The 144,179-nt window shown below is 37.7% G+C and overlaps 1 protein-coding gene across 5 annotated transcripts; it reads left to right on the forward strand.

Annotated features, from left to right (window-relative positions):
- Positions 1–3,191: 3,191 nt before the first annotated feature.
- Positions 3,192–56,303, forward strand: eng (endoglin). Of its 5 annotated transcripts, none has more exons than XM_067408407.1 (14): positions 3,192–3,339; positions 3,770–3,900; positions 22,672–22,817; positions 38,259–38,381; positions 43,100–43,280; positions 43,356–43,527; positions 44,560–44,659; positions 44,759–44,942; positions 47,232–47,374; positions 48,970–49,203; positions 49,301–49,370; positions 54,635–54,742; positions 55,041–55,088; positions 55,243–56,303. In XM_067408407.1, the coding sequence occupies exons 2-14, from the start codon at positions 3,843–3,845 to the stop codon at positions 55,377–55,379; spliced, it is 1,704 nt and encodes a 567-aa protein (XP_067264508.1). In that variant the 5' UTR covers positions 3,192–3,339; positions 3,770–3,842; the 3' UTR covers positions 55,380–56,303. The 5 variants fall into 5 exon arrangements, 4 of the variants coding, with proteins under 4 accessions (XP_067264508.1, XP_067264511.1, XP_067264510.1 ...); XM_067408410.1 differs by lacking the exon at positions 3,192–3,339 and adding an exon at positions 3,363–3,423; XR_010897031.1 differs by lacking the exon at positions 3,192–3,339 and adding an exon at positions 54,841–54,920 and having other exon boundaries at positions 3,370–3,900; positions 55,243–55,330.
- The last annotated feature ends 87,876 nt before the right edge of the window (positions 56,304–144,179 follow it).

Genomic DNA, 144,179 nt, shown 5'->3' on the forward strand with positions numbered 1-144,179 from the left:
TTGAACAACAGACAGCGTCAGAAGCGTCTAAAGACAAAAAGGACTGGACTGCTGCTGAGTGGTCCAAAGTTATGTTCTCTGATGAAAGTAAATTTTGCATTTCCTTTGGAAATCAGGGTCCCAGAGTCTGGAGGAAGAGAGGAGAGGCACACAATCCACGTTGCTTGAGGTCCAGTGTAAAGTTTCCACAGTCAGTGATGGTTTGGGGTGCCATGTCATCTGCTGGTGTTGGTTCACTGTGTTTTCTGAGGTCCAAGGTCAACGCAGCCGTATACCAGGAAGTTTTAGAGCACTTCATGCTTCCTGCTGCTGACCAACTTTATGGAGATGCAGATTTCATTTTCCAACAGGACTTGGCACCTGCACACAGTGCCAAAGCTACCAGTACCTGGTTTAAGGACCATGGTATCTCACCTGGTTTAAGGACCATGGTAAGGCCAGCAAACTCGCCTGACCTTAACCCCATAGAAAATCTATGGGGTATTGTGAAGAGGTAGATGCGATATGCCAGACCCAACAATGCAGAACAGCTGAAGGCCACTATCAGAGCAACCTGGGCTCTCATAACACCTGAGCAGTGCCACAGACTGATCAACTCCAGTAATTCAGGCAAAAGGAGCCCCAACTAAGCATTGAGTGCTGTACATGCTCATACTTTTCATGTTCATACTTTTCAGTTGGCCAAGATTTCTAAAAATCCTTTCTTTGTATTGGTCTTAAGCAATATTCTAATTTTCTGAGATACTGAATTTGGGATTTTCCTTAGTTGTCAGTTATAATCATCAAAATTAAAAGAAATAAACATTTGAAATATGTCAGTCTGTGTGTAATGAATGAATATAATACACAAGTTTCACTTTTTGAATGGAATTAGTGAAATAAATCAACTTTTTGATGATATTCTAATTACCAGCACCTGTATATGGAGTTCGCCCAGCACAATCACTACCATTTCTGAACATGAATAGGGCTTGAATTGAATCATATTGTGACAGGCAAAATCAATTTTTGGCTATATATCGGAGGAAACACTTTTTTTTTTTTTTATAATAATAATAATTATTGTTTTGGATAGATAGACCTATCAAACCACCACCATTTTGTCTATTTAAACGGGAAAAAATCTAAGATAACGTCAGTAAATTATGGATTGCCGCAAGGATCTGTGTTAGGCCCTCTGTTGTTTTAGATTGATAGATAGATAGATAGATAGATAGATAGATAGATAGATAGATAGATAGATAGATAGATAGATAGATAGATAGATAGATAGATAGATAGATAGATAGCAAATGACTTACTTCTAGCTTCTGGCCAAGGCTGTATCCCAATTTTACTTTATCTTAGCGCTGTGTTCGACGCTATAGATCATAAAATACTCTTAGATCGACTACAATATTACACTGGTATTCAAGGATAGGCATTAAGGTGGTTTAGATCATACCTATCAGACTGTCACAATTTTGTCTATTTAAACGAGGAAAAATCTAAGATAACGTCAGTAAATTATGGAGTGCTGCAATGATCTGAGTTGGGCCCTCTGTTGTTTTCGATATATATGCTGTTACTTGGTGATATTATAAAAAAAAACATGGAATTAGTTTCCACTCTGACCTGATGAAATCTCCAAATGATCCAATCTTGATGAGTGTGTTAAATATATAAAATGTTGGATGACCTGTAATTTTCTTCTATTAAATTCAGGTAAAACTGAAGTATTTATTGGACCAAAACCTGTACACTGAATCTCTTTAGACCACAATCTGCTTTGAGAAGGATGTACTGTTACTCCATACTCGACAGTTAAAGACCTGAGTGTTATATTAGACAGGAACATGTCCTTCGAAAATCATATCTCATAAGAAAAACAGCCTTTTTCCACTTCAGAAACATTGCTAAGATACGGAATATGTTATCTATAATTCTGATGCAGAAAAGTTAGTTCATGCTTTCATGACGTCTCGACTAGATTACTGTAATGCATTATTAGCTGGCTGTCCTGCTTCCTCAATAAATAAGCTACAATTAGTACAAAATGCAGCTGCTAGAGTTCTTACCAGGTCAAGAATATATGATCATATATCACCAATTTTATCATCTCTACACTGGTTACCCATTAAGTTCCGTATTGATTATAAAGTATTGCTAATGACCTATAAGGCTCTAAATGGTTTAGCTCCTGATCTTCTATCGCCCTACAATCCTTCTCGCTATTTAAGATCACAAAACTCTGGACTTCTGGTTGTACCTAGGATAGCTAAGTCCACTAAAGGAGGTAGAGCGTTTTCCCATTTGGCTCCAGAAATCTGGAATAGCCTTCCTGATAATGTTCAGGGTTCAGACTCAATCTCCCAGTTTAAATCTAGATTAAAGACTCATCTCTTTAGCCAAGCAATATCAGTCTACTCCCGTTTTATCAGATTAAATGCACATGATTATCTTTGGTTAGTGTTATGAACAGCAGCTATGCTAATTATTCTCCATTTGCATGTAATCTCCGGTTTGGATCCAGACTCTTATGAAGACGACCAAGAGATGACCCAACACCTGAGGACTTCAGATGACGCCAACTCTGGATCAACATGCACCAATGCAAATCTTTCTATATATCCTAATCATTTGTTAACATGTATGCATTACTTTAACGAGCTCGTTGTTTCTACATTGGTTAAAGCTAATAGACTGTTAGCTAACTGAATGTTTTGTATATGTACATTTCTGAAATTACATTTAACTTGCACAGAGTCACCTCTGATAACAGATCACTCGTGTATATGTTGACATGCATTTCCTGTAAAGCTGCTCTGAAAAGATATGAATTGTGAAAAGCGCTATAAATGTGAATTGTATTGAATAGATGAATAGATAGATAGATAGATAGATAGATAGACTACTCTAATAAATTCAAAATAACAATTTCTTTATATCTGCGCAGTATATTTTTGTAGCATCATTGATAATTTGGCAGGGAAATTAGTGAACTGAACAGATATTCAGCGTCAATAACTGTGTTGCGCCTGAAGAGGGCGATTCATTAGAGAAACATGCAGAAGAATATTTAGTCCGTGAGAACTTCTGCGCATGCCCAACAATCCTCTTCATCTTCATCATCAATCAGTTCATCTGATAATCATTGATTAGTGTATGTATAATGCATGTGATCATCACTCCATATGTACAGTGATTTGTGCACAGCAATGAGGCTGTGTGTGGCTGTGGGAGGGTCAGTGTGATGACGTCAGTGCCGGGGTTCAGCTGGACCGACTGACCGCTGGATCTGCCGGATCACTGGAGGAGCTGCTCACTGTGCGCGCGCCCGTGCGGAGTTTCCAGCGCAAGGTAAAACTCTTTCTCGCGTTTGTTTGGGATCATAGAAGTCTTTGCGTTCATCTGCTCGCTCTGTGATAACTTTCTAGATGCGCTGTAATGAACTTTGAACAACTTGATTGAAAGCAGTAGAGTTCAGTGTCTGATCAACTGCCTCAGGATTAAGTTAATTGAGACTTCAAACCATGAATGTCTATTTACATCAGGATTATTATTTACATTAGTTGTTAATTAAGTTATTTTGTAAGATTCAGCTCATTTAAAGTTAACAGACAGGCATATTTAAATATAAAAACAGTACAGAAGAAGTTATACTGTAAAAAATATGTGTTACAGACTATATTAATAAGTGTAAAAGTGTCTGAATATTCCCAACTCAAGCAATTGAAATATATGCAACCAGTGCTATAGAGATAGAGTGTAATGTTGATTTCTCTCTCAGGAAGTTTTGAGTGTGGAATATTCTGGTCACTGCCCTGAAATCTCAGCGAGTCGAGTCCATCAGGACACTGAACATGAAGAGCATCACATGTCTTATCGCTGTTCTTCTGTGTCTGAGAACCGCAGCTTCAGGTAAGAGCTGATGTGTGATATATTAATACATGTAATGGCAATTTATTAAAATTAAAACTATTATGATACTGAGATGTGCTGTTTTTATATAGATTATGTCCTCAAATGTCGAAGCAAAGAGCCATTGGATATCTAATGCCAATTTAACCTTTGTATATTGGGCTGTCAGGTTTAAAACTGTAAAGGCAACACATGTGAGATGAGTGAAGGATTGATTCTTGATTGTGACGTTAATTGAAACCATTTGACGCATTGAGATTGAGTCAGTCCAGTGTGTTTGTTTTTACAGGAGTTTTGTGTTGGTCACTATCCAGCTAACAGAACGTTCTCAGAGCAAGAAGTTATCTGGGTTTAATAACATTCTCAGTGTTTTTTCTGAAACTTTTTTTAAATGTAACAAATTGTTTTATAGAACATTCAAAAGTAACAATTCCGTAATGTTTGCAAAATGGAATGTTCCTTTGAAAAAACTGTTGAAGCTTCAGAGAACATTCCGAAATAAGGTTTTTCTATCTTAATGTGAATGTATATTTATATTTGGTGGCCTTAACTACTATGTACGTACATTTAAATGAATCACTTGATACAGTGCACTTATTGTGTACATGTTTTTACATTGTACTTATGTTATGTTAAAAAAATGCCTGCATGTAATTGCATCTGTAATTAATTTCTGTAATTACAATCATAATTCCAAACCTTACCCGTATCCACCTCAATAGTGTTTTGCATTACAATATGAACAAAATAAGTACTTATGTTTTGATGTAAGTACATAGTAGTTAAGGCCATCTAATGTAAAGTATGTTTTTGTTGGGTGATGCTCAATATGTGTTGGGAATAAACAGTGATCAGATGCATTAGTGAGAAGACATGAAGCTTTCGAGACTCTGATTTATACTGCATGTTTGAATGATAGCCGACAGCATTGTGCATACTTCTGTCTTCCAGTCTGTGCTGTGTGTCATGAGTGCTTTACTTGTACTTTCACTTTGCATTTTACTGGAAACAGCTCTGCTCAGCAGTTTTTTTCCATAGTGTTTTTAATGTTTCACTCAATTCATCTTTATTTTTAATAAAACTGTATACAATACAGATTCAAAGCATTGATGCAAACTTTGGTAACACTGTAATTATACATTTAAGTACTGAGGAATATTAAGTAACTACATGTACTTACTATAGGGTTAGGATTAGGGTTTTGGCTTGGTTTTGGGTTAGTTGCATGCAATTATGCATCATTTATAGTTATTACTATAGTAACTGCATGTAACATATGTAAAAATGACACTGTAAAATAAAGTGTTACCCAAGTGTTAGTGTCATTATTCAGATCAATTCAGTGTTGATTCAGTTACGAAACAAGCTCATTTCAGCTATAAACAGCTCAGTATGAAACAAATCATAGATTATGAAACAAAGTCGGTGTGTTTGTGGCTTTAGTCACTTCTGGTCAGCGGGGAAGTGCTCAAGATGGCTTGTGTGGATGACTTTAAACCAATGGAAAACAAGTGACATCCTCAGGAAGAGGAGCGTTATGTAACTACCTGATCTTACAGTCATCGTTACTTTAGCAGCACAGACAGGGAGAGACAGACGGTAACTCAGTGAATAAGCACAATGATCGTAACAGGAAAAATCCCCGTGTTAAATATGGCGTGTAGCGTTTAAATGAGGCACTTCCGCCCGCTGAAGGACCGCCGGCTGGTCTGGGTGGCATTGAGACCCGGTGACGCGACCGCATGGAGACCGATTTCTATCTCGCGCTCGCAATTAACAATCTGTTTTTTTCCTCCTCTGACTGCGAGCTTTTCTTCCCCCCTCATTCTTCTGGTTGTACTTGAGATTTGCTGGATAAAACGCTTTCATTTCTCAAATGTTTGAATTTGCCTTGTGTGCTCAATTAGCACATTTTTGTACAGACTGGAAGCTGTTGGAAAGCTTCTGCTGGAGAGAAGTGTGAGCGAGAAGATCTTATTAAGATGAGACAAAACATCAACGAAACACACACAATCCTCAAATTAGGCCACACACAATGTCTGTGATCTGAATTAAGGATATCACCTTTTTTCAATACTATTACTATAAGTGCCTTTGCATCTACATGTCAATTAGCAGTCATTGGAGTGAAGATCAATTATAAATGCTAGATTGTTGGTAAATAAGATGTTTATTTTACATTGCTTTTTTTAAATCCAACATTCTGGATTTTTATTTGTGACTGAGACTGGATGTGAATCCTTTCTCTGAACTTCAAACTGTACTTTTTTAAACTGTCCAAGGACAACATGAGCATGCGTTCTTACGGTTTTTTTTTCAAAATGCTTACACAGTTTTTGAAACTGTGGCTCAGTTTCAAAACACACACACAACATGGAAAACGTCACACATATCTTTCAAAAGCAAACACTGCATTCAAAACTATTTTAGCTCTTCTAAAAATGGCATTTTTGTGTTGTAACTCTATACACAGACATCAAATGATTAGCCACATAACTACACACAGATGTGAAAAGTGTAAAACACTTCTCTTTTTTTGTCTTTTGCATGTTCAGAGTGCAGTGCAGTGTACAGGAGTTTGCCATAGCACTCACACATACATGTATATTCACAAGTACACTGTATATACAGTATGTATGCACAACTGATGAATGCTACACAGGTATGAAACTGACCTTAATCAACCGACTTGAGTGATATAATGACACTTTTGGCTTGTTAGAGCTGCTTTACAGCAGGATTTACACCTTTTTCAAATTGTTTACACACTAAAAGTGGTACTTGAGCCGCACAAATCATTCTCTCACACATGTACCGAATCTTCAGACCAAGTTTGCAAAACTAAGAGACTGAAAACACTCAGTGTGCAATTATAAATGCAAGGGGGTAAAAATAATTTCGGGAAATTAGTTTGGTATTTAAATGGCAGTGTTTTCCAAATGAAACACAAGAGCTGTTAGTTTTGAGTGATGTGTCTATAGAGAACAGAGTTTTGCAAAAAAAAGTTTGTTTTACAATAGCAAACTGAGTGTAAAGCAAATAATGTGCTCGTAGTTTTGCAGGGCGCTATCATACACCCGGCGCAATGCGACGTCAGGCGCGACGCAAGTGTTTTTTGTTAGTTTCGGCCCGACACAGTTATCTTTTTCACATCCAGCACCATGTTCTTTAAATAGCAAATGCACTCGTGCCCATTTGTGCACCCATGGGTGTGCTGGTCTGAAAACGAGGTGTGTTCAGGTGTATTGTTGGCGTGTTGCTATTTTGAGGAACTGAAAATGACAAAAAACAACAAAAACCTGGTCTAAAGACAATGGAGCAGTAATTTTTTGTTACTTAAAGGGCGTGTTAGTAATATGCACCTATATGCTGGTGCATAATGCACATACACATTCAGGGATGCGCAGCAGCACTCAAACATGACAAATATTAAAAATAAAAGGATATTATTGTGTGCATAAAGATAAAAATGCCTACATGTCATAATGGATAGTCATTGCATGTATCAGAATGACCTATTTGCAGTAATGACGAATGAAATTGGCTAATTATTTGACCAATCGTGGCAGTACGCACATATTTAAACTGACTTGGGTTGAGGGTGTCTATATACCGTCATATAAATAGCGAATCCGCCATAGTGCGAGAATGGGAGATGACACTCTTATTGGTTTATTACACGTTATGCCTGAAACACACACATGACTCTTTAAGAGACTAGCTTGGACCATTCTCCTGGCGCACTTACCATTTTTCCATTGTTAAACTAGCTAAAGTGGATTCGGAGACGCCCTAAGTGCACCTACGCTGTGCGCTTCAGACCATGTGCTTAGATCGTTAAAATAGGGCCCTTTGTCTGAAGATTCGGTACATGAGTGATTGGGTTCACTGAGTGGGCCTCAAGTAACACTTTTAGTGTGTAAACACTTTGAAAAACCGTAAAAGCTGCTTCACTTTAAAGTCAGAGATTTTCTCCAGCTTTGAGGTACTGTTATTTCATCAAAAAGGGACAAAAACTTAGCGATTGCTGTTGTATACCGTCCTCCAAAGCCAAACAAAGACTTTATAAATGAGTTTGCTATACAGTTTGATAGACTTTTGATTGTCTGTGATTTTAATGTTCATGTCTGCTGTGATACAAATCCACTGGCTAAAGAGTTTATCAGTCTTATTGACAATTTTGACTTAATTCAAGTGATTACGGGGCCTACACACTTACTCGGCCATACACTTGATCTTATTTTCTTATATGGTGTCACTATTTATGATCTTGAAATTGGTGATATAAGTTTTTCGGATCACAAACCTGTGATGTTCACCTGTTCTATTTCAGACCAGAAGCCTATTATTTAGTTGCGTATGTTTAGCTTTACTTTAAGTGAGGATTTCACTTCCCATTTTGATGAGGCGTGTCAGCTGGTCTCTCTTGACTGTCCCTCAAATAATGCAACTTATTTTATTTAACTAGACTCTATTGCTCCATTTTGGAGAAAGCAACTAAAACCTAAGGCAGAAAAGTGGCTTAATAATGATACATGAGAATGTTGGAGCGCAAAACGGAAGTGGAAAAAAAATATAAGTTGCATGTGTCTTTAGAGGTCTTTAGACAGCTTATTGTCCCAATAAACTATGATCTCTCCTCTCTTCCAGTTTGTACTTCAACTTTTAATGCCTTTGAATCTATCTCTATAAACTCTCCTCATGAACTGTCTGGTTACGAGGATAAAACTAACTACATCTGTAACTGAGATTATTCCAGCACACACACTTATTCAGGTTTTTGATGTCATTGGGCCTTTTATCCTATCAATAATAAATAAGAGTCTTCCTGTAGGATTTGTTCCAGAATATTTAAAGCATTCTGTTGTTAAATCTCTGTTGAAAAAGTCAAACCTTGATGTGACAGTTCTCTCGAATTTTAAGCCAATTTCTATTTGACCTTTTATTACAAAAATCCTTGAGAATGTAGTTTCTGTCAAATTATTGAGTCTTTGAATCTTTTCAGCCTGGTTTTAGGAAACATCACAGTACAGAATCTGCTCTTTTAAGAGTGTGAAATGATATTTCATAATCTGTTGGTTCTGGGATATCTGTAGTGCTTCTGCTGTTGGATTTGACTGCAGCCTTTTGTACGGTTGATCACAATATTCCTATTTCTCCTCTTAAACATTGTGAAGATATTCAAGCATTCATGCATTAAATTGGTTCAAATCTTATTTGAACAATAAACCTTTTTTCTGTCTATATAAATGGGTGTTTATCCTCCAAATCACGTTTGACCTGCGAGGTCCCCCAAGGGTCTATTCTTGGCCCTATTTTGTTTCCTTTATATATGCTCCCTTTGTGTTAAAGTATTATTTCATTGTTATGCAGATGACACTCAGATAAATGTGCCCCATGACAGTGCTGGTCTAAGTGCTTTAACTGCTTGTTTAATGCATGGATATCCAATATTTTTTTCTAAATCTCAAGATTGAGGCAATTGTGTTTGGACCTGGCAGCTTAAATCAAGTGTTGGACAGCTTAGCGTCTCATGTAAAGCCATCTCTTAAAAACTTGATCATTTGATATGCAGGTAAATACAGTAGTCAAATAGTGCTTTTTCCAGCTGAAAATACTGGCTCAAGTTCAAGAGAATAATACATGCATTTATCTTCTTGTCTAGACTATTGCAATTCAGTTTATATAGGTATTATATGAACCGCTTGCGAATAGTCCAAAATCCAGCTGCGAGACTTCTCACTGGCACACGTAAACATGATCACATTACCCCCGTCTGTTTGTGACTGTCATATCTGCTGGATGTTTAAGGTCATCAAATCAGAATCTGTTGAAGGTTCCCAGATCAGGGCTAAAAAGAAAGGGAGACCGGGCTTTTGCCGTAGTCGGCACCAAATTGTGGAATAGCCAAACTTTATCTGTTAGAGTAATCACTACAGAATCTTTTTTTAAAGCAAAACTTAAAACTTTCCCTTTAGAGAAGGTTTATAATATGTGAGTTATTCTGAGCTTGTTTCTCTGTATCTAATATGTCTTTGTATGCTATTTTATTGTTTTGATTGGTGTTTTTTTATATTGTTTGCTAAAATGTTTGTACAGCACAATGGTCAGTGCAATATAAATAAATAAATAAACTATTAGTAGACTCTCTCCTTAATATCTGCTAACACTTTATTTTGATATTCTACTGACTATTATTCTACTAACCTGACAGTCTATTAATACTCTAATGAGAGTTTGTTGACAAAGTTACTTATAATTAGTAGAATGTCTAAAATGGATCTTCAAAATAATGTGCAACCGAAGCAAGTTCTGACATTATAATTAGATATATTTCAAAAATAAAGGTTTCATTGGTCCAAACAATCTGCTTCGACTCTGTGTATTATACTGTACACCTTTATTGCCTTGTTTTATATCTTAATATTTGTGAAGGAATCGAGAGCAGAGATTGAGCAGATTCTTTTTACTGTTTTTAAAGAAAAGTCTCTTCTGCTTTTATTGCTTTTATTTGATCATAAATACAGAAAAAAACAGTAAAATTGAGTAATATTATTATGATTTAAAGTAGCTGTTTTCTGTGCGAATATATAATAAACTGTAATTCATCACAGTGAATGTTCAGCATCATTACTCCAGTCTTCAGTGTCACATGATCCTCCAGAAATCATTCTAATATGATGATTTGATGCTCAAGAAACATATATTATTATTATCAATGTTGAAAACCATGTGGAAACCGTGATGCATTATATTTATCTTTTTACACAGAAATCTTATAAAGGTCTTTACTTTCACTTTTGATTCTTGCTTTTGATCGAATGATGGTTTCATATCGCCGCAGCCGTAACTCTTCATCTCTTTGTAATCTCTGAAGTGCTGCAGATAAACTCTGGACCGGGACATTCAACCCTCGTTGTGGGTGGCGTCTCTGTGTTTGTCTGTCTCTCGGTCTGTCCCGGGTCCCTCTGGACGTGTCCTGTCTCTGGGACCGCAGCTTCGGGTCTCTCGAGCCGACCGGCCGTAGCGTGACTCATGAATGGCTCATTAGTGTCAGACAGAGATAAACTACAACTCTCTGAAAACTAGCACTGCCAACGGCGGCCGCGCCGTCACTGATAAGAGCTGCGTTATCACCGCCCGTCTGACCCATACTGACCTCGCATCAGCTCAACAGAATAAAATAGCGACTGCCTGTCTATGACGACCAACTAAGAGGAATGTTTAAGCATCAACAGAACTGAATAAGATCATAAAGTCGTTTATCATCATCACCTTATTGAAGGAGCAAACTGCACACTCAAACATCACTTATCGTATTCTGCATTTTTCACATTCGCCGCTAATTATCTTATCATTTACTGCCAAGACGGCGGTGACGCGACCAATAAGCCCGTCCATGAATCTGAGTTGGGTCAAAGTCATTAGCAGCTTCTCCAGGAGCGCCGGAGGGATGTCTGCGGTCTCTGTCGATGCTTTGGGAAGCATATGTTGTGTGAAGCTACATCAGATTTGAGTGATTAGAAGCCCCTCCTGTGCGCCGAGACCGGGTCGCTTCCATCTGCTCGGAGGAACCGGCGAACAGCCTCCACTAAATGAGCCTTTCCTCCCCGAGTCGCCACACTAATTAAGGCAGAGAAGATAGATCGACTCTCTGTGAGGTGCATCAGAAATATCTCATTATTTGCTTATTTATGCGTGTGTAGTTTGCATGTTAGCGTGGGATATCTGCAGAAGCCTTGTTTTGTGTGTGTGAGTGTGTGTGTGTGCACCTGTAATTGTAATGGATCGCCTAATATCCAAAAACCTGAATCAGAGAAAGCATGAAACTTGGAAGAGAACTCGCTTTCCAGAAAAAAGTGCCAGCAAATGCAGTAAAATCTGCAAGCAAATGCAAGTATTTAAATAGCATTTACAGAGGGCTGAAGCAGCTTTTATTTTTTAGCAGAGGAAGAAAGCACGTGTCAGGGGTGGACAGCTATTGTGCTTCAGCCTCACAGACAGGAAAAAAAAAAAACACAGCCTTGCCGTGAAGTTTAAAACGGTTTGAAGGTTCGTTTGAAGTCTGAAGGTCTTATAGGCCTTCTGTAGTCTGAATACTTGAGTGGGTTGAAGGGATTTGAAGTCTGAAGGTTATTAAGACCCTCTGTAGATTCAGTATACACATATATAAACCATATATATATTTTGTACAGATCTGATAGAGGTGGTGGGGTTGCCACGCATGTTTTTGTGTTTTGTGATGGTTGTTCATGAGTCTCTTGTTTGTTCTGAGCAGTTAAACTGAGCTCTGTTCTTCAGAAAAATCTTCCAGGTGCTGCAGATTCTTCAGTTTTCCAGCATCTTCTGCATATTTGAACCCTTTCCAGCAGTGACTGTAGGGTTTTGAGATCCATCTTCACTCAAACACAACTTAAAAAAAAGGTTCAAACATTCACTGATGCTCCAGAAAGAAACACGATGCATTAAGATTCGGGGGGTGAAAACTTTTTTTAATTGGATGAACTGGATAAATTGTACTTTTTTTTATCTTCTGGGAAACATACAAGTATGTTTTGTAGCTTCCAAAGGGCAGTATGAAATGAAAAAAATATTATTTTTAAACAAAATAAGAAAAACTTGCACATCGTCTTTTTGTTCAAAAGTTTTCACTCCCCGGTTCTGACCTCTCAAAGGCTTTTGATATGGTCAATCATTTCCTTCTTCTTGACAATCTGTATTCTATTGGTGGAACTGGAAATGCTCTTCTTCAGTTTAATGCTTATCTTCATAACAGGCGTCAGTGTTTTCCAGGGTTTTCAGTCTGATTATATAATTGATGAAAAAGGTGTTCCTCAAGGTTATACTCTGGGACCATTACTTTTTTTCTATCTTTATTATTGATTTACCTCAAATAAGTTCAAATAGTTTTGTACATTTTTATGCTGTCAACACTGTTATTCTGATTTGCTACAAATTTAGGATTCTTTACAATCTGATTTTAACTTAGCAATATGCTTAGGTTGAACAAGAAGTCTTGTCGTATGATGTTTGGTCTTCTCCTTTTGATTTGAATATTATTTTTGATGATGGTTTATCTCTTGATAATGTCGATTCATTTAAGTATGTTGGACTTTGGATTGACCCTGAACTTTTAAGCCCCATATTGAACATTTTGTTGTTTGCATTTATTTTATCGGTCAATTCATTTTTTTGCATTTCTAGTCAGTTTTTTGCATAACCTTTGACATCTATCTTAAGCCTCTTAATGTTGTTTATATTTCTGCAGATTTGTGTTAAGGTGTCCGTATCGTACTCATCATTATCATATGTATGAATTGTTTAGAAGAAAATTTCATTGGCTTCTGTTTATTTTTAAATGTGCTTATTTCTGACCCCATATAAATCTCTTTATTCACTTAGAGTTAGACATATGCAATATCCTTTTTTTCCTTGTTCCTAAAAGTTTCAGTGAAGGTCATTTCAGTATAAAGCTGGAATAATCTTCCTCTTTCTTTGAGATCTATTACCTCTTTTAATTGCTTCAAGCTATCTTTATTTGTGTGAGTGTGTATATACATATATATATATATATATATATATATATATATATATATATATATATATATATATATATATATATATATAATATATTATTTATTTATTAAGGATGCACCCATATGATTTTTTGGGGCCAATACCAATACCAATTTTAACAAACCAGCCTGGTCTCATTGTTAATACGTAGTTATTAATACGTAACTTTAAAAGACACAAAACGTACATATTTGTACGTTTTGAATGGTGCTAAAACGTACAAATACTGACGTAATTATGGCACCAAAACGTAAACATACTTACGTTTTTACTGCGAATAAAACGTAAAATATTTACGAATCTTTCATGTCATAAAAATATATGTATAAAATATATATAAATGTTCCCTTTTTAACATTTTTAGATGAATGTAATATCCCTAAACCCCACCCCGAACCTAAACCTACCCATTTTATACATAATGTTAAAAGAATAAATCATAATGGACAGAAATGTGTAGGAAAATGACAATTTTAGTAAAAATATGACATTAAAACGATATTTTGAGCCACTTATCCTAAACCTACCCATAACAATTTCTTAAAACTACATACTGTTAATAAATGAAAAACAGACAAACAAGCGTAACGTTAATCACAATAATTTATTTTTTGCAAATATGTCAAAAGTGGTACCAAAGGGTAAAATGATGATGAGTTCCAGTCGCAGTCCTCTCTGGCTGTAACGTAATAGTTTTTATAGGGTACAGAGCAGAATATAATTTATTAATCCGTGAAATTATGAATCTGTCTTCTCTCCGTGAAGGCGCGCACTCATTTCAAATGTCAATCCACTGAAACACGGCATATCGCAATCTGCGACGAAGCAGGTGAGAACCAATGAGCGTTCGATATCAGTGCCGTAAATCATGTTGTAACGCTTCTCGAGGGTGGCGCAGGCGCACTGGCGCTATTTTTTAAATTTGAATCATAACGTGCGCAGGCTTTGACTGTGACGATCGCTGTTGCTGAGAATGAAGGTGAAGATCGACAGATAAAGGGCTGAATTTGAATCTGTTCCTCGCAAACATATGGATTCTAAAGATATGGAGTACAGCAAACAAATAAAATGGGTGTGATTTGTTAATTTATGTTGTGCTTTGGTGTATCTTATGGTTGTATTGTCAGTCACTGCATAGGAAAAAAATCTGACAGCAAAATATTACAAAACGATTATAGAAATGTTATTCATTTTAAGGTTTCAAAGTGTAGTCTCGTTTAACATTATGTAACGTTAATGACAATTGAACACAACATATTTGAATCATTAAAACCACGATTTTAATATTAATACATGGTAATTCATATACATTCACACTTTACGTTAGATGTTTTACGTTTTTTAAGCTGCTAATACGTAAGTATTTGTACGCTTTAGTGCTATAAATACGTCAATGTTGTACGTTTTTGTGTGTATGAAAACGTTAGTAAATGTACGTGTGGTAGAACCACACTTCACGTAAAAATACACACGTATTCTCATGAGATCACGTTGAACAAACAGTTATTGGCCGATACCGATATTTGTCACTTCCTTTCTTATTTGAAATTTTTTCATCAAAATATATAGTATTTTGATCATGTTTTAAATAAGTAAATTAAAATATACTAGCAGGTTTATTACTGCATCATCACATAATATCTAATGAACATCGATTGGATCCATTTTACATTCAGCAGGCCGACATAAAGACAACTGAACAAATACATATATGAAATAAACAGTGCTTTTTAATATTTTTTAGGTACAGAAATAGTAACCAAATATAAATTAGCACTGCATATTCTTCACTATATAAATTAAATACATATTAATCATTTATTGTAACAGATTTTATTGGACTTAATTAGTTTTTGTATACATTTTAATATTTTGTTAAGTTTAAATATGTACGAGATCTCCTTTAATAAAGCGGGACTCTTATTTTGACGGGTGTTCTAGTCTATGGAGCTATAAAACATGCAGTTCTTCAGAGATATTTTGCAGATTTAAAGTTTGCCAGTTTATTAAGCACCCCCGAAAAGGCATAAGATCCGTATGTATTTATTTATTGTTATTTTGAGTAATTCGCTGTATGTTGATGATAATGCAATGGAGAGAGAGAAAGAGTTTAATGCGCACTTCTTGTGCTCTGTATGTTTAGCTTTTGTGGTGTTTTTTGTTGGAGTGAAAACGGATGCAATAAACTTGATAAAACATCAGTCAAGGTTTGGTCATCATTCGGATGGGGTCTGCTACACTTATGAAAGTTACAGAAGTTATTTAGTCAAGAAAAGTGTGCGATCTTTTGTTATTTGATCAGGATTAAAGCTTAGACAGCAGTGCTAGGATTAGTCATTATGAAGCTCAGTGCCTTCACGCAGTTTATGAGTAAACCATCAGTGTGTTATATCTGCCTTTTTCCTGCTAAAGCCGATAATCCGATGGTTGTAAATTGAGCAAAAATCGGTGGCTGAATCATCGGTGCATCGCTAATATATATATATATACACACTCACACACACTTAATTATTTGACATAGTTTATATAATAAATGTATAATGACTCTATGAGGAATCAGTCCTCTAGTCTGGGGTTAGAAACAGAGCAGAAAGTTTAAAATCTGCCCCACACTTTGTTTGTTGCTCTGTTTATTTTCGACACGATGCGACGGCCGACAGTCGGCTCCCAGAGGTTTACACAGACCTACACAAAGACAGGCCGTCTCCACGAATCCTGGCGAGCCGTCTGGGTGAAATCGCTCCTTGGCTGACACGGCAAACCCTTCCAGCGGCTCCTCGATGACGACTCGTGACTGCGATGATAAGGAGATGAATCTGGGGGGATTTGTGATGTGGCGGGAGCGGGACGGCCGCAGGGGTTAGAGGCTGCGGGACACTGCAGGGCTCTGCGCGCCACTGATAAGAGTTTGTTTGTCTTCCTGTGGATGGTTAGGCCTCAGTCTGCAGCCGAGGAAACGCTGGGACAATAGGTGTGCGGAGCAGCCTGTGACCTCCCTCTCTCCCGCTCTTCCTCTCCCTGTCTCTCCCCCCATCCACACCTCACCGTTTCTCTTCCGTCTTTGCCTGCAAAACACTTTCATCAGCCTCCTGTCGCCTCCCCCTGCCGTCTGACCGCTTCAGAAGCAAGGATAGGGTCTACAGCTGAAACACTAAAACTAAAATCTCAAATGAACTTTAAAAAAAAATAAATAAAAATATCTTGTTGCCAAAGCACCATTTCTCATTTTTGTTTACATTAAGTACTAAAAAAAAATAATAAAAAATGAAAAATAAAACCATAAAGAAATGCATTGCTTAAAATAAAATAAACATTGACTGAAATAAAATACGATATAAAAAAAAAAAAAAAATGAACTTACTTTTTCATCTTGTTGCCAAAGCAGCATTTCTTGTTTTCATTTGAAGTAAAAAGTAAAAAGATTAAACTAAAATCATAATAAACATTTTCATTACTTGAAATAAAATGAACATTAACTGAAATAAAATCCCCAAAAATATTACATTTTTATTTCATGTTGTTGCCATGGTAGCATTTCTTATGTATTTCAAGTACTAAAATAAATAAAACAAACAAACAAACAAACAAACAAACAAAAAGAAATTAAACTACAAACATAAAAAATGCATTACTTAAATACTAAATAAAAGTTTAATTTAATTTGAGTATATTTTCAGTACCAAAATAAATCAAACAAAATAAGCTAAAATTAAAACTTATATAGACTATATATACATATTTAAAAAAAACTAATAAAAAGGACAAACAAAATTACTAAAACTTTTAAATTATATAGTCCTGTCAAATCAATTAATCACTATTAATCAGATCTAACATAGACATTTGTATGTATGTGTGTGTACTGTATATATATATATACACACACACACACACTTTTACAAACTTTTGTTAAATGTGATTATTTGCTATTAATTGATTTAACAGCACTAAAATTACAATGAAAAACTTTTTTATTAAGACTAAGATTTTCATGATTCAAAATCTTAATAAAAAAATAATAATAATAATAGTGCACCAATAATACTAAAATAACATTGTTCAGAAGAATGAGCAACATAATCATTACTAATTCCCTTCAAACTGCCTAACTGATCAACAAATGAACAAGAGATGCTCCAGATGTGTTAGTGTTCAGAAGAAACGATGAGAACGAGTGTTTAAACTGAAAACACAACATGTTCTGCTCGTATCTGCCGAGGAAACCAATCAAGAGAGTAAAATATGTGCTTCCTGAAATCTGTTTCTGTAGCGGAAATGTAAGTGAAGGTGTTTTCCACACAAACTGCAGAAGGTTTTATGAGTTTTACCTTCAGACCCTCCCTAACCGTAACTGAACTTGACTTGATCCACGTCAGTGTCGTTCCACAGACGATCCTCCCAAACCCTTATTATGTTCTTGACAGGAAACTTTTGACCGGTTAGCCGGTAAAGGAGTTATTCATATGAAGGAAACCGGCTGTTGGTTGAAGAGGATTCTGGCGCCTTTGACCTCTGACGAGACTCAGAGCCGGAAGTGAGCGTTTCCAGGACGCCAGATCAACATGCTTTCTTAAAAACATCATCGTTATCTGCATTGCTCTTGGAGTGACTCAATACTTTTGCTGTCTGCTGTTCTTTGACCTTAAAAACAAGGAACGATTATGTGAGAAGACACAGGCTTGTGCAACTCTTAACTCTTCCCCCGCTATTCACAAGATTTTCCATCATTATGACAAATGTGGGTGGATTTCAGCAGTGGCGGGTTGAATTTTATATATAGTAGTCTTTTAAAATGCATCTGAAATAATAAACTATGTTTATTGTAGTGTTGTCAAAAATATAGACTATTCAATGCATATAAATACTGAAATATCTGAAACGCTTCCAATACTCATTTTGCGCAGAATAGATACACGATACCAGCGGCTCTTTCTCTCTCTCATCTCTCTGATAGCAAGTCGACACACAAACTGCCTTGCTTCTTTGTCTCCAGATGAATATTGTTGGTGTTACAGGGCTTGAATTTCAGCAGGGGATTGCACATTATTTTACTCATTACCACAGATTTTGTTCTTATACTCAAAATGCGCCACATAATCCGCCTCTCAGTACTAAATTGAGTTCTTTTTCAATGCATATTGCGCTTAAACAGTCAAACACACACAGAATAATGTCTTGGTGAGTGCTAATGTAAACACAGTCAGTTATGTTTGAAGTGAACGTAAACAGTTGAGAAAGAAAACGCGTGTGTAACTGTATATTGGATCCGTGCATCGGGTCTTAAAGTGACAGCAGCCTAATAAACATGCTGCCAAATTATAAGATAATATTAATTCATTAATTGACGAAGTTGAACGCACTTAAAAATGGTGGCGGGGAAGTGCTTAGGAAAGTTCTTTATGTCTAAAAGTGGAATTAAACACAGCCCAGAAGGAGCTAATGTGATCGGCAGACATTCAACAGCATATAAATCAAAACGGCCTAACGTTACTGAATGAAACAAGACATACATGACTGTGAAGCTTTGATGGACTCGATCTACTGTGTTTTTATCATCATTCTGAATCCTATCTGGAGGAATCTTTCACACAAATGGGATTTTTGTGTGAAAAGTTTACCCACATTTAAGTTTTGATAAAACAGAATGAACAAAGCTTGAATCATTTTAGTTTAAAAGCAGTGGCTTTCTTTTGATATATTGACTGTTTACATATTCACAAGACAAAATATTCATGAAAGTTCTTTGAAAATGCTGGCAGTGGTGGGGAAAGAGTTAACATCTGTATCTGATAAATGATTCTGTGGTATTATCAGTGTGATCATGTGATGTCTGGACAGTTACATTGATTGATTTGATGCATTTTCCCAAAATGTGAAGCCTTCGCTGGAAACCCTCAGCACTGCGTGACCTTCTCTCGGCTCATAATGCTAGAAATGAAACTCATCTGTTGGTGCCCTACTGCTATGCGTGTGTGTTTTCCAGTATTAAGCAATTCCTCTGTGAGCCGCTCTGATATTCAGCCGAGTTTGTGTATGTGTGTGTCTGTGTTGCTTCAGACGAAGGCCTGAGGGTCAGAATGTAAGATGAAGCCCATCTCACACACGCACGAGGGCAGAGAACATAACAAACGAGGTGGTGTGATGGATGGCAGGACATTATTTGTGTCTGGGCTCTGAGAAACAGGCCCGATTGGATGTCCTAAACAGCCTTAAACATTTCATTGCATGGGAAAGAGCCATCGCTGCTTCTGATGAAACTAGATAAAGCCGTGGCTTATAGCTCATTTAACACAGAACCGCTTAGTGAAAGCTCTGGCATTTCCGGGTCAGCGCCGCCACCGGTTACGTCCCATGAGTCTGACTGATATACGTAAGGTCATTCATTATGAATGTCAGTCTGTCTGACGGCCCATCATAACAGCGTAATGAAGATGTACGAAGAGAAACGCTGGGGTGTGTTTCGTTAGCAGTTTTGTGTGGTTTTATATGAAGCCGTTCAGTGACTGGATGATGGGAGTAAGATGGAAAGACCAAAAATTGAGAGACTGTATTCAGAGTGGTGGTCAGTACATATTGGTTTTAAAATGTTTAAATATTTTGTACAGTTTTTTTTTTTTTAAAAATAGTTTCTTTAACTTAACTTTCTGAGTTATCTTTTTACATTGACTCAGTTAAGTTGTATTTACTTTGAATTTTAAGAATTTTAATATAAACTTAAAAAATTAAGTTCACCTTTCTTTGATAAATATATTCCAACATAATTACCTAAATTTGTCAAAGTGAAAATACTTAATATTCTACAGTAAGTAATTAAAACTTGAATAAGTCAGTGGAAATTGGTACCTCAAAACGTTGAGTGAACAAAATGTTTACAGTGAACATTTGTACTGAAAACTTAAAAAAAGTAAGTTCACTTTACTTTCATAAAGTTATTCCAACTAAACTGTATAACCACAGTTACCTAAATTTGTCAAGCTGAAATACTTAATATTCTAAGTAATTAAAACTTAAGTTAGTAAAATTGGTACCTCAAAAAGTTAAGTTGAGTGAACAAAAAACATATTTTACATATTTAACGTTTGTACTGAAAACTTAAAAAAGTAAGTTCACCTTACTTTCATACAGTTAATCCAAGTAAACTTTATAATTATAAGTTCAAACAACATTAAATTTGTCAAATTGAACATACTTAATATTCTACGTAAATACAACTTAATCAGTGCAAAAAGAACTCAAAAAGGCGTATATGCGAGTGAAATGGCTTCTCAAACAAGAACAAATGTAGGGTGGGACTTGATTTTATCCGTGGGGAATTGATTGAATGGTTGTGGTTTGCTATTGGTGGATCTCATTTGAGTGACAGGTTGCCCCGCCCTCATCATCACTGAAGAGAAGAGATTCTGCAAGATGGAGGGGAAGACATTCGGATTCAAGATTACGAGGAACATGCATTTAAGACAAAAATAATGTGCACAGATATGCAATATTCCATAAAAATTGTCAGTTTTGATTTCATGATTTCAAGTGCCATCATATGCAGTTTAGCAGGTTAATGCACCATTTTTGTCTTTTTAGATAATTAGATATTTTTACTGGAAAACAAGACAGAGATGCTCATTAAGAATTTGCCGTGTATTTACAGTGTTTCCCCATTCAAACTTTCTTACATCCTTGATAAGCTCGATTTACTAAGACAAAGACAAAGCCTGGATTGCCGTCACCGTCAGCTTGACGTCTAAACATGGCACTTCCTGTTGTCCTTACAGTTGTTGTAGCTTCCTGTATTTCCTCCCACTCTGTCCTTTGTAAAAGAGCAGAGAGTGTGTGCAGTGTTGTTTACCTGAGTCACTAAAGACAAGCATTTCTGAAAGAGTCTCTTCTGTGCGCCAAGGTTATTTGATGAAAAATACAGTCAAAATTGTGAAATAATTTTACAATGTAAATCAGCTGTTTTCTATGTGAATATATAGTAAAGTGTAATCTATATCCTGTGATCAAAGCTGAATTTTCAGCATCATTACTCCAGTCTTCAGTGTCACATGATCCTTCAGAAATCATTCTAATATGATGATTTGCCGCTCATGTAACATTTATGATTATTATCAGTGTTGAAAACAGTTGATCCTTTATTCATAGCTACTGCTTTTCAGATTCATATAAATAAGTAATATGATTCAAAGCTTCATTCTCCCTATAATTACACTATTTTGCTTCTTTTAGATGTCATTTTGTGCATTTAAGTTGTTCATTTAGCGCTTAAAGCCTTTATGTAGCTTTCCATTTGACTTCAGCTAATGCTGGATCATTCTTTCACACAGTGATTTGTCGAGTCGAGTGATGTTTTCTTTAGCAATGCTGCATGTGTCATTCATAGTTTTACCTGTAGATCTATTTGAAAACATCTTAAATTTGGCACATTTATCTCAGTTTGTTATGCATCACATTTCCAACAGAGTGCAAGAATCATTTACTGGAGTCAGAATCAAAATCATTGAATTCCTCACGTTTTCTGTCGAATGAAGTCATCATGGTGAAAACGAGTTTTTAGTGTCACATTTCCAGTCGTGGCCTAAATATAAGATTTAAGCATTTGAATTGCACATAACATTTTCATGCATTTGGACTACATAAACTTAATGTGATGCATATTTGTCAGTCATACATAAGTGAAATGTGTAACATTTCTGAACTAAAAAAAAAAACAATTGTTAAATGATCATATTTTCAAAATGCATTTTTTTAAACAATGACCCTTATTCAGTTAAAAAGTATGAACATGGTTAAAATATGGCTAGCTGCTGAATGAGCAATATTCAGTTGAGACTGAAAGAAATTGGATTTGATAACAAATATGTAAAACTGATTGTTGTGTGTTTAAAACACATTCAGATTATTAGTGCTATTACAGAAATCTGACCCGTTTCATTTAATGCATGATTGATGAATGTGCATCACATGTCGTTTCTGCAACGTGCTTATGTTAAATCTGTCCAATCCAAATGGAGGGAAACTTAATATGCAATTCAAATTAATTTAGGTCTAAATATTTTTTAGCATGCCTTAGCTCTGATGGCTCCTGACCCGTGTCCTCCAGAGGAAGGACGTGGTTTATTCTAGAGATGATTTATGAGCTGCTGGCAGGATATTTTTCCCCAGGGCCACAGATGATTTCAATAACTCTTTTATTCTCTTTAGACTCCAGTGCGATCTGCGAGCTGAAGGATGTTCCCGGAAACAGCAATGATTGGATCGTTCTGCAGGAAATGCATCTGGGATGCTGGACGGACTTTACCACCCGGGACGGGGCAGAAGTCCACATCCTCAGCCTGTTGTCCTCAAATGTGAGTTGGCTTTGGGATCACTGTGTGTTTCTTGTGTGTACAAACCAGCTGTTGGACAGACCAGCTCAGACCAGCGTTCAGTGGTTCAGTGCTTACTTTACTTTACTTTACTTTACTTTACTTTACTTTACTTTACTTTACTTTACTTTACTTTACTTTACTTTACTTTACTTTACTTTACTTTACTTTACTTTATACTTTATTAGTGCTGCGCTGGTTCAGGCTGGTTTAGTGTTGGCAGACCAGATAACCTTGTGACACTGTAGCATGCTTAATACGGAAATAATATACTTAAGTGTGAACTGAAAATGTACTATGATTTAAATGCATAGTGTATGCAATTATCTGAACTTCAGAGTGTTTTTGACCTACTTAAGTAGGACTTAAGTACATTGTTATATGCAATTTTATAATGTTTATAGCATACTGCTGGAAAATGCATTTTTAATTACACATTTGTAATGATGAAGTTGCATTTTGGTACATTTAAAATATATTAACTTTAAATGTAATATAATTTCAGTTTACGTTGCTTTACGTGTGCTTTAGTATGTTAGTCAAAACATCAAAATGCATGCACTTCTTTAAAAGATTATTAATAAAAAAATGACAGTGGACATTTTAAAAGTGTACTTAAGTGTGTTGAGAAACTCTCTTTAAGTGCACTTAAGTGGCCTTTTATTTCCTTCATATTACACTCTAAAAAATGCTCGGTTAAAAACAACCCAAGTTGGGTTGAAAATGGACAAACCCAGCAATTGGGTTGTTTTAACCCAGCAGTAGGGTTAAATGTTTGCCCGACCTGCTGGGTAGTTTTATTTAACTCAACTATTGTTTAAAAATTACTGTATTGCTTAATTAAAATGAACCCAGAGTATGTTGGAAATGAACATTTATTCATGTTCAATGAATAATTATTAAACAATAAACATTTATTAAATTGCTTATTAATAAATTTATATTAAAAACTATTACATTTATATTAATAAAATATTAAAGCTTATTATTAAACATTCACCTTTTGTCTATTATTGTTGTCTCTAATTGCATCTGGTTTTTAATTTCCCAACTATTTTGGGTTCATTTTAAACTAGCCATATAGCAATTTTTAAACAATAGTTGGTTTAAATAAAACTACCCAGCAGGTTGGGCAAACATTTAACCCAACCGCTGGGTTAAAACAACCCAATCGCTGGGCTTCTCCATTTTCAACCCAACTTGGGTTGTTTTTAACCCAGCATTTTTTAGAGTGTATATTAGCTGCAAGTGCAAAAAAAAAAAAATGCTGGGTTAAAAACAAGTTGGGTTGAAAATGGACAAACCCAGCGTTTGGGTTGTTTTAAACCTGCAGTTGTGTTAAATGTTTGCCCAACCTGCTGGGTAGTTTTATTTAACTCAACTATTGTATTTAACCCAACTGCTGGGTAGTTTTATTTAACTCAACTATTGTATTTAACCCAACTGCTGGGTAGTTTTATTTAACTCAACTATTGTATTTAACCCAACTGCTGGGTAGTTTTATTTAACTCAACTATTGTATTTAACCCAACTGCTGGGTAGTTTTATTTAACTCAACTATTGTATTTAACCCAACTGCTGGGTAGTTTTATTTAACTCAACTATTGTATTTAACCCAACTGCTGGGTAGTTTTATTTAACTCAACTATTGTATTTAAGCCATACAGTATTTAAGCCAACTTGGGTTGTTTTTAACCCAACATTTTTAGAGTGACTTGTAGTATTTGAAGTACACTACAAGTGCACTTTAATACAATTAAGCACACTTCTATTTCACAAGTGTTGTCATGCTGTTTACCAGCAATACTACGCTCTAAAAATGCTGGGTTGTTTCAAACCCAAATTTGGGTCAAACATTTTTTTTTTTTTATTTAACCCACCCATTGGGTTTGTCCATATCTGACCCAGATTTGGGTTGAAACAACCCAGCATTTTTAGAGTGTAGGTTATCTGGTGATGCTGGCTTGTCAGTGATCAAAAACACACAATTTGGCCTTTGTTAGAACACAACAGATTGTAAAGTCATAATGACTCTCTCACTAACAGAAAAACCCAAAAGCTGAAATAACAGTTTGCTCAAGTCTGCCAGAACAGTTTGCTGGAAGTCGAGCACAATGACTAGCAGATGACCCGATTTCCCATGTTGAACATTTGGGACATCTCGCTTGAGCAAGAACGTCACTAATACACTCCATGTGGGGTTGGGAAAGACCAACGCAGACCATTACTAAGCATGTCCCATGATGCAACACTCAAAGCAGGAGGGTTCTGTGTGTCTGCATCATCTTTTTTGTGACTGTGTGATCTTTGTCATGTCGATGTTGGATGATTAATTATCAGCATCTGACAGCTGGAGAGTAAATGCCTTCACAGCGTGAGGATGATGAGAGGGATTTTAGGATGATACACATTGTGCTCAACTTCCAGCAAACTGTTCTGGCAGACTTAAGCAAACTGTTTCTTCATCTTTGCTGAATGAGTAAATGAATAATAATAATTGCAACACAATGCTGTGGAAACATCCTGTCCTTTAAAGGGGATCTATAATGCTCCTTTCACAAGATGTAATATCAGTCTCTGGTGTCTCCAGAATGTGTCTGTGAAGTTTCAGCTCAAAATCCCCCACAGATCATTTATTATAGCTTGTCAAATATTTGGGTGTGAGCAAAAACACGCCGTTTTTGTGCGTGTCCCTTTAAATGCAAATGAGCTGCTGATCCCGCCCCCTTTCCAGAAGAGGGCGGAGCTTTAACAGCTCAACAACAACAAAGCTGGAGAATCTCACGCAGTCAAAATGAGGAAAGTGTTCAGCCTTACATTGTTCAAACCGGAGTCGACACTGATGGAGAGACTCAGGAAGAGCTTGAATATGGAAAAAGTCAGATTTTCATGATATGTCCCCTTTAGCTTCCAGAGTTCAAAAAGAGTCCAAAAAGTTGAGTTGTCACATGTTTTGGAGGAAAAAATAAACATATTTTCTATTCTGTGATGTTCATTCGAGACACAACTCATTTGTGTCCAGTTTTATTTGTCTTGAGGAATTTTGTGAAACTGATATCAGCCGGTCCAGAGAGCGTCTTTTTTGATGAAAGCCGATGGTTATGAAAGAAACTTCTTTGTTCAAACACACTGCATAACTGATAATGGAGTAGATCTACAAACCAGCAAGAGCTCAAATAGAAGTGCACTACTTCAAATCTTCAAACAATATTTTTTTAAAAACTGTACTTGCAGTTAATATGATATTAAAGCTATAAAAGGCCACTTAAGTACACTTTCATGACTGTTTCTTAACACACTTAAGGACACCTTTTTTTTTTTTTAAGTGCACTTTATAATGACAAATTAAAGTTTTTACTTTAAAGTACAATTGAAATCATTGTTTTAATAATCTTTTATACAAGCGCACTTATTTTGATGTGTTGACTAACATACTAAAGCACATGTAAAATACTTGATTATAATTTTAACTGTAGTGTGTTTTTCAATATTACATTTAAAGTTAATATATTAAAATGCAACTTCATTACAAATGTGTACTTAAAAATATATTTAAATACAAGTTTACAAGTATATTTCAGTTTACTATAAATGCTTGTCAGTACATTCAGCACTTTAACCATATTTCAAAGACTATAGAAATATGAAAAAAAATAAGTGTTTCAAAAACACTTTAAAAATCATTTAATATAAATTTAAACTAAAATACACTTTAATTTCATTGCAATTAACATGCAATTAAGTGTCAAAAGAACATTACATTCAGTTCACACTTAAGTATGAAATTACATTTAAAGATCAGCTTAAGTGTTTCAAATTCAGCTAACTCATTTGATATGCATTTAAACTCTAGAACATGCACTAAAGTGTCCGAAAACATTAAATTCATTTTGCACTTAAGTATATTATTTTAAAGCATATTATTTCCGTAACAAGTACTCTTTTTAAGGACATGATAAAGTGCACATCTTTTTCACAAGAGCCTCTTCTTCCAGGCAGATGCATTTCATCATTGTTATTTTTTTATGTGAATGATCCCTTTAATAAGCCACCAAACACACACACACACACACACACACACACACACACACACACACACAAAGAGGAGTGGAAGTGAGTTGTGCTGGAGTGGGCGGAGCTTCAGGCTTCATTGATGTCACTGTCTGGCCGAGAGCCGAGTCTGGAATACTGGAGCCGACCCGGGTCGAGGGGAGAGCCGAAGAATAACGGGAAGCTGTTATGCATCAGCAAAGCCCTGAAAAAAAGTGCTCTTGAGAAAAAAAATGTGCAAAAGGAAAACAATTGTATCTTGAAAGTACAGGAACAAAAATAGCAAGGGCGAGTGATCAGGCACCACGGTGGACATTGTTTGACCCAAACGGAGTGAGGTGGACAGCGATGGATTATGGGAGGTCTGCGTTTCTGTAAACACCATTGAGGATTGGTGCAAATTATTAACATGGCTGGATTGTTTCCTTCAGCACGCAGTTTCCATATTAAATATAGAAGCTCGTTCCCGCGGAAATCCAACTAAAGCTGTTTGCAATGAAAATTCAGAGATTCACACTCATGATTCAGAGACACAAATGAGTCAGTTGGTAATGCAAAGGAGAAGAGTTGGAAATTGTTACCAAATGTATATGTGTATTCTCTGCTTAAAATACATTTAGATGAGAAAACTTAAAATATTGTAAATATACAGTGTACTACCATACTACACTTTGGAGTCAGTAAGATATAAAAAAAAAGAAAAAAAAAAAAGAAATGAATAAATTTATTTAGCAGTCAATTGATCAAATTAATCTAAAGTGAAAGTAAAGACATTTATAATTTTTCAAAAGCTTTCTGTTTAAAAAAATGCTATTCTTAAAAACTTTCTCTTCATCAAAGAATTCTGAAAAAAATAAATAAACAACATTGATAATAATCATAAATGTTTCTTGAGCAGCAAATCTCCATATTAGAATGATTTTTGAAGGATCATGTGACACTGAAGACTGGAGTAATGATGCTGAAAATTCAGCTTTGATCACAGAAATAAATTATAGTTTACTATATATTCACATAGAAAACAGCTATTATAAATAGTAATACTATTTCACTATTTTTACTATTTGATCAAATAAAAATGATTATATTTCTCTTTAAAATAATTGTTCTTCTTTTTTTAATGATTTATTTATAAACTTTTTCAAAGCATTATCAGAAAGCTTCATACAATTAAAGTTTTAACTTTTTCCCCATAAAAACCATTTCCACCAAAATAAACACATAAAATATTAAGTATATAAACTATAACAATAGTAATAATAAGAACAACAACAACAAATGTTAAAAAAATGTTAAATAATGTACTTATTTGCAAATGAAGACTATCACTGTAGGAAAAATTTAATTAATTAAAATAATAATTAAATAAAAATGCATAAACAATAATACACTTCGAATCTCTGACTTATTCGTGGTCTGTAAATAATTCTTCTTATTATTAATAATTACAATGTTCAGTAGTGTATTTGGGGAAATTCTGTAAATTTGACACCTTTTTTAATTTTCTCTAAATTTGACATCTTTTTTTGAAATTTTATTTATTTATTTGAACTATTTTCTATATTTCCTAGAGCTATTAATACTGAGAGAGATCTCACTGGTGGTTTGTCCCCTCAAAGGCCTCACACAGGAAAGATTCTTCTGGATTTGCTTCTTTGTGCTCATGGACGTCAAACAACTTTCCTCCAGTGAGATTAATTAATGCTCGTCAATCTCACGCTCACTGATGATGTTTCACACACACACAGAGATCAAAATGGGGATCTTCTGGGAGCGTTTGACCAAGAAACATGCACTGCTGAACAAAAGCTGCTTTGTTCAGATTACACTTTAAAATGTTCTACACATCTGTAACATTTAACACCGAAGTGAAATGTGTAGTTTTTAGTTTTGTGTGTGAAGTCAAGCATCGCTGTTACTAGAGCTCAGACTGAACAACCTCAAACCTCGAAGTACTGAAGTTGAGCAATTGCAATTTTTTTTTTTTTCTGGTCTGTGACTCTTTTCACACCAGACAGGAAGTAAACAAGTAGCACATCCTAGAAACCAAGCAATGCCCTAGCAACCACCCAGATTTCGCTCAAATCTACAGATTATATCTTATATATCACTTATATCACTTCAGAACCTTCATGGCGTTTTCATACACACACACACACACACACACACACACACACTTTGTTCTTTATTAGCCGCATGCCATTGCCTCCCTAATGGCCAGCAGAAATGACTGTATGTGTGAGAGTAAGCGCAGTGGAGAGTGTGTGTTGAACATGAAACACGGCTAGACTGACCGCCGAGAGCCTTGATTAACGCAGCGGTGGGACGGCGCGGCGCGGAGCTCTTTGTGAACCTCTGCGACCGGCGGGAGGCTGAATCCTGGTGGAAACCCTGCGGGCGGACGCAGCACGCTGACGACCCATCGATTGAATGAAAGCCAAACAATGTTTGCCTCTGCTCTGTTCCTTCAAGCAGAGCGCTGAGAGCTGAAAGCCCAGATGACTGGCAGGTCAACAGATTATGATCTGAAAGCCTCACTTTTAACGGCATGTCAGTCTTAATTATCAGGTAGAGTTTCTCTGAAGTGTTAAAAGCTCAGTAAAAGCCAGCATGTGCAGCTACTATCGGCAGCTGTGTTATTCACAGGAAATCACTCTTTTTTTTCTTTTTTGGGATTAGACTTTTTTTTATTATTTTTATTTTTTATTTTTTTTGTCTCTATTCCTTGTTGAAATACTACTGGGCCCCTAAAGGGACATTCTGTGATTGCTCCTGATAATCATTGAGTTCTGTCATGACAACTCTCGGAGTGTTTGGTATGGTAATGGATATGACAATGTAGATATTTTTGGTCTTGGCGGAATAGATCTGCTACGCTGCTGCTGTTGATTATTGCTGCTGCTGCTGCAGAGCAAGTACGGGACTTGCTACTGCCAATACATACACGACCCGCTGCTGTGAGCAAGTAAAACATGCTGCTGCTGTACAATATACCGTACATGAATAACCATAGCAGATCTATACAGGTGGAGCTGGGGAAGGTGGAGGGTTTCTGAAGCACGCTGCGCTACTAAGCAATGCTAACTCATGTATTTAAAGATTAAGCACGCAGCTCATTGGCTACTAAAACAGCAGGAACCAATCATATGTGACATATAGATATTGATGTGATAATTAGGTGTGTTAAAGGACCTATTAGCCTGCGGCATATAGAGTTTCATGCCAGAACTTTGTGTTTCTCCTAGAAAGTTTGCCTTTGCTCACATAACATTTGAATTCTCTCGCAAAACTATTGTTTTCCCCCAAAAATTTGTGTCAGCTTGAATAACATTTGCATTCTCTCGTAAAACATTTAGGTTCTTTTGCAAAACTATTGCGTTCCCCCAAAAATTTGTGTCAGCTTGAATAACATTTGCGTTCTCTCGTAAAACATTTGCATTCTCTCACAAAACTATTGTGTTCTGTCGCAAAATATTTGCGTTCACTTGAATAACATTTGCATTCTCTCCCAAAATATTTGCATTCTCTCACAAAATTATTGCGTTCCCCCCCAAAATGTGCGTTCACTCGAATAACATTTGCATTCTCGCGCAAAACTATTGTGTTCTGTCGCAAAACATTTGCGTTCACTTGAATAACATTTGCATTCTCTCGTAAAACATTTGCGTTCTCTCGCAAAACAATTGCGTTCCCCCCAAAATATTTGCGTTCACTTGAATAACATTTGCATTCTCTCGTAAAACATTTGCGCTCTCTCGCAACACTATTGCGTTCCCCCCCAAAAAATGCGTACGCTCAAATAACATTTGCATTCTCTCGTAAAACATTTGCGTTCTCTCGCAAAACTATTGCGTTCCCCCCAAAATATTTGCGTACGCTCAAATAACATTTGCATTCTCTCGTAAAACATTTGCGTTCTCTCGCAAAACTATTGCGTTCCCCCCAAAATATTTGCCTTCACTTAAATAACATTTGCATTCTCTCGTAAAACATTTGCGTTCTCTCGCAAAACAATTGCGTTCCCCCCAAAATATTTGCGTTCACTTGAATAACATTTGCATTCTCTCGTAAAACATTTGCGCTCTCTCGCAACACTATTGCGTTCCCCCCCAAAAAATGCGTACGCTCAAATAACATTTGCATTCTCTCGAAAAACATTTGCGTTCTCTCGCAAAACTATTGCGTTCCCCCCAAAATATTTGCGTACGCTCAAATAACATTTGCATTCTCTCGTAAAACATTTGCGCTCTCTCGCAACACTATTGCGTTCCCCCCAAAATATTTGCGTTCACTTAAATAACATTTGCATTCTCTCGTAAAACATTTGCGCTCTCTCGCAACACTATTGCGTTCCCCCCAAAATATTTGCGTTCACTTAAATAACATTTGCATTCTCTCGTAAAACATTTGCGCTCTCTCGCAACACTATTGCGTTCCCCCCCAAAAAATGCGTACGCTCAAATAACATTTGCATTCTCTAGTAAAACATTTAGGTTCTTTTGCAAAACTATTGCGTTCCCCCAAAATATTTGCATTCGGTCGAATGACATTTGCATTGTCTCGTAAAACATTTGCGTTCTATGGTAAAACATTTGCGTTCTCTAGTAAAACATTTGCGTTCTCTCACAAAACTATTACGTTCCCCCTAAAATATTTGAGTTTCCTCAAATAACATTTGCATACTCTTGTAAAACATTTATGTCCTCTCACAAAACTATTGCGTTCTCTCGCAAAATATTTGCGTTCACTTGAATAATATTTGCATTCACTCTTAAACATTTTGTATTCTCTTGCAAAATATTTGCATTCTCTCATTTGCGTTCTCTTGCAAAACTATTGCAATCCCCCCCAAATATTTGCATTCTCTCATAAAACATTTGCCTTCTCTCGTAAAACATTTGCGTTCTCTTGCAAAACTATTGCGTTCCTCCCAATATTTGCGTTCTCTCATAAAATGTTTGCCTTCTCTCGCAAAATTATTGCATTCTCCCGAGACACTTTGCGTTCTCTCGCAAAACTATTGCGTTGCCCCCAAAACTATTTGCGTTCCCTCAAACAACATTTGTATTCTCTCATAAAATTTGCGTTCTCACATAAGAAACTCAACAGTGAATGCACAAGTTTTGTGAGAGAACGGAAACGCATTAAAATATAATTTATCTCATCAGAGGCTCTGTAAAATACAGCATCTTTATATTTTAATGCACTTGCACTGCATTATTTTTATATGCAATGCATATATAAACAGCATTCAGGCACTTTCAGTGCACGAAACCAGTGATGAATTTAACACGTTTAATGTATGCACATCGCTCATCAAACACCCTACAAACACACATAAAACATTCAGACATTTAACTTAATAAATAAAGGAAATTAAAACATAATTGCCTTACTAACAATGGCGTAATAATTGCCCAAGCACCATTAAATTGTATGTGAGCTGTCATTTTCAAATCAATCTCCAGGTTCTCCATTGATCGTGTGTCCTGAATGAAATACTAGCATACTGCTTACTGCATGCAACAGTTTCCCTTATTTTAAACAGTTATATGTTACATTAGTGTCACATGACCTTATGTTGCACTGCTGCTTTATTCAGACAGTGGCGTCCAGTTATCATCTCTCAAATAAGCAGGTTCTTTTGCATTTTTAATATCATTTTGCACCATTTCAGTCAAATAATGAGCATCACGGTTGATATTACTTCATGCAGCACACTGGAGATTGCATCATGGGATACAGTACTGCGCTTTGTTGCATACGTTACCTGCACGCAGCACATCATGCATGCAAAAAAATTGCCGTTCTGTTGAAACAGAATGAGTAGTTTACTGTTCTGACCACAGCCAGTGTCAGGTCAGTGTCCGGTTGGAAGTGTTTTAGTGCATTGCATCACATTTCGCCACAGGGTTTAGCTGTAATTAGCACATCATTTCCTGCACTCATGAATCTCCAGAGCTTGGCGCTCCCATCATGCTCCACTGGATGGTTCTCAGCTCTCGGTGTGTTTGGTTTGTGCTAGACATGACATGTTTCTCTGGGGTTCAGTGCGGGTCCCATCAATCCTCGTCTACAGTCTCATGTGGTCACAACTCTCTGTTGGGAAACTCCAGCTGAAATGTGATGAACGTGTTATTTCAGTCAGATTTATGAAGCGTGTATTATTGATGTCTCATAGTTTCTTCAGGACTGAAGCTCTTTAACACTGCTGTCGGTCTCTGTTTTAGGGCAGATTCACAATGTTTCTTTAACTCTGTGTTTGGAGAAAGCATTTATAGTTGCACTGGATGGAAAGTTTCTTGGTGTAGTTGCACAGTTGGTGTTTATTACTGCACATGTTGATGCTGATCTACTAATGGAGGTAAAGTAGGTGGTCCAAAGCAACAAGGTCATTTCAGTCGTTGTTCTTCTTTGCGTATGACTTTTGTTAATGTCTTTGACATTGTAGATGAACTGGTGTTCTCCAGGGGGCAGTTTTCATTTACTCAGACTTCATTCCTGTGCTGTTCTGGTCCAGTGATGAGGAAAATGTCGAGATTATGAGATTTGCTCCCAGTATGAGCGAGCCCGGGTTTGATTTACTCCAGATGGAAGCTCTTTCTCCAGACTGACACAGTAGTTGCTCTGAAATCTTGAGGGATGGATTTCACCACCTGACAGTCAATATGCTCAAAGTATGTTGTTTTGAGGATGCAAAATATTTAAGGCAGGAACACACCAAGCCGAAGGTCGGCAATCAGGCAGTTTTTGTTCATCGGCCGACTAAGTTTTCTCATTGTGTTCCACATCGTCGGCTGAAGTTGGTCCTCGTTGGCTTTTTTTCGGCCTATTTGACATGTTGAATTGGTGTTGGAGCTTGTCTGTCCGTTGGGTCATCTGATCATTCTGATTGGCTGTGATTTTTGATTGATTTGGTTGCGAGTGCAGTGCACTTGCAGAGACTCCGCCCATACCCTCTTCTGATTGGCTGTGATTTTTGATTGATTTGGTTGCGAGTGCAGTGCACTTGCAGAGACTCCGCCCACACGCTCTTCTGATTGGCTGTGATTTTTGATTGATCAGCTCCACCGTGGACAGCGTCTCAGTCTCGCAGAGTCAGATGTCGATGGTACAGCCGCTCTGATGAAACACCGAACACACCGTTTCTCTGTTTATTCCTCCATGAAACATTCATGGCTGCTCTCTGCTCACGGTCTCTTCGATACATTCACTGCATGATAGCAACAAACTTCTCAAAAAAGCGTTTCTCTCGACCATGCTCACTGGGTCACTTGTGCTGGGATTGGCCTTCTGCTCATCTCCTGCACTTTACAAAGTCTTGTATTTTTACAACCCAGCCAGGAAATAAAGTACACAATTCACCAACCCTTCAGGGATGTTAAAAAAACATAAATATGTATATTCTGTATATTTCAAAAGGCATTGTATCTTAGGTCAGAAGAAAACTCTCAAATCCTCGACGGTTTTATTTCTGAAAGTTTACAATTTTGCTACCAGGTTTGGACAAATCAGAATGTATGAACCATCTCCTCTCAGTGTGAATTTGAATGAAACTGGTCACTTCAAATGAAAAATTACAGGATGGACAGGAGGGGAAATTCATGCAATTCCAAGAAATTCAACAGCCACTTTATTTGTGAAACACAAAACATAAATAATTACAGCATTCATTTTGACTAATTATGCTGATTTGGTGCACAATATGTAAATATGTAATTTTCAAAGCAAAGGCGTAGCTTGATGATGCCATGAAAGAGCATGGAATCATGGGAGTTGTAGTCCTCGGCCCCACAGCCGATGGAAAGCAATCCTGTTTTCCAAATTTAGAAAGCATTCTCAATTCAAGATCAAGATCATTCATGCTTCTTCAATGTCAGTGTACCTGTACTAATATAGTGGATAAATGCAAGATGACAACATAATTTATAACCGTAATTAAACTAAACTATACCTGTTCTATCTCCATGCAGCATACCGTATATTCTCCGGCTCTGTAGGCATCATTGTCCAACTACAGTTCAAACTGAACACCGCTACTGATCGTTTCTGACATTTTCAATGCGTGAGATTGTCCTGTTTTGTTGTTGTCGGTATGCCGGAGCATGAGCTCTTGAAGCTCCACCCACTTCTTGAAAAGGGGCCGGGGACAGCAGCTCATTTGCATTTAAAGGGACACACACAAAAACATGTTTTTATCACCCCAATTTTAGTGGCAATTTTAACATGCTATAAAAAATGATCTGTGGGGTATTTTGAGCTGAAACTAGAGACTTATTTTACATCTTGTAAAAAGCATCCAATGTCTCCTTTAAAACAAGATTCAGTATATTTATAGTCTTATTAATGCCAGCCATTTACAGTCTATTACAGTGAAACATTCTGTTGCACTTGTTGACCCTGTAAAGTCTTATTTATTTTTAATTGAATTTGAAACAGTTTATTGAACGTTTAGACAAAATATTTATGATATAGAGAAGACATGGAGTAAAAAACACCTCAGTTTTATTCAGAGGCCCAAACTGAGTTTGCAAAAATATGCAATTTGGTGCAGATGTTGATATTTATATGGACAAAAAGTAAGATGAGTTTATCTTGTAATGTAAATCAATGAGATCTTTATAACAGTATACCAACTACTTATATAAAATGCTTATAAATATCAATATCTGCCAATTATATGTCTTAGTAAGATATTTAAATGCTTAGTTTTGAAACATATAATGAAATGCAATACAATGATGATTGAGAAATAAAAAAATAAAAAAAAGCCTGATGATCATATTTGACTCTAATGATTTTTCAAGTAAACCAAGTTGCTTCAGTCCAGTTGAAATATTGCTAACAATACCATGTTTACTTAATAAAAATCAGTAAAGATTTCACAGCACAGACGCGTGAAGCTCAAGCTAAAGGAGGACATCTTTACAATTATACTTAAAGAGTTTTGATTGTGTTCAACAGGTTTATCAGCAAATCATGTTGATCATTTAAAGGCCTTAGAAATGTGGCTTTATAGGGTTAAAACTGACAGGCTTGATTAAGTCATAAGGTTCGTGCCAATTTGTGTACTTGTGCACTATTCAATTCCATTGTTTAGTATAAATAGTGTTCCAACAAAGTGAAATACCCGGATGATGCACTTAATTAACCAAAAAAAAAAAAAAAAAGGAAGTGAGGAATGTTGGATGACAAAATAACTATAAAATTCATACACTAGACAATATGTGTATATAGTGCATCATTTAGTTCAGCTGTACACTGTGTTACCGCAATAAAGCAGGAAGCATGAGGTAAAACTCGGGCTGAAGCAGAGCAGCCGGGCTTCCACTCCTCACTACAGCGCGTCTGAATGTCTGCAAAACAACAACGGCACTGCCAGACCAGCACAAATGTTTATGGTGCGTGATTTCTGTGCTTCCTAATCACAGGAAAAGTGCCTGTGGGAATTTCTGCCGCCTGGATCAGATTGTGTCTCATTTACTCCAGCTATATGCTGCTTTCTGACCCACCGCTCTGTGCATTTTGCATGTCTTCAGATTCAGATCATCAAATCACTGAATTGTGCTTTTCTCTGCTGCTGTCGTTTGAGTGATGCTCTGACTGTTACATAAGAATACATACAAAAACATCTTCACAGTCACCCAGTGCACTCGAGATTATAATGTTTTCTGAAGAAGAGTGTTGTTTGTTCATGCAAAACTCACCAACACAATTCTGTTGTGTTCTGGATGGTTGCCAGGACATTGCTATTGGGTATATGTTTTCTTCATTTTTTCCTGATATATATTTGTACAACATATACAGTGTCTGTGTGTATATATACAGTACAGTCCAAAAGTTTGGAACCACTAAGATTTTTAATGTTTTTAAAAGAAGTTTCATCTGCTCACCAAGGCTACATTTATTTAATTAAAAATACAGTAAAAACAGTAATATTGTGAAATATTATTACAATTTAAAATAACTGTTTTCTATTTGAATATATTTCACAAAGTAATTTATTCCTGTGATCAAAGCTGAATTTTCAGCATCATTACTCCAGTCTTCAGTGTCACATGATCCTTCAGAAATCATTCTAATATGCTGATTTACTGCTCAAGAAACATTTAATGTGTACAATTGTACAAAATATTTGTGTACAATATTTTTTTTTTTCAGGATTATTTGATGAAAAGAAAGTTGAAAACAACAGTGTTTATCTGAAATCTAATCTTTTGTAACATTATAAATGTCTTTACTGCCACTTTTGATTGATTTAATGCATCCTTGCTGAATAAAAGTATTCATTTCTTTAATTTCTTTTCAAAAAAATAAAATAAAAATTCTTCCTGACCCCAAACTTTTGAGCGGTAGTGTATAATGCTACAGAAGCTTTGTATTTCAGATAAATGCTGTTCTTTTGAACTTTCTATTCATCAAGGAATCCTGAAAAAAAAAAAGGTACACAACTGTTTTCAACATTGAAAATAATCATAAATGTTTCTTGAGCAGCAAATCAGCATATTAGAATGATTTCTGAAGGATCATGTGACACTGAAGACTGGAGTAATGATGCTGAAAATTCAGCTTTGCATCACAGAAATAAATTACTTTGTGAAATATATTCAAATAGAAAACTGTTATTTTAAATTGTAATAATATTTCACAATATTACTGTTTTTACTGTATTTTTAATTAAATAAATGTAGCCTTGGTGAGCAGACGAAACTTCTTTTAAAAACATTAAAAATCTTAGTGGTTCCAAACTTTTGGACTGTACTGTATATATATATGGTCAACACTTTAGTTTAGGTTGCATTTCTCTCCATTAACAATTAACTACGACTCTTCCCTCAATAAACTCCTAATTACTCCATATCAATAGTTAGTAAGGTAGTTAAGTTTAGGTATTAAGGGATGTAGAGTGTGGTTATGCATTAATATGTGCTTTACAAGTACTAATAAACAGCCAATATCTGTATGCTAATAAGCAACTAGTTCATAGTTAGGATTGAACCCTAAACTAAAGTGAGTGTGGTCCAGTTCTGATGCTCACGTGTCCACTGTTGGCTCTTTCGGTGGTGGACAGGGGTCAGCATGGGCACCCTGACTGGTCTGCAGCTCCATACGTAACAAACTGTGATGCACTGTGTATTCTGACACCTTTCTATCAGAACCAGCATTAACTTCTTGAGCAATTCAAGCTACAGGAGCTCGTCTGTTGGATCAATGAGCCTCGGCCGTCCATGACCCTGTCGCCGGTTCAATACTGTTCCGTTCTTGGAGCACTTTTGATAGATAATGACCACTGCAGACCGCTTGTTGGTTAAAAAATATTTTTTTCTGCCAAATGGGCTAAGATTTTGAAAAAACGTTCTTGTATTTTCACAGGAACAACCCATGATATTTTCGCTCAGCGTAACTGGGGGGAACCCGCCTGTTCTGATCTTCACCTCTACCAGCACACAAACCATCAGTGTCCTGCTTGAGGGCAACCCTGCAGTGAAGATCTTCGTAAGTACCAATGCATTCAGATGAAAACAGTCAGTGTATTCATTTGTGTTCACTAAAAATAAGAGATGTTGTCCGCAAGCACACATCCACATTTGTTGACGATCTGCCAGCACAAAGAAACTTCCATCCACGTCTTTATATTTAACAGTGGAACAAATGGTCTGCCACGTGGGAGCCGTTGGCAGGTGTCTGACAATAAAACCAGCTCCAGCTGCGCAGTTTCAGCTCTGTTTCGAGAGGCAATTAACCCTGTTTGTTTAGCCTGTGACCCCATGAGAATTTGCAAACAGACTTAACTAGTGTAGAATATGGATGTGCCAGAACACTCGAAACAAAACAGCCCGGTATGACAATTTGTTTTCTTCAATTTGTTCTTTTCACCGTCGAACCTTGTTAACCTTTATTAGATTGCTGTGGAATAAAGCACACTGGAATTACAGTGCAAACCGAAAGGGAGCGAACGTTTATTTCAGCTCCGCCCCAAATGTGAGTGAATTCTGAGCCAGGCTGCAAAATATTAAATATGTAGTGTTTTATGGTGGGAGAGTTTAATGGCCTGGAGGAGAAACAGCATGTTCTTATCAATGAGACACTGCTGACCATTTCTAAGCCAGAATCCGGTATGACCCGTTCGCTCAAACACATCAGGCAGAAGAAGCCAAAATCTATTTTTACTAACAGTTCATAACACTGTTTTAACCAGTCATTAGGTGTCTGTAACTAGAATGTATTGACATGAAAAATAGCATGTTAGGTACAATGTATTTATTGTGTTGAATTGTATTGCAAAACACTTGTGCTGCTATTGAGGTGGATACAGGTAAGTTTGGGACAGGTTATATGGAGGTTTAAGGATGTGTAAAGGGGTTAAGACTGTAATTATAGATGCAGTTACAGAAATTAAATATAGCTGTGAACAGCTATTATCAGGGTCTAATTGCTTTAAGGCCTTTATACACATGCAGAAATGTTTTAATTAGCAAGTAACCATCTTGATCATAGATGGGAAAGCAGCAAATACAGGCAATTTACCATAAGAAATGCATAGTTTTTAAAGCTTTTTAACAGTTATCGAGGTTGAGGCAAAACCTAGGACTAGTTCGCCAAAGTTGGTTTTTAAAGGTGCAGTATGTAAGAATTTCTTTCCACTAGAGGTCGCTAGATGTCTATTCAAAACAAAGGCGTAGCTTGATGATGCCAAGTTTGAGCGCGGAATCTTGGGACATGTGGTCTCCACCTCAACTGCCGGTGGAAAAGAATAGGGATTGGACTCGGGAAGAAATCATGTTCATGGATGTGATTATTAACGTTACTGTAGTATGAAGCAGAGAAGGTTGTGGAGCTGAAAGAGGAGCTGGAGCGATTGATCAACACACGCCCCGCGAGCAGTTGAACTTTTATTATGACACAGTCACCGACACCGCTGCCGCTTTTCCGGTCATGAGTATGAGGTAACGCAGCTCTGTTTATCATATTAGATACATTCGAGAGTGTTGAAAATTATGTTATAACGTTACTCTGTGCGTTCGCTCGGCGGCTGCCATGAGACACTGTTACACACTGCAGTAAGATGGAGTGATTTTACAATATCAGATTAAATGCTGGATGGCTTGTGTTGATAAATGACATGCAATTAATTTTAAAACGTATTGTTTAATGGAGAAAATGCTGTATTACTGTTACTAAAAATAAAGCTGCATCTGGTTGTGCTATATAACCATTGTTATATAACCCTTGTATATTAAAACATGTAAATATTAAAGCGTCTTTGGCGTTTCCATGGTTTCTACAAAATAAAACCGGAAACCGAAGGTAACGCGGGTATGACGCCATTGACAGACAACTCCTCACACGTCCTAGAGCCTTGGATAAAATTGCAATTTTCTTACGATTTACAAATAGTTGCAAACATTTGGGATAAGTACTCAAGTGAACAAAATATATAACACTGGCCTAGTGGTTTTTGGATATTTTACCTCAAAAGTCTTAAATATTGCACCTTTAACAAGCAACTTGATGGACAGCAGCTGTCCTAAAAGCAAAGTTGCTCAGAATGAGGAGTTCTACCATTTTGTACAAAGCTGCTCATTGGCTGATGGCGGCCATGTTTTTTGAGATACGTCATTGAGTGTGTTTACATGCACGTCCTTAAGCCAATTATGCTTAATAAGTTGACAACGAACGTGGTCATGTAAATGCGGCAACCATTTTCTTTTATCGGAGTAAGGTTATAAACAGCTTTTGCACGGCATTTAAACACATAACATCACATCTGACAATAACACATGAAGTCAGATATGCAAATAATTTTTTTGGCGTCATTACAGGAAAATAACCCGATTTATCAATAAAGTTATGTAAACGTGTTTAACTTTACTGGTTTGCATGTAAATTAGGAAAGCTGATTTTTTTTTCAACAAGCTGATATTTGTGCATGTACACGTGCTCATTGTCCTCACAGACAATCATGGCACTTCAGACAAAGATTCTGCATGACAATTTTCAAGTCAATCGGACTAAAGCCAAGTTTACACTACAGGATTTTAAGCCTGATTTAAGCCCGATTTGCAAGTTAACGAGCTCGCCGACAGGTCGGGCTGTGATTGGGGGAAAATCAGCGAGTGATCGGCGCTCGCCAAACTTTATGTGTGAACTACTCAACGACGCATCAAAGACGCTTGCTGCTGATGCGTCACCGACACCTTGCTGATGCCTGACAAATATCTAGCATGCTAAATATCTGGATATCCTGTGGTGTCAGCCAATGAGCCAATGAAATATACACTGATGTCTATGGAAGCAGCGATAAAAATCCATTCAAATAGCCTATAATTTGCCGACATTTATTCATATCAGATACACATTGTGTAAGTAACTATAAAGCTCACTCTATTGTTCTGCCAGTTCACATGTATTTCAATACAAATGGATTAATTCATGTGCTTTAGCTTACAAATACGACAATCAAACAATGTCCATTTTCATATAAAGTCGTTGGGTGACAGTTGTCCTCAGCTTGTGTATTGTGTAACCCCCTGTTGCGGATCATTTACGTAGTGTGAACACCACAACGACTTAAAGACTCCACAGCAGGTCACGTAATCTGAACAGCACAGTGATCTGCTGACGTTTAAAGTCCTGTAGTGTGAACTTTGCATAAAATATAGCCATTTTCATGTTTTTTTTTGGTTATAGAGCCACCTAGTGGCCAGTTGCTGTGTCCTTTTTCACAAGACCACAGAATGAGGTCTTGCACATGTGTGCCAAGTTTGGTGAAAATATCTCATTCCGTTCACAAGTTATAGCCATTTTAGTAAAAGTGGCTCCACCCACTTCAAAAGTTTTGGCGCCCCTTAGGGACCGTGAATTGAAATTTTACCTTCTTTTTGATGACTATTGATAATCAGACTCCAGTAAATCTGGAGTCTGAAAAAAAAATCTAAATCCCCAAAAGAATGAATCAGAGTTATGATTTCATACTTTTGACCACTGTAGCGCCCCCGTAAGGCCGATCGGGGCAAGCCTGGGTGACGTTGTAGATGGTGTGAGTAATACTAACCCTCTAAGTTTCAAGTCTCTATGAATTACGGTTTGGTCTGCCTGATCACTTTTATGGGAGAATGCTGATCCTTGGAAATTTTAAAAGAGTTAATAGATAGGGCTTGAACCCCTGATTACAGCTGGAATAACATGCAGATGTTTTTGAAAGATGAGTGTAAAAACAATGTGCATTGTATGAAATTATTAATTTACATGTTAGTTCATAGTAGTTAAAGATATAATGTGAGACTTTAATCTCTTTCTGGTAGAATCAGTACTTTAATATTACACTGAATATTGTCATAATTTATCACTTTATTTTTTAGTCATATATCACAAAAAATATACTACTTATTTTCTTGTAACATTTAGCAAAGCAAAGATTATGAATTGATTGTGCCTAAAAATGAAGTTTTTGTAAAAAATTAAGCCTTGTGAACGTTAATAACTATCGCACGCTGCCCATGACTTTGCTCTCAAGTTTGTTTTTTGAAAGATGTCTCATGTTCACAATGCTGGATTTATTTGATCTAAAAATAGTACATTAATATGAAATATTATTACTTTTTAAAAGAACAGTTTTCTATGTGAATATATACTAAACTTTAATTTATTCCTGTGATCAAATCTGAAGATTCAGTGTCACATGATCCTTCAGAAATCATTGTAATATGATGATTTGCAACTGTTTTCAGCATTGATGATAACAATCATAAATGTTTCTTGAGCAGCAAATCATATTAGAATGATTTCTGAAGGATCATGTGACGCTGAAGATGCTGAAAATTCAGCTTTGATCACAGGAATAAATTACAGTTTACAACATATTAACAATATTACTGATTTTACCATATTTTTAATCAAATAAATGCAGCCTTTGTGAGCAGAAGAGACTTCTTTAAAAACAGTTTAAAAATCTGACCAGTAGTGTGTTTGTATATATATATTTTTCTCTGACATTTTACTGTTGCAAACACTCCTTTTCAAATGTTTGTCTGGGTAGATGAAGCAGGCAGACAGGTAAATTCTGCCCATAGGAGAAAGTGTCTGAGTGTAAATCACAGGCTTTAAACAGCAGTACAGATAGTGTTAGGAAAAAGATTATATCAAGTAATGGTTTTATTATTTGCATGTAGTATTTTGAGCCTCCACAGAACTCTTTTCCATCTAATTTACAGGTGACGAATGGGACTTCAATACAGTTTCTCCCAAAGAACATAGGATCTTTAGAGACTCTAGCTGCTTCATCCACAGACGGAGATTCTGAACTTCTGAAATGGGCAGTAGAGAAGTTTGGAGGAGTCACATCCTTCACCTTGGCACGAGATCCCCGAAGCATCACATTCACTGGCATAACGGGTAAGATCTCGCTCTCTTCATCGTTGGCTCTGAAGTTGCATGCATTATCAGTGAACCAATCACTGCCTCTTTCAGGCAAGTTCTTCCAGCGACCCTCCACATGTGACCTGCAGCCGGAAACACTCAAAGATAAACACTTCATCAATCTGGAGCTGTCCGAGCCATCAAATGTGCTGAGATCATGTTACATGAAGCATCCCGGAGAACAACTGCACGTGATTAATATTCCTGATGACAACAGAACGAGGTAAATGGACCTTGGAGGTTGTTGGAGGAGGTTTCTACAAATGGCGTGCCAAAATAAGCATCCTTAATTTCTGCATCACTGATCCGAAATGCTTTTTTGGCTTCTTCGCTGGTTACCAGCACAGTAGCTTTCAGTTGTTGCTGTTGCGGTTCCATTGTTTAGCTCCATCTGACCTCCTCTTTCAATGAATCTCTTCTGTCTACACAAACAATCAGAAGTTTGAAACAATTAAAGTGCACTATTATGCTATTTTAAAGGCTCCTAATTTTGTTTTGGAGTCTCCTCAAATAGGTTTTCATGCATCCAAGTTTAAAAAAAAAAAAAAACACTTTAATTTTCTCATAATATCCACTGCAGCATCAGCTCTTTTCTCAGTGTCTAAAACGCTTCGATCAAGGATTCGGTCTCTCTAAACCCCGCCTTTCCGAGAGCTGCTCTGCTCTGATTGGTCAGACGACCCAGTCTGCTCTGATTGGTGGTAAACCAAACGCTCATTATCATATCTGAATCTCAGCTCTTGATTCACAGAGATACGAACAGTAACAGTTTTACCATATCAATCTCATCAAAGTGGATTTGCTTTGGCAGCAGAAAACAGCGTCTTCTCGACACGAACAACACAAACTCTTCCAGTCTCAGATACAACTACAGTGATTGAGGGCGGGGCAAAGAGACACTGTTCAGCCAATGAAGACCATAGGCTGGCGTTATGCAAATTAATTACAAACCTAGATAGGATCAGCAGGAAGTGAGACTGGAATTACTGATGACTCGTTTCAGTTCTGAATCACTTCTTTCTTCTGGGAGACAAAAACTTCTGCAGTGTGATCTTTGAAACTTTGCAGATCTTTTACATTCGCAGACAGCTCTATTAGACACTACATTAAATAAATATCCCAAAAAGCATAATTAAAGCACTTTAAATTCAGCCTCGAGCATAAGGACATCTCGCAAAAATACATTTTGACCGGTAGTGTAAGTCTCACTGTTTTTTAAGGTCGAAAGATGCATTAATGTGTCATTTTCTTTCAGGAAGGTGTCTGTGCATTTGTCATCTGACTGTAAACTGTTCCTCAGAGGTCCACCAAAAACTGAGTGGACAATCCACGGGAATCACACTATCAAATTTGTGGTGAGAAAGCACATGAAAAATAAGTACTATTTTTATGGTAGAACCTAACAATTACAATGACAGGTGGATCAGCTTCTAATGCATCTTTCCTTCTTACAGTCTAACAATCTTATAACCTACAATAACTGGACTTTACCTGCAAAGAACGAGATCTCAGATAAAGCTGTAGACATCAGACAGAAGGCGATGTCATTGTTCAACAGCGCCATCAGCAGCTACTCTGAGATCCGTCTGAACGCGCCACACATCCAGCTGTGGATCACAGAGAACACCAGCTCCTCAGGTAATGTGATGTGGATTTACCTTCTCTCTCAAATGTGGTCAACCGTACTTGCTTGACGAAACCTCATTGGTTCTTGCGCATCAAGCAAGTACAGCTGAGCTTCTTTTTACGATATGTAAGTGCTCTACTGTATGTACCTGTGCAGCTCCGTCCCAGACCGATGTACGTCATACAATTCATACAGTTGATTGATGATGAACATAAAGCAGGGCAATAACTCACTGCATGATGAATGCCATTAAAATGCATGGAAAATTCAAGATGTCAGGGCAAAAAATTGTCTTATATTTATTTCATATGATATAGCAATGTCACTCGAGTACTGTTTTTGTCCCGAATAGCACAAGTGAAATGTGATTGTGATGATTTTATACAACAGTTAAATGAATAAGAAGTTAATATTGTGTTATTTTAGACACAATATTATATCTTTTTGTTCAGTTTTGCCAATGAAAATATTACCTATAAAGCCAGAGCAGTGCTGTTGTCCATCTCTGTTTTGAGTGAATCAGTCGGGTGATTCAATGACTCATTCATGAAGAGAGCCGTTTACTTCATTCCTGAATGAATCAGCCGTTTGAACTAATGAAGAGCTCTTTTCCAAAACGCTATAAATCCATTTTAATAGTTTTTAATGAAAATGACATTTTTTTACCTAGACCTTTACATTTTGTTAATATTCAATTTATCCTGTTAAAATGGTCTATTGGCTCAGTCTGAACATGTTAAACAATGATTGTTAAATGAAACAACAATTTTGTTGATTATAAATTCAAAGTTTTTTTTGTTTTGTTTCAAAACGCTACAAATCCATCCTTTTTTTAGCCTTTTTATATAAAATCTAAAAGTTTAAAGCACTCATTTTGAAGACTGAGCAAAAACAAACTCCAAAGAACTCAAACTTCAAAGAACCGCCATGTTAGATTGCATCGAACGCTCGCCGAATTCTGATTGGTCGTGAGGACATATCGCATTTAGGCTAAAAACAGGTTCGGCGCTTATAGTGGTTTGGAAACAAATTACATCTTGCAGTGCATTTTAAACAAGGAAATACAGCAATTTGTCATGAAACATTGATGGAGCAGAGAATAGGTTCAGTACACAGAAAAATGGCATGACGAACTCATTTTTTTAAAATTTGCCGTTTATCGCGTTTTGGAAAAGAGCTCTTCAAATCAAATCAAATGAAAGAATGACTCAGTGACTCACTCATTTAGATATTTATCACAACCTACCGGAAGTTTTAGTTTCTTATTTAGAGTATAATTTCATTAAAAATAAATAATTTCATATTTTGGGGATAGTTTGCCCAAAAATGAATATTCTGTTTATTTACATTCACTCACCTTCATGTCGTTTCAAACCTGTATGACTTTCTTTCTTTTGCGGAACATAAAAGAAGATATTTTGTAGAATATTGGTAACCAAACTGCTTTTGTCTGTAAATATTTCGAATGAAATACATCACGGCTATTGCAGCCTACACGTTTATGTGTAATACATTCTATGTTGAATCAAATCAAATATTTCTTTCTAAAGCTACTTTTTGTAATGTCTATTTGATGCTTTTCTCATTTAACACAATAATAACTTTAAATGATCTTTTGGGGGTAATTACTCAGCCAAAGTTGATGTAGGATTAATTTGCAATTAATTATAATCAGCACATCATGTGATTAATTAGATTACATTTGAATCGCTTGACAGCCCCAGTCTAAATTAAATTGTTTCATCATATCATGTGTAAAGCATCTCTTTATGAATGTTTTGAAGTGTCAAGGTTTTGGGTGAACAGACTTTCAATTGACCAGTCTTAATTAAATCTAAATCTTGATGACAGTTTTTTTTTTTTTTTCATTTTTGAATGAACAATACCTTATGATTTTGTAATGTTTTTGAAAGAAGTCTCTCAGTTTTTCACTGAAATTCATTGCTCTCTAGGAGAAGCAGCTGAGATGTTAAATATATAATCTCATCTGAGGAATTTCTTTCTCTGCTCTTCTAGCAAAACCAGTGTTTGATCACAGGACGCTCAAAAGCATTTGAGGTCAATCGGTTGAATGCTTATTAACATGCATGAAAACACATGCTTGTTGATCTGCTGCTGTCGTCTATCAGCCCGTGCCGATCAAGTGTTCCTGAGTTTACACGGCTTTTAGCCTCCAGCTGCAGAAATGTTGCTTTTCAATTATGGAAAGGTGTTGCAATTATGTTACAAGAGTTGTAAACCTTTATTAAATCTATAATTGCATCACTATAGTTGACTGTGTCTCTGCTGTCCATTTTTAGTACCAGCAGAAGTGAAGCGCACCACACCGGCACCCACTTCTTCTCCGGGTTTTTTGGAGATGAAGCTGTACTCGTCTCCAGACTATAAGTCACCTCTGGATCCCAGCAGCAAAGTTCAGACTGACAAGAGGGTTTATGCGGAGGTAGATGATTCTCATGTGTTCAAGGTTTTCTATATTTATTCTACTTATATTGTGACGCATGACCCATCATTGCAGTGTTCAGTAACAAGCATGTGACGAGCTATAAACAAAAAAAGAAGCAAAAACATTTCCGCCCGATTCAGTGTGCCTACAACATAATTATTATTGTTCTTATTATTGATGTTATCAATATAATATAATATAATATAATATAATATAATATAATATAATATAATATAATATAATATAATATAATATAATATAATATAATATAATATAATATAATCATTATATTATATTATATTATATTTTATTATAGTATATTATATTATATTATAATATAAAATATTATTTTAAATAAAAATTATTTATATTTTATATACTATAAATTATTATTCAAAATATTTTTCTTTTATAATATTTGTATTATTTTGAATACTACTACTAATAATTTTATTTTACTGAACAAAAAAAGTAAAATTACAAGTCTTAATTTCTTTGCTTTCCATTTCTTTGCTTATTATTGTTAGTATTATGTTATTAATCAAAATAATATTTTATTTTATCAATATTTACATTGTACAAATTCATTAAAAAATTATATATATATATATATATATATATATATATATATATATATATATATATATATATATATATATATATATACATATAATACAGTTGTACAATTTTTTTGACAGTACAACTGTATTATTTCAACAGTAATACATATATATATATATATATATATATATATATATATATATATATATATATATATACAGCTATGGAAAAAATTAAGAGACCACTCCAAGTTCAGAAACCAATGTTAAGTGGTCTCTTAATTTTTTCCATAGCTGTATATATATATGTATTCCTGTTGAAATAATACAGTTGTACTGTCAATTTTTTTTTTATTTATTAATAATAATAATAATAATAATAATAATAATAATAATAATTAAATTTTACAGAACAAAATTAAAATTATAATACTAATATTTATGACTGTCTTGATTTCTTCTCTTTCAGTTATTTTGAATATTATTTTTATTATTCAAAAAATATTTTATTTTATTTATTTATTTTTAATTATAAAAATTAAATAGATAAATAAAAAAAATATATTACTGTTGCAATAATACTATTGTACTGTCAAAAACAAACAAACCAAAAAAATTATAATAATAATAATAATAATATTTTTTTTTTTAAGAAAAATACTAATACATTGTTTAACTTTAGAGTTTTTATTTTGGCAGAAAACCATTGGGAGACTTTTGTTTTGTTTCTCTTGTTGAAAATCGATTTATAAACAATTCTAATTACAATTTTTTTTTTTCAAATGCATGTTATAAGCAACTCAAGAGTTTGCAGAGCTTGCAGAGATGGAGTTCATGTGGATCAGCGTTTCGTTTTACATCATTTATGTGGGTTGTACTTCTGGATGGAAAATACGGAAAAAAATGTTCTTTATTGTGCTGAAACACACAAAAAAATCTAGTTTGATGATTCAGGTTCTGTGTGCATATATACCACAATCCAAAAGTAATTATCTTAGTTTGTTTGAACATGCATGTCTTTCTCTTCACCAGATCTCAAACAACATGACGACATTAGGAGAACTCAGTGTAAACATTATGGTCAGCAGCTGTTTGGTTCGCTCCATGCTAGAGGTGAGGAACATGCCGTTCAAAGACGAGGCATGTCACAATAAACACTGTCCCAAGAGACTCAGCTTCTCCTTGGAGATTCTTCAGGACTTGCCGTCCAGCTCATGGGAACTCGAATGTGCAGTTAAATTTTGTATGAAGGGACATGACACGAAGGTTTGTGGAGCTCTGTTCTGCACACAGTGTAAAAGCAAGACTCTTTACAAAGCCCAGATTATACAACCATCTCTTGTTGTGTTCTTTTGTGATTTAGTGTGTAACTGAAACAATGAAAGTCAAGAGGAACTTGCAGGTCAAGCCATATATACCAACCCTTATACCAAGTAAGTAAAACATAAAATTTCATCTCAAATATTTCTGAAGTGCAAAAATAAAAATCTAATTAAGCACAGCTCGCCGTTCAAATGATATGGGGTTGGCAGTGCCAATAATTATCAGGCCTGATATAGCAAATATAATACTAGTTATCAGCTTGATTTAGAAGTGTCAGAAACGGGACTTTTATTTTGACATCCAAAACTTCTTCATTCATGAAAAATATTACAATAGGACTACTGAATAAAGAAGTTGCTATGTAATGTGCAAGTCATTTTTTTTTTTATTAAGATCAAATAAATTTTTATATTGATTAATTTTCTAAATATTTATTTCTAAATTAGGTTTATGTCTAATGTAGTAAATATGTTAAGTATTAGTTTCACTGCAAGGATTATTTACTATCTTTAAATTAAGCTTTGGCATTGGTAATCAAAAAATCCATATTGATCGACTACTATGTAATACAATAGTAGCAGATGGGATGTCCACAAAATTTCTGAAAGTTATTCATTTTTCAGAAACTTATTTTTCACTCATCGGCCAATGACAAAATGCTCAAATACTGGCTACATAATCACTGGTTATCCTCTTAATCACAGCCGTTGGCCACTCAAAGCATTAAACATCCTTTAAATTGCTTTTATTAAATGGCAGTATGATAACAAACTCTAATATTCAATGAATAATTACAATAATTAATAAGAATGATGGAGCGCAGTGCATCAGTGGGTAACACAAGTCCCAAGTTTAAGTCTTTCCAAGTTTAGGTTCTCCCAATAATAAGCACACAATCGCAGTTTGCTGGGTCATCTGTGTGCGTCAGCTGCTACAAATTAATGTCTCCGATATTCAGGAAACTTGTGATACCCTATAACCTTGAACCCTGTTATGCTGGATAACCTTGAGTCCTAATTTGGAAACATACAGGAAATAAATCCTCCCATTCCATTCGTTTGAGAGCACAACAATGGGACGACACTCCATTGTCCCGGATTCCAACAACTCCCAACTCGCCTCAGCAAAACTGGTGCTATTCTGGTGGAGCTGGAGCTAGTGTCGCCCACCTCTGGCTGACGTCATCAGTCGTCATGTAGATGAGGTCGGGATACGAGGACGAGGAGGACGGGAAGGGGGTGTTTATAGGAAGGCCTGCTCGCTGACCTTGTGGCCGCAATCAGAAATAATGAGCCAGTAGGGGATTTATTGTGTCCGAGGTCTGGTATGTGTGGCCTTTCCGAACACGGGGCCCGGGTCTCTATTGTCAGCTGCACACAAAGAAGGGAATGTGTTGTTCTTCAAAAGGGAAGACGGTCCCCGGGAAGATGAGTCAAGAACAAACCCCTGCATTCCTCGCCACCGGCCACAGCGAAAGCCCATCTCTGCACAAAAACTGACATGGGGTCATGTTTCTGCAAGACACTACGTGCTCCAATCCGTCTTCATCCACACTTTGTTTTTTCCTCCACTGTTGTCCATTTGAGACAATGGCCGAGGCTTTTATAGTTTGGTGCAATTCTTGTTGTGTACTTTTCTCCGGAGGCGTTTCAGACCCCATCCATGGTGTACTGTTTGTTTACATTTAGCCATCTTAATTAAAACTTACGCACAGTAAACTGGGAAAAGCTAAAAGTATAGACGTTAGACAGAATTCTTAATTTCGCTGAACAGCTTTATTTGAATCGCCCCTTTCACACAGTAGTCCCAGTAAAACTACCAGAATGACTTTACCGGTAAATACACAAATATACTGTTCACACAAGAAACGGAGTTCTGGCTTTTTACAATTAAGAGACTGTTCACACATCAGCACCAAAACTACCTCTAAATTCTGTGATGCCAGTCATCGGAAACGATCTTCAAACGCTGCGCCGTTGTTTTCATTTGCCGCGTGAGGAGAAGTGCTTTAGTTTCACTATCTGTTCAATTTGACACCTTTTTTTACTTCTTAGTTACAGGTGTAAGGAGATAATCACACAGAAGCATTAAAAACATGAGACGCTACGGGTGTCATGGAATGTGCATTCTTCCCGAACAGTCATGGCACGGTGCATACAGTCAGGCGATGAAAACAGTCAGTCGCAGGCGATCCACACTCCAATCGGTAATGCGGTAATGCAATGCTGTTTGCTAACCGCCACAATTGGAAAAAGTGCAGAAGAAGAAGAAAAGATGATCTATGCATAGATATGTTTACGTGTAATCTCTCAAGCAGTCGTGGAAAGACATCAATACGACAGCTTGAGGATAATATCTCACATAGCATTACATTCACCATAGGCAAGTCATTTAGTGTCCACAACATGTTAGTTCAAATGAAGAAATGTTAGTTCACAAGAAAATTGATGCACTATATTGGCTTATATATTCATTATATTTACTTTACCTGTTAGTAATGTCTTATTTAATATGTTTAAATAAATTTGTCATGAAAACAAGTTATGACAGTAACCGTGTAAATCACATTTTAAAAATGATTAGATAATGCAAAACCTGCCTTGTGTATACTTTTACATTTTTGGATTGATTTGAGTTGATTATTATATCTAAAAATAAATAGCAACTGAATTTAATAGTTTGGGATCTGTTGTTAATTGTAACCTTCAATATTATAGTAATGTGCAAGAAAGGGCTCCCTAGTTTATAGCATTAGCTGAGATAGATTTTTTATCATTAAGAAAATGTTAATTATATTTGAATTTATTCAAAGAGAGAGCCACAATTTATTCTATAAACCACGGTTTAATAAAAAAGAAGAAAAAAAGGCGCCCCCCCAGCCCCCTGCTGTACCGATGCCTTATCGAACCGTGACAGAGATATGTACCAAACGGTCATGTTTGTGTACCATTACTCCCCTACGAGATGCGCATAATAATATCCAATGCAGCGCTAAGGAATGGAAAAGAAGGCAAGGTCTTGAGTGCGACATGCTGAAAAAGCTGTGAGATGCCCATCTAGTGCACATTTTGCTTACTGTAAACAGCGCGGAGTAATTGTCATCTCCGTAAGAACTTTATGATTGGCCGAAAGCAGATTTCTTATGCCAGCGTGTTCAGACCTTTGTACACGCTCATACCGGTAATCTTCATTTTCATTTCTTCACACACAGCATCATACCATACTAGTAATGTTATGACTTCCCATACTGGTAAATTGCCAGAACCGGTATTTTTGAAAAGGTCCTGTTCACACATAATCACTCAATGGTAATTTACCAGTACAGTCTTTCTTTGGCAGGGCCGCCACTGGTCCAGAGATCAGCATTGGGACACGGTCAGATCAAAAACTCTAGAGGTGAAAAAGGACTTAAAATTTGTTAGTAGTCACTGTGTTTTGGAGGATGTGAGTCTTCGGGCTGTCCTTCCTGTTTGAGGGGCCGAAGTTCATCCCCTCCTGACCACCTGCTCGGACGTTTCCTGCCTCTGTTTGCTCAGCTCAGACTTTCTGACCAAACACACAAATAAAACTGATATTTGGTGGAAGCTCTGCTGCTGACATAGGGAAGAAAACAAATAAAAAGGGACATAAAACAGACCCTTCCTGTGGCCCCAAACCAAGAGTTCTTCAAGGCCCTTGGGAAGCATTATTTGAGCAGCCGAGGTGTTTTGGGTAAACACTCTCGCCGTCTTTGCTAAGGAGCTTGGCCTTTAGCACCTTGCCATCAAAGTGCACGATTACAGAGAGACGTTCAACTTGAGCGAAAACAAGCAGCTGCCATTGACCTTCCTGCTTCCCATCATTGTCATGGAGAGGAAGATGAGAGCGTGTGTGTGGAGCAGCATACATGAACACTGGAACGTGGAGGTCATACACTGGAGGGCTAGAGAGGAAACCACAGGAGTCAGTCCACCCAGGAGACAAAAGATCAGCCTTTAATTCACTTGCATCAATGCCTGGCCCATTGAGAAGTTCTGTTCTTGATATCATCCAGTGCTGGCGAGTAACTAACTAAAAGCATTCATGCTACTAGCTCAACTATGTTTGCCAGTAGCGTGACTGTAGTTCAGCTGTTTTCAAATGAGTGTAGTTTTTTCCAGCAACAGCACTCTCAGAAAAAAAAAGAGCAATAAACCTTTAAAGGTACAACAGGGGTAACTTGGTACCTTATTTTCGCCCAAACGGTTCATAGTATACTTTAAGGGTACATAATACTACTCAACGGTGCTAACATGCAACTTAGTTAAGGTACAAAGTCTCTTTAAGGGTCATGCCCCAGTGACGAGCTATTGAAACCCTAAAGGTTTATTGCACATTTTCTTTCTGACAGTGAAGCTGTTTTTTCCTGCGAGTAGTGACGTAAAACTACTCAGCTTCACAGCTGAACAAACATGGCAATAACCCTGTAAAGTGAAGGAAAGGGTTTGTTCAGTCGTCTGAGACATGAATGATTGAATAATTTTTGACTGTGTAGTTTTACATTTAAGAAGATTTATTGGTGCGAATCACAGTGTCTCCCTTGTAAGGGATAATTCACTTGTTGAGCTTAGATAAAATTAAAATTTCACTACAATAAGACTGCTTTAATTTGTATCCTGTCTGGGTTTGATATACAAATGTGATCAGAAACAACAGCTTCTGTTGCATGACTTGCATTAAAATGTTAATAAATTTTATAATGAGAAATAGGGTTGGTCAGTGTCTACCAAATTGGCATCAGACAGTGTCTACAGTGAAACATCTTGATGGACGATTCCAGCCGACATAGGTGGAATCATGATGCCGGCTCAACATCGTGATGTCTGTCAGCCATTGGCGATGGACAATGGCATCGTCTATTGGCCCAGCCAATAGGGGATGATTTTCTGTAAAGCTGCTTATGCAGTATGTCTTGTGAAGAGCACTGTATTTAATAAAATGGACTTGGCACTTCCCAATAACTTTAGTATAGCTTTTATTGTAGCTAGCAACTTTTTTTAAAGCTTCTTTCAGAGTAATTTCACTGAAGAGGAACTGCCCTATATTATGAGTAGCTTGTAGCTTAACAAACTACAGTTTCACAGCAACTTCCCTCACACTGAAGTCATCTAATGCTGACTGGCTTTCTGTACCTGTATAACAATTATCAGTACAGCTTAGAGTGAGGGTATGATTCCTGCCAAGTGGTGCGAGAGGCCCGGGTTCGAATCCCGGACGAGCCCCCAAACTATGTTTGTCCTAGTTTTTATTTTCAACTGATCCATGGGGAAGTTAATGGGTTTACAAAGTCATGAAAATGCTGGATGACAATTGCCTTCCACTGAATGAGGGAAACTGAATGCTTTCTTTGTTTCAGATCAGTGTTTTGAGTTCGGACTCTCGGCTGTTCTGGGAATCGCGTTCGGAGGATTCCTGATCGGGGTTCTGCTCACCGGCGCTTTATGGTTCATTAAGATACGCACTGGTAAGTGGGAGATGAGTTATGTGTAGCGGAGCTTGCGACTTATATAAATACTCAAGCGTGAGAAGATGTATTTGGTAGAGTTTTCTCTGCTCCTTTAGCCTATGAGGGAAGAGTTGGAGAGAGCTGCTCTAACAAGCCTCGTGATGATTTGCCACTAGAAATTAGATGAAGCAGTTAAGTAAGGCCGCTGCCGCACTATCTCCAGACTGATGATCTGGACTTTTTAAAAAGTCCTGAATATAAGTGATCCCTTTGTGAGGTTTGTAGACTCATGATCCAATGTTTGCATGTGTTTCAGGGCATCCTGTGGCTCTGGGAATGAGATCAACAGCGGCCGAGCTCTCAGGTAAACCTCAATCTTTTCTTCTGCACACTTCCTCTGCTCTTTTCCTGTCGCATTTCCTTTTCACGGTGCGATCATTTTACCCAATTGTTGCCGTGGAAATCTGTCCTTATTTGTTTTTGTTGATTGCGCTCAATGTTCCCTGTCTTTTGTCCAGTCCTCTATCTATCAGGATGCCCATGTGGTCTGACCAAACGCCAGCCCATGCCCACCCACTCGTCTCCCTCCGAGGACAGCAGTGCCAACGCCAGCATCGGCAGCACCCAGAGCACACCCACCAGCAGCATGGCATAATGCCGTCACCATCCATCCCTCCACACCTAACGCTCCCCCCTCTCGCTCCACGCCTCCCATCGTCCCGAGCGAGAGAAAACGAGAGGCAGTCCTGAAATGTTCCCTGTACCTCACACTACTCGATTTGCTCACCCGGCTACGGGAAGTCAGCAGGGACAAAGAATAAAAAAAGAAAAAGCTTGGCTCCCAGAGACAGGAAAAACAATGCATAACCCCCAGGAACTAACAGGAAATTCGTCGCATTCTTGCGCCGGTGCCTCTCTGATGGAGGCGAAATAAGATTTCACAGACAAACAGAGGTCTGACGCATCAGTTCGCTTTCAGACGCGGCTAAATGTAGCTCAAAGAGACGACCAAACAAACGTCAGACCGCCTCGTATCCAAACACTCAGCTGTGGAGTGATATGATGAAACATTCAAACAAATCAAAACAGTGGACACCAATAATAAAAGGAAGCATTTTTATGTTACTGAAAAGGCTGTCTCGCATGGGACAGACTGGCTACCTCGGAGTCTCTGTGGATGTAGATTTGTTAAATATTTACTTGTCCAAAACTAGAAACAGTGGCTGAATCTCATGAAATCTGCCAAAACACGTCATATTTAACCCTCAAATCAATACAAAGGCAAAATAAATTGCATTGCAATCTCATTTTTTTGGATTATAGTAGTATTTGTTTAAATGCTTTTAATTTGCTAAATTGAAAATTGTTAATTTAAATAAAATATTATTGCTGTTGAAGTAATGATACATTATAATGATCCATTTTCTTTATGCAAAATGATTTTTTCTTTCTTTCTTTTGATTACGGGGTGAAATATGACCCAACATGTTTTCATGAGATTTGTATGTTTTTTTTTTTTTCTTTTTTCTTTTTTCTGTTTTTTTTTTTTTTTTGTTTTGTTTTCCCCTCTCAAATCAAACACTTACCAACGATTAAATGGTATACTCTGAAAAAAAATCCTGGGTTAAAAACAACACAAGTTGGGTTAAATGCTCGACCAACCTGCTGGTCAGTTTTATTTAACCCAACTATATTGTTTAAAAATGACTATATGTCTGGCATAAGATGAACCCAAAGGTTGGAAATTAAAAATCAGACACATAATTACTAGAGGCAACAATAATAATCAAAATGTGAACATTTATTAATAAACAATTTAATAAATGTTCAATGTTTAATTATTATTCCTTAAACTTATTAATAAATGTTACTTTATTAAACATATTAATAAATGTTAATTTCATTCAAACCAAATTTTGGGTTCATTTTAAGCAAGAAATATTGTAATTTTTAAACAATAGTTGGGTTAAATAAAACTTTCCGGCAGGTTGGGCAAACATTTAACCCAACCACTGGGTTAAAACAATCTAATCCCTGGGTTTGTCCACATTCAACCCAACTTGGGTTGTTTTTACCCCATAATTTTTTAGATAGTATGTTCATTAAATTTTGTAATTTTGTCATGGAAATGTAGTAATTAGCAATAGCAATTAAGCAACTTCAAATATGTTTGTTTTTGTGTGTGTGAGACTATACTATGTTTATGCTGTAGATTCAGTATATATGTTAAATTCATAACTTCAGCAGTTGGCCTGAGGTTTTTATATTTTGAATATTTCAAGAAAGAACGTGTCCAGTGAAAATGAGACCAGCAAAACCAAAAACTCTTGTGATGTAGCTTATTTTACAAAAGTATACTGTATACAACACATTTCATGTGAATCTATTCATGTATTTGTAGATTAATTTTATTTGTCTGTGTATGTGGGAAGAGCACAAGAGACATAAAGTTGGTCAAAAATTAAAGGGTAGTTCACCAAAATCATCATCAATTATCAATCCTTATGTTATTCCAAACCTGTATGACTTTCTTAGAAAGGAGATGTTTAGCACAATTTTCACACTGCTCTTTTGCAGGCTGTCAAGGTTCAAAGACCATAAATGTATTCATGCACCACATCCCATGTCCTCTGAAATTACGTGGTATTTTTGTATTGAGGAACAGGACCAAATTTGAATCATTTTCAGTGCGTTGCTGAAGTATATATGAAGCGTACAGCTGTGAACTGTTCCTTTAACGTCAGGTGGATGTGAAAAGCAGGAAAATGCCAACTGAGCATTTGTGCAATATCTGTGGTATTATTTTATGTCCGTATAATTGTTTGTGTCTGTATGTAAACTGTTTTATACTGCATTTTTATATTAACTTTTATAAATAACATTTGTATTGCATGTTCTGTCTGTTTCCATTTAAAACACTTACAGAATATTCATTATCTGAAGTCATATTTGTTCAGTTCCACCCCATTTTGAAGAATTATTTCAATCCAATTTGACATACTTTAAATTAAATTGTGAAAATAATTTTCCAGCATGTATGCTTGATCAGTTACCAAAGAAGCATGTCAAATTATTCAGGAAAATAAGATTTTGGATAAAATATTGTGTTGCAAAAATGTGTACACCCTCCTGAAAGTTACTAAATAAAAATAAATAAAAAATTTCTGTTGTAAGTTTAAGGCAATGTTTGATCAACATGTAAGTATTTTGAACCACAACATTTAAATAGAAGTAATTTCTTGACAATTAAACATGTTATATAGCCCACTGAATCTTTCTGAGACTCCCTTCAAAAAAAACATCCCTTCAGAAGGCCTTTATTAACCCTCGGATGGATTACTGTATGGATATTTATTTTTTTTTATGGATGGATGCATTTTTTCTGTCTTCAGAATGTAGGTTACCATTCACAACCATTGGAGGACTAAGGAAATGTTTGACTGAAATAAGATTGGCATATAGGATGGCTTGAGGGTGAGTAAATCATGGGAAAAAATCATTTCATTTTTAGGTGAACTATCACTTTAATGCTGACAACAGTGGAAACACTTGGGAGAGAACTGTCAGGAGACTTATTTCATAGCACAGAAGAGGACAGTGGTACAAGAGGATTACCAAATCATTGTTTTAAGTGTGAAAATATAGCAAAAGTAGACTTGTGACAAGGCCCCTGAAATAATCAGGACTTTCATTTAGGGATGAGGGATTTTTTTGCTAGACAAAGAGCTGGAGAAATCCCAAGCGAGTGTCTCAGAGCCAGCAAAAGCTATGAAAAGAGTGACTGTTGATCTCACAGAGTAAGATGCAACCTGCAGAAATGACATGCATGCTTGTTGTTCTCACTGGAACTACCTACTGTAGCCAAAGCACCATAAAGCCAGCCATTTCCAAAGCCCATATTTACAAAAAAATAGATTCTGGGAATCAATCCTCTAGTCTCATGAGACCAGATCAATCATTTTGGATCTAACGGCATCAGAAATGTTCTGGTGTTGCTAGAGGAGGAGTGCATTGAGAAGTGCCTGGTTCCCACAGTAAAGTTCAGAGGTGGTAGAGCTCTTATATAGGGATGTATGAGTGCTGAAGGTGTGAGGGAGTTGTGCTTTATCAATGCTGTCATGAATTACACCACTGTGTAATTTAATACACAAACTTGAAACAGAAGATGCTACCCTTTCCTCATTCCCTGACAATGAGGATATGTATTCTCCCAAGGTGAAAACCCTTCTGTGGACATGTATTGCACTCAATAACACTCTTGAGCGCCTGTGGGGGATTCTGTAGAGACGAGTTGAGATTAAAGATCAGGGCTTTTGAGGAGCTCCTCATCCAGGAGTTAAACAGGACAGATTTGTCATGAACTTGTATACTCCGTGCCAAGAAGGGTCAGAGCAGTATATTCAAAATTATGGAGTGCTAGAATATTATACATTTGTTGAATTAAATCTAGGGTCTACTCATTTCTGCAATCCTTCATTTAAACAAAATTGTCTAATTTACTTATTTTATGGATATTAAAGGATTAGTTCAAATTCAGATTTCCTGATAATTTACTCACCCCCATGTCATCCAAGATGTTCATGTCTTTCTTTCTTCATTTGAAAAGAAATGAAGGTTTTTGTGGAAATCATTCCAGGATTTTTCTCCATATAGTGGACTTCACTGGGGTTCAACGGGTTGAAGGTCCAAATGTCAGTTTCAGTGCAGCTTCAAAGAGCTCTACATGATCCCAGACGAGGAATAAGAGTCTTATCTAGAGAAATGATCAGTCATTTTCTAAAAAAGAAAAGAAAAAAATGCGCCACACATTGCGTAATCATGCAGGAAAGGTCACGTGACGTAGGCGGAAGTAGGCAAAATCTGAACTATAAGAGAACAAGGTGGAGTGGAATATATTTAACAGGTGATACATACACATACACACACACACACACACACTGTCATGAAGAGAATATGTAATGCTAATAAAAAATGTATTTTAAAAGAGATTTTGCTTTTACTTTCACATTCCATTATTCCACCTGAATTTAGTGATTCAGGAATAGTATTTTAGCCTTTAGTTAAATACGATTGTTATTTTTATTTCTTATGCAGTTTTTGTGATTATTTCATGATTATTTTAATTCATTTTCTATGTAAAGCACTTTGAATTACCGTTGTGTATGAAATGTGCTATATAAATAAACTTGTCTTGCCAATATCTTTAATTTCACACATATTACCTGATAAAATCCAGAATCTGCTGCTTAATTATTAAAATATATTCCTCTGCTGATGCGGTTAAAACCACCAATGTTTTTAAAATTTTATGAGATCAAACTGCACACAAATACATGAATCATGACCTAAACAATTACTTCACACAGATGCTTTTGTTGTGAAAATCATCACGCTCATGACTGAACACATTATCACACGTGATAGTCTATTAAGAGGATGATGGGAAATTAACAAATCAGAAACATTGCCATTATCCGTGTGAGATTCATCCCAAACCTTCTGCAGAGACAGATAGGAAGTTAAAACAGACAAAAGAGTGAAACGAATCCCGTTTCTCACAGAGATAAAGACGGTGAGTGGAGACTGACAGTGAGTATCAGCTGATATTAGACACACGTTTCCTCTGAAATCATCCAGAAATAAAGAATTCTGGAGTTTCTCTCAGAGACAAGGCTACTCATGATGGGTGTTTTCTTTCATGTCCCATAGGCTGATTAGGTAAAACTTTATTTTGATGACCCCAACAGACATTCTGCTGACTTTAATTTGACATGTAGTTACTGACAAGCAACTAAATGTCAAATTATTCTAATAACCTGAACCCTAACCTAACAGTCTACTAATAATGAGAGTTAGTTGACATGTAGTTGCAAAAAACAGACCAGAGTCAAGGTAAATGTCACTTGAACAGAATCATCTCCATTAAAAATATTATAATGAAAAATAATGCAAAAAGTGTTAAAATATTAATTAATTTAGATATTTATCCATATTAACAAGCCTACTGCGTTTTGAATTATGGGGGCACTTCCGGTTTGTGGAACTTCCATTCAAAAAGACTGAAAAAATAATTTCAGATCACAAGGTTGCCCTATAAATAAAGCTTATCCGTCAGTTTGACTGAATGAGCTGTCAATTTTTCTTTCATGTTTTATTTTCAGACATCATGAGAACAACGTAACACTTGGTATTTTAACGTGACATGTTATAACAAGAATAGCTCTTTTCAGTCGCTGCATTCTTTTCTTTGTGTTTATTTTTTCCTTTTGTATTTGGCTGTAATAGTATGAAAAAGAACAACATATACTGCACATTTGTGGTCACGGTATTCACAGTATATCCCATTAATAATTCTCATTTTTTTCCTCAAGCCCCAAAAAAATTATTTTTTATGTTCAATGGTTAAAGAAGAATAACGTAATCTTGTAACCAGTAAAAAAAAAAAAAAAAAAAAAAGCATATTATTGCATCCGTAGAGCTATGGAAACTTGTTTCTGCCATGAAATAAAAAATAAAAAATGGTAATTCTGACTTTCTGAGAAAAATTTTGAAAAATGTAAGAATTGCGAGTTAAAAAAATATAAAGTCAGAATTGCGAGTTATAAAGTCAGAATTGCGTTATATAAAGTCAGAATTGCGAGATATAAAGTCAGAATTATGAGATATAAAGTCAGCATTGCGTTATATAAGTCAGAATTACGAGATATAAAGTCAGAATTGCATGATATAAAGTCAGAATTGCATGATATAAAGTCAGTATTACGAGATATAAAGTCAGAATTGGAAGATATAAAGTCAGAATTGCGAGATATAAAGTCAGAATTGCGAGATATAAAGTCAGAATTGCGTGATATAAAGTCAGAATTGTGTTAAACTCAGAATTGCTTTATATAAAGTCAGAATTGCGAGATATAAAGTCAGTATTACGAGATATAAAGTCAGAATTGCTTTATATAAAGTCAGAATTGCGTTATATTAAGTCAGAATTGCTTTATATAAAGTCAGAATTGTGAGATATAAAGTCAGAATTGCATGATATAAAGTCAGTATTACGAGATGTAAAGTCAGAATTGCGAGAAATAAAGTCAGAATTGCGTTATATAAAGTCAGTATTACGAGATATAAAATCAGAATTGCGAGATATAAAGTCAGAATTGCGTTATATAAAGTCAGAATTGCATGATATAAAGTCAGTATTACGAGATATAAAGTCAGAATTGTGGGGTATAAAGTCAGAATTGCGTTATATAAAGTCAGAATTCCGAGATATAAAGTCAGAATTGCATGATATAAAGTCAGTATTATGAGATATAAAGTCAGAATTGCGAGATATAAAGTCAGAATTGCGAGAAATAAAGTTAGAATTGCGAGATATAAAGTCAGAATTGCGTGATATAAAGTCAGAATTGCGAGTTAAAAAGTCAGAATTGCGTTATATAAAGTCAGAATTGCTTTATATAAAGTCAGTATTACGAGATATAAAGTCAGAATTGCTTTATATAAAGTCAGAATTGCGTTATATTAAGTCAGAATTGCGAGATATAAAGTCAGATTCGCATGATATAAAGTCAGTATTACGAGATATAAAGTCAGTATTACGAGATATAAAGTCAGAAATGCTTTATATAAAGTCAGAATTGCAAGATATAAAGTCAGAATTGCTTTATATAAAGTCAGAATTACGAGATATAAAGTCAGAATTGCATGATATAAAGTCAGAATTGCATGATATAAAGTCAGTATTACGAGATATAAAGTCAGAATTGCGTGATATAAAGTCAGAATTGCGAGTTATAAAGTCAGAATTGCGTTATATAAAGTCAGAATTGCTTTATATAAAGTCAGAATTGCGAGATATAAAGTCAGTATTACGAGATATAAAGTCAGAATTGCTTTATATAAAGTCAGAATTGCTTTATATAAAGTCAGAATTGCGTTATATTAAGTCAGAATTGCTTTATGTAAAGTCAGAATTGCGAGATATAAAGTCAGGATTGCGAGATATAAAGTCAGGATTGTGAGATATAAAGTCAGAATTGCATGATATAAAGTCAGTATTACGAGATATAAAGTCAGAATTGTCAGATATAAAGTCAGGATTGTGAGATATAAAGTCAGAATTGCATGATATAAAGTCAGTATTACGAGATATAAAGTCAGAATTGCATGATATAAAGTCAGAATTGCGTTATATAAAGTCAGAATTGCGAGATATAAAGTCAGAATTGCATGATATAAAGTCAGTATTACGAGATATAAAGTCAGTATTACAAGATATAAAGTCAGAATTGCTTTATATAAAGTCAGAATTGCAAGATATAAAGTCAGAAATTGCATGATATAAAGTCAGAATTGCTTTATATAAAGTCAGAATTGCGAGATATAAAGTCAGAAATGCATGATATAAAGTCAGAATTGCTTTATATAAAGTCAGTATTGCGAGATATAAAGTCAGAATTGCGAGATCTAAAGTCAGAATTGCGAGTTATAAAGTCAGAATTGCTTTATATAAAGTCAGTATTACGAGATATAAAGTCAGAATTGCTTTATATAAAGTCAGAATTGCGAGATATAAAGTCAGAAATGCATGATATAAAGTCAGAATTGCTTTATATAAAGTCAGAATTGCGAGATCTAAAGTCAGAATTGCGAGTTATAAAGTCAGAATTGCTTTATATAAAGTCAGTATTACGAGATATAAAGTCAGAATTGCTTTATATAAAGTCAGTATTACGAGATATAAAGTCAGAATTGCTTTATATAAAGTCAGTATTACGAGATATAAAGTCAGAATAGCGTTATATTAAGTCAGAATTGCTTTATATAAAGTCAGAATCGCATGATATAAAGTCAGTATTACGAGATATAAAGTCAGTATTACGAGATATAAAGTCAGAATTGCTTTATATAAAGTCAGAATTGCGAGATATAAAGTCAGAATTACAAGATATAAAGTCAGAATTGCAAGGCATAAAGTCTGAATTGTTTTATATAAAGTCAGAATTGCGAGTTATAAAGTCAGAATTGCATGATATAAAGTCAGTATTACGAGATATAAAGTCAGAATTGCGAGATATAAAGTCAGAATTGCGAGATATAAAGTCAGAATCGTAATATAAAGTCAGAATTATGAGTTATAAAGTCAGAATTGTGAGATATAAAGTCAGTATTACGAGATATAAAGTCAGAATTGCGAGATATAGTCAGTATTACGAGATATAAAGTCAGAATTGCGAGATATGAAGTCATAATTGCGAGATATAAAGTCAGAATTGCTTTATATAAAGTCAGAATTGCGAGATATAAATTCAGAATTGCGAGATATAAAGTCAGAATTGCGAGATATAAAGTCAGAATTGCGAGTCAGAATTGCTTTATATAGTCAGAATTGCGAGATATAAAGTCAGAATTGCGAGATATAAAGTCTGAATTGCATGATATGAAGTCAGAATTGCGAGTCAAAAAGTCAGAATTGCGAGATATAAAGTCTGAATTGCATGATATGAAGTCAGAATTGCGAGATATAAAGTCTGAATTGCATGATATGAAGTCAGAATTGCGAGTCAAAAAGTCAGAATTGCGAGATATAAAGTCAGAATTGCTTTATATAAAGTCAGAATTGCGAGATATAAAGTCAGAATTGCGAGTCAGAATTGCTTTATATAAAGTCAGAATTGCTTTATATAAAGTCAGAATTGCGAGTCAGAATTGCTTTATATAAAGTCAGAATTGCGAGATATAAAGTCAGAATTGCGAGATATAAAGTCAGAATTGCGAGATATAAAGTCTGAATTGCATGATATAAAGTCAGAATTGCGAGTCAGAATTGCTTTATATAGTCAGAATTGCGAGATATAAAGTCAGAATTGCGAGTCAGAATTGCAAGATATAAAGTCTGAATTGCATGATATGAAGTCAGAATTGCGAGTCAAAAAGTCAGAATTGCGAGATATAAAGTCAGAATTGCATGATATGAAGTCAGAATTGCGAGTCAAAAAGTCAGAATTGCGAGATATAAAGTCTGAATTGCATGATATGAAGTCAGAATTGCGAGTCAAAAAGTCAGAATTGCGAGATATAAAGTCTGAATTGCATGATATGAAGTCAGAATTGCGAGATATAAAGTCTGAATTGCATGATATGAAGTCAGAATTGCGAGTCAAAAAGTCAGAATTGCGAGATATAAAGTCAGAATTGCTTTATATAAAGTCAGAATTGCGAGATATAAAGTCAGAATTGCGAGTCAGAATTGCTTTATATAAAGTCAGAATTGCTTTATATAAAGTCAGAATTGCTTTATATAAAGTCAGAATTGCGAGTCAGAATTGCTTTATATAAAGTCAGAATTGCGAGATATAAAGTCAGAATTGCGAGATATAAAGTCAGAATTGCGAGATATAAAGTCTGAATTGCATGATATGAAGTCAGAATTGCGAGTCAAAAAGTCAGAAATTGTGAGATATAAAGTCAGAATGACAGAAACAGTAAAAATAACTTCATGACTTAAATAAAAGAAGAAAAAAAGTCAGAATTCTGCTGTGATCATATTTGTCTTTTGGATGTTATTAGTAGACAGATGAAGTTAACTAGTGAGGGAGTGAAAATGTGTTTAGGAGAGTTTATTTTCTAAAAGTCCATGCTGAAGAAACACGTATGCTGCATAATAAATGCTATTGCCCTGACTATAATTCATAAGCAGCTTATTTCCACTTTTCCTTTTTTTTCTGTAATTGGAAATGTTTTTTTTTTCTTTTTTTGTTTTTTTTTTCACATATATATCACCAGTGTGTAGAGGAACAAATAGAGCACGTTTTCATCAACCTCATGCAGCGTCTGTGATATTCATAATTCATTATTTCTTATTAATGAACTTCATTTCACATGCAGGAGACTGCAAATGGAAAGGAGGAAAATATGATGCTGCAGCAAATCCATGTCTTTCTTACTCTGGGAATAAAGCAGCATTTATAGTCTTGAGGCGAGAGCTCGGTGAAAAGAGGGAATATTAATCACAGAGCCTTTAATAAACTGCATGCTGTTTAATTAGAAATGAAAGCTGCTGTTCAGCTTGTGAGACACATCTGGAGGATTTGTTCTGCCCTCCTGTGGTGGATGAATGTATGGCTGTTTGCTCTTGAATCAGTCTGCAATGATCTTCCATTCGGCCCTGTATGGCCGAGTCATTGTATTAGCAAAAAATATCATTCATAATGAATATTATGTGTAACAAGCATTTATTAATAATATGCATTTTAATAATATTCTTTAGAATCCTTGTAGGAGGCTCATTCAGAATAAATATATATATATATATATATATATATATATATATATATATAATGCAACTAAATAATTGAATGTAATATAATATATAATTCAGAAATTGTATTATATTACTATACATATTCACTCTAAAAACACTGGGCTGAACACATGTTGGGTTAATTTTACCCAGCAAATTGGGTTGTATATTTAACCCAGCATAATGGATTGATTTATTTTTACTATAATACTAATTTTAATTTATGTATTTATTTTTACTTCATACATGAATTAATGTATACAGATTCATTTAAACCCTCTAAAAAAAATTTAAATACCCCACACAACCACTGGTTTGATTGATAATTATTTTCGATCATATTTTATATTATTTTATTTAATACATATTGCCTACATTTAAGCTCCTTTAAAAAATATTACAAGTAATAATTAAACATTTAGAAGTAATTCAAGTGTACTGGACCAGTCTTTGTTGTCCAGTGTTCATCGTAACAGCGCTGGATCTCGTGCCGGAGTTGACTCGATTCAAACTTCAGACCGCCGCCTGCGTTTCACTCGTAGCTGAAAAATGCTGTGACTGACTCCAAAACCTGTCCATAAATAATCAGTGTACAATTCTGAGAACATATTTTAACATCCTAAGTATTTATATTCTGTATCTTTTTGAATAAAATCATACAATTTCAGGCATCAGGCGTTTCCATCACACGAAAAGACAGACACGACACTCATTTAGGTGACTCATATCGCTCCCCTGTATGCTTTTTAGATAAAATAAAACAAACAAACCTCTATTTTACCAAAGACATGCACTAATTTGACAGAGTTGCACTGCTTTGGGATCTGGGTAACACAAAAACTACCCAAACGCTGGGTTGTTACGTCTGACCCAGGAACGGGTAACACAAAAACTATCCAAACACTGGGTTGTTACGTCTGACCCAGGAACGGGTAACACAAAAACTATCCAAACACTGGGTTGTTACGTCTGACCCAGGAACGGGTAACACAAAAACTACCCAAACACTGGGTTGTTACGTCTGACCCAGGATAACACAAAAACTATCAAAATGCCGGGTTGTTACGTCTGACCCAGGATCTGTGTAACACAAAAACTATCCAAACGCTGGGTTGTTACGTCTGACCCAGGAACGGGTAACACAAAAACTATCCAAACGCTGGGTTGTTACGTCTGACCCAGGAACGGGTAACACAAAAACTACCCAAACACTGGGTTATTATGTCTGACCCAGGATAACACAAAAACTACCCAAACGCTGGGTTGTTACGTCTGACCCAGGAACGGGTAACATAAAAACTACCCAAACATTGGGTTGTTACGTCTGACCCAGGATCTGGGTAACACAAATCTACCCAAACACTGGAAAAATAACACCCCTAAAAATGACCCATCTCATGTCATGATCCCAGCCTGTGTTCCACTGTCTGTTGTAAGGACTTTTGTGTTATTTCCTGTCTTGTGTCATTTTTTGTAGTCCTTTGTAGTTTTTCTTGTTGATTAGTTCTTGATTGTTCCCTTGTGTGTATTGTTTGCCAATAACCCCTTGAGTATAAATACCCCATAGTTCCGATTCAGTCGGTCACATTCGGCGTACGTCGGACAGACCGACGAATAGGAATCTCGCTAGAGAGGCCAATCTTCTTCGAGTGTAACTAAAACGAGCCAATGCACATTAGCATGCAATCATATGCATCAGCTGCTCGCCTCGCAGCGCGGGTATATAATGAGCAGCAGGTGCGTTGCATCTTCAGCTTTTCGCTTCGGAGCCGAACGGTATTTGTTCCTGTTCTCTGCAAGCGAGTGTCTGCTAGAAGACGAGTCAAGCTTTTTGGTTGAACTTCTCTTTTTTTCCGAGTGCGGGCGAACAGCACAGCAGCGGGGTCGACGTCCTCTCTTTTTCTGTTTCGTTTGCCGTTTTTGAGCAAATAGCTGTTTGACAGCGTCAGAAGGCTGTTCTCACGGCCGGTACGGTGCGCTTTTGAGCGCTGAAAAGCCGTTTTTATGGCTGGTAAGAGTGAGCGCCTTCAAAGAGAGAGAGCACACGACAGGCTGCACACAATCCCTGTCTGTGTTGCGGTGGCCGTTCCCCTGCGTGCTTCAGCACTTCTAAAAGAGTGAAGTCCCTGAAAGAGCTTACACAAGTAGATTCGCGTCTTTTTAAAGACGACATCCTACATGTGTTTCTGGATGCGGTCGTTCCTGTCCTCACTGACGGCCACGATCACCGTTTCGCATGTCTGGGCGCGTGCTGAAATGATGTTTGTGGGTGTTCATGTTTTCATATGAGAACATGATCACGTCGACACGCCGGTCGTGACTCTTCTTTCTCCGGGAAGCTTGAGTCTCCTCTGTTGTTTGCCAGCTGCCGCTTGTGTGTAAGCACAGCTGCGGTTCTGCCCGACACTCTGGGAGACCGTGGAGATCAACGAGAGCAAACCTCTCGCTCCTCTGCGTGTCGTGTGCCGTCGGGCTGCAGCGCAGGTTGTCATGGCAACCCAGCGCTCGCTCTGCGCTCTAGATGCGCGGTTCCCTTGCATTATCTCCATTGTAGCGCCCTCTCTGGTGCACCAGAAGAGGTCTACTTTGCTGATATGGCTTGGGTGACATGAGGTTGAGGGGTTCTTCGGGGAACCAACCCCCTAGGGCCCCTCCCTCTCTAGCGCATTGCAAGCTGTGCAGTTTCTGGATTGAATTGCTGGTCCTTTTCATAGGGGAACCTAGCATTTCATTCAAAGCTCCAGCTGAGGGACAGATGTCGATTGCAGCATCGGAGAGAGTGCTGTTATGCTCTGGAAATGAGGGTGACGCTGCCCACTGTAATGGTGTGTGCTTATGCTGACTCAGATTCGGAGTTTACAGCCATGCTTTCCTGGGTCTTCCAGATGTGCATGGAAAACTTGGCAGTATGGGGGTATATTGGTGCCATAAATATGGAATGCCAAAGGTGCCAGAATCTGCATAAGTTTTTCCTCTCTCACTACCCTCTTGGATGGGGTGGCTGTACACAGACCACACCCACCCTGCATGTGAGGCCAAGGCACTCTTTTTGCATGAGGGTAGTTCTGTGCTGGGGTTGAGCTGCGCTTGTTGACTAACCGTGATCAAAGTCACGGCGCAGGCCCTCAGCCAGACGATGTCCACCTCAGTGGTCCAGAAGTGCCCCCTGGCTTACCTTGTGAGGTGTGAGAGGTTGTCAAGCTAAATGCTTTCTCAATGCTCCCATCTTACGAGGTGGCCTTTTCGGTGACACTGTCGAGGACTGAGCCCAGCGGTTCTCCTCAGTTAGTAGCGGGTCGGGGAGCTTCCCATGACAAACCATTGAGTTCCTCTCGTCGCCAAGGGTGTCGTCCCCTGCAAGAAACTCCGGCCCAGCAGGCTCTGCTGTATCCATTGCGGGGAGATGACGCCTCCCGTCTCTGCAGCTGTTTAACTGGTTGATGGGTGGGGCTGCTCTTCCACCCCTGGAGGAGGGCCAGGTGGTAAATCCTTTTATTGGGTTTGTTTCTGTTCCGCCACTGACCTAAGAGGCAGCGGTACCCAAATTTAAAAGAGCAGTTCCTCCATTTCCAGGTCTGAAGAGGGTTTGGAGAGCAGTGGGAGGTGAAAAACCTCACCACTCTCATCCCCCTCTTCTGTCGCCAGCGGACAGCAGCGAACAGCGGGCAGCCAAAGCCTCGACTGCTCCCTCTGTCCATCCGTGGAGCCAGGTAAGTGTTGCCTAGCACACTGTGACGCCGCTTCGGGCCGCCTCACAAAGAGAGCCCCCCGAGCCGCGTCCCTGTGTTCCACCTCGCTGCCCTGCTGCGGGTACACCGGTGGTCCCTTTGGTCCTGCTTGTACGGTCTCTGCGAGCCGGGTTAGCGCTCCCCAGTCCGTCTCGCTGGCTCCTTCGGACCATCAGGGTCGGCTTGCGATTCAGTTCGCCCGGCTTCCCCCCCAAAGTTCAGGGACGTCCTCTTCACTACAGTGAAAGATGCCGATGCCCCTGTCCTGTGTACAGAGATCGCAGTCCTACTGGCGAAGGACGCGATAGAGCCGGTCCCTCCAGCCGATTTGAGGTCGGGGTTCTACAGCCCCTACTTCATTGTACCCAAGAAAAGCGACGGGTTACGACCGATCTTGGACCTGCGAGTTTTGAATCGGAGCCTCCACAAGCTACCATTCAAAATGCTCACGCAGAAACGCATTTTCGAGTGCATCCGTCCCCGAGATTGGTTTGCAGCGATTGAGCTGAAGGACGCGTACTTCCATGTTTCAATTCTTCCGCGACACAGGCCATTCCTGAGATTCGCGTTCGAAGGTCGAGCATATCAGTACAGAGTCCTACCCTTCGGGCTGGCCCTGTCTCCCCGCGTCTTCACGAAAGTCGTGGAGGGAGCCCTTGTTCCCATGAGAGAACAGGGTGTTCGCATTCTCAACTATCTCGACGACTGGCTCATTCTAGCACAGTCCCGGGATCAGTTGTGCAAACACAGGGATTTGGTGCTCAGACACCTCAGCCAGTTGGGGCTTCAGGTCAACTGAGAAAAGAGCAAACTCGCCCTGGTGCAGAGGATCTCTTTTCTCGGTATGGAGTTGGATTCGGTCGAGCAGATAGCACGCCTCACAGAGGAACGTGCTTGGTCGGTGTTGAACTGCCTGAATACATTCTATGGCAGGACAGCGGTCCCACTGAAGTTCTTTCAGAGGCTCCTGGGGCATATGGCGGCTGCTGCGGCTGTAACACCGCTCGGTCTGCTTCATATGAGACCGCTTCAGCACTGGCTTCACGGCCGAGTCCCGAGATGGGCGTGGCAGCGCGGCACGTTCCGGGTGCCAATCACTCAGGAGTGCCGCCGAACCTTCAGTCCGTGGTCGGACCCCTTGTTTCTTCAGGCAGGAGTGCCCCTAGAACAGGTGTCCCAGCATGCTGTGGTGTTCACAGATGCTTCCGCCACTGGCTGGGGTGCCACGTACAACGGGCATGCAGTGTCAGGGGTTTGGACGGGACCCCATCTGCATTGGCACATCAACTGCCTCGAGTTGCTGGCAGTACGCCTTGCTCTGAGCCGCCTCAAAGGCCTGCTACGGGGCAAGCATGTACTGGTCCGTACGGACACTGCGACCGTTGCGTACATCAACCGCCAAGGTGGTCTACGCTCCCGTCGCATGTCGCAACTCGCCCCCCATTTCCTCCTGTGGAGTCGGAAGCTTCTGAGGTCGCTTCACGCCATTCATGTCCCCGGTGTGCTCAACCGTGTGGCCGACGAGCTATCACAAGCTGCGCTGCCAGGAAAATGGCGACTCCACCCCCAGGTGGTTCAGCTGATCTGGAGAGAGTTCGGAGAGGCTCAGGTAGACCTGTTTGCCTCACCAGAAACCTCCCACTGCCAGTTGTTTTACTCTCTGACCGAGGGGACACTTGGGACAGATGCACTGGCTCACAGCTGGCCCCGGGGCCTGCGCAAATATGCGTTTCCCCCAGTGAGCCTACTTGCAGAGACCCTGTGCTAAGTCAGGGAGGATGAGGAGCAGGTCTTGTTAGTTGCGCCTTACTGGCCCAACCGGACCTGGTTTCCAGAACTCTCACTCCTCGCGACAGCCCCTCCCTGGCCCATCCCTCTGAGGAAAGACCTTCTTTCTCAGAGACGGGGCACTCTTTGGCACCCGCGTCCAGGCCTCTGGAAACTCCATGTCTGGTCCCTGGACGGGACGCGGAGGTTCTAGGTGACTTACCCCCTGAGGTACTTAACACCATCACTTCGGCATGTGCACTGTCTACGAGACGTGCTTACGCCTCGAAGTGGAACCTGTTCGTCGAGTGGTGCTCTTCTCGCCGAGAAGATCCCCGAAGATGCTCGATCGGAGTCGTGCTTTCCTTCTTGCAGCAAGGGTTGGAGCGTAGGCTGTCCCCCTCCACCCTCAAAGTCCATACTGCTGCCATATCTGCTTACCACGACCACATAGATGGCAAATCTGTTGGTCAGCATGACCTGGTCATCAGGTTCCTTAGGGGGGTGAGACGGTTAAATCCTCCTCGTCCCCCCTCCATACCCTCTTGGGACCTTACTCTGGTGCTCAGAGCACTCCAGATTGCTCCCTTTGAGCCTTTGCTGTCAGCAGACTTAAAGATTCTGTCTATGAAGACTTTGCTGCTGGTGGCATCAAGAGGGTAGGGAACCTGCAGTCATTTTCGGTCGACGAATCGTGCCTAGAGTTCGGGCCGGGTGACAGCCACGTGGTACTGAGACCCCGGCCTGGCTATGTGCCCAAGGTTCCTACCACTCCCTTCAGGGACCAGGTGGTGAGCCTGCAAGCGCTGCCCTCGGAGGAGGCAGACCCAGCCCTGGCTTTACTCTGTCCAGTCCGCGCCTTGCGACTGTACATAGACAGAACTCGAAGCTTCAGGACCTCAGACCAGCTCTTTGTCTGTTACGGAGGCCAGCAGAAGGGAAAGGCTGTCTCCAAGCAGAGGATGGCCCACTGGATAGTGGATGCTATCGCCCTGGCTTACCAAGCTCAGGGCGTGCCCTGCCCGCTCAGGTTGCATGCTCACTCCACGAGAGGTGTGGCATCCTCCTGGGCGCTGGCTCGTGGCGCCTCGCTAACAGACATTTGTAGAGCTGCGGGCTGGGCGACACCTAACACGTTCGCTAGATACTATAGCCTTCGTGTCGAGCCGGTCTCCTCCCGTGTTCTCGCCTCAGGTCAGAGGCACGGAGAGGCCCCGGCTTAGTGTCGGCTTGCTGCGCTACATGCGCGTTCTATTCTCCAGAGAGTCCCTATGGGCAGACCCTGTTGAGTCCTCCGGTTACCCTTCGGCAGCCGACGTGGCGGAGCGTCTGGCGCCAGGCCTATACTCCGTTGTATCCTTGAGAACCGGATTTAGGCTGGGTTCCATGTGTGTGACCCCACGGGGATCCCATATGGCTTTTTCCACGGCTGCTCCTAAACGAAGCCCGTGTCTTTCCCTCTGGGAGAACCCATCTCTCACCGAGTGGAGTCACCCCAGTTCTTCCATATGTTGTACAACCTACAAGGTTAGTCCATATGTACTTATCCATATAACTCCTTCGGGGAAGGATATGGCTTCCGCAGCGTTCCTTATCGCATGTAAGGCTACGCTTTCCCAGCGTTATCCAATTGTCGCACTGAGTGGGTTTTGGGAACAACAGTGATCGACCATCTCTGTGTGAGCCTGGTCCCACCGTCCTTAGGCAAGGGGGTTCAGGTGGCTCACGACAGAGCGCTGGAAGAGGGCAGCTCCTGTGGTGCTTTGGTAGGGATTCCTATTCGTCGGTCTGTCCGACGTACGTCGAACGTGACCGACTGAATGGGAACGTCTCGGTTACATAAGTAACCCTCGTTCCCTGAAGGAGGGAACGGAGACGTACATCCCGTCGCCACAGGCGTTGTCCTGCTGATGCTGCCGCCTGCTGGGTTCGGCTCCTCAGCGAAAACCTGAAGATGCAACGCACCTGCTGCTCATTATATACCCGCGCTGCGAGGCGAGCAGCTGATGCATATGATTGCATGCCAATGTGCATTGGCTCGTTTTAGTTCCACTCGAAGTAGATTGGCCTCTCTAGCGAGATTCCTATTCGTCGGTCTCATCCAATGCCTCATCCAAAGTAGCTGTTACAAATATATCTATATTATTTATATATATATATATATATATATATAAATATATATATTACTACCGCTCAAAAGTTTGGAATCGGTACGATTTTTAATGTTTTTAAAAGAAGTTTCGTCTGCTCACCAAGGGTGCATTTACTTCTCCCTCTGTCTTGGCTGGGACGGGTTGCCTTGATAAAGATGAATGTCCTACCTCGTTTACTATATCCAATGCAGATGATTCCTATTTTACTGTCTAATAAGGTCATAAAAGAGTTGAATGGGTGGTTAAGTTCATTTATCTGGAGCAAAAGAAAACCCAGGTTAAAATTATCAAAACTTCAGCGCCCTAGTGCAAAGGGCGGTTTGGATCTCCCAAATTTCAAACTGTACCAGTTGGCTTGCCAGTTTCGATTTATTGTTGAATGGCTTATTGAAGATCCTAAATCAGTCTGGCTTGATCTTGAATCTTCACAATCCAAATGCCCTTTACAAAACTTATTATTTGTCCGTAATTCTAAGATGATGAGAGCTATGTGTGATAGTCCTTTAGTACGTAATACTCTCAAAGCATGGCGTGGTATTCAAAGATTGGAAGATAGGATCGACACAACCTCTCCTCTTTTGCCAATCCTAAACAATCCAGAGTTCTTGCCAAGCACTATGGACTCTGGTTTCAACCTCTGGCCTGCTTATGGTATATGTAGAATAGGTGACTTATTTGAGGAGGGATCACTATTGTCCTTCGATATTATAACCTCAAAATATAACTTACCTAGGCAACATTTTTTTAGATTTTTGCAAATTAGAGATTATATATTTAGAAATACTACACTTACTTCCAAATATTCACTTTCAGTAATTGAGAAGATACTTTTAAACCCTCCTACACAAAAGTTAATTTCCTTTTTCTATAAAGCTTTGTGCTCATATGGTACAGATAACACCTCGCACCTCAGATTAACCTGGGAAAGAGAGCTTGGGGTGGATATCCCGGAGGATGAATGGGAGATGGTTTGGTCTCTAGCCAATAGGCTCTCAGTCTGCAATAGAGCAAGAGCCACTCAGCTTAGGATCCTCCACAGAATACATATTACGCATCATTTAAGACACAAATACAATTCACTCTACAACTGATAATTTTATTCGCATTTGGACACCATATTCGGACAGTATAAATGCCTCTATCTGTGATATTCTGAAGTTTGGTATGATATAATGTCTCCAGAGCTTTTATTTGTCTTGTTTTTTCCTTGTTCTCTGTTGGTCCTGTTGCACATTTTTGCACATAGTACAATGCCTTGTTGTTATTTTATGTATACTTTTGTGTTTATCCTCGATGTGTGTCGGGCAATTTGTTATTTTGTTTTGTGTTTGTTAAAATAAAAGTTAAAAAAAAAAATAAAAAAAAAAAGGGTGCATTTACTTAATTAAAAATACAGTAAAAACAGTAATATTTTTAATTTAAAATGACTGTTTTCTGTTTGAAAATATTTTAAAATGTAATTTATTCCTGTGATCAAAGCTGAATTTTCAGCATCATTACTCCAGTCTTCAGTGTCACATGATCCTTCAGAAATCATTCTAATATGCTGATCTGCTGCTCAAGAAACAGTTAATGTGTACAATTGTACAAAATATTTGTGTACAAATTTTTTTTTTTTCAGGATTATTTGATGAATAGAAAGTTCAAAAGAACAGAGTTTATCTGAAATCTAATCTTTTTTAACATTATAAATGTCTTTACTGCCACTTTTGATTGATTTAATGCATCCTTGCTGAATAAAAGTATTCATTTCTTTAATTTCTTTTCAAAAAAATAAAAATAAAAATTCTTACTGACCCCAAACTTTTGAGCGGTAGTGTATAATGCTACAGAAGCTTTGTATTTCAGATAAATGCTGTTCTTTTGAACTTTCTATTCATCAAGGAATCCTGAAAAAAAAAAAGTACACAACTGTTTTCAACATTGAAAATAATCATACATGTTTCTTGAGCAGCAGATCATCATATTAGAATGATTTCTGAAGGATCATGTGACACTGAAGACTGGAGTAATGATGCTGAAAATTCAGCTTTGCCAACACAAGAATAAATTACTTTGTAAAATATATTCAAATAGAAAACAGTTATTTTAAATTGTAATAATTTTTCACAATATTACTGTTTTTAATGTATTTTTAATTAACTAAATTAAGCCTTGGTGAGCAGACGAAACTTCTTTTAAAAAGGTAGTGGTATATATATATATTGGCTATATATAATATATATATATATATATATAATATATATATATATATATATATATATATATATATATATATATATATATATAGCCAATCTGTATTACAATCTAATCAGAGTTAAATCAATCACAGGTTATACTTTTTTTTTTTTTAAGTTGACATTATTTCACTGTAATTACATTAATAATATTTTGACATAAAGCGTTCTTTAAAATTGAGTCAAGAACTCTAAAGTTCTATATAGAACTCCACTGAACCCTTATTTCTAAGAGTGTAGAGTCAGGGTTAGGGTTTGCTGCTTCTAAGTATGCATACTTTACTGTTTTTTTTATTTTTATTTGTTTTATTTACACATTTAAAAAAGAGTTACCTGATCAAATAATGTGAGTATGTTCAGTATTAAGTCACAAGGACACACATACTGTTTCGTAAGAGCGAGAGACTGAGTTAATTTGCGTGTTTGGTTTCACATCGTCTTTACGCTGCTAGAGTCTCACTTACACTCCGCATGAATCCAGCAGGATCTATTGCTATGCTCCATATTAATTAAAAAATGACTGAAATTAAAATCAATTAGCGCTGATGTAAACAGATGTGTGTTTCCGAATGTTAAAAGAGTTTGAGAGGTGGTTTCTCCAATGTAATTATGGCAAAGTTAAGGTTGATGTCACAGATTATTAGTTAATAAAAAATATTTAATTATATGATTCTCAGAAATGTTGGGCTGTGTTCCATTTACACAAATAAATGTGGATCATTCCACAATGGCTGTATATTCCATTATGAAAGATTAATGTTTAAAGGTTTTTATTTATTTTATTTTAAACATTCTGTCAAGAATGCATTTAATTGGATTGCAATATATGCTTTGAAAGTTCATAATGTTAATATTTTTAATAACCCCACAAGTTTGATTAAACCATCAAAATATGAGGAAAAACATTTATATTTGCCCATAATAAATATACATCCACTGTCACTGTTTCTGCCATAAACAAAATTACCAAGAGTAGGAATTTTACAAACCCTTCATGGACTATTCCTGGGAAAAGGAAACGCGTGTCACCCAGCCTGTCATGCCTATGACATTGAACAGCAAAGGTCAAAGCTATAGAGAAGATAATAACCTTCCCTTTAGGGAGACTGTGAGTGCATGTGTGATTTGAGAGTGTGTGTGGGAAGCAGTGTGTGTTTTTCTATTAATTGTGTATTACAGTGCTCTCAGCCTGAAGTGCTGCATAACCATCTCCTTCTATGCATCTGATCAGCCTACAAACAACCTTCACACGCCTGTTTTCACAGAGCAGCTGCAAGCAAATACACAAACAGATATGCTGTAAAAGTGCTTATGCCACATCAAACTTTACTTCTTTTTCTTTATAAGCCAGGCTGTGGAGTGAGTGAGTGAGGAGGTGAAGAGTGCAAAGGCCTGATTTTGAACAGCATGAAGCAACATGATCTGCCAGATGACTGTCCTGCAATATTGTCCACAAAGGAGGTTTGGTCTTCTAGGATGAAACAAGACATTATATATGACCTGGAAGTGTCTACTTTGTGACCATCAATTGAGGTCGACACAAAACTTGGACAAATCAAATAGTTGAATAAAAATACTGATTTCTTATTTAAAATATATTTATTTTCATATATTATTCTAGCTAGGACGAGTCAGTAGTCTGCACTAATAAGAAAGATTAATGTATTTCAAAGAAACAAACTTTTTATTTTATTACCAACATTATTATACACTATTAAAACATTAAAATTTAACATACTAAATAGAGCTGCAGGATTCTGGATGAATTTAGAATTACGATTTTTGTTTCAAATAAAAAGATCACGATTCTCGCACAATACTGAACACACACAACTGAATGAATGATTCAATGACTCACTCATAAAGACTTAATTTGTTTCATTACTGGATGAATCAGCGTTTTTGAATGAATCTCTTTTCGGCTCACTTGTCGCCACCTACTGGTGTAACAATGTAATTGGTAGAAATTTTATTTGAAGTATCAAGTTACTTGCATATGAACTTTAATCAGCGTTACTGATAAATATTTTTACTTATTATGTACTTTACACTTGGCACAATGCATTCAGGCAAGTACCATTCTCCTGGCAATATTCCTCTTGTGGCCCATAGTTATTTTTCGTGAATTGAGAAGTATTTCATGTTAAACAAGTTGTTCTTTAAATGAGGAGTAAGCTAACTAATATTTTATTGTCCTCGCAGCGCGTCGGTTAAGCCCCGGGTATACTTCTCTTTCCGCACCCGGATGCGTCAAGCGCGCAGTCGCATCCGCGCGTCTTTCAAAGTATACTGAGATGATGACCGAGTTCGACACATGCGCAGAGCAATTTTTTCTATACTTTAACCAGACATCGTGTCATTAACCAGACATTTGCTGGGCAGGATCGGTTAAGAAAAATAATGCATCATAGTTCAGAAGATACAGCAAGAGAACAGGACTCAAAAACGATGGAGAAGGCATGCTTTTGAGTTTACTCGTCTTATTTTTCAATCACGCGCTCTGTGCACGAGACGAAGGGGAACGTGGGAAATGAAGTATAACTGTTACCTTTTACAGGAGATTTAATTCACAAATAACTGATAGTCATGACCTAATATATGATTTAACTGACAATAATCAATAGTAAAATTAAATAGTAACTTACTTGTGTGTTACAAATAAAATGTATTAATATTATTATTATTATTATTATTATTAAATGTACTTAAGGACAGTAACGAAGTACAAATACTCTGTTACTGTCCACCACTTCACTTGGAGAGAGGGCTTGGTGGTCATCGCACTGCTTAAAAAGATTTATATTTTACCCACTATAAAAAAAAAAATGAACAAACATGAAAATCCAAATATCCTCCGTTCTCCAAAATGAGAACAGTCAATTATTGATGTACTGTCTCCACCTCTGACATGTGTAGACAGCTGTGCAGATCGGTGCTAGGGAGCCAGTTTGATTGACTGAGATGGAGACAGATTTATATGAATTAATAGATACAGACGACATCTTTCAAAATAATTTCAAACTTGAAGCCCAGCATATGACAGACAAAGCTTTATTAATAGCATCAGTCCATTAAGTCTGAACGAAGCGGCCTTCCAGCAGTGCAGTGGAGCACATTGTATTTTTATTCTGCTCAGTCTTTCTGGTAAATTACTTCTTAAGCCTCTGTTATGCTTGATGGAGGGCAGGAACGTGTCAATAGCAACAGCAAAATCAGAAGAAAATCCATCCTAGAGGAATGAGAGAGCAAATGAATTTGAGGGAGAGTAAAACTTCTGGAACTGAAGTGATTGCTTTTGATATTGCTTCAGACGGGGTGGTCGCACTACACTTTGCATCCCATGCACTTCCGTTCACATGCAACATGTTTCATAGATGCTTTTGTTGCTGTGCACCAAGACTTGAGTTTAGTGAACTCTGATCTGCGAGTTTGTGTAGTGAAAAGACATGCATGACCCTTCAAAGACCCATTTGAGCCAAAGATCTGTTGGTACACAGAGTTAGATTTTATGTATTATACGTAAACATGACCTTATGAAACACTAAGGGCCCTATCATACACCAGGCACAATGCGGCGCCAGGTGCGTCGCAAGTGTTTTTTTTTGCTAATTTCAGCCCGTGCCATGCTGTTTAAATAGCAAATGTGTAAAAAACGAGGTGTGTTCAGGCGCATTGTTGGCGTGTTGCTATTTTAACTGAAAACGTCTGCGCCATTGGCCAACTGAAACCTGGTCTAAAGTCAATGGCGCAATATTTGTTTTGTTATTTAATTGTTTTTTGTTATTAATATGCGCCAATAGGAGGGTGCGCAACACATGTGCACTCTGCTTGTTACACATACAGGGATGCATCTGCAGCACACAAACATGCCAAATATTAAAAATAAAAGGATTACAATGTAAAAGATTATTATTGTGTGCATAAAGATAAAAATGCTTTGTTGGAATCCAGCTTGTCCCATAGATGATTCTGTTTCCATGCTAGAGAAGTGTTCAATTTTTTTGCGAATTCCACCATTTAAACAGCGAATCCACCATGATGTGAGCGCAACTGGCTTTTAAAGGGAATTGGAGATGAGACTCTGATTAGTTTATTGCACGTTATGTCCAAAACAAATCCATTACTCATTAAGACAATCGGGACAACCCTTTGAGACCATGCGCCAGGAATCCTGACCATTTTTCCCATCGTTAAACTAGCAAAAGTGGATTCAGACATGCCCTAAGTGCACTTGCGCCATGTACTTTAGACCATGCGCTTAGATCATTAAAATAGGGCTTTAAGTGTTTTGCACAGGCTATTTAAAGTCCCCCTGTAGTGAAAATCAAGTTTATAATGTTGTTTATATGTCTATGTGGTCTTTTTAATATGCTTTAAGGCAAACCATGTGCAAATTCATCAGTCAACATTGCTGATTTTCTACTTAAAACTCCAGTGAACCAAAGGTTACAAATATGTTGTAAACAATCATGTCCGCATGGGGGCGGGCTTTAGCATATCATTAACTATGCTCTGAAGAAGGGGAGCCTCAAGAGAAGCCAGGTTATCCCGGAATATTTTTCTGATGATATGAAAAATGGGGTACATTTAGCAATATAGCGGGTGAATTATGTATATGATGTGAGTAGAGGTGGGGCTAATTAGCATATTCATGAGTCTGCATATACAAAATGATGCAAGTGTGGAGTTACATTCAAGCTATTTTACTGCATGAAGAAATCTTTTCCACAGGGGGAAAAAACTAATTATGTGATTTTGGTGATCAAAGATGAGGTTAAAGGGATAAAATTATTGACTAAATGTGGACTTTAAGAGAGTATTGGCTATGACTCGATAACAGATGCTAGACTGAGACTGCAGCACTTCATTCACGATTGAGGCGTTTTGACTGACAGTTTGAGGAGCCAATGGAGTTACAAGGTTTAGTCACAAGCTCTTTTCATTGGTAAATATTTGCAAAGCCCACAAAGAGGCATAAAGTGTGATCTATAGTAATGATTTATGAAAATATGATGAAATAATATGATAAGATGACAGCAATGATGTGTTGCCTTATCGGTTGATTGTTGGCCATATTTGTTGTGCACTCTTAAAAATAAAACTGTGGCGGGGAAAGAGTTAAGTTGCCAGTGCGGCAGCGCCTTTGTTAATATTCACAAAACTTTCATGACCCCCATAATAATTTGTTAAATGAATACGTAAACAATATAAAATGTGACCAGTCACGGAAAGTAGGGACACAAGTCGGTTCTGGGGCATTTTGAGTTATTCACAGATTCTGAAAGTGTAGTCTCCAAGCTTTCCAACGATGTGTAACACATGAAAATCTGATAATATTTGGAGAAGATGTGGCCATTTGAAGGTAGGAACTCAAGAAAGCTCTATAGGGAGAAAAACGCCTCTAAAGTTGCAGTTCTCGCCTGTTCTCACCTGCTGGGAGTGACAATAGGGCTCATTTACATCTCATTTAGATAAACCATTCCCCCTGTAAAGCTGCATGGACCGCATACTATTAATAATAAAGGATACTAACTGAACTAACAGAGGCCAGAAATCGCTAACTATGGCTATTCAAAACACTTTTCAAGACAATAAATACACGATTGAGACGATGTATGCATGTATTGCCTCTGAATTTGCGTCTGAATAGCGCTGGCTCCGTGGGCGTGGCCGCATTAGCAGATAATGAGCTGAATCACGGACTTCTGACATGGCTCTCTTTTCATACAGATTACATAAACACAGAAGGTTTGTTTTCGATTTGACTTACATGATTTAAAACCTGACATTTCAACGTTTTTTTCAGACATAAGTATAATTTTTTTTTGTGATTAGTATTCACTAAGTTACAGTTAATTTTCTGAGAACTATCAGATTGGACTGCGTTCAGAGGGAGATGAGAGATCACACATCATGTTAGTTTTCTTTATTTTTCAAAAAGCACAACATTTTGTTTTTACTCTGAGTGTATACAAATAAAAGAAGACATTCTATAGTTTCAATTGATATATTACTTATGTCTCTATGACAAAAAATGACGGAGTATTTTAAGTCTGTTTTGCTGCAATGTGAAAAAAATCCTGCAAAATGCGCCGGCGCGTTACCCGACTCCAGAGAGGTAATGTCTTATTATGCCGCTTTCATCGTCGCTCAGATCGTCTTCAGAATCAGTGAGCGCTTGTTCATAAGCATCCGGCTTGTCGAAGAAGTACTTCAAAACATTTTCGGTGTAATGGCCACGGTTCTTCATTGAATTTTGATATCAGCAAGAGCCGGCCAGAGCGCTGCATAATAAGTAGCCACGCTTCCCAGTATGGAAATACACACAGACATGACACGCCCCTACTGCGTGCTAGAATCTCCGAAAAACAAGCCGATTTCAACCTCGAAATGTACGCTTTTAAATAGACCAATACTGCTATCTCAAACACGGAAAGGCTTCTTCATGATCTCAACTAACAGATTCTGCAAAAAAACGAAAATCACCAATTTTGAAAAAAATGCTTCTTTCTCATTTTGCTCGAGAGTTGTGCTGCCGACTTGTGTTCCTGGTTTCCTTGACGGGTCACAAATGCGTAACAGCGCCCCCTAACATATAACTGTGAAAACAGGGAAAATCTCATCAGTGGCAGGGAAATAGTTAACAGATTCAACAATGCTTGTGTTTTGATGACTGGCTTTGCGTCAAGTGAATATGACACAAAGATAACAGCATGCAGATTATGTGTGTGTGGGGCAAAATGTGCCCCACACACACATAAGAGATGGTTGGGAAACTGACTCTCATCTGTTAGATGTGAACTGGTTCTTGCATTTTTCTTCATCTTATATGCAGTGGATCTAAATGTTGATTTGGCACAGCACTTCTGCTGAAGTGGCTTGTTTTGTCTCTCGAGTCTGCAATTGCATCAGATCCATCATACAGTCCATATACATTTTCTCCAAAAGCCACCCAACCTAAACCTTTTTATTTGGTCAAGAGAAGCAAAAATGTTCTGTTGAATCACCAACTCATTATTCATAGTAAAGAGCCGTTCTGCCCACTGACACACTGTACGTTTCTCTCTCTCTCTCTGTCTGTTTCCAACTGTATCAGAGACACATCTGAAAATAAAAGACATCCATATTCAGGATTTGCTTAGAGCGAGGAATATATATTTCATATGCCCTTCAGCAAAGATTAAAATGAAACAGGAGCAAAGCATTCACCTCAATACAAACGAACTTGCAGAGCTGCAAATATTCACTTTTTAAGCATGTCCTCTATAGTTCAATGCCAGTTTGAGCTTGATGGAAAAGGTAATAATTATTCTGATGACATTATAATGATGATTAGTATTAGTCTTTGTCTACAAACTAAATTGAACCACCACATATAAAAGAAATTAATTAGTGTGGGATGCATAAAAAAAAAAAAAAAAAAAAAATCAAGGACACAAATGTTAAAGAAATACAAAGTAATTTCCATTGCATTAATTAAAGAGTAAAGGTTATTTTGTACAGAAATTATATATATATATATATCAGCTTCTTGCAGTTTTGTAATTCTTCAACTTCAGGGACTGTTTGTGCCATGGGCTAATATTTCTCAAAAAATAAAATAAAATAATAATAATATTAATAATAATGAACATATATAAAAGCAGTATCACACAAGTAGCCGTGCTTTATGGATGTCTGTATATCAGCGCGACTGTGTTTCAGCCGTAGGTAATCACAGCGTGCTAAATAAATAAGATATAACAACGCAGTGTCTTCAAAACCCTCTTTTGTCTAGAAATACTTCCTTCCACCACAGATTCAAATCTTAAGTTGACAGTTTTACCAAGTTAGAACTAGTAATGAAGGAATGTTGAGTCCCTCCATTGAAACTCAGTATTATTATTATTATTATTATTATTAGAGAGAGAGATCAACTGAGCGAGCATTACCTGTGTCTGATATAACATTCATTTTTCAGGTTGATGTCCATAATATTAATGTTATATTCAATAAAAAAATTAGCTGAGGAAAGCGATCTTTGTATTTGTCCTTTTTACAGTTAAGGGAATTTTCCATAACATACAGCGCTAAAACAACATCCTGTTTACAAAAGTCCCTTTCAATATAAAAGTCTCTTGCGAATGACTCATTCACTCGTAAAGTTTGCCACCATCTAATGGCGTATTAGTGTAACTGTCACTCAATCCATGTTACAAACTAACGGACCCTTTCTCATTACCAAATACAACATATTATCTATATAAGATATATATTAATTGAACAAAAATATTTAAATTAACAACAATGGCCATTATAAATGACATCAGGAAATAAACACAATTGTACAATTCAGTCAAATGTACAAAAGCATTGCTCTACAGGATGTAAGTTAAATATAGCCTTAATATTAAATTATCAAATTTAACATTGCCCAATTCTATTTGCTCAGAAACAAGTAATAGATTAATAAGACCAAAGATTGCCCGTTTTATGTATCCAAAATGAATTATATCTCATGATTAAACACTATAAGACACAGCGGCAAATCCCTGAAGCACTGTCCGAGATGAAGCTGTTCTCGGTGGGTACACGAGCACTGAATATTATATATATTATATATATATATATATATATATATATATATATTATATATATATATATATATATATATATACATATATAGTTGTTGTTGTTGTTTTTTGCACACATAAACACAATGTATTATGTCCACAGATAGAGGTTGCACAATCTCCTTACACCCCAGTGATGGTGGACGTTCATGCTCACGTTTTGTCAACAAATTGTATGTTTTCGTAAGAATCACATTAAACTAATCACCATCTCGTAAAATAGATATGTTTTCTCATGGGCTCATTTAAGTTCAGAATAATCCCTTGATCCTGTACGTCCAAATGTAGACACTGTTCTGAGACAAACTAGTGAGAGTGTGCGAGTTCACTTTCCTAAAGTCCACAGGGTTGAAGAAACACACTTTAACAGACTGACAACAGTAATGAATATGCCTCTGAACATAAACGCCACGACATGCTGCTGAATAATTAACTTTTTCCAGACGCTTCTCCCAGACTCTCCCACATCTGAAAATATTCAGATTATTTCAAATGCTTCTATGCATCCTCCCTTATTTTTTTAGTCGGCAAACCTTATTACGGTGAGAGAAAAACATGATTGATGTCCCTCCACCCGCATTCACATCCCTCGCAGCAGATATGGAAATAACAAGGCAAAAACATAAATGTAAATTAGTAGGAGTTGCTTTAGGTAAACCTTGAGCTGTCTGTGAAGACGACTGGTTTCACTCTCAGAATGCTAAGCAGCCGCAGCCGCGCGTAAACAAACCGGCCTCTATTCAATTTCAATGGCCGTAATTAGAATGAATGAGACGCGCTTCACGCCGAGAACAGGAGAAGAGAGCAGCAGACGGAGGCATGGACTGAGAGATAAAGACCCTAAAAGTGATGTTGCACGCACACGATAAAGAATAAACGGTGCGTTTTGATGAACTTTCAGAGTCTTGTAACTGGATCACAGCGTGGAGTTTGCCGATTCGCTCGCTGCATGGCTGAGATACTGTTTTCAGTCAGTGTGACAAATGAATTTGATTTGCCCACATGCTTTTACAACAACATGAGCTCTAAATTATGATATGCATCATGCATTACAGAAATAATGTATAGGAATAATGCAGGACTGACAGGAGGAAATGTGCCTGGTAATATAACTTAATTTGGTGTTGGTGTAACAGAGTTAGATGATGCTTCGACTGTTCAGTATGTGTGGGTTTGACTGGTCCAGTTAGCTGGAAAAGGTTTATTAGATTAGATTATATATTAAATACTTGGAAGCATGAAATGCACTGTCAAAATGATTGTTATTTTAACTGCAAAAGAGTGATGCAGTGTTTATTGGTTAATTGTAAGTTACTATTTATGAGAAACAGTAACCTTACATTTAATGTAATTTTACAGTAAAAAATCCAATCTCTCAAACCACTTCAGGAGGTGGTCTGGAACGTATTCCTAAATGCATCTGCTTGTTGAAACCACATTTATAAATTTTACTCCTCCCAAAAATACTAAAAAAATAAAATTGTGAGAGCATGTTATAGGCTAAAACTGCAACAAATGAAGATGAAAGTACAACCAGAATTCCGGAAATCTTGGGACGTTTTTTTTTTTTTTTAATTTGAAAAAAAAAAAAAGAAAACTGAAAGACTTTCAAATCACATGAGCCAATATTATATTCACAATAGATCATATATAACATAAATTTTTAAACTGAGAAATTTTACAATTTTATGCACAAAATGAGCTCATTTCAAATTTAATGCCTGCTACAGGTCCCAAAATAGTTGGGACGGGGGCATGTTTACCATGGTGTAGCATCTCCTCTTCTTTTCAAAACAGTTTGAAGACATCTGGGCATCGATGTTATGAGTTTCTAGAGTTTTGGTGTTGGTCCCATTCTTGCCTGATATAGGTTTCCAGCTGCTGAAGAGTTTGTGGTCATCTTTGATGTATTTTTCGTTTAATGATGCACCAAATGTTCTCTATCGGTGAAAGATCTGGACTGCAGGCAGGACAATTCAGCACCTGGACTCTTCTTTGACGAAGCCATGCTGTTGTAATTGCTGCAGTATGTGGTTTTGCATTGTCCTGCTGAAATACACAAGGCCTTCCCTGAAATAGATGTCATCTGGAAACATTTATGTACCTCTCAGCATTCAAAGTGCCTTCCAAAACATGCAAGCTGCCCATACTGTATGCACTTATGCACCCCCATACCATCAGAGATGCTGGCTTTTGAGCTGAACGCTGATAACACGCTGGAAGGTCTTTTCCCTCTTTAGCCCAGAGGACACGGTGTCCGTGATTTCCAACAAGAATGTCAAGTTTGGACACGTCTGACCAGAGAACACTTTTCCACTTTTCCACAGTCCATTTTAAATGAGGATTGCTTCTGGACCATGTTCACACATGGCTTCCTTTTTGCATGATAGAGCTTTGGTTGGCATCTGCAGATGGCACGGCGGATTGCGTTTACCGACGTATTGGTTTCTGGAAGTATTCCTGGGCCCATTTACTAATGTCATTGACACAATCATGCCGATGATGATGCAGTGTCGTCTGAGGGCCTGAAGACCACGGGCATCCAATAAAGGTCTTCGGCCTTGTCCCTTACGCACAGAGATTTCTCCAGTTTCTCTGAATCTTTTGATGATGTTATGCACTGTAGATGATGAGATTTGCAAAGCCTGTTGAGGAACATTGTTTTTAAAGTATTCCACAATCTTTTTACGCACTCTTTAACAGCTCTGCCCATCTTTACTTCCGAGAGACATCCCTTTTATAGCTAATCATGTTACAGACCTGATATCAATTAACTTAATTAGTAGCTACATGTTCTCCCAGCTCTCCAAATCTTTTCAAAATTTCTTGCTTTTTCAGCCATTTGTTGCCCCCGTGCCAACTTTTTGAAGACCTGAAGCAGGCATCAAATTTGAAATGAGCTCATTTAGTGGATAAAAGTGTAAAATTTCTCCCTTTAAATATCTATTGTGTTATCTATGTTCTATTGTGAATAAATTATTGACTCATGTGATTTGAAAGTCTTTTAGTTTTCATTTTATTCAAATTTAAAAAAATGTCTTTTGTGTTGTATGTCGTAGATGTTCAAAACACAATCTTCTTCATTAAAAGTAAAGAGACTAAATGATCTTACCAGTGCTGCTGCCGCACTCTCTCCTATTGCGGAAATTGTTTTTTGCTAAATTGTATGTATTTTACAAGTTGCCAAATTCCACCCTATAAAATACGTATGAATTGCCATGAGAACGGGTTGAAATTGAATCATTTTGATAAATCAGATAGCTATCCAATCAGTAAAAACACATGACGTGACCAGGTGTAAACAGGCCCTACTGTATATCGCTTTTAAAGGTATTTTCAACTTCTTTTTAATTCAAAGCGAATAACAAAAAAGATCTTACTGCAAGAGCAATAAGTTGCTGGCTGCAGTTCACTTAATGACCACCGGTGTCACTAATAACAAGTGTTTCTGAATTATTCATGCAGTCCGTTTTTTTGCAAAGCAAAAACAAAAAAATAATAATTTGCAGTTAAAGCTGTGAACTGACATTCCCAGGATTCCTTGTGTTGCACTTCACATTTGATTGTTTTTTATTTTAATAATTATGTTTAAAAAAAAAAAAAAAAAAACAACTTTTACTTTACATATGGTTTTATGCTCATCTTATGTTGTATAATGAATGGTTATTGCATTATTTTAGTGTCATGAGTGTTACTATGATGGTGTTTTGTATTGTTTTGTACACTTTCTATATACACTGTATTAATACTTACCTCAGCTTGAAAATCTACTTGTGATTCATCATGTCTTTTTGTTTACTATCAGAGTTATTATTGTGGATGTCAGCATATCTTAAAGGTGCAAAACAGTTTTTAGTTCTATTCAGCAGATTTGATTTTAATCTGTCAAATGTATAGGTTTCTCTATCAACATGTTTATATTTTTACTGTATTATTATTATTATTTTACAGAATTACTCTGGCAACCATAGCTGCTTGTTATTCCCTGTAAAAACTACAAGGTTTCTTACACTGTGCATCTTATATTTGTCCTGTCTGTTGTGTGTGACGTCACAGATGTGTTTGTTGTTGAACAGACCGTGTGCTAGCAGGCTTTTTGGCTGAACAATTGTGAAGTTGCGACAGCCACGGTGTAAATGCTGTGACCTGTTAATATAGGTGCTGAACATCTGCTTATGTGTAAAACAGGCCTTAAATAATCAGGAAGAAGCATCATTTGACTCCATTACGTTTGCTTGACACAAATTACTTACACTAACCCTGTAAATACTCTGCATTGCAAGCTCAGTTCTCTGTTAACAGGAACACATTGGGTAGTGTCCTTGTTGTATGTAGTTACGATAGTAATAACTAAAAACAATGCATAATTGCCAGTTAAACCAAACACTAATCCTAACCCTGTAGTAAGTACGTTGAGATTTTATCTAGAAACATTTATTTTATTGAAGACCACAATCAATATAGAGTTTACAGATTTCTGTGAATGAACGCCCTCTTGTGGTCAGTCGAGGCAGGTCTGGGAATGAGCTGAACAAACACACAATCATCTCCTCACTCACGTGTTTCTGTCTGACATGACAGACACATCTGATGGGGTTTAAGCCAGCTGTACTTCTGGAGTGAAAATGCAAACGATGGAGGTGCACATAATTCCTTCTGCATTATGTTAATTTGGCAGAAGAATGGATGGTGTCTCTGAAGCCCTCCAGCACAAGTGTGTTTAAGTGTTGGAGAGGCTCATTAGACAGTGCAGTAAAATAACACTGAATCCTGACTGCACTGAGATGCATTATACAGTGTGCACAACTCCTTTGTAGTCAGATGAGGGTGTATTTTTCTTTATTTTCCTGTTAAAGCAGGGTGTCAAACTCATTTCAATTCCAGGGCCGGATTGGAAAGCGTGTCACTTTAGAGGGGTCGATTTTTTTAAGCGGTTAAATCTGGGTATGTGTGCAATCCCAGCTAACAGGGAACGTTCTTTGAACAAACATTCTTCCTGTAATGTTAATAGAATGTTATTTCATCTTTAATAATGCTCTCAAAACTTTTAACACAAAAACATTAATTATGCATTGTTCATGGAATGTTTTTTTTTCTTTCTGAAATGTTTTAGTTGTATGTTCATCCGACTTTATTTTGTTTTTAAATGATACTACTTGTTTCAGAATGTTTAGAGAACATTCAGAAGTAACTGTGCCAAAATGACGATGTTTGCAAAATTATGAAATGAAATTTTCCATTGACATTTACACTAAAAAGAGTGTTTAAAATGTTTTAAAAAATGAACATTTTGAATGTTGAGAGATTTTATACATTTTATAACTTGAAAATGTTAGTAAAACTTTCTTAAAACCTTTTTTATTTTTATTTATTTTTTTTTTTGAATGGTACCATAGTTCCATATTTTTGTTAGCTGAGAAGGTAAAAAACAAAATCAATGATTCACCTCTAGTCTTTAGATTGCATATAGAGTAAATACAAAAGTCATTAGACATTATTATTCATTTTTAATGTTACAAATTCTATATTATATATATATATATATATATATATATATATATATATATATTATATATTTCTATATCAAATAAATGCTGTTGATCTGAACTTTCTATTCATCAAATAATCCTGAAAAACATTAATCAACAAAAATATGAAGCAGCACAACTATTTCCAACACCAATAATCAGAAATGTTTCTTGAGCAGCAAATCAGCATATTAGAATGATTTCTGAAGGATCATGTGACACTGAAGACTGGAGTAATGATGCTGAAAATCCAGCTTTGATCACAGGAATAAATTACACTTTACTATATATTCACATAGAAAACTGCTATTTTTCCACAGTATTACTGTTTATTTCAGTTAAGTTTTGGTCATTTTAATATTTAATTTTATTTCTAATTTTAAATGTTCCATCTAATATTATTTCAACTTTATTTCAATTACTGAAAACAGTATTTAATAGTTTTAGATAACAATAACAACACTGGGAATTTCTACAGTGATACGCTTTACAAAGGTCTTCATAAATATCCTTCCTGTGGATGTCCTTCCATTTATTTTTTGACAGGTGAAATTGTGTAATTGAAACCTTGAACAGAAGCAGTGAAACACACTAAACTTTTGTGTCCTTTATGTGTCCAATCTAATCCACAATACAGTCTGACCACTTGTGCACAAACTCAGAAATTCACACAAGGCTAAGTTTTTGGTATTAAGTTATTGTTAAAGCGTTAGTTCACCCAAAAATGAAAATTCTGTCATTAATTACTCACCCTCATGCCGTTCCACACCCGTAAGACCTTTTTAATTAAGATATTTTGATGAAATTTTTTATCCTCAATAGAAAGCAGCATAATTACCCTCTTTCAATGCCGAGAATACTTTTGTTTTGTTTTTGCACACAAAAAGTATTCTCGTTTCTTTATAACATTAAGGTTGAACCACTGCAGTCATTTCAACTGTTTTAACAACATTTTTACTACTTTTCTGGAGCTTGAAAGTGATAATTTCGTTGCTTTCTATTGAGGATTAAAAAAAAAGGCTCATATTTTATCAAAAATACCTTAATTTGTGTTCTGAAGATAAACGAAGATCTTACGGGTGTGGAACGGCATGAGGGTGAGGAATAAATGACAGAATTTTCATTTTTGGGTGAACTAACGCTTTAACAATAACTTAATACCAAAAACTTAGCCTTGTGTGAATTTCTGAGTTTGTGCACAAGTGGTCAGACTGTATTGTGGATTAGATTGGACACATAAAGGACACAAAAGTTTGGTGTGTTTCACTGCTTCTGTTCAAGGTTTCAATTACACAATTTCACCTGTCAAAAAATAAATGGAAGGACATCCACAGGAAGGATATTTATGAAGACCTTTGTAAAGCGTATCACTGTAGAAATTCCCAGTGTTGTTATTGTTATCTAAAACTATTAAATACTGTTTTCAGTAATTGAAATAAAGTTGAAATAATATTAGATGGAAAATTTAAAATTAGAAATAAAATTAAATATTAAAATGACCAAAACTTAACTGAAATAAACAGTAATACTGTGGAAAAATAGCAGATTTCTATGTGTAAAGTATAATTTATTCCTGTGATCAAAGCTGAATTTTCAGCATCATTACTCTTCAGTGTCACATGATCCTTCAGAAATCATTCTAATATGCTGATTTGCTGCTCAAAAAAACATTTCTGATTATTGGTGTTGGAAATAGTTGTGCTGCTTCATATTTTTGTTGATTAATGTTTTTCAGGATTATTTAATGAATAGAAAGTTCAGAAGAACAGCATTTATTTGACATAGAAATCTAGAATATATTTAATATAGAATTTGTAACATTAAAGAATGTCTTGTCACTTTTGATCAAGTTAATGTGTCCCTGCTGAATAAAAGCTTCAATTTCTTCTTTTAAAAAACAAAAATCTTACTCCAAACATTTGAATGGTAATGTATCACAGTTTCCACAACAATATGAAGCAACAAAACTGATCTTAACATTGATGATGATAAACTTTTATTTCCAACTTTTGGCCAGTATACTACTAATAATGTTTATTTTGAGTGCTTTCAAAAACATGCTTCAGTGAGTGCTAACAGCAGTTTATCAGTGTAAATAAAATAATGCCGAAACACGCGAAACAAGTGATGAAACAAACCACAACGGGTCGAGTGCCCAGTCGACTGTGAATCTCATATAATGATGTAGCATGTCAAACAATACAGCATTTGGACGCACATGTCTTCATTCAAATCATCCCATTCTTTTGTCCTGTTCTCCTCTCCATCCTCACACACTTATGGCCACCTTCATTCAAAGTGTAAACAAAGAGGTCACCTGACAATACACTCAAATACCTCTGCGCCTTCGCTATTGACTTTGTGTCAGGCCGCCACTTGCCCTTTTGTTCCAGAGGAGAGTCTGCCGGAGCTGTGAGACATGAGGACGAGCAGAATCAAGGAAAGGTCAGTGTGAATGAGAAGTGCTTTTAATGCTGACCACCTTGACACACACTGAGGGAATATCAAAGTCGTCGCGACTGGCCACAGAGACGAGTAAAAGTCAACTTTCTTTCTCACATGCGTTTTCCTCAGAGAGACCTGAGGAAGAAAGAGACAGTAAATGGAGGTGGTGGAGGTTCATGAGAGCCCGGGGTCTGTGACTCGCTGCTTTCATGCTCGGAGTACTTAGAAACCGCCAACGGCCCGTGACGGCAATTAAACCTCGGCTCCGGCACGGGACGTACACAAACAGCTGCTTACAGTACACAAACTCGCTTCAAGTGTGTTATAAAGTACTTCTATTGTAAGGTTTTAATGGATTCTTATAGTGTAATTTCTTGGCAACTTGATGAAATGAAAATATGAAAAAACAATAAATTATGATTTGTTATCATAACATTTTTTCTTCTGTCAAATTAACGTAGATAATTAATGTGGTTCAATATTTTGAGTTTCTGTCGAATAAATCAATCACCTTCACTGTATTAACTCAAATTTTTCATTTCAATGCACTTAGGATACTTGCTTTTTTAAGTTAAACCAACAATTCTTTTTTACAGTGTACTTACAGTAATTTATAATCCGATTAGCTAATTTAAACTATATTAGCCAGCTAATAATGTTCTGGCAAGGTTCTCTCAAAAAAGTGATGAAGAAACGTTCTTCCAGTAACGTTTATAGAACATTTGTTTAAAGTTAGCTGATTTTTACAGAGCCCCGCACATGACATGCAAGAAAAAAAAAAAAAGTAGGATAAATCGTGCGCGTAATTTACTAATTTGTTCCCTAGATTTAATAAATCGTGTGAATGATTTACTATTTCATTTAATTAATTTTATAAATCATTGGCATGATTTATAAGTCAAGGGACCAAAATAGTAAATTTTGTGCACAATTTACCTTTTTTCTTGCATGTCATATGCAGGGCTCTGTAGATTTTTAATAATGTTCTCAAAGTTAGCACAAAAAAAAAAAATAAATAAAAAAAATTAAAGGTTCCTCAAACATTTTTTAAATGTTACCACTTGTTTCAGAACGTTCAGAGAACAATTTTATAATGTTTGCAAAATGGACTGTTCTCTTAACGTTAACAGAACGTTTGTTCAAAGTTATCTGGTCTTTAATAATGTTCTCAAAACGTTAGCTGAAAACATTATTTATACATCCTTCATGGAATGTTTTTTTCTAAAACAGTTGGATGTTCATCGAACTTTTTTTTATTTTATTTTTTAAATAGAACTAACTAAAGAGAACACTGAAAAGTAACATTCCTATAATGTTCCAAATAGAATGTTCCTGAACGTTCACAAAACAAAGAAAAAAAAAAGGTTTTAAAAACATTTAAAAGAAACTGGATGGTTTGAACATTCAGAGAACATTCAGGAATAACTTAATGGGAACATTGGCTAAATATTCCTCAAATTTTTGTTAGCTGGGTGAATGCTCATGAAACTCAGATTAAAGGCTGTATTTGTTCATAATCCTGCTGAAAAAGGTTGATATTATTTGTGTAATGTAAGAGAAAATGGGATATAATCAAATATCTGAAAAAACAACAGAGAATAAAAATAGCAAAGTAGTCCTCAGATGCCACATTTAATACATTAAAATTAAATAAAATTGGTAAATTAACCTAACCTAATCCTAATCATAACTGAACCTCATAATTGAAGCTCTTTACAGACAGTTAATTTACACACAAACAGCACTCGTCACATGAAGCACACAGTTACATTTTTTTGTGTGTGAAATTACAGTATATATGAGGTTAATAATTGCATTACTTTAACACTAATTTCACAGCAGGACTTCTCTTGTATCTAACTGAACTCTCAGAATTTGTTTTGTGAAATCTACAGTAATTTACTGGCAATTTTAGTCAAGTTTTTGAAATTGTACTCTAAAAAAAGTTTTACTGCAAGTTTACATAGCAGTAAGTTGCTATGATGTTTGCATCATTCTGCTGTTGATTCACAGTAATTTGTGAGAAAATGACAAAGCATGCATTGATTTTACAGTAAAATTCTGACTACAGTAATTTATTGTAAAATAATACTCTTTAATCCTGTAAATTCCTGGGATTTTTTTTTTTCAGTGCCAATTGATTACAGTATTTTGCACACACAAATAATGGGTGAAATAGTACTTTTTAAAAAATATATTATGGCCAAAAGACGCAACAACGTCACACCTACTGATGATGCCGTGAAATGCTCCCTAGGTTATGGAACATGGAGTTTATGTTATCTATAGGGTTGTGCAATCAATCAATAACATTTCTAGTATAATTACAAAGTATCATTGCTTTCATCACGGCTATACAAAACACCATTGAAATTTGACTGCTCTGATCACATTCAGGCACTTACATTTAGTTTGAAAGTGTAGAGAGACCGACTCAATACATTATTCGCAGTGCTTGATGGGATGATGAGCTATTTTGATGCAGTTCTTGTTTCCATGGTAACAGCAATTTCTCTGATTGGTGGATCCAAAGAACTACTAACGAACTAACAACAACAAAAGTAACTTGAAATCACACTGATTTGTGGTTTCAACAGAAGCATATATCATGCCTTAACAACCTCAGAGCTCATAGTTGGTCTGTCTTGAAAGGTTTATATGTTATGGTTAAAAATCAATTCCTCCATGGAGAAAATGAATGTGATTTTTACTTCCGGAGCCCAATGGTTGTGCTCTATTGACCCACCGCTAAGGCCTGTCAGTCGCAGTTACTGTTGCTAATGCTGTCAAGCTTTTTTCCCAGCGCTTGTTCTCCTGCTGATTCAGACATAAAGAGAGAAGCATTCAGATTTACTGAGTGAATTACCTTTTTAAATAACATCTACATTAATCCCTTATATCTAATAATGCTACATAGATGCCAAAAGGTCTCTAGTAAGGCTACAGTAAAAAACAAAACAAAACAAACACTTGACAAAGTAACACATCATTTAGTGTAACGTGTAATATTGTTTAAGTTTAGCATCAATGACTTTTCATAATTTTTTTTAAAGGTTTGGTTTTTATGCTCACCAAGACCACTACAGTAGCCACACCCCATCTCGCAGCCTGCTACAGTAGCCACGCCCCAAACTCTCAGACTGCTACAGTAGCCACGCCCCAAACTCGCAGCCTGCTACAGTAGCCACGCCCCAAACTCTCAGACTGCTACAGTAGCCACGCCCCAAACTCGCAGCCTGCTACAGTAGCCACGCCCCAAACTCAGACTGCTACAGTAGCCACACCCCATCTCTCAGACTGCTACAGTAGCCACACCCCATCTCTCAGACTGCTACAGTAGCCACACCCCATCTCTCAGACTGCTACAGTAGCCACGCCCCAAACTCGCAGCCTGCTACAGTAGCCACGCCCCAAACTCAGACTGCTACAGTAGCCACACCCCATCTCTCAGACTGCTACAGTAGCCACACCCCATCTCTCAGACTGCTACAGTAGCCACACCCCATCTCTCAGACTGCTACAGTAGCCACGCCCCAAACTCGCAGCCTGCTACAGTAGCCACGCCCCAAACTCAGACTGCTACAGTAGCCACACCCCATCTCTCAGACTGCTACAGTAGCCACGCCCCAAACTCGGCCTGCTACAGTAGCCACGCCCCAAACTCAGACTGCTACAGTAGCCACACCCCATCTCTCAGACTGCTACAGTAGCCACGCCCCAAACTCTCAGACTGCTACAGTAGCCACGCCCCAAACTCGCAGCCTGCTACAGTAGCCACGCCCCAAACTCAGACTGCTACAGTAGCCACACCCCATCTCTCAGACTGCTACAGTAGCCACGCCCCAAACTCTCAGACTGCTACAGTAGCCACGCCCCAAACTCGCAGCCTGCTACAGTAGCCACGCCCCAAACTCAGACTGCTACAGTAGCCACACCCCATCTCTCAGACTGCTACAGTAGCCACGCCCCAAACTCGGCCTGCTACAGTAGCCACGCCCCAAACTCAGACTGCTACAGTAGCCACACCCCATCTCTCAGACTGCTACAGTAGCCACGCCCCAAACTCTCAGACTGCTACAATAGCCACGCCCCAAACTCTCAGACTGCTACAGTAGCCACGCCCCAAACTCTCAGACTGCTACAGTAGCCACGCCCCAAACTCTCAGACTGCTACAATAGCCACGCCCCAAACTCTCAGACTGCTACAATAGCCACGCCCCAAACTCGAAGCCTGCTACAGTAGCCACGCCCCAAACTCGAAGCCTGCTACAATAGCCACGCCCCAAACTCGAAGCCTGCTACAATAGCCACGCCCCATCTCTCAGACTGCTACAGTAGCCATGCCCCAAACTCTCAGACTGCTACAGTAGCCACGCCCCAAACTCTCAGACTGCTACAATAGCCACGCCCCAAACTCTCAGACTGCTACAATAGCCACGCCCCAAACTCGAAGCCTGCTACAGTAGCCACGCCCCAAACTCGAAGCCTGCTACAATAGCCACGCCCCAAACTCGAAGCCTGCTACAATAGCCACGCCCCATCTCTCAGACTGCTACAATAGCCACGCCCCAAACTCGAAGCCTGCTACAGTAGCCACGCCCCAAACTCGAAGCCTGCTACAATAGCCACGCCCCAAACTCGAAGCCTGCTACAATAGCCACGCCCCATCTCTCAGACTGCTACAGTAGCCATGCCCCAAACTCTCAGACTGCTACAGTAGCCACGCCCCAAACTCTTGCTATTAGTTAAGCTGGAAAGTGATTGACAGATCTGAGTGGACGACAGACAATGTTGTGATGGTGCCTGGGATGCTCACTATTTACACTTTTCGGGGAGAAGATACATCTATGAATGTCATACTAATCAGTCAGTGAACAATAAGCTGGGTTAAGAGAATGTATTTTAACATAAAAAAAAATCCTACATCATCTTTAAGTTTGAAACAGAGATAGTAACTTTGAGCCACTGCTTCTTATAGTGGCTGCGTCGGCTATTACAGTGTAAATTTTAAAAAGTGACGTGCTACTGTACACATCATTTGAAAACAGTCATCTGATTATGTGCATTACATTTCCAACACTGACAACATTATCAGGTCTCAGGCGCTCTCTTTTCTACTCGTCTCCAATCTGAAATCTGAAATGAGCCCTGTTGTTTTGATGGTGGAAATGTTGGCTAAGCATCTTGGCCAAGCAGTTTACAGTTGCTCAGCTCCCTCAGGATTGGCATTGCCAGTCCATTAAGTGTGAAGTGGGATCATGTTTTCCAGCAGGCTGGGCCCAAACATCCATCTTGTCACACTTTAACAATGCACTTCACTGAAAGGCCCAGTGCTTTAGGATGTCCGCTTCTTCCCCAGAGATGTGAAACGATCAGAAAAGTGTCAAAACTGCGTCGACCGGCATCCATACATGGCTGCGCGTGGCCACAGTTCGACATGCTCACCCCGTTACCGAGCAAAGTGCAGCATAGCGATGTGTGATTCCTACATTGTTGGTGTGAAACTTAATTTGGCCCATGCCTGATAAAGTGCAGCTGTCTTAACGGATGGCATCAACAAGAAAAGCAATGCCTCAAAGATGTAGCAGAGTGATAATTGCCACACTGCACACATTTATGTTGACTGAAAGAGGTCTATTTTTAGTTCGTGTTAACATACACAGGTAGCAGTTTGATGCTCATTGTGACACACACTGCAAAACCTCCCTGATGTGGCTGAGCCCTTAACTACTTAACTAGTCATTCATCAGAAAATCATTGCTCCACAACCAGATCTAATTGTGTGCTGGCCGAGAGCGGGTTTCTGGGCTTGATTCAGAGGGAGCCACTCATTAAATTCAAGCCAGTTGTTATAAGAGACTGCAGGAGAGGAGAGGTAGAACAGACATAATGTGTGCTTAACTTTTTTTTTTTTTTTTTTTGCTTGTGCAAACACCCGCACAGATGACACGCATGCTCACTGAAACATGAAAAGTGGTGCAGAGGCTTTTAAAGTGGCCACTTCGACCAGCAGTACATGGCTTGTTTGTCACAAAACCTTCTCCACTGAGTGTCCAATTTATTCTCTCATTGACAAGTTTGAATAGCTCTATCCGATTAATCTTACTAGTGTTATCGTAAACAAATTAATCTAACTTGTGTTTTCTTGAGCCAATTAATCTGACTGGTGTTATCATGAATCGATTAATCTGACAAGTGTTTTCATGAGCCGATTAATCTGACTGGTGTTATCATGAATCGATTAATCTGACTAGTGCTTTCATGAGCCGATTAATCTGACTAGTGTTATGATGAGCCGATTAATTTGCATGAACCAATATATCTGACAAGTGTTTTCATGAATCGATTAATCTGACAAGTGTTTTCATGAGCCGATTAATCTGACTAGTGTTATTGTGAGATGATTATTGTGAGCCGATTAATCCGACTAGTGTTTTCGTTAGCTGATTAATCAGACTAGTGCTTTCATGAGCCGATTAATCTGACTAGTGTTATGATGAGCTGATTAATCTGCATGAACCAATAAATCTGACAAGTGTTTTCATGAGCCAATTAACCCGACTAGTGTTTTTGTGAACCAATTAATCCGACTAGTTTTATCATGAACTGAATAATCTGCATGAACCGATTAATCTGACTAGTGTTATCATGAGACGATTAATCCGACTAGTGTTATCATGAACCGATTAATCTGCATGAACCGATAAATCTGACTATTGTTGTCATGAACTGATTAATGCAACTAGTGTTTTTGTGAGCTGATTAATCCAACTAATGCTATCATGAACCGATTACTCTGCATGAACCAATAAATCTGACTAGTGCTGTCGTGAACAAATTAATCTGACTGCTGTTATCATGAACCGATTAATCTGACTAGTGTTTTCATGAGCCAATTAATCTGACTAGTGTTTTTGTGAACCAATTAATCCAACTAGTTTTATCATGAACTGAATAATCTGCATTAACCGATAACTCTGACAAGTGTTGTCATGAGACGATTAATCCGACTAGTGTTTTCATGATACAAATAATTCGACTAGTGTTTTCGTGAACCGATTAATCTGACTTTTGTTATCATGAGACGATTAATCCGACTAGTGTTATCATGAACCGATTAATCTGCATGAACCGATAAATCTGACTAGTGTTTTCATGAGCCAATTAATCTGACTAGTGTTTTTGTGAACCAATTAATACAACTAGTTTTATCATGAACTGAATAATCTGCATGAACCGATAACTCTGACAAGTGTTGTCATGAGACGATTAATCCGACTAGTGTTTTCATGATACAAATAATTCGACTAGTGTTTTCGTGAGCCGATTAATCCGACTAGTTTTTTCATGAACCAATTAATCTGACTAGTGTTGTTGTGAACCGATTAATCTGACTAGTGTTTTCATGAGCCGATTAATCTGCTTGAACTGATAAATCTGACAAGTGTTGTCATGAACCAATTAATTTGACTGCTGTTATCATGAACCGATTAATCTGACTAGTGTTGTCGTGAACCAATTAATCCGACTAGTGTTATCATGAACCGATTAATCTGCATGAACCGATAAATCTGACTAGTGTTATCATGAGACGATTAATCCGACTAGTGTTTTTGTGAACCGATTAATCCAACTAGTTTTATCATGAACCGATTAATCTGCATGAACCGATAAATCTGACTATTGTTGTCATGAACTGATTAATGCAACTAGTGTTTTTGTGAGCTGATTAATCCAACTAATGTTATCATGAACCGATTAATCTGCATGAACCAATAAATTTGACTAGTGCTGTCGTGAACAAATTAATCTGACTGGTGTTATCATGAACCGATTAATCCGACTAGTGTTTTCATGAGCCACTTAAACAGACTATGGCTTTCATGAGCCAATTAATCCGACTAGTGTTATCATGCACTGATTAATCTGCATGAACCGATACATCTGACTAGTGTTGTCATTAACCAATTAATCTGACTACTGTTTTCATGAGTCGATTAATCCGACTAGTGTTATCATGAACCGATTAATCTGCATGAACCGATAAATCTGACTAGTGTTATCATGAGACGATTAATCCGACTAGTGTTTTCATGAGCCAATTAATCTGACTAGTGTTTTTGTGAACCAATTAATCCGACTAGTTTTATCATGAACTAAATAATCTGCATGAACCGATAACTCTGACAAGTGTTGTCATGAGACGATTAATCCAACTAGTATTATCATGAACCGATTAATCTGCATGAACCAATAAATCTGACTAGTGTTGTCGTGAACCGATTAATCTGACTGGTGTTTTCATGATACAAATAATTCGACTAGTGTTTGCGTGAGCCGATTAATCCGACTAGTTTTTTCTTGAACCAATTAATCTGACTAGTGTTGTTGTGAACCAATTAATCTGACTAGTGTTTTCATGAGCCGATTAATCTGCTTGAACTGATAAATCTGACAAGTGTTGTCATGAACCAATTAATTTGGCCACTGTTTTCATGAACCGATTAATCTGACTAGTGTTTTCATGAGCCGATTAATCTGCTTGAACTGATAAATCTGACAAGTGTTGTCATGAACCAATTAATTTGGCCACTGTTTTCATGAGCCGATTAATCCGACTAGTGTTATCATGAACCAATTTATTTGCATGAACCGATAAATCTGACTAGTGTTATCATGAGACAATTAACCCGACTAGTGTTTTTGTGAACCGATTAATCCAACTAGTTTTATCATGAACTGAATAATCTGCATGAACCGATAAATCTGACAAGTGTTGTCATGAAACGATTAATCCAACTAGTGTTATCATGAACTGATTAATCTGCATGAACCGATAAATGTGACTAGTGTTGTTGTGAACCAATTAATCTGACTAGTGTTTTCATGAGCCGATTAATCCGATTAGTGTTGTCATGAGCCAATTCATCTGCTTGAACCGATAAATTTGACAAGTGTTGTTGTGAACCAATTAATTTGGCTGCTATTATCATGAACGATTAATCTGACTAGTGTTGTTGTAAACAAATTAATTTAACTAGCATTGTCATGACACGATTAATCTGACTAGTGTTTTCATGGGCCGATTAATCTAACTTGTGTTATCATGAATTGATTAATATGACTAATGCTGTCATGAACTGATTAATCTGGCAAGTGTTGTCGTGAACCAACTATTTTAGCTGCTGTTGTCATGAACAAATGAATCTGACTACTGTTGACATGAATCAATTAATCTGACTACTTTTGTCATGAATTGATTAATCTGACTACTGTTGCCATGATACTAACATTTCAGTAATCTCTACCAACACCAGTAATTTCATGTTACCAATTTCAGTACCTTAGCAAAAACTTGTTTGTTTTAAAATATATTTTAATGTAACTGTTTGAAAAACAGAGTATTATTATACTTTGTACTTTAGTATACTATATTATTATTATTATTATTATTATTATTAAGTAAATAATACATTATAACCTTCAAATTGTTCAAGTAAACATTGCATTAAAAAGGTCAAAAGAAAATACAATAGTGGCAAAAATGAAGCTGATATATTCAGCAGCAGAGCAAGCTCACTGACTGAGTGAAAACTGAGTAAACAGCATGATCTCAGGATTCAGACATGTCTTCTTTCCTTCCTGCCTACATATGCTGCCTGAGGAGGCATCATTTTTCAGCTTTTGGACGTAGCCTAAATTTGACCAAAGCAAACAAAGACGGCTGCAATGACAAAGGGGAGATTTTCAGTTTTATCCCTCATGCAACATTCAACCTGGGTCTTTCTCAATCCAGCAAGTGCAAGAAAGACTCATTAGGGATACAGAGCAGCGAGGGTCTTATCAGTGGGAAACACAAACGATGCTTCTTTAGCTTGCCACTAACGGTCACTAATGGATTTAGAGCTCGTCTGCCAGGCTGGGAAAAAAGACCCCGGTGCCCATATGTCCGTTTACCCCCCAAAAAAAAGTCTGATAAAGCGGGCCTGAAATGCTCCCTGTCCATGACGCATACTGTAGGAATCACGAGCGTCCACTGAGAGAGTGCCTTTATTAATGGCACAAATTACGCACGATCCCAAACACCCAAGATACACAACACAAAGCCAATGTCATGCATTTACAGCAAGGAATCATCTATGCTTTGACAGCTAGAAGTTTCTTTGGCAGTGCAAACAGGATTAAATCAAATTTAAGTGGTGCATTCTGGAAGAATGTCTGCAATGGATGCCATTCAGACGACAAATGCAGCTGCGAATCTGCGGATGCACTCACCGTTGATTGCATGGACGACTTTAGCATGTGAAAAGCTTCCTTAAATATAAGCGAGCACGTGCCTTTCCTGAGTTATGGCATGTGTGCTCGATGCCGTATCCATCTGTCTGCTTTGCACCTTCTCCTGAGTGTTGGGGAGTTCTGCTCCCTCTTGAGCGTGTCAGCCCTAATCGAGAAATTGTAATGGAAAAGCTATTCTTTCTCAAGTGCTGCACTGTCAAAAAATCAGAACAAGGAGAATGATGGAGAGCCATAAAGCAGAGAAACATCTGATTACCATGGCCTGCTGCAGTATGGAGATGCATGACTTCTCAGACGAGATTGCACTGCCAACGCAAAACACTCCAAACAAGATGGGCACTTTCTGGTGAAATCCATTCCTCAGCATTATTGATTAATTCCTTGTGAGAACTGAATTAGGTTCGATCCAATTTGCTTCACCACACACTCACCCTGCAGGAGAACACACTTTTATTTGCATGAGGAGGTTCAGGTGAAGATGCAAGTGTTGCTAAAACACAGTCTGCAAATGAACCACAGGAACGATCGCTGTGCTGGGAGGTAATGACGACCCAGTGGACACTGGCGTAACGGGGACCCTGCTTGCGTTTTTTAGATCTGCCTTTATGTCTCGAAGGCTTTCGAAGGCTGATTTTCTTCGAAAATGCATCAGAAGCATGCATACGGTGATTTATTATGTATCAGCGCACTTAAAGGTTAATTGTTGTGCACAGAAGTCAGAAAACAACACGCTGACAGACAGCGCCAGGTTGGCTGTCAGATTTAACCTTTTTGTATGATAGAAACTACTAGTAGTACTTTCTATGTCGTATGTCATCCACACATGTCACACAGAGCCCAATCTCAAGTCTCTCAGATATGGTTCAAAGAATAGATATACAGTATCGTTCAAAGTTTTGGGGTCAGTAAGATTTTTTTGTAAGAAATTAAAGGGGTGGTTGGTTATGATTCCCCTTCTTTAACTTTAGTTAGTGTGTAATGTTGCTGTTTGATCATAAACAACATCTGCAAAGTTACGACACTCAAAGTTCAATGCAAAGGGGGATATTTTCTTGTAAAGAATTTGTTGTTTAAGGACTACAACCAATGGCTGGTCAGGACTATAACGAGCTTCTTCCTGGATTGTGACATTACTAACTCTAAAATTTACATAAACCCCGCCCCCGAGAACACGTGACAAAGGGGGCGGGGCCATGTTGGGCTGCTTTAGAGAAGAGGAAGAGTTGTTGTAGTAGAGTGTTGTTGACATGCCGTCATTTTACGCCGGACTGCTTCACAAACGAGGTTCAATTCAACACAAAAGATGAACATGACAGCACATGCTAGTGGATGAGTTGAATCAACTCCACAGCAACTACATCAATTTATCCACTAACCATTCAGAAATGTCTAAAAGTTGTAACTTCTTCCTGAGTCTCTCCATCAGTGTCGACTCCGGTTTGAACAATGTAAGGCTGAACACTTTCCTCATTTTGGCTGCGTGAGATTCTCCAGCTTTGTTGTTGTTGAGCTGTTAAAGCTCCGCCCTCTTCTGGAAAGGGGGCGGGAGCAGCAGCTCATTTGCATTTAAAGGGACACACACAAAAACGGCGTGTTTCTGCTCACACCCAATTAGGGCCATATTTAACAAGCTATAATAAATGATCTGTGGGGGATTTTGAGCTGAAACTTCACAGACACATTCTGGAGACACCAGAAACTGATATTACATCTTGTTAAAGTGGCATAATAGGTCCACTTTAATACTTTTATTCAGCAAGGACGCATTGAATTGATCATAAGTAACAAAGACATTTATAATGTCAAAAAAGATTTCCATTTCAAATAAATGCTGTTCTTTTGGACTTTCTATTCATCAAAGAATCCTGGAAAATAAAAAAAAATGTCATTTATTTTCACAAGAATATGAAGCAGCACAACTGTTTTCAATATCAATAATAATCATAAATGTTTCTTGAGCAGCAGATCAACATATTAGAATGATTTCTGAAGGATCATGTGACACTGAAGACTGGAGTAATGATGCTGAAAATTCAGCTTTGATCACTGGAATAAATTACACTTTACTATATATTCACATAGAAAACTGCTATTTTAAATTGTAAAAATATTTCACAATTTTTACTGTATTTTTCATCAAATAAATGCAGTCTTGGTGAGCAGAAGAGACAGATTAAATAAATAATCTTACCAAACTTTTGAAGTGTAGTGTACTTTTATTCAGCTAAAAGTCTGCGTCTGTGTTTCACAGAGTTCAGATGGGTTTGAAATGACATGATGACAAAACCTGTTTAAAAGGTTTTTATCTTTAGTTACACCACTGAACCTCTGTCATAGCTTGTGCCTGATGCAAAGAGGTTACAAATATGTCAGTGGAGTGAGCCAATTAAGAAATGTCAGTTTTTGTGATGCTGCCATTCAACGTCTCTCGCTGTCTGGACCGTTCTAATTACTGGTGGCATTGAATGACAAGTTGACATTAGCTCCAGCCGTCTGATTTAAAAGACTGCAGAAGTTTAGTGTCCAGATATTTCTTTGTTGGACGCCCACCACACCTTCTGTGCCCAGTGCAGTCTGAGGCATGTGACAGAACGAATGCACCTCACTCAATATTGGCCAGCTGTTCTACATGCATGCAGCCAGAGTGGGCGGCCCATTAATGATCATCTGCAGCAGGAGGGCATCAATCTCCATATCCCTCGACCTTTACCTCTGGAGGGGAAAGTCAATGACTTGCACTGTGCACAGTCGAGCTTCAAACAGGTCAAGCGGAACTGCTGTTCCTCCATCGATATCATCGTGATTTGTTTCCTTAAAGCAGGATATCATTCATTGGCTCTAATGTACTGAGTTCAGAGATGCCAACTCAACACCAAGAACGTCTGTTTGATTGTCTTCAGGAAGAGCCAGCACTGAATTTAGCTGGACACCGGATACTCTCAACAGTAAACGCTGGGTTTTGATGCACTACAAGAAGATTGTTGCACAATTCCATATTTTAAGCTACCGAGAAATTAAATAACACCACTTCATTTTATATTTTAAAAGAAAATTGTCTCATAAGCTCTATATTATCATCAGGTTATAATTGCTAAGAACATGCAAATACTACTAAATGGTTAATGTACAATGAGGTAGAGATCAGAAATTCAGAAAACACACATATTTGCAAACTAAACCTCAACATCTGCAAATCCACATACTGTGTAATCAAAGGAAAATGTGAAACATTGCCAATGTATTTATTTCCAGAAATATCACTGAAATATCATTGTTTTTATTGATATTTCGAATTAGTGTTTATTTTTTTTCTATTTTTATGTTTTTTTGCTGTTAATCTTTTTTTTTTTTTTAAAATCTCTATACAGTTTTTCATTAATTTTATTTCCGTTTTAGTTTTAGTTATTTTAGTACATCAAGTTAAACTAAATGAAAATGGGAATGTTTCAACTAGCTGAAATAAAAACAAGTTTAATATTTCTTAATATTTAATAGTATTTACATTATTTTCGTTATCTGAGCCAAACTTTAAAGACAGCCCTACTGTTAGCTACAAGGTTGTTAATTGATGGTATTTGCTTCTGTTGATAACGTCAGCCCACATTATTTCAACTTAGATTTAAAATAATAACGTGTTTAACAGTGGAATTTGTGGTGAAAAACTACATTACCCATGATGCTGTACAGAAAATCCCACCAATCAGAGACTTGAAACAAGCAAAATAGCTCTTTAGTTCTTATGTGTATAAATATATATATATATATATATATATACATATATAAAACCAACATTTTTAATGAGTATTTTAATATTTCTCCATCGTTTTAAATCCAATTTTGCTGTTTGCAATGCTTCATGGGATTGTAGTTCTTTCTGTCACTAAAGTTGTTAAATGCACAGTCTTGGATCTTTCTATTTTTGTCTGATTTTCCAAATATTTGCTTCAAATCAAAGTTTATAATGTACTTTGTATCTGGTTGGATTTTTTCATGGCTCAAAACATTTTAAGAAAGATTTTTTTTAAATCCCTATGGGAGAAATGAATGGAAAAGTGGATGGTAACTAATGCACTCTATTATCCAAAACTGAAAATATCCTGCCAGGGCAGTAATTATAGTGAGACAAGGTTTTCCAAATGGTCCTTTTCCAAATCTTTAAGTGAACATGATGGTGGTTGCCTTTATACCCGATAAGAACACATTTGATTTATGTATTGATTCAGTTCATGTTAAAGAATCAAAAGAGTTTAAATGTGCTAATGAAACGGTTCTCTTACACTAATGTTATCAGTTGTAATCACACTGAAATGAAGCTTTTCTCTTTTCAGTGAGTGCATGTGAAAGCGTATGCCTCCGTGCTGATTCAGTCACACTTTGCAATCACGTTACTGTGTAATATAACAATTTGTATGGGAAGAAAAATGGCTTTGCAACCCTTTTGCAATGTCACACTTCGTTCCAGCCCATGTTAGAAAAACATCCATTCAGTTTGTACCACTTTACGAGCACGGCTTATTAAAAAAAATCTCACTGTTTATGGAAATTCCAATTCATTCCAATGGGACGGTCTGTAAAGCTTGTCTAAGCGAGCAAAAGTGGGTGGAGCTTAGTGAAGTGTCAATCAATTCCCAAGAGAAATGCCTGCAAGTGAACCCAACCTGCCCAAAACATTCATTAGCAGAATATGCAAAAGGGATACAAAGCAACATTTTCCTTCAGTCACGAGAACAATACACTGTAGATAAATCATAATATTGCATTGCTTTCAAGCCGTCCTGCAATATTTTGCCCACTAATCATATTCAACAGAACAATATGTTTCAGGCTTTTTAATGTCAACTCTTGAGACCAACATGCACTGCATCATAACATTTTATAATTACCCTTCTGAGAATACATTACCGTGCCCGCTCTGTGGAACATAACTATTTATTTATATAACTAAAATAACTCTTTTTCTTTCTGTTTCATAACAGCTAATGACCAGTGACTAATTGCACAACAACACAAGCGCTGGGGCTCACAATCACTGCTGTCCTTATCTGAAACGCACACATACGGTGCTGTATCACCTCAGAAGGAGAAATCAGAGGCCTTGGATCCTCATTTTGGCTATTCTCGGAATCTCAGCAACAATTATTGTTAGCAGAAAAACGCAAACTCAGCAGCTTTATGGAGTTTTTCAATGAATGAGACAATATGAAGAGAGAGTCATAGAGCCCAATTATCCATGTGACTCTGAAAAAAGATCTCGCTGGATTCGTCGCTGGCTCCAGGCACTCCACAGATCTTCATAGGAGTGACAGATGATTCGTCTTTTTGCGCTGTAAGTGTTGAAGAGGCACCTCAGAGTCACAGCTGATTGTAGTGAAGTGCACGACGACAGGAGATATGGAAAAATACACAGTCTTTAATAATTAATCCAATAACAAACTCAGGAGATCACAACCATGTCAAACACAAACAATACTGGACAATGAACTGAAGAAACGGAGGGCTTAAATACTGTAATCAACCAAAAACAAGGAGAACCAACAGAACCAAAACAGAACATACGTTACACTCAGAATGAGCATTGTTTTAGATACTATTATAGCATTTGTTAATATTTTTTAATTTGATTTTTTAGTAATTTAATTGTGTTCTTGTCATTATTATTATTTTAAATATGTATATGTAGTTTTTATTAAGCTTTTGTTTATTTTGTTTTAGTTAAACTAACTAAATGAAAGTAAGAAATGTTGCTTTGGCAATTAGCTGAAATAAAATATGCTCACGTTTATTTGTTACACTTTACAATAAGTAATGCATTAATCAAAATTACTGAAACTAAGAAAGAACAATGCATTTGTTACAGTATTTATTAATCTTTGTTAACATTATAGTTCATAAAAATACAGCTGTTAGTTCATGTCAGCTCAGATCCATTAAATAATATTAACAGACACATTATTAACTTTTGATTTTATTAATGTATTAGTAAATGTTGAGTTTAACATTAACTAAGATTAATTGATGCTTTAGAAATATTGTTCATCGTAGTTAATCTAATGTTAACAAATGAAACCTTACTGTAAAGTGTTTTTACAGAAAGGTAATTTTTTTTCACATTTTAATTTATTTCAGAGCATGTTTATAACATATTTTTTTACAGTAAATAATATTTTATTATTATTTACAATTATTTTATTATATTATTGTTTTAATTTTAGGTATATTTAAAGATAATGACCCTGCTCACAATTATCACTAACAGACCAATGAGCTGTGAGCTTAAAAAAAAAAAAAAAAAAAAAATCAAGAGTTATGGAAAGTTATGAGCTATGAGGGGGAAAAAAAAAAAAAAAAATCAGATTTCATGTGGGGTTTTTTTTCTTTCTTTCAAAAACCCATTAGGATAAAATCTCAATATGCCAAAAAAATCTGGGGCAGTATCACTAAGAGCAGTAAAAGTTCTTAGCTAAGAGTTTTCTCTTAAAACCTATTCACAAAGCTGCTGAAACCAACTTTTACTAAGGAATAGACAGAAGTCTTAAGCTTAGAGAAAGGGCGGGGCTAACCTCGATGATGTCACGCTTACTAACTATGCCCACCGTGATTGGCTGATAGGGGAGGGGTCTCTGCCAGTGATTTAATCATAGAAATATTGTAAAATGAGGTGTCATGTTACCATATTCAAATAAAGATTTCAAAATAAAAATACTGTCAATTTCAAATAAAGATTTCAAAATGTAGGTTAAGTGTCACTACTTGTTATATTTGCCTGTACATCTTTACGTTATGTATTGACAGATTCAAATCTATAAATCTAAATATTTATTGCATTTATAAAAATAAAAAAAATGGGCTCAGCACTCAAGGATCCCCTATTGCCTCAATGCATAGAGTGTTTTTGGGTGGATTGCAGAGGCAGTTCCCTTTCGATACTTCACTCGTACTGCGTATGGGGAAGGTCTCCCTTTTTCCCCGCTGCTGAAGCCTTTTTCAATAACGCAGTGTAACTGCACCGTCATTGGTTCACTCATAGACAAGTTGTTGAACCAATGACGGCGCGGCATAGCTGCGCGGCCTATGGCGACAAAGCGCGCGAATATTCCCGCCGAAATGGGCGGGGTTAAGGGCTATATAAGCAGGCGTTTCGCCATAGGATTTCAGTGTTTTCTCCTTCAGCGACGACCTCATCATCTCCTCGCTGATCTCCGCCTGAAGCCGAGAAGCTCGCCGCCTTCCTGACTGCTCTCGCCGCCGTCTGAAGAGGCTCCCGCAGCGGACTCGCCTGGACTCGCCGGACTGAGGACAGCGCCGGCGCCCTCTCCGACTGCAGCGTCAGCGCCGTCGCCGAGTCGCCGCCTCCCGCTTCCCGCTCCCGGCCGCTTCCTGTGTGTCCCCTGCCGCCATCCGGCGCGCCGTCTTGAGAGCTTCACCGCGGCTTAACGCCGCTCTAAAAGAGCGTATTTCAGCGGTTTTCACCGCTTCTAGAGCTTCCGCGGCCCTCGCCGCTCTAAAAGAGCCACCCAAGTGCCGTTTTCACGGCAACGGCGTCTTCTCAGATGCCCCGCCACTCGTGTGGCACGTGCAGGGCCCCCTGCACGACGGTGATGGTCACAGCGAGTGCGTCGCTTGCCTGGGCAAGCCCCATGCAGACGGCGCGCTCACTGGGGACTCATGCCCGCACTGCGAGTGCATGAGTCTCAGTTCCCTGCGCTCGCGGGTCGCCTTCTTCACAGAGGGTGATCTCGCCGCTCGCGCCCTCCCGTCTCCTTCCTACCGCGAGCCGGCTAGGAAGAGACAGCGGGGCAGAGCGACCCAGCGCCAGGAGATAGGCGAGCTCACGCCGGCCCAGTTCCCGCGTGCCTCGCCCTCTCCCCCGAGGGAACCCTCTCCCGTCCTGTTCTCTCGGCCTGAGCAGCGTCCCTCTGCGGAAGCGAGTGACCTTGTCTCATTCGGTGGAACAGACGACGAGCAAGACGACTCCATGTCTCTTGCGGCTTCCGAAGCAGAAGTGTGGGCTGGCGAATCGGACGATCCCGCCCCCCGCCTCCCTTGGAGCCCATTGAACATGGCCAGGGCATGGATGCCGAGCTCCTCCGCATCCTATCCAGAGCCGTAGAAGAGCTGGACCTCGACTGGGCCCCACCTGAGGAGCCGTCGCGCAGTCGCCTTGACGAGTGGTTCCTGCCTGGCCGCCGCCAAGCCCCTCGCCAGCGAGCAGCGCCCTTTTTTCCCGAGGTCCACGAGGAGCTGACGAAGTCGTGGCGCGCTCCGTACTCCGCCCGCCTTCATACCACGCACCGCTCCGCCCTCACTGCCGTCGACGGCGCCGAGGAAAAGGGATACGAGCACCTGCCACCCCTTGACGAAGCAGTGGCTGCTCACCTCTGCCCTCCCGCGGCTGTGGGATGGAAAGCTAAGAGGTCACTCCCTTCCAAGCCCTGCCGGACTACTTCCACCTTAGCTGGTCGAGCTTACACTTCGGCAGGACAGGCCGCTTCTGCGCTACACTCCATGGCCATATTCCAAGTCTTCCAGGCCAAACTCCTCCGCTCTCTGGACGAGTCTGGGATTGACGCGCCGGCTTTCAAGGACCTTCGCAGCGCTACTGACCTTGCCCTGCGAGCCACGAAGGCTACGGCTCAGGCCATCGGCCGTTCCATGGCCAGCCTGGTAGTGTTGGAGCGCCACCTGTGGCTTAACTTGACGGAGATCAAGGACAATGACAAGACGGCCTTCTTAGACGCCCCGGTCTCTCCCTCTGGTCTCTTCGGCCCTGCAGTGGATGGCTTCACTGAACGCTTCACAGCGGCACAGAAATCGTCTCAGGCCATGAGACATTTCCTGCCCAAGCGCTCCAGCTCTGCTTCCAGCCGCCCCAGGACTGCGTCGGCTCAGCAGCACAAGCCCGCTCCACCTGCAGCACCGCAGTCAGCGCCACCTAAGGAGCAGCGCCAGCGCTCGCGCTCTGCCAAGCGCCATCCCTTCCCGAGACGCCAGGGACCCCGGCCCAAGATTGTGCTGGACCCGGTGCCTCCGAAGTCATCCTGATCTGCCAGGAAGGAAGAGGATGGGGAATCGTCCCGTCACGACTGGACCACCCCAAAAGCTCCCACGAACACTTTCCCCTCCGCCTCGTTTAAATCCGGGCGTGGGAAACATGTTTCAAGTGACAACTGGGCACACAACTGTTGCGCCCACTCCAAACGCCGTTTTCACGGCGAACAAATTTTTATATCATCTAAAAGAGAGCAAATTTCCTCTTCCGCTACTCTCGGTGTACAACCCCCTCAGCGGCGGTCTGTCACACGATATCATTCAACCCCTTGCCACTCGGGCCGAGGCTTGGCAGGCCATCCCCGATGTGTCAGATTGGGTCATGGGGATCGTAACTCAGGGTTACTCGCTCCAGTTTGCACGCCGGCCCCCTCGCTTCGGCGGGGTGCTTCAAACTTTGGTCAATCCGGACGACGCCCATGTCCTCCGAGCCGAAGTCATGACGTTGCTAAGAAAAGGAGCTGTGGAAATAGTTCCCCCCGCGGAAAGCGAGTCAGGCTTCTACAGCCGCTATTTTCTGGTCCCCAAGAAAGATGGTGGTCTCAGACCCATCCTGGATCTCAGACTTTTGAATCATTCCCTCATGAGACGGAAGTTCAAAATGCTGACACTGAAACAGATCCTCGCGCACATATGCCCCGAGGACTGGTTCTGCTCGCTGGACCTGAAGGATGCGTATTTTCACATCCAGATAGCCCCTCGTCACAGACGATTCTTGAGATTCGCATACGAGGGAGTGACATACCAATATACGGTCCTGCCCTTCGGGCTGTCTCTGGCTCCTCGCACTTTCACCAAGTGCATGGACGCGGCACTTTCCCCTCTCAGACAGGCGGGAATCCGAGTCCTGAATTATCTCGACGACTGGCTCATTCTAGCCCGTTCGCGAGTCGAGCTGGAACACCACAGATCCGTGCTCCTCAGCCATTTACAATGCCTGGGTCTCAGGGTCAACGCAACCAAGAGCTTGCTGTGCCCCACTCAACAAATATCGTTTCTGGGAGCAGTTTTCGACTCAGTCCATATGACGGCAGTAGTCTCGCCAGAGCGCGCTCTGACGATTCAGCAGCTCACAGCCTCAGTCAAGAACAGAGCCTGCCTCCCTCTGAAGTTTTTTCAGAGGCTGCTAGGGCTAATGGCTTCCGCCTCTCCGGTACTACAGCTCGGCCTTCTTCGGATGCGGCCTCTTCAGTACTGGTTGAAGTTCCGGGTTCCTCCCAGCGCTTGGCGGCACGGCCGCCTTCGCCTCAAGGTCAATCAGGCCTGTCTTCTAGCCCTGAAACCTTGGACGAACCCTGTATGGTTCAAGCGCGGAGTGCCCTTACAGGCGGTCTCACGAAGGACGGTGCTAGCAACAGACGCCTCCAACTCAGGTTGGGGCGCTGTGTGCGACGGCAGACCGGCCTTCGGCTCATGGAGCCAAGAGGAAAGCCTTCTGCACATCAACTGTCTAGAGATGCTAGCAGTGATGAAGGCCCTTCAGTTCTTTCAGGCTCATTTGACAGGGCGTCACGTTCTAGTCCAATCGGACAGTATGACAGTGGTGTCATATTTAAACCACCAGGGCGGTCTCTCGTCCAGCCGCTTATGCGCTCTGGCGAAACGTCTACTGGAATGGGCTCTTCCGAGGCTTCAGTCGCTCAGAGCGACTCATGTTCCTGGCAGGAACAATCTGGGTGCAGATATGCTGTCACGGAGCAACGTCCCCTCCGACGAGTGGACGCTCCATCCCCAGGTTGTCCTCAGGATTTGGGAGCTCTTCGGGAAGGCAAAGATAGACCTCTTCGCCTCAGAAGACAACTCTCATTGCCCAACATTTTTCTCGAAGGAGGTCGACGCTCTGGCCCATTCATGGCCCAGCACGCTCCTTTACGCTTTTCCTCCGATCGCCCTGATCCCTCAGGTCATCAGGCGCATCAGAGAAGACCAACACAGAGTCCTTCTAGTGGCCCCGCTCTGGAGGAACCAGATTTGGTCCTCGGAGCTGTTCAAGCTCTCTCTGAGAGCCCCGTGGCCGATCCCCCTGAGACGGGACCTCCTCTCTCAGGCGAACAGGGCAATCTGGCACCCACAGCCGGAGCTCTGGGCTCTGCACCTCTGGTCCCTCGATGGGAGCCTACTAACCTCCCCAGGGACGTCCTAAATACCATTTCTCAGGCTAGAGCGCCGTCCACGAGACGCCTCTACGACCAGAAATGGTCGGTCTTTGCTGACTGGTGTTCGTCACGCAACATAGACCCAATGGAGAGTGACGTATCTTCTATACTGTCTTTCCTCCAAGAACGCTTGGAAATGGGGCGCACCCCTTCCACGCTCAAGGTTTACGTAGCAGCCATTGCAGCGTTCCATGCTCCTATTGCTGGCCAATCAGTGGGACGAAACGGACTTGTCATCCGTTTCCTGAGGGGCGCTAGGCGATTGAATCCCCCTCGCCCCCTCACCGTTCCCTCCTGGGACCTGTCTTTGGTCCTCAGGGCCTTAAAAGGAGCCCCATTTGAACCAATGGGCTCAGTCGACCTCAGGCCATTGACGCTAAAAACCGCCTTGCTGTTAGCACTGGCCTCGGTTAAGCGTGTTGGCGATTTGCAGGCCCTCTCTGTGAGCCCTGCATGCCTCGAATTCGGGCCTGGAGACTCTAAGGTCGTTCTGAAACCCAGGCATGGCTACGTCCCTAAGGTGCTCTCAACGCCGTTTAGAGCTCAGGTCATCTCGCTCTCTGCTCTGCCCCCTTCGACGGAAGAGCAAGGGCTGGAGTTACTCTGCCCTGTCAGGGCATTGAGGACCTACATAGAGCGATCGCAGTCTTTCAGACAGTCAGATCAGCTCTTTGTCTGTTTTGGAGGCCGCACCAAAGGATCTCCGGTCTCAAAACAGCGCATTTCTCGTTGGATAGTGGACGCTATTACGCTGTGCTACTCCTCACTGGGAGCCAAATGCCCCATAGGAGTCAGAGCCCACTCCACTAGAGGGATGGCCTCCTCATGGGCTTGGTCCAACGGAGTTTCCATCCAAGACATCTGTGTGGCGGCCGGCTGGTCTTCGCCGTCCACCTTTGTCAGGTTTTACCATCTCGATGTCCCGACCTTACAGGCTCGAGTCCTTTCAGTGTGATTAGCGGCCTCAGATGAGCTCCGCCTCACGCTATCATGGAAATAAATTTCCTCTAAGTGTAACGCAAGGGTTCGGTAAGGGCTTGCCCTCTCGCTTGTCTCTTGGGCCCCCTCTCAGGTGCCCAAGCTTCAAGCTATATCGTTCCCAGCCGTGGCACGGCGTGGTTGAATTCGTTCCCCATACGCAGTACGAGTGAAGTATCGAAAGGGGAACGTACTCGGTTACTAACGTAACCTCGGTTCCCTTAGATACGGAACGAGTACTGCGATACTTGCCGTGCCACGAGGCTGCGGCTCAGGGTCGTCGCTTCAGTCGAATGACACTGAAATCCTATGGCGAAACGCCTGCTTATATAGCCCTTAACCCCGCCCATTTCGGCGGGAATATTCGCGCGCTTTGTCGCCATAGGCCGCGCAGCTATGCCGCGCCGTCATTGGTTCAACAACTTGTCTATGAGTGAACCAATGACGGTGCAGTTACACTGCGTTATTGAAAAAGGCTTCAGCAGCGGGGAAAAAGGGAGACCTTCCCCATACGCAGTACTCGTTCCGTATCTCAGGGAACCGAGGTTACGTTAGTAACCGAGTACGTTTGCTGGCAACAGCTTAGGATTGTTCGTGTTTTGGTCTCAGTGTCAGAGTCCTCTTGAATACTCCTAACTTTTCACAGATTTAGGAGCTAGTTTTAGCGCTAAAATGCTTTGCTTAGAGCAAAATTTTAGGAGTTATAAATTTAGGACTGACACGCCCATTATTTTAAGAGTTTCTCCTAAATCTGCAAATTAGGAGCTACTTTTAGCCTAAAATGTTTTGTGAATACGGCTTCTGATTTTTGCTGGCAGTCTGAATGTCAGCCATAATGTCAGGGTCGCATCTGTCAAGATGTTTCATTTTTTGAGTTCATGTTTTTCTACTAATGTGTTTTTTACTGAAATTCCTCATTGTCATTGTTTTATTATGGTTTCATGTCATGCAATCTTTTCCCACATGCTTGTCATGTTTTCATTGGTTTATTGTCTTGTCATCAATTCTGTTCTCTCATTGGTCCACATTCAATGACTTATCTAATTCTGTTTTTGTCATTGGTTGTTTTGTGGTTATGCTTAGTCTTGTATTATTGCTGCCTTTCACATTCTCTTGGAATTATCGTAAATATGAGTTTCCTAGGTAAAAATTGCACATGAACACCTTCCCAATCACGTCTTCAGATGTTCCAGGTCACGGTTCATGTTTATGTTTTGTTGAATGTCTTGGATTAAGTTCATGGTTCATGTTTATGTTTTTGCATCATCACCATTGTAAATAAACTGCACTTGAGTTACAGTACGTTACAGTAAGTGTGGCAACAACTGCACCAACATACGGCAAGAAACAAGACAACTTACAAAACACAAGAGACCTGAAAATTGTGGGCTCGCTGTAACCTAATGATTCAAAGTTATTAAAATGCTGTGGAGACTGTGCAGAAAAACCGTGAATCATCTTGTGCTATCTTCTTTGAGCACAAAAACACAGTTTTATTTTAACACAGAAAACGGCAGTGTTTGCATCATATCTCAAAAGTGGCAAGAACACTCACTAAATATAAAAAAGATCCAGTTTGAGCTGCAGTCGCACCGAGTGTCATTTCCACAATGGTGCATGTAAGAGCAGTCTCACAATTTAATAGGCCTATATATTGCATTCGAAAGAAGGCCAGAAAAAGTCAGTAAAAACACAAACGTTCACAGCATTACCAAACAGATTGAATGTCCACTTCAAATCGAGCAGACAACATCACACCAGGAACAAGAGGAGAACCTGCAAATTGAGCGGGAGATTGATGGAAGTGAAGCTCGTTCTGTAACACACGCCGCCAGAAGAGCATCTGAACGATGAAGCCTTTTAGTCAAATCAGATTTAGGAGCAATTACATCCATGACGCGCCGCTTTCATCCGTGTCCCAGAGGATGGCAATGGATACAGACAGCACATGTCTGGCAACTTGACTGTAATGGGACAGCTATTTAAGACATATTGCATCATTTCCCCACTGGATCCAAATGTAATCTCATACAAATGGATGGAGGAGGTTGTCCTTTACAGCGAAATATGGGCAAGAAATCATTGACACAATTTAATCGTTAAAAGATTGTGATGTTGATTCACACACCCATGCTATCTTGTTCCTAAATGACAGTGATTCAGCCATGTCTACTAAACCTTCAACAAGTTTGATCACAGCGAACATTCAGATCTGCGTTCTGATCCAGAAGAGCCGTTGTCATGTATGGGTATGAAACAGCTTCACAGTCTTTTCAACCTTACGATGACTCAAATTACCACAGAAGAACTGCATAAAAGTTTATAGTTCGGATATAAACACTGATGCCTATTATAAAATGGAGAAAATCCCCTTTTGAGAGTAACTTGATGCTTAAAAAATAAAGATTGTATCAATTGCATTGTTCCACCAGTAGGTGGCGACAAGTGAATGTTAAAAATGTGTCACTGAATTATTGAAGCGATTATTTCAAAAACACGTATTCATTCAGTTATGAAACAAGTGAAATCTTTAGGCTTGTTCGAGATGCATTGGTGCTGTGCAGACTGATTGGTGTATGACATATGACTCCTTATGCTTTTCAATCGCTCTTGCGATACTATGACATATTAGACACAACGATTGTTCTGCGCGGCACCGAACAAGCCTTTTATGAGTGAGTCAGTGAGTCATTCATTCAAGATATTCATTCAAAAGCACTGATATATTCAGTAATGAAACAAGTGAAGTCTTTATGAGCGAGTCAGTGAATCATTCATTCAAGAGATTCATTCAAAAGCATTGATTCATCCAGTAATGAAACAAGTGAAGTCTTTATGAGTCAGTCAGTGAATCATTCATTCAAGAGATTCATTCAAAAGCACTGATTCATCCAGTAATGAAACAAGTGAAGTCTTTATGAGTGAGTAATTGAATCATTCATTCAGCATATTCCTTTTAAAAAAATGCTGATTCATCCAGTAATGAAACAAGTGAGTCACTGAAACATTCATTCAGCAGATTCATTCAAAATCGCTGATTTGTCCAGTAATGAAACAAGTGAAAGGCTTGTTTGAGATGCCTCTGCGCTGCGCAGACCAATCGGCATATGACATTAAAGTACCGCGAGAGTGATTGGACATCATATGACTCCTTATGCTTTTAAAATTGCTCTCACAGTACTTTGATAACGATCGGTCTGATGCATCTCAAACAAGCCTTTTATGAGTGAGTCAGTGAATCATTCATTCAAGAGATTCATTCAAAAGCACTGATTCATCCAGTAATGAAACAAATGAAGTCTTTTTGAGTGAGTCAGTGGATCATTCATTCTAGAGATTCATTCAAAAGCATTGATTCATCCAGTAATGAAACAAGTGAAGTCTTTATGAGTCAGTCAGTGAGTCATTCATTCTAGAGATTTATTCAAAAGCACTGATTCATCCTGTAATGAAACAAGTGAAGTCTTTATGAGTCAGTCAGTGAATCATTCATTCTAGAGATTCATTCAAAAGCACTGATTCATCCTGTAATGAAACAAGTGAAGTCTTTATGAGTCAGTCAGTGAATCATTCATTCTAGAGATTCATTAAAAAGCACTGATTCATCCTGTAATGAAACAAGTGAAGTCTTTATGAGTCAGTCAGTGAATCATTCATTCTAGAGATTTATTCAAAAGCACTGATTCATCCAGCAATGAAACAAGTGAAGTCTTTATGAGTGAGTCATTGAATCATTCATTCAACAGATTTCTTTTAAAAATGCTGATTCATCCAGTAATGAAACAAGTGAAGCCTCTGAGTGAGTCACTGAAACATCAAAGTACTGTGAGAGTGATTCAAAAGCATAAGGAGTCATTTTCTCTCCAAATGCTCTTGCGGTTCTTTGATGTCATACGTGAGACAGTCTTCACAGCACGATGCATCTCGAACAAGCATTTTATGAGTGAGTTAATGAATCATCCATTCAAGCAATTAATTCAAAAGCACTGATTCATGCAGTTATGAAACAAGTGAAGTCTTTATAAGTGAGTCAGTGAATCATGAATTCAAGCGATTCAATCTAAGATGCTGATTCATCAAGTAATGAAAAAAGTGAAGTCCTTATGAGTCATTGAATCATTCATTCAAGAGATTCATTCAAAAGCACTGATTCATTCAGTAATGAAACAAGTGAAGTCTTTGTGAGCGAGTCAGTGAATTATTCATTCAAAAGATTCATTCAGTAATGAAACAAATAAATAGTCAATAGGCTTGTTTGAGATGCCTCTGCGCTGCGCAGACCAATCGGCATATGACATCAAAGTACCGCAAGAGTGATTGGACAGCATATGACTCCTTATGCTTTTAAAATTGCTCTCGCAATACTTTGATAACGATCGGTCTGAAGCATCTCAAACAAGCCTTTTAAAAGTGAGTCAGTGAATCATTCATTCAAGAGATTCATTCAAAAGCACTGATTCATCCAGTAATGAAACAAGTGAAGTCTTTATGAGTGAGTCATTGAATCATTCATTCAACAGATTCCATTTGAAAAATGCTGATTCATCCAGTAATGAAACAATTGAAGCCTTTGAGTGAGTCAGTGAATCATTCATTCAAAAGATTCATTCAAAAGCACTGATTCATCCAGTAATGAAACAAGTGAAGTCTTTTTGAGTCAGTCAGTGAATCATTCATTCTAGAGATTAATTCAAAAGCACTGATTCATCCAGCAAATGAAACAAATTAAGTCTTTATGAGTGAGTCATTGAATCATTCGGTTCTTTGATGTCATACGCTGGACAGTCTTCACAGCGCAATGCATCTCGAACAAGCATTTTATGAGTGAGTTAATGAATCATCCATTCAAGCGATTAATTCAAAAGCACTGATTCATCCAGTAATGAAACAAGTGAAGTCTTTATAAGTGAGTCAGTGAAACATGAATTCAAGAGATTCAATCTTAAGATGCTGATTCATCAAGTAATGAAACAAGTGAAGTCTTTATGAGTGAGTCATTGAATCATTCTTTCAAGAGATTCATTCAAAAGCACTGATTCATTCAGTAATTAAACAAGTGAAGCCTCTGAGTGAGTCACTGAAACATTCATTCACTGATTCATTCAGTCAGTGAATCATGAATTCAAGAGATTCAATCTAAGTCTTTATGAGTTCATTCTAGAGATGTATTCAAAAGCACTGATTCATTCAATAGTGAAACAAGTCTTTATAAGTGAGTCATTAAACCATTTATTCAAACATTTTTTTTTTAAATAATATTTTGTCAGAACCACTAGTAAATTACATGCTATTTTGTTTGTCTAATTAGAATAATGAGTGATTTCAAAATTAAAAGGTCTCAACTTATCCAGAATCATGCAAATCTTCCACAAGGAGTTCGACTGTAGTTTGCATCAATCAGATGTTGTATGGAAAAAACTGTTTTACAAAATCTGCCAAACCTAGCTTATTTACAAGACACTTGAGTTTGTTCTCAGTACAAGGACACAAAGAAAAGCATCTGCAACAGTGAAGAGCATCTCCTTATTGTGTGCTAAAAATATCATAAAGCAGACTTTCATTGATCTGCTCCGGGTCGGAGACATGTACTGACGTCTATATTAAAAGGATGTTCTGGGATCAAAACAGGTTGAACTCCATGGACAGTAATTTCACTGACAGCACTGCTCTTATAATGTCTGAGTTTAATGTCTAAATGCTCTTTTGATGATCAGACTTTTCTAGATGGATGAACTTCTGGTTATGTGTTTCTGATCATTTTTGTATTGTCAGAGACAGTATTGCATTGAGGCGCTATAGCACTGATCACAGCAATTAATAAAGGACAACACTTTCTATGATTCGATCAATTCTCAATGAGAATTCTTGTGTATTCCAGATGAATAGCATCATAAATTGCGAGCGCCCGTCGAACAGGTCACTGTGCTGGTTTGCACTGTTCAGATTCACTGATGTGCGTGCTTTGCATTGCTGCAACATATTCACTTTGTTTTTTTGTGCAGTGTTTTTCCTGATGGCATGATTATAAGGTGCAGGTGTCTGTCTCCAGGCAGGATCTGATCATGTGAGCGAGACATAGACAGCCTGATACTGTGTTTACAGAGCACTTCATTGCTCGTAATTGCTGGATTTGATTGGTACGGGCTAATAGCAAAGCAAATGCCAAGGCCTAGCTTTTGAGAATAGTTCCCTAGGGGGAAAAAGAGCATTGAAAATGGCATAATATTCTGCTGGAAATTACATGGACCTATTCAAGGTTGCTGGTTTTGACAGTATCTTTCTGTGTGTGAAAGAAGAAGATTCTCTAAAGATTCTACAGAAGAGGTAAAAGATTGATAAACCTCAAGGCGTTTCATTGTGAACGGCACACTCACCCACACACCAGTGCGTTTCAGAGAGTGTGGAGCGGATGTGCTATAGAATGCTCTGCGGTGGATCTAGGAGATCTTTTACGTCAACATCAATGTTACATGACAGTGGGTGTCAAAGTGTACACACCTCTGCTAAAACAGATGGTGTTTGTGACGTACAGAAATGAAATAAGTCATATCAGAACTATTACACGTTTAATGTAAAAATTACAACATATGCAATGACACTGAAAACAAAATGTTGGGTTCAAAATAACCCAAGTTGGGTTGAAAATGGACAAACCCAGCAATTGGGTTGTTTTTTAACCCAGTGGTTGGGTTAAATGTTTGCCCAATGTGCTGGGTAGTTTTATTTAATTAAACTATTGTTTAAAAATGACTATATGTCTGGCTTAAAATGAACCCAAAATATGTTGGAAATTAAAAATCAGACACATAATTACTAGAGGCAACAATACTAATCAAAAGATAAACATTTATTAATAAACAATTTAATAAATGTTTATTGATTAATTATTATTCATTAAACTTAAACATATTAATAATGTTAATTACCAACATACTTTGGTTTAATTTTAAGCAAGAAGTACAATAATTTTTAAACAATAGTTGAGTTAAATAAAACTGTGCAGTACACTCTAAAAAATGTTTGGTTAAAAACAACCCAAGTTGGGTTGAAAATGGACAAACCCAGCAATTGGGTTGTTTTAACCCAGTGGTTGTGTTAAATGTTTGTCCAACCTGCTGGGTAGATTTAACTAGTTTATTAAAGTTTGGTAGATTAGTTTTCAACTACTGATTAAAAATGACTATATGTCTGGCTTAAAATGAATCCAAAATAGGTGAGAAATTAAAAATCAGACCCATAATTACTACAGGCAACAATAATAATCAAAAAGGTGTACATAATTAATAAGCAATTTAATAAATGTTTATTGTTTATTATTTATTATCTTATTAATAAATGCTCATTTATTAAACATATTAATAAATGTTAATTTTCAGCATATTTTGGGCTCATTTTAAGCAAGCAATACAGTCATTTTTATACAAAAGTTGAGTTAAATAAAACTACCCAGCAGGTTGGGCAAACATTTAACCCAACCACTGGGTTAAAACAACCCAATTGCTGGGTTTGTTCATTTTCGGCCCAACTTTGGTTGTTTTTAACCCAGCATGAACGTATAGAAAATCTGTGGGGGCTCAGCGAACAAAAGACGCCCTCGCAATATAACAGATCTGGAACATTTTTGCAAAGAAGTGAGGGAAAATATTCCCAAGTCAAGATGTGCCAAATTACAATCCAAACATGCCGTGCAGTTAATTATTCCAAGTGTTTTATTTTTATTTATTTTTTTGGAATGCATTTTTTCTTTCTTGTGTTGGTCAAACAGGTGTTCTTGATCTCGCAATTTAAAAATCTTTGCTCATGTGAAGAAGGGGACACTAATTGGCTGATGGCACCACAAGAAAATACATGCTGGATTCGAACCACATACTAAAGGTGCGTTCACGCGGCCTCGTAATTCCTGTAGTTACGAGTTTCTAGCTTGTAAAAAGCATTCACGTCCTCGTAGAGCTCGTAATTACAACTTGTAAGCTGGGAGTTTTCTGAAAGCTCCCACATGTACCACGTGGCCGCTGTACCACCTGACCGCTGTAGATTCATTTAGGCGTTGATAGTGGTGCCATGGAAACGCATAATTACCAGTCTGAGGACGTGAACAGCTCCGAATATAACGTCACGTGTTGTCATTTCAAGAATCCGGTAAATACGAGGTGACGTGAACGCAGCATTATTCTGCCATAGAAAAATATAGTAAAAATAGAGTAGTAGGCCTATGTTAGTCTCAGACTTTTCCCTGACGATCCTGAGCTGCGATGTCGCAGTCAGCACAAATATAAAGATCATTATACACTTACATAACTTTTTCTGCAAATATGTTATTCAGTCAGAATACACAGCTGCTTTTGAATGGCTTTCAACTACCAGTGGGGCTAACTGGACAATGTTAACCAGAAAATCCATAAGCACTCAGAAGATAGGATTACATGCACAAATAATCCATTTATAATTGGACTGAAAGGCCATCATTTAAACCTCTCAATCAATCCAAATGAGCTTGATCTGAATGAAATTTCAATCGGATTGAAAGGGTTGTTGTAGACCTGAAATAATAAGATCAACAGAGAAAAAAAAAAAAAATTAAGAATTGAAAAATCTGACTATTTTCTCAATCGGATTAAATAGTACCTTGCACACATGTAGGCTACATGCAGTGATGCAAATGTTTTATGTCATATGAAAATTAATATTTATTTACATCTCATGTCTTATGAACTGGTCAGTGGATGAGACTGAATGTTTATTAAATATTTGATAAAAATGCTCTTCTGACTGCGAAAAGCAGTTTGTCTGTCCACATCAGACATGATGCGAATAAAATCGATCAAAAAATCACAGCCAATCAGAAGAGTGTGAGGTCGGGCTCTCTTGGGAATGAAATAGATACATAATTAAATTTATAAATATTACACCATTTAAACATTATTTACAGTACATCCCGAGTGACTCAAACAATCTTTGCCATATAACACATTTGTTTGGTCACAATGAGTCCATTTGGTCCATGTATTTTCACGATCTGAAAATCACAAGCTTTTTCACAAGATGTAATGTAAGTCTAAGGTGTCCACTGAATGTGTCTGCGAAGTTTCAGCTCAAAATACCCCATAGATTCTTTTAAATAAATTTTTGTAGCTGCCTATTTTAGGGCATCATTATAAATGTGCAGATTCAGGCTGCTTCCCCTTTAAATCCTCGCTCTCCCCGCCCCCAAACTCGCGACTCTAATACATTGCATAAACAAAGTTCACACAGCTAATATAACCCTCAAAATGGATCTTTACAAAATGTTCGTCATGCAGCATATCTGATCATGCGAGTATAGTATTTATTTGGATGTTTACATTTGATTCTGAATGAGTTTGATAGTGCTCCGTGGCTAAAGCTAACATTACACACTGCTGGAGAGATTTATAAAGAATGAAGTTGTGTTTATGAATTATACAGACTGCAAGTGTTTAATAATTAAATAGCGACAGTTTAATCTCCGTGAATACAATAATAAACGATGGTAACTTTAACCACATTTAACAGTACATTAGCAACATGCTAACAAAACATTTAGAAAGACAATTTACAAATATCACTAAAAATATCATGTTATCATGGATCATGTCAGTTATTATTGCTCCATCTGCCATTTTTCACTATTGTTCTTGCTTGCTTACCTAGTCTGATGATTCAGCTGTGCACAGATCCAGACGTTAATACTGGCTGCCCTTGTGTAATGCCTTGAACATGGGCTGGCATATGCAAATATTGGGGTCATACATATTAATGATCCCGACTGTTACGTGACAGTTGGTGTTATGTTGAGATTCGCCTGTTCTCCGGAGGTCTTTTAAACAAATGAGAGTTTGAGGAGTTTGAGACTCACTGTATGTCATTTCCATGTACTGAACTCCTGTTATTCAACTAAGCTGAGGTAAATTCAATTTTCAATTCTATGGCACCTTTAATAATGTTAAAATGGTGTAATATTCATGAATTTTATTATGTACATATCCATTTCATTGCGAGTGCCGAGAGAGCCCGCCCACATGCTCCTCTGATTTTTGATTGAATTTATCGATCTCATAGTCGCGTTGCATGTGGTGCGGACAGACAAATTGTTTGTTGCTGGAATCGCATCGTGTCTGGTTAGGACATGGTGAAACCATTTCTAAAACAGAATCGTTGTATGTCACCATCGCGGCTGGTCAGGACAAAAACTCTGATTAACATGAAAAAGATGTGTGTTGCAGCGTCGTGTGTAGTTAGGCCATGGTATCATGGTGGTTTTCTCTGGTTCTGAATGCATTTTGTTTGGAATATATGTAAGCAAATATGTGAATTGAATGTAAACAGAACTTATAAAATCTAAAATCAAAAAATGAGCGCATGTGTACGACCTAGTGTTATATATTCTATTGAAGCATACCAAATGAGGCACTTGTTCTTGTTCTTCTTCTTGTTTTTTAATAGCCAGTAACCTTTAGTTTATGTCTCAGAGCACACTTGACAGCTTGTATCATCATAGACTTTGGGTTCATTTGCACACACTTTCTGTTTTAGCACCCGGTTCACTAAAGGAATTATGCAAATTAGCTAATTATGCAATTTGCAAAGCACAAATCCCCATCTTGCCAGACCCGTGTTAGTTTGTGGAAGATGAATCAGACTCACACCGGGACTGAACAGCATCACTCCACCTGAATAGACTTATTTCTATCACAATAGAAACATTTAAAAAGTTGATGAGCCTATTCATTTGGCCATCCTCATTATGCATGATTACATTGTTACTTATGATTTCTCTTTGGATTTTTTTCCCCGCTGTCTGTGACGCATCACAACAGTCCTGTTTCATCTTGACATGTTACTTGAAATGTCTTAGAAGTTTGTGCATCAAAGAAGTGTAATGCAAAGTGTATGTTAAGAACAAAGAAGCTCAAATGAATATGATCAGCATTGACTATTAACTCTTTAATTGAAGTCAAAGTCACCTTTAGGACACTTGAAGAGTCAGCAGAAAGAAACCAAGCGAAAATTCGACTTTGAAATTATGGGACATTAAAATAGATGTAAAATATATGAACATGAGACAGATGAGGGCAGCTGAGTCTGTGGCTGGCCTCGGTGTTCCCATCAAACTGAAAAGGTATTTTATGAGTTTATTTATATTTCATAAGACTCGTGTGGGTTGTGCACGAAAAGTGTCAGAATAGGAAAGATGCACAAAAAAGGGAAATAAGAGGGTATCAGAAATTCCTTGTTGTATTAAATTATGCACGACTACATTACAAAATGGTAGTCCAATTAAAATCTAATATGAAATATTATCCATGGAAGGAGAAACTCGGCTAGCCGAAAGTACATCCACCTGAAGAACAACAAAAGGCCAGTTTGATACGGATATAAACAATAAAATCAAAATGTTGTTTACATGTTTATCCTTACCACAGCAATATTGGGCAGCTGAGGAAGACAATATGCCAAAAAGCTTTGCTTCATTAAGGTCTTGATAAATCAAAGTAGTCCAATATGCTTTTCTTTTGCTACAGCACATTCCTCTAACGAACGACGCACACCATCTGTTTCCACATACCATCAAGGGTGCTGTGTATTTTTTGAAATCACCATAGTAACGTACGTTTTTTGCATTCAAAAGCAATGATTCACAGATCCACTCTTCTGTAAAACAATGCACTTCATAAACACGTCAGATTACTACAAGACCAGCCCTAAGAGGCCTCTTGCTTTCTCATAATCACAGCATCATTTTCTTGTCATCTTGACACAACAAAGCTTGCTTTCTCATGATCATTTTTCTCACAGAAAAAAACAGAAGAAAAAAAAAAAAACATTGCTCACCATTTGTCTGGCCGCAGATAATTGAATCACTATTTCTCAGATATATAAGCATGCAGACGTCCAGCTGCATGTAAATTTAAGGTATTTCAGCTCGAGACCCTGATCAAAGATCATTCACTATATAGCATTCCAAAGTTTTTTGTCCTCGAAGTTGATGTTAGAAGCAGGAAAAATGGGCAAGCGTACGGATTTGAGCGAGTTTGAGAAGAGCATCTCCAAAACTGCAGCTCTTGTGGGGTGTTCCCGGTCTGCAGTGGTCAGGATCTATCAAAAGTGCTCCAAGGAAGGAACAGTGGTGAACCGGAGACAGGGTCATGGGCGGCTGAGGATCATTGAAGGCTGGCCCGTGTGGTCCGATCCAACAGACGAGGTACTGTAGCTCAAATTGCTCAAGAAGTTAATGCTGGTTCTGATAGAAAGGTGTCAGAATACACAGAGCATCAGTTTGTTGCGTAAAGAGTCAACAGTGGACACGTGAGCATCAGAACTGGACCACGGAGCAATGGAAGAAGGTGGCCTGGTCTGATGAATCACGTTTTCTTCTACATCACGTGGATGGCCCAGTGCGTCTCTTTCCTGGGGAACACATGGCACCAGGATGCACAATGGGAAGAAGGCAAGCAGACGGAGGCAGTGTGATGATTTGGGCAATTTTCTGCTGGGAAACCTTGGGTCCTGCCATCCATGTGGATGTTACTTTGACACGTACCACCTACCTACCTTTCATGGAAACAGTATTCCCTGGTGGCCTCTTTCAGCAGGATAATGCTCTTGCCACAAAGCAAAAATGGTTCAGGAATGGTTTGAGGAGCACAACAATGAGTTTGACCTCCAAATTCCCCAGATCTCAATCCAACCGAGCATCAATGTTATGCCTGATTGGTGTATAGTAAAATGTAATTTATTCCAGCATCATTACTCCAGTCTTCAGTGTCACATGATCCTTCATAATTCTAATATGCTGATTTGCTGCTCAAGAAACATTTATGATTATTATTAATGTTGCACTGATTCAGATTCATTGTTTCTCAGGATTATTTGATGAATATAAAAATTCAAAAGAACAGCATTTATTTGAAATAGAAATGTGCAATCTCTTTAATGTGTCCTTGCTGAATTAAAGTATCCATTTATTTCTTTACTCATTTCTTCTATTATTTGAATGGTAGTAGATTGCTTAGAAATAGCTTTTCCTTGCAGAAATCACAATCAAGATCACAAGAAACTCAACAATGCATGGCCTCTTGGAGCTTCTGTACTAATCATATTTTCAGTGATCAGATGCCCAGCAGTAAATTCTCCAGCATATTCCTGACTGTACCATCTTCCCTCAAAATCAATGCTCAGCAGCACCAAATTAAGGGATTATAGCCATGCAGACAGATATGGTCCCACTGGACCGCCCCACCGAGGAACCGCGCCGATAACAGTGGATCTGAACGCATGCCAGAAGCCGAGCTGAAGCTTGACATATGCCCTCATATTTTACTGCCCGTTCAGGAGCGACCAGCAGAAGACATTAATCAGGAGTCACGTGACAGCCATCGGCGCCACTGCCAGACGACCGGCCCATTCATTCTCCCTCATTTCGCCTTTCTTACATTTCTGCATTAGATATCGCATGCTCAGTGTTTTGGAGTATTTCCTGCGACTGAATTGCAGTAAGATACAGATGGAGTATCCGTCTGATCAGCTCTGGCCTTTACTCTCCCATGAGGCTGTTGGTCTCCGTGACTCATATTGAGATAAACTGAGATGCCTGTTGTTTGGTTGGGAGGCATGCATGGGGTTTCTGGACACATTTTAAGGCTAAACGCTCAGAGACATTTGAAAGGCATGTCCTGCTACCGTATCTCTGGTGGTACAACAGGGTTGAAACATTCCTGGAGAAAAGGAAAGGGGAAAAAGTAAACAACAGCACTGCATTGACTAAATGTTGAGTTTGAAGACATTTTGGCATCAGGAAGTGGAAATGAAAACTACAGTTACTTGGAGGTTTACAGTATAATTCTTTATATAATGTAGAGATGTTTTTGAAAATGATAGTACATTATTTTACTCCATAAGCACAGTAAAATGTGTGCGTGCATACATTGAAATGAACATGCAATTGAAGTCAATTCACCAGACCGCTCTCGAACAGCACGCGAATGAATTCGGCGAAAAGCACGCCAAAATGAACATGAGGCTTTATCTCCGAAACACTTTAGCATATTTTGACTAAAATTGGTGTGTGTTATGACAACTATAACCTCAGTGTACCTGCACAGTTTTGGTGCAGTGCCACCTAGTGGTCATGAGATTTTTGTTTTTTTGGGGCTTATAACTTTTGAATATTTTGACCAAAAACCATGAGACTGGTCGCTTTAGATTTTGTGCAAGCATGCCTATTGTAATGAAACTGGTCTTAATAGATTTCTTGGGTCATGCCGAGAACACAGATACCAATTTTGCCATAGTTGGCCAAACTTCATGTCTGCCATTTTTATTTTCTTTAAAAACCTACTTTTTGAGTCAGATTATATTCCGACCATGCTGGCTTAAAGTTATGGATTTCATGTAGACACCATTTTCATATACCGCATCAACACATTTAATGTGTGTAATTGTCACCCAACACTGAACAAACCAGTACAATTTGGTGTCAGTGCCACCTATTGGTCAAAAGTAATAAGCCATTTTGACACATTACAAGTGACTGTATTTATGGCCTTTCAACCATTTTGCTTAAAATCATCTCCAAATGTCCTTATTCTGCCTCTGTGGTGCTTGGCCCCAGCTATATTTACATCTGAAATGGTTGTTTGTCTTGTGTTTTAATGAATTATACTTTCTAAGGGTGTAATGAATAGATTATAATGTATTATAACTGTGTTTACAATTATTCATGAGATCATATCATGCATTATAAGGTGCATGACAAGGGATTATTAATGCATTAAATTCTTGTATAATATATTATATATAAAGGCTTTAAGTAAAGTGTTACCATTTTATTTAATGGACCTGAGCTAACATGAACTAACAATGAACAGATGTTGTTGTTGTTTTTTAAAACAAAAATTAACAAACACTGTAACAAATGTATTGCTTTTTATTAGTTAGTTATTGCATTAAATAATGTTAACTAATGGGAACTTGTAATTATGCATACAGTTATCATGGTTTCATAATCGAGACAGATTGCATATGCAAATAATTGCACTTGGAAATGTAATGGAAATGAATTCGATTAAAAGTAGTGCCCAGTTAAGTCTGGTTCAAACAAACAACAACAGGTTGAAAACACACAGGTCAGACACAACCTAAAGACAGTGTGAACCAACGTATAAAAATATCCTGTAATATCTACAATTGCAAAAACTAACTTAAAAATGTCCAGTTGTCAGCTATTCTTTATGCAAATCTATGTCTGTGCATCTATTATACACACACCCAAACACACACACACACACACACACACACACAAAAAGAAAAAAGCATGAGACTGCATTGACAGCAGCAGAAGACAGTGAGTCGTGCTAACAGTGTTTCAGGAGTGCCAGAGCGCTGACCTCTTCTCCTCTGAGACGGACACCTTCTGCTCTGATTTCAGTCCCCACACTCTCTCCGTCAGGTTTATCTGTATTGTCAATTTACATTTCAGATAAAAAGCTTTTGTCTTCATGCTTGTCAGTCTGTTACCTGACCCACTAAAAATGCAAACAGACCTGTCAGCATTAGCCACATCTGCAACTGACTGGAGATCAGTGCTTAAAGTCACCATGAATTCAAACTTGCCACTTCTTGTTCATTTATTTATTTAGGGAAAATGTCAGTGTTTATTCTAAATGACTTATCGGTGCACATCATTATTTTTGTTTTAAATCCATGTGTCTCGTAATCCTGAATTAGAATATTTTCCCCTCTCTCTCAGCGATTTCTCTGATGATGAGGGCGGGGCAACCTGTCACTCACATGAGATCCTCCAATAGCAAACCACAACCATTCAATCAATTCCCTATGGACAAAATCAAGCCCCGTCCTACATTTGTACTTGTTCCAGAAGAGTTTCACTTGGATATACGGCACAAAAAGATGATAGCAACGTCCATTTCATGCTGACTTTAAAACTCACAGCCAAGAGGGTCTAACAGGACAGAGCTATTCATTTTGTGCTTTTTCAATAGTCCTGGATCTTATGTTCTGCTTTTTTGTTTTATTTATTTGTGCACTACAGCAATTTTAGTTGCATTGGCAAGTGGGATGATTTAATGTGCAATGGCTGTATTCGAACACCCTTGAGTGTCGCTCAAGGTCTTTGATTATAATGTTCACTGGCGTTGAACTGCATGAATCGTGCAGTATTCACCGGAGCGTTTCAGTTTGCATCCATTTATTCTATCTGTATAACATGACTAGAGCACAACTCATAAACTCTTTAATTTTTAGGTGCTGGATGTTGGGGCTTATATTTAAAAGGGGTCCTGGCATAGACCTATTATTATTTTAATATATTACTTATAATTCACTTACAATGTTGATTAAGTTTTTTGCACAAAAAAAACCCTGATTATTTTCAACCCTCATTCTGACCCTCTGACATGAAAGGGCTCCTTTAAGGCTTGTCAGTAAACAGCTCACGTCATTGCATATAGGAAACGGTATCAATGCACACTCGCTGTTACAAAACAATATGCAGTCAAATGCTCCGAACAAACATATAATCCTCCGACGTCATTAAAAATAAGCATTTACTTGTTTTTGAAAGCTGTACAGACACAAATATATACTGAACATGTATACTGTATCCAGTGTAGACAGCGTCAGTGATTTTTAACAGGTTCTGTTTACTTTTGTTTTGACGTGACACGATTGAACCCCAGTGGGCGGGGCATACGGGTCGATGATCCATGTCTTGCTCTAGAGACAGTCTTATGCAAAAGAAAATAATGTTAATATTAATGTTAATCTATGATGTCATTACAGTTCTTCATTTATTTTATATTTCTAAGTGAACCTTGATGACAACATCAGTATCCAAATAAAATGAAAAAGTACTAGCACATTTAAAAAAAAAACACAAATTATGATTTGAAAAAGTACTGATGATGACTCACAGTAATAGCAGCGATGATCAGAAGGGAAATATCTTACGCTGATGTCATTATTCATGCTGGATCTCCCAAACGTGGGCTGCCGACTATGAGCACAATAAATGAATGTCAGTCTGGAGAAGAGCGCTAATGACTTCACAGAGCAGCCGTGCAGAAGAGAACTAGAGTCTCTTACAGTCTTACAGTTAAAACCTTTTGTTGTTCATCTTCTCTTTAACACGTTTCTCTTTCACAGATTTTAGAATTCACTGGCACACAAAATTTTCACAGAGATTTTCATTTCCTAAAATAAAGTGAGGACAGTATCAAATGTAAGAATTTGAATATGTATGTATTGACATAAAGGTTACAAACATCAGAAAAACTGATAATGTACCTACAATATCATTGTATTGACAGTAGGCTATCTAAAATGTAAACCCTCATTCTGTATGCATTTGTATGAGGGGCGATTCGAGAGGGATATTTTTTGCCTTAAAGGGAACCCCTGGTGCTATGGCTTAATATAACATAAATGATGTCTCTTACTGAAATATGTAGTAGAAAACCCATGAAAGATTTACAATATTTAAAAAATCCATTACATATTTGAACCGATTTGGACAATAGGCGGCGCCATTTTGTTTGCGTTCTCTGTCGATGACGTCAAATGGTGGCTCTCACTGCTCTACTGACACTGTCCTATTGCTATTTTTACCGCAACACAACTCAGAATATAATATACAATGCCACATTGTGCAGCTTTTGGTTGTAATTTTCAGTCGATGGACAACAAGAGAAGCGATGCTTTACTAGCGATAAGAGGAGAAAACAACAGGAAGTTGTGAAGAATGTGGTCGAATAAAACTTCCTTGTGTCTTTGTTCTCTTCACTTTAGTCCTGGTGCCTGAGGCTTTTCATCTGTATGTTTTGGAGCAACAGTAATCTAGTAATGCATACAGGTCTTAATATCCACTGGGTTCCTTTTAAAACACGATCAGCCTTTTCAATTTGAGCCAGAGCGCAAAATTAGTGAGGATGAAAACATTGAAGCTGTGCAATACTTTTTCAAGTGCACTGAAGTACTACTGACGTATTAGGGGTGAGAAAAACAAAACAAAAAACGATCCATCGATGCATCGCGATTCTCTCTCCAGCGATTCTGGATCGATTCTGAGCTTAGTTTTTAACCAGATGCTTGATGACGTTAAATGTGCTTTAGAAACATCCGTATTCTGTTTGCTTCCAATTCCACACACACACACACACACACACACACACACACACACACACACACACACACACACACACACACACACACACACACACACACACACACACACACACACACACACACACACACACACACACACACACACACACACACACACACACACACACACATGTTTGTTTTTGTGAATTGTGGGGACTTTCCATAGACTTCAATGCATTTTACACTGAACAAACTGTACATTCTATCCCCCTACCCTGCCCCTACCCCTAAACCTAACCCTCACAGGAAACTGTGCAAACTTTTACTTTTTCACAAAAACTCATTCTATATGATTTATAAACCCATTTACATTGTGGGGACCGCTGGCTGGTCCCCACGATGTAGGTGAACTCAGGTTTATATTACATCATGGGGACATTTGGTCCCCACAATGTAATATAAACAAAAGCACACACACACACACACACTCACACACACACACACACACACACACACACACACACACACACACACACACACACACACACACACACACACACACACACACACACACACACACACACACACACACACACACACACACACACACACACACACACACACACACACACACACACACACACACACACACACACACACACACACACACACACACACACACACACACACACACACACACACACACACACACACACACACACACACACACACACACACACACACACACACACACACACACACACACACACACCAGGCAAACCTTCCGTAAACTAATCTTTCATGAAGTTTGGAAAGGTTGAAGCGAATTAGAAAGACATTATCGGGCTTTATTGCACAGGATGCGCTGTGAGAGACACGTGCTTTGTTTGATGTTACACGTTACAAATGCGCTATGAAGTCATCATTATGTCATTTGGAATGCAGTGGAATTATATATTTAAAATATGAAACTCACAAACATAAGGCTGCTTTCAATTTCAAACACTGATGTGCAATTTGTTTGTGAAGAGTGCTCGCGCATGCAGCTGTGCGTGACACTGTGTAATTGGTTTAATACTTGCATCTCAAAATGGTTTTATGACGCAAAATTAATGTAAATGCATTTTTATGTCTTAAAGGATTAAACAGACAGGACAAACCGCATTACTTCTCATATGCAGCTTATTACATCTCCGCTATCTATGATATATATATATATATAACAGTAATGATAAGAAAGAAAAATCACTCACAGTTCTTGAATAGAAAATGTTCAGATAATCTTAAATGATGAAAGCACTCTTTGTTTATTGCTTGCAATATGTTTCTTTGCTCCTCTTTGTTATTTGCTACTTGCTTGCATGTTTTAAAAATGATTTTTAAACACAATTGTTTTAATTCATCTATATTTTTCAATTTGTAATTATTTTAAAATGTACATGTAATTACTTATGTAAGGATATGTACATGTAAGGATTTTAAGATTTCCAAGTCGGTAAACTAATTAATTAATAGCCTAATTAAAAAAAAAAAAAAAAAAAGTAGATCAAGAATAGCTTTGGAATCGGATCGTGAGGTGACTAAATATATAACTTTTACAATTTTACTTAGCACCAAAAATAAGATTCTACTACAATTTAAGTTTTTTTTTTAGTGCATTCTATATTTTATTTTTACCTGGGATGTTTTTATGGAATATTGGAGTATTTATTATAAATAATTAATCGGTGCACATCATTATTGTTTTAAATTCATGTTTCTCATAACTTTGAATCAGAATAACTTCCTCCCTATCTCAGCAGCATCTCTTCTCTTCTCTGATGATGAGGGCGGGGCAACCTGTCACTCACATGAGATCCACCAATAGCAAACCACAATCATCAAATCAGTTCCTCACGGACAAAATCAAGCCCCGCCCTACATTTGTTCTTGTTCCAGAAGAAGTTACGATGTAACAAACTTGAACATTTGTAACAACTGGTAAAATTCAGAGCAAAATAACTTCTTGAGTAAAGAACACTATAAAGAACCTTTTGTGAAATGAAAAGATTCTATGGATGTTCAACATTCAACAGATGGCAATAAAGAACCATCATTTTTAAAATTGTATTTAGTTGTTAATAAATAAGGGGGTTTCAGTTTATGCAAATATGTCTGCTAGAACTGTACTTTGCATACACATACTTACGCATACTAATCAGATCATATTGGATAATATGATGATAATGCTAGAAACTGAAACAAACACTTTCCTTAGCAAATATAATTTACTCCTTTGGCCTTCACTATGACTGTTCTGAAAAGCAATGAATCATAACCTTAAAATACTTGCTATTTTATTTAGCAAACAAATAAAATTTAAACTTGGCTATTTATGTTTTTTGTTAGATCACAGAGAAATATTACAAAGAAAGGTGTTTGATAAAACTTTGTTTTGATCTCATCAAATAATGATAAACTGCTGCTGAAAAAAAAAAAAAAAAAAAAAAAAGTTTCCCCCCCTATAATTCCAGTGGAAATCAATTCTGGTGAGTTTTTAATAAAGTTGTTGGCAGAATATGCCATATAGTATGTGTGAATGAAAGAGAACAGAATCTGTTACAGTGACATTTCTCCTGACACAGACAAATGCTTTCCCTTTAAGATTCCTTTCCGTATGCTGTATTTAATACATTCTGTGGCATGTTGTCAATTACCACTGAATCAGTTTCTCGTCTCTCAGTTATACAGTAATACACTGACAATAGAAGTCTATGGGGCAAATATTACAGACGCTTCAAAAGCAGTATTTTAAGAACTCATACTAATTCTTGTAATATTTTTCTAGGCCGATGACACTTCTGATGTTATTCCTCTGCATGGTGTTTGCTTCATGTCAACAGTGCTTTATGAATAGCTATACAGTGTTTTTTTTTTGGTATCCTTACCTTATTCACCAGACATACTATATGGCATTAATGCATATAATGCATACAACTTTATTAAAAACTCACCAGAATTGATTTCCCCTGGAATTTTTTTGTCAGTATTTTATCATCATTTGAAGATAAATTTTATTGAACCTGTTTTTTTAACCCTTTTTCTTTAAAAAAAATGTTGTGATCCAACCAATATATATATATATATATATATATATATATATATATATATATATATATATATATATATATATATATATATATATATATATATATATATATATATATACACACACACACACACACACACAAAATAAATAAATAAATATATATATAAATATATATTAATATATATATATATATATATATATATATATATATATATATATATATATATATATATATATATATATATATATATATATATATACATAAAGTAGATACTAAAAAAAAAAATAACTAACACGTTCATCTGCCGAATGTTCAGTATAATCATCTATCGTTTAAGGGATGTTAACTTCTACAGAAAGCACAATAACTTAAATATTTCCTTCATTCTGAGTGAGAATTTATTTACACAGTCAGAGAGGCCTGGCAAATTTGTGTGCCATAAACTCTGATTATTGATGTCATTCCACCACTTTTGACCAGTAGCAAGCAAGCAAGCACACATTATTTATATAACACCTTTTCTAAACAAATTAATGCAATTCAAAGCGCTTGACAAGAAACCAATAGATACTGCAATTAATAAAATTAAAAAGAACAATTAAAAAATAAAGTTTCCTCCACACGCTTGCGCTGCTTCCAACCAGGGCAAATGGATTTTGAATGATGGCTTTGATGCGTCGGTGTAGACACATTCGTAGCAGGTTTCAGTTTTACATACACTTCGATTAAAAGCATTGCTACTAGCACAACTAAGTGAAAAGCTGATGCCAAACATCACTGATTCTGATGTAACCAATCATGGTGATATGCACAAATGAGATTCGAGAGCTATGACAGAGGAGAAGATTTTCCAGATAAAATTATGGTCTGATCTTCACACACAACGTTATCAGTTTTAGCAGACTAGGAATATTATATTTATAATAATATGTATGTATTGAACTGCACAGACTAAACGGCACACAAAATTATTAACATGACAAGCTAAACAGGAAAACAATTTCAGTTTTTTTAATTTGAAGACAATTTTTGGTTTCTCTTGAAATTTGATGTCATCCTTCCTTGTGAAAATTAAGTGCACTTTAGCATGCCTTTAAAAAGAGCGTTTATAGAAATAAAACACTTTAAAAGAATATACTGAAGTAAGAAATTAATGTTATGTTTACTTAACTGCATGTTAAACATAATTAAATTAAAATGCATTAGCTTACATTTATTTTAAATGCATTTAGCTAAACTTTAAAGGGCTTTAGTAGGACATAAGTGCATCTTTATATGTATTTTTAATGACATATTGATTACCGCCTTTGAAAAAATGGTTAAACGTGTCTTAATGAAATAACAAGCATTTATGGTAAACTAAAATAAAATTTTAATATAATTTCTACACTCTAAAAAATGCTGGGTTAAAAACAACCCAAGTTGGGTTAAAAATAGACAAATCCAGCGATTGGGTTGTTTTGACCCAGCTGTTGGGTTGAATCTTAAACCCAACCTGCTGGGTAGATTTATTTAACTCAACTCATGTTTAAAAATTACTTTATTTTGACCCAAAATAGGTTGGAAAATGTAGTAATATGTTTAATTAATAACAATTAAACAATAAACATGTATTAAATTGCTTTTTAATGAATGTTCACCTTTTGATCATTATTGTTGCCTCTAGTAATTATGTGTCTAATTTTTAATTTCCAACATATTTTGGGCTCATTTTAAGCCAACCATATAATCATTTTTAATCAATAGTTGAGTTAAATAAAACTGTCCAGCAGGTTGGCCAAACATTTAACCCAACCGCTGGGTCAAAACAACCCAATCACTGGGTTTGTCCATATTTAACCCAACTTGGGAGTGTATTGAAACTTTAAATGTATTTGTAACTAATAATGTCTAAGTTGGAATTAAATAGCTTACATTTAAAATATATTAACTTTAAACGTATCGAATAATCCACTGGGAATATTGTGAATATATTTACAATCCTATATTGTGTCTTTTTGTCAACTTGCATCAAAGTCAGAATGTTCCTTTAACTTTTTCACCCAGTCCTCAAGTGCTCAGTCCCCTTCATTACATCGTATTGCAACATTACAGCTAATACATCTGCAATTTATTAACACTTCACTCATAAAGTCCTGGATCCACAGTGTACGGCACATTAATAACACATTACATCTCAGCTGGCGTGTGACCAACCGGAGGAGGATTTGTGCTGCCCCTGCGCTAAAGTGATCGCTTCATTGTCTTCCGCAGCTCGTTAGGGCCATACAGAGCATTATTAAAGAGATTTGCAGCCTGCGTTTTAAATAGTGAAGGCTCATTTTTACAATATTTAATGATGTATCAGGAGACCAGAGAAGCCATTACTCCACTGCCAGCCCAGAGGAATCGCCCGGATGCTCCTCAAATGTGTTTTTATATAGCGATAACCAACATTGAGTCTAATGACTTTATTCTGATAAGACTAGAGTTAGATATCACCGATAAATCACTCAGACCTACAGCACAATTTCCACACCATTCACTTTACGTCACATGCTGCAGCGGTTACAAAAGAGTGGGAGCGCTTACCTTTTCTTCAGAACATGCAAAAATATTTGCTTTATTGTGATCATTTTTAGATATATTGTTCAAGTTCACCTCTACCCCAGCTGACCAACTCACGCAACATGAAAGCTTCATGTGAACAAAAAGAGGAGGACGCATTGTGTAGAAATCATGTGTTCCTGTGTTCGAGGAAGGGCAACATTGACAAAGCCCTCTGAATGAACGTGAATAGAGTTCCTGTTCTGAAAGCTTCTTTTAATGGCTCTCTCGTTCAATACCGAAACGTACAGCAAAGTATAAAATGCTTTCCTTCCATCAGTGGAGAAAGGGAGCATGTTCACAGAAAAATTAGATTTCCTTCAATAAAGAAGGACGCTGTCTAGACCTTTTACAAAAGTTCTCCTACTAATCAGGTCATACTTATCATACAAAAGTTATAGCAAAAGCATCCTTGATGTGTATTACCGTGACCTGCACAGAGATTATTAACATGACAAGCTGAACAGGAAAACTGACATGAATTTCTATTGAAACTTGCATACCATGTAATTAAAGTGGACATATCATGAAAATCTGTCTTTTTCCGTGTTTAAGTATAATCGGGTCCCCGGTGCATCTACCAACACAGAAAACATGAAAAAGGACAACCCAGTAACTTTGTTTTGGTAAGTGTTTCTCTGCAAGCATGTGACAAAACAAGCTGCTCAGATTTCGCTATGAAGAGGATCTTATTATAATATTACCGCCCCTTAATCTGCATGTTTCCACTCACAGCGCCGCCATTTTATTTTCGCAAGCGACAACAGTGTACCAGTTCTAACGCCATGACAAACGTTGCAGTAAAGCATGCTAACTGTTCTGTCGTTGGCTGCACAGACGAGCACTGAACACTATTTAGAGTCTCGTTAGCTTGGATAGCCTGAAGTTGATCCTGACAAGATCGATTGCTAAAAAAGGAGCGTTTCTGTCTGAGCCATATTTTGGAAAAAAAAAATATTAGACCATTCACAGCATTTGATAGCAGTCATAAACGTTAAACTGGTGTGTATGACTCTGTTTGGCAAACAGGTACACTATGTATAATGAGCGTTCACACGGGTTTTGCTCAAAAGATGAACATGACGGCACATGCTAGTGGATGAGTTGAATCAACTCCACAGCAACTACATCAATTTATCCACTAACCATTCAGAAACGTCTAAAAGTTGTAACTTCTTCCTGAGTCTCTCCATCAGTGTCGACTCCGGTTTGAACAATGTAAGGCTGAACACTTTCCTCATTTTGGCTGCGTGAGATTCTCCAGCTTTGTTGTTGTTGAGCTGTTAAAGCTCCGCCCTCTTCTGGAGCAGCAGCTCATTTGCATTTAAAGGGACACACACAAAAACGGCGTGTTTTTGCTCACACCCAAATAGAGGCAAATTTGACAAGCGATAATAAATGATCTGTGGGGTATTTTGAGCTGAAACTTCACAGACACATTCTGGAGACACCAGAGACTGATATTACATCTTGTGAAAAGGGGCATTATTGGTCCCCTTTAAATATTTTTGTAACAATGCATTTGTAATGTTAGTAAATTTTAAATATATTAAATTTAAAGGGGACCTTTCACTTTTATAAGTTTGTGTCCACAGTGTGTGTAAACAACCAGCCTATACAGACCTCTTAAATGTTTGTAAACATTGCAACGTTTCCTGGTGGGCGGGGCTTAGCTGGAGGCAAAAAGAGACGCTGGACTCAATGTTGACAAGCGTAAGCTAGCATGTTTTAGGAGGGATTTATTAAACATAGAAGCAGAAGAAGGTCAGAACTGTCCGAATATGTACAGTCACTGACTCTGCGGGACCATGACAGCTATTTTTGTAAATTAACTTAAGTTTTGGATATTTCCTAGACAACATATGAATTACTTTCGGGTGGTTCAGGGAATTTTGTCAAGGCTTGTTGTCTAATGTAACCTATCGCTGGGCTAACTATGATTATGGCTAGCAATGTGGATTATTTTAAGAAACCATTCAAAGGATGGCACACACATCTATCGCTGTATGTTTGTTTAACATTTAAGCTAGCTTGTGCGCTGAAAGTTGGCGACTTTTCACCTATAAAACAGAAACTTGCTGATTGGTACTAGATAAAACCAACACACCATTACATATGCATCTATTATTTTACCTGATATGAAGTGTGCACTGCAAACACGAGCATTATTTATGATCGTCTCTGCCATATTACTTTCAACCACAATGATCTTTTTGATTTCTGTGAAGGAATGTCTGCCAGGATCCGGTAAAACTTTAGTTTTGAACCAAAAGTCCTGTTCCTTCTATTATGGAAGCCAAAAACACAACAAGACGACATTTTAAAGTCAAAACCTCAAACTTTTAGCGCGCCCACTATTAGTTCTTATTTATACTGAGCGGTGACGTCACAGTGGGTCTATTGGTAAACATCCACCCACTCCTTTTTTATAATCTGCATAAATCATAAACAGCCTCTCCAAATGAGCGGATCCAGATTTCCCCCTACTCTTTCACAAGCCCCGCCCATGACTGGTGACAGAATCTGCCCTATTAGCTTAGCTCCTCCCCTCAGTGAGCAGCAGTCCGCCATGTTTATCTCCACACCTGAGCATTCAAGTAAGAAATGTATTCTTATTAAAGCCACTAAAGTTATTTAATCAAGAGCAGTGAGTGATTTTCTGTTTTTCTTTTGTTATTTGATTCATATTAACAGCAGTATATTTGACAGTTTAAGTGCAATAAGACATAGAAAAGAAATCAGTTTGATTCTCACATGACGCACCGTCTGCTTCAGGTGTGTGTTCAGAAAACCATATATCAAAAGTTTAGATTGATACGGCTTTAAAACGCATGCAAATAATTAACTTTCATGATGACGAAGAACTGCAATGTCACATGAGAGTGATCGCGATAGAGATCAAAACAAAACAATGTTTTGTCAGTTTTTGTATCCGAGGCATGAGCTGTAGGCTCCGCCCTCTTCTGGAATGGAGGGCGAGGAGCAGCAGCTCATTTGCATTTATAGACGCATGCACAAACACAGTATGTTTTTCCTTCTCACTGAAAAATGCTATAATAAATGATCTTTGAGCTGAAACTTAGACACAGACACATTCTGGAGACACCAGAGACTGATATTACATCTTGTGAAAAGGGGCATTATTGGACCCCTTGAAATGTAATAAACACACTGCAGTTAAAAGTATGATCAAGTCCTTCAAATGTACTTTTTTAAAGCACAACAAAAATAATGATTTAAAATGTACTTTAACGTAAAATGTTTTTATTACATAGTGCACTTTTTAGGAAAAGTGTCTGTCTTAAAGTGCACTTAAGCGGCCATTATTTCATTAACATTATATTATTTGCAAGTACAGCTTTTTGAAAAGTTCTTGTAAGCACATTAAGTGCACTTCTTGTTCATGCTCTTTGCATTGCATAATTTGACCTTGTGTTTAATTTTTCACCAAAATACGTTACATTTGATTGGACAGACAGTCTTTGAGGTCAACTAGCGTTTTCTTTTTCCTTTTTAAAGTTAATATACCTGTCTTAACTATGGTTTGATCGATTGTATTTTATCATTTGCCAGTTGAGAAGCACTGTCTCACACTGACCAACAAACCATGAAAGGCTGATTAATTAAACTCGATTAAACCCAGTAATAGATGCAGATAATGTATCTCCAGGTCTTGACAGTGGGATGCGCAGGGAAGCGCAGTGTGTGAAGCATCATTGACGAGCCTCAACCTCTCTGCTAATTTTACTAATTCATCCTCATTTTTTAAACGCAGCCGTAAGCCTCTGGATCTCTTCACTAAACGGTTCGGGTTAGAATAGCGGGTCTCCATTAAAGCGTTTTCCATATCCACTGATCCTTAATTTGATCTCCGCCTTGAGGCTGAACTCTGCACTCGGCCTCTCTCTAGTGTTACGCTTGTAATTGACAGGCAGATAATGAGAGAGTTCGGCCTGTGGGAGAGCGCTGAATGTTTTACGCCGATTTGTGATTTATCTGATGAGTTTTGCCTCGTGTCATTCAGCAACTCTTGCTCTTGTTGCTGTAAATCACAGTGATGGCACAGCTCTGGTGGAAGCTATAGTGATATTGTGGATTTGGAAACTCGTTTCACTTCTCATCAAATTCAGCATTATGTTAAGAGTTTGTATGCAGATGAGATGTTTACACGCGCGCAGCTCATGATCCGCCGTGTTTTTAGCGTCTCGATTCACTGTTTGAGTCGCTTTAATATGCATTTAGAAACGAAATGTGCACCCACCATCTTCACAAACTTAGAAGCACTTGTCAACAAAAGAGAAGTTTGAAGGCTTCCTGCGTTTTCTCATCTAAATATGAAATTAAGACAGTTATTTATATTGTAATTTTACTCTTGTAATTTAAAATAAAATATTATTTTTTTTTCTCAAATACTGTTTATTATACAGTGAAATAGTTTCATTTTTTTCTATTTTAATATATTCAATGTATTTTATGTAATAATACTTATTATTATTATTATTATTATTATTATTTTGTTTTCATTAATAAATAAACATGTATTTATTATAAATATTAATTATTAAAGTTAATTATTAAATAGTTATTTTATAAACACTAATAATTAATAATGTGATAATACTACTACTACAACTACTACTACTACTACTACTACTAATAATAATAATAATAATAATAATAATAATAATAATAATAATAATAATAATAATAATTTATATCCATAATGATATATAATAACTTTTGGCATACACAATACTGAACTATTTAAAAAATATTATTGTTATACTTTTTTTTATGAATAAACATTTATTTATTTGTATACATATTAATTATTATATATATATATATATTATTAAACATATAAAAAATATATTTTTATAATAATGATTCTTATATAATAATAATAATAATAATAATAATAATAATAATAATAATAATAATTTATTATTATGTATTTATTAATTTATTATGCATTTATTAATATTATATATATATATATATATATATATATATATATATATATATATATATATATATATATATATATATATATATATATATATATATAATATTAATAAATGCATAATAAATTAATAAATACATAATAATAAATTATTATTATTATTATTATTATTATATAAGAATCATTATTATAAAAATGTATTTTGTATATATATATTATTAAACATATAAAAAATATATTTTTTTCTAGGTTTTATATGTTTATTTTTAATATGTACTATATATATATATATATATATATATATATATATATATATATAGTACATATTAAAAATAAATGATTTTTTATAATAATAATAATAATTCTTACATAATAATTATGTAATATAATAATAATAATTATTATTTATTTTTATAAATACTAATTATT

Source organism: Chanodichthys erythropterus, chromosome 13 (assembly GCF_024489055.1).
Source record: "Chanodichthys erythropterus isolate Z2021 chromosome 13, ASM2448905v1, whole genome shotgun sequence".
In the NCBI taxonomy this organism is placed as follows: domain Eukaryota; kingdom Metazoa; phylum Chordata; class Actinopteri; order Cypriniformes; family Xenocyprididae; genus Chanodichthys; species Chanodichthys erythropterus.

Excerpts from the sequence above, each read along its gene's own strand:
- eng (XM_067408407.1), top strand. The coding sequence starts at position 3,843 with ATGAAGAGCATCACATGTCTTATCGCTGTTCTTCTGTGTCTGAGAACC. Across the intron at positions 22,818-38,258 it reads TCAGCCTGTTGTCCTCAAAT|GAACAACCCATGATATTTTC; the intron begins GTGAGTTGGCTT and ends GTATTTTCACAG. Across the intron at positions 44,943-47,231 it reads AGAGAACACCAGCTCCTCAG|TACCAGCAGAAGTGAAGCGC; the intron begins GTAATGTGATGT and ends GTCCATTTTTAG.